At 52.8% G+C, this 135485-nt stretch overlaps 9 protein-coding genes across 26 annotated transcripts; 5 read left to right on the top strand and 4 right to left on the bottom strand.

Moving 5' to 3' along the window:
* Positions 1-8379: 8379 nt before the first annotated feature.
* On the bottom strand, positions 8380-17451 carry Znf707 (zinc finger protein 707). Of its 5 annotated transcripts, none has more exons than XM_076835512.2 (5): positions 17410-17451; positions 14076-14144; positions 13057-13216; positions 12395-12508; positions 8380-11001 (listed from the first exon to the last, which is right to left on the bottom strand). In XM_076835512.2, the coding sequence occupies exons 2-5, from the start codon at positions 14127-14129 to the stop codon at positions 10145-10147; spliced, it is 1185 nt and encodes a 394-aa protein (XP_076691627.2). In that variant the 5' UTR covers positions 14130-14144; positions 17410-17451; the 3' UTR covers positions 8380-10144. The 5 variants fall into 5 exon arrangements, with proteins under 5 accessions (XP_076691627.2, XP_076691626.2, XP_076691628.2 ...); XM_076835511.2 differs by having other exon boundaries at positions 17214-17444; XM_076835513.2 differs by lacking the exon at positions 17410-17451 and adding an exon at positions 17055-17077.
* A 10409-nt stretch (positions 17452-27860) lies between these two features.
* Znf623 (zinc finger protein 623) lies at positions 27861-37358 on the bottom strand. Of its 5 annotated transcripts, none has more exons than XM_076835826.2 (3): positions 37253-37358; positions 31789-31991; positions 27861-31297 (listed from the first exon to the last, which is right to left on the bottom strand). In XM_076835826.2, exon 3 carries the CDS (start codon positions 31222-31224, stop codon positions 29725-29727), a length of 1500 nt encoding a protein of 499 aa, XP_076691941.1. In that variant the 5' UTR covers positions 31225-31297; positions 31789-31991; positions 37253-37358; the 3' UTR covers positions 27861-29724. The 5 variants fall into 5 exon arrangements, with proteins under 5 accessions (XP_076691941.1, XP_076691940.1, XP_076691939.1 ...); XM_076835825.2 differs by lacking the exon at positions 37253-37358 and adding an exon at positions 36875-37009; XM_076835824.2 differs by lacking the exon at positions 31789-31991.
* Positions 37359-72213: 34855 nt separating this feature from the next.
* Positions 72214-76742, top strand: Gfus (GDP-L-fucose synthase). 2 transcript variants are annotated; one of them, XM_076835474.1, is made up of 11 exons: positions 72214-72293; positions 72849-73005; positions 73331-73445; positions 74456-74584; positions 74669-74742; positions 74917-75050; positions 75184-75248; positions 75515-75581; positions 75726-75805; positions 76004-76103; positions 76413-76742. In XM_076835474.1, the coding sequence occupies exons 2-11, from the start codon at positions 72860-72862 to the stop codon at positions 76466-76468; spliced, it is 966 nt and encodes a 321-aa protein (XP_076691589.1). In that variant the 5' UTR covers positions 72214-72293; positions 72849-72859; the 3' UTR covers positions 76469-76742. The 2 variants fall into 2 exon arrangements, with proteins under 2 accessions (XP_076691589.1, XP_076691588.1); XM_076835473.1 differs by having other exon boundaries at positions 72229-72500.
* A 96-nt stretch (positions 76743-76838) lies between these two features.
* Pycr3 (pyrroline-5-carboxylate reductase 3) lies at positions 76839-82181 on the top strand. Its single transcript, XM_076835475.1, has 6 exons — positions 76839-77589; positions 79060-79124; positions 79536-79715; positions 79893-80105; positions 80415-80507; positions 80667-82181. The coding sequence occupies exons 1-6, from the start codon at positions 77409-77411 to the stop codon at positions 80847-80849; spliced, it is 915 nt and encodes a 304-aa protein (XP_076691590.1). The 5' UTR covers positions 76839-77408; the 3' UTR covers positions 80850-82181.
* Positions 82182-82865: 684 nt separating this feature from the next.
* On the bottom strand, positions 82866-87943 carry Tigd5 (tigger transposable element derived 5). 2 transcript variants are annotated; one of them, XM_076835602.2, is made up of 2 exons: positions 86237-87943; positions 82866-84847 (listed from the first exon to the last, which is right to left on the bottom strand). In XM_076835602.2, the coding sequence occupies exons 1-2, from the start codon at positions 87887-87889 to the stop codon at positions 84842-84844; spliced, it is 1659 nt and encodes a 552-aa protein (XP_076691717.1). In that variant the 5' UTR covers positions 87890-87943; the 3' UTR covers positions 82866-84841. The 2 variants fall into 2 exon arrangements, with proteins under 2 accessions (XP_076691717.1, XP_076691716.1); XM_076835601.2 differs by lacking the exon at positions 82866-84847 and having other exon boundaries at positions 85490-87943.
* A 394-nt stretch (positions 87944-88337) lies between these two features.
* Positions 88338-103564, top strand: Eef1d (eukaryotic translation elongation factor 1 delta). Of its 6 annotated transcripts, none has more exons than XM_076836453.1 (9): positions 88338-88439; positions 96537-96660; positions 97058-97129; positions 101743-101799; positions 102098-102197; positions 102274-102374; positions 102599-102820; positions 103094-103288; positions 103473-103564. In XM_076836453.1, exons 2-9 carry the CDS (start codon positions 96544-96546, stop codon positions 103509-103511), a joined length of 903 nt encoding a protein of 300 aa, XP_076692568.1. In that variant the 5' UTR covers positions 88338-88439; positions 96537-96543; the 3' UTR covers positions 103512-103564. The 6 variants fall into 6 exon arrangements, with proteins under 6 accessions (XP_076692568.1, XP_076692570.1, XP_076692569.1 ...); XM_076836457.1 differs by lacking the exon at positions 88338-88439 and adding an exon at positions 93607-94721; XM_076836455.1 differs by lacking the exon at positions 97058-97129.
* Positions 103565-104626: 1062 nt separating this feature from the next.
* Naprt (nicotinate phosphoribosyltransferase) lies at positions 104627-107870 on the top strand. 3 transcript variants are annotated; one of them, XM_076835686.1, is made up of 13 exons: positions 104627-104898; positions 105022-105149; positions 105233-105315; positions 105524-105654; positions 105740-105855; positions 106080-106276; positions 106352-106492; positions 106772-106856; positions 106948-107028; positions 107124-107226; positions 107313-107428; positions 107550-107657; positions 107747-107870. In XM_076835686.1, exons 1-13 carry the CDS (start codon positions 104673-104675, stop codon positions 107807-107809), a joined length of 1578 nt encoding a protein of 525 aa, XP_076691801.1. In that variant the 5' UTR covers positions 104627-104672; the 3' UTR covers positions 107810-107870. The 3 variants fall into 3 exon arrangements, with proteins under 3 accessions (XP_076691801.1, XP_076691800.1, XP_076691799.1); XM_076835685.1 differs by having other exon boundaries at positions 107313-107467; positions 107727-107870; XM_076835684.1 differs by having other exon boundaries at positions 104628-104898; positions 107313-107467.
* A 1425-nt stretch (positions 107871-109295) lies between these two features.
* Positions 109296-113933, top strand: Mroh6 (maestro heat like repeat family member 6). The gene is made up of 14 exons (XM_076835793.2): positions 109296-109580; positions 109806-109958; positions 110120-110274; positions 110869-110986; positions 111198-111382; positions 111464-111601; positions 111726-111840; positions 111942-112085; positions 112156-112329; positions 112544-112711; positions 112964-113083; positions 113301-113403; positions 113497-113562; positions 113704-113933. Exons 1-14 carry the CDS (start codon positions 109296-109298, stop codon positions 113931-113933), a joined length of 2154 nt encoding a protein of 717 aa, XP_076691908.1.
* A 3172-nt stretch (positions 113934-117105) lies between these two features.
* Positions 117106-121412, bottom strand: Gsdmd (gasdermin D). Its single transcript, XM_076835835.2, has 11 exons — positions 121254-121412; positions 120262-120482; positions 119890-120082; positions 119241-119409; positions 118905-119007; positions 118629-118682; positions 118276-118374; positions 117976-118148; positions 117760-117904; positions 117589-117662; positions 117106-117475 (listed from the first exon to the last, which is right to left on the bottom strand). Exons 2-11 carry the CDS (start codon positions 120476-120478, stop codon positions 117233-117235), a joined length of 1470 nt encoding a protein of 489 aa, XP_076691950.2. The 5' UTR covers positions 120479-120482; positions 121254-121412; the 3' UTR covers positions 117106-117232.
* Positions 121413-135485: the final 14073 nt, after the last annotated feature.

Here is a 135485-nt window from a genome sequence, read left to right as displayed (position 1 = left end):
ATAGTACTAAGTGATTGGACTAGGGCAGAAGCACGTGGACATTCTTTATTTCTCCCCTCGTCTACATAAGTCGCACCTTTGCCCACCGGAACACATGGCCAGCAGCAGGACGGGAGCACCAGTCAGCCAGAGGCTACTTCCACCTCCAAACTGGCAGGAAAGGAGCAAACAGAGAGAAAGCAGGGAGAGCCATGACGGAAGGACAAAGGGAGAGGACAGACTGTTCCCCAGGCAGGACCACAGCCAGGACAGCCAGTCCAGCAACGAGAACCCACACTTCCCTCCATCACCAGGCGGGTCCATGACAACTGGGTCTGTGAGGCAGGAGTTCAGGGACACCAAGATGGAGGGACAGGATGTAAGGACGATGCTGCTGGAGGGCAAGACAGGAGCCCGGTACCATGGCCTCTCAGCCAGGGAGGGCTTATCACCAGGGCAACTTCCTCAGAGGGTCGACATTTTAACATGACCAGTGGGGGCCGAGTGGGCAGCATTCTGATCAGGTAACCAGTGGGGGACCGGTATCGTAAGGTAATATGAGTCGGTCCATTTTCAAGATATAGTCCTAATTGGACCCAGTCAGGCATTTCGTTTATGGCCCTTCCCCTTTGCCTGCCCCAATTTGAAACTTAGCTGATGGCATGGACTGTACCCCCAGCTCCTCCAACCAGGGTGAAAGGCAGGCTGCGCTGGGGCTGGAAGCAGGCTGCCGCCCGCCCGGGCACTTGCTAGCCAGGTTTCTGCAGCACCTTGGTGTTTCTAACAGGTCACCGACGGGAGGAAGAGGGGTAAGACCTTCAGTCGGGTCCACACGGAGAAAAGCCCGCATCTCGCACTCATGACGGATCTCCAGACATGGGCCTTGCGCTCTCTTCCACTGGACCCACTTTGCTTCACTTCGTGTGGTGCTACATCACCCTCACTTTCAATGAATCTGCACTTTGCCTGTTCCTTGGTGTGTCTTGCTTAGTTCTTTGTTTGGAACACCAAGGATCTGGACCCTAACTGGTGCCCCCACAAAAACACCTTGGCAAGCCACCCAGGAGGTAGGCCCCTCTTCGGGGACACCCCCTGTTGTACCCACCTAAATCCACGCTCCTTTCTATCAGGCTCTCCCACAGCACCACGTGCAGACTGAGGACTGCAGTTCCCAGGGTGTCCCCAGGGCCATCAGAAGGTTGAGAGCTCTGTAGCCTGGAAGGATGGAGGCCCTGGGAGTCCCCTGGACTCAGGGGTGGCCCAGCCTCCTGCTGTGTGCTTGACCTGGCTTGCTGGGGGTTTGGTTTCATTGTTTTTTTGTTTTTTTTAAAATCTCCTCCACGAGCCTGGGTGCCCTCCCTTCACTTCTCAACCACTTTCCTTGCTCATAATCTACTGTCAGAGCTCCTGTTCTTTGCTACACTCTCAGACGCACATTCAGGCAATTTGAAGCCACCAGGGAGCCCTGCTTGAAGACTCCCGTGACAATCCTGACCCAGAAGTGAGCAGCAGTTAGACAGTCTGTGCCAGACACAAGACAAAGCTCACCAACGCAGGCACGCTGTGCAGTCATCCAACTACTCCAGCCCTGCACTCCTCCCAAAGGACTCGCTGCGTCAGAGCCTGGCGTGGCGCCGGGGTGCCAGTCGCCTCCAATCCCTCCCCAGCCTTCTCCCGCCTCCTGTGCACTCCTGCTCCTTCTGGCAAGTGCGTCTTCCTGCGTGGGCGTCATGTCCTCAAAACACCTATTACCTTTTCTTTAAATGTTGATCTGAAAATACCAATGAGGGATGGGGCTACTGATTGTGGGTGTGACACATCAATCACTTGTGGTTGATCTTCATTGTAAGAAGACAGGCAAGAAAATCTGTGCCCCCCACACCTTTCTCTGGGCTTAATAAGACCGCAAAAGGCAGGAGAGGAACAACTGGGACGCCATTCAGTGACACTGCACACATAGGACTGTGTGGGTTCCTTGGTCTGCTGGTAAGAGAATGATGATTTTTAAACAGGAAAGAAAAGTTACCAAGATGCTAGGAGCAGAAGACCTCAGGGAGTCACAGGGTCAGACCAGAAGGGGGTCTATACTCAAAAGGGAAAGAAGAAATTGTGTCCCAAAATTGTTAGACAGGAAGCTTATGGTCCTGGTCATAGGGACTCAAAGAAATTTGTGCGCACCTAACACAAGGACAGAGACATCTGATTACAAGTTTTTTGCGGGATTTCTATGGGAACAAGTGGGAAACACCAAAACCCAAGGTCCCTAATTCCGAAGAGAGTTGCCTTGGGTGGGAGTCAGAGGCCTAGTTACAGGACCTAAAAACTCTCCTCTCTTCCAGAATAGCCAACACGGGAGGGCCCACCTCCCTTCCACAGCCCTTGCCACCTGGATGTACCCTCTATCAGCAGAAATGTCTCACCCTGACGATCTGATAAAACAACTTCTCTTCACTGTGATGATGCTTGGCCCCAGTACAGCTAGGGCATCTGGAGAAATGGCCTCGGAGTGGAAGCCCAATTGTAATACCATCCTGCAACAGGAGACAAAGCCAGTGGTTAAAAGTCCCCTGTGTCCAGACCTTCATGGCCTTTACCAAATCCCACTCCTATGTGATGACAAGATCCCACAAGGAACCCCTAAGAAAACTGCTCCAAATCCCAACATCCTGGACCATTGTTAAGCTGCTCGCCATGGCAGCTCCTCCATATGACCCGTCCAGGAGGAACCACAGACCGCCTCCTTCCCCAAAGCTTCTGAGCCATCAGCACACCAGAGTGGGACTCATCCTGGTCCCTCATGCTACCTCAGGGAGGTGGCTGGGGCAGAGGACATGGTGAGGGGCAAGGCCCCTGGATGTGAGGGCCATCCATCAGCACAAGGGAAGACTGGGAAGGCGCCCAGCAGACCCAGGCAGGCTTGCTGATGGTTCCAGACCCTGGCCACGGCTTGTGGTTTGTGCTGGAGACACAGTGCATCTTGATAGTAGGCTGTGGCCACGGGAGAGGGAGAGAGTCCCTGAGGCAGCGGCAGGGAAGCTGAGCTCTTTGCCTGAACTCCAGAGGAGAACCACCCCAGACAGAGGCAGTCCCAACGGAGGACCCCCTGGGGATCGTAACACTCTGCAGGAATGACAAGGAGAGCCCAGAAGATAGGCATGCTCTTGGCAGGGATGAAAAAGGGCATACAAAACCCAATAAATGGTGATGAATTAAAAGTTCCCTATGTCCAAACCTTTATGGCCCTTTACCAAAAGGAAAAGATGGAAACGTGGAGCATTCCATGACGCTAGAAGAGGCCTTCCGCGTGAGTACCAGTACAGCCCTCCTCTAGAGCGGGCCCCGCCCATGGGGAAGACGTCTCATTAGCCAGTCAGCCCCAGACAGCAGGAGACAACAACAGAAACCCCAGAGGGGCCTCCAACAAGCAAAACCAGGACTAGACTCTGCCTTCATGGGCTTCAACAAACGGGGATGTGGAGGAAAGTAGAAAGGATGGGAGTAAAGACAGACCAAAATTGGCAATGCCCTTGAGACCCGTAAATCATCCCGAGGAAATGAAAGAGGACCTCAGGAGAAGACTTCCTGCTTCCAGTGCAAAAACACAGGCACTGGGCAAGAGCCTGCTAAAGGCCACCGTCAGATCCCTTCACATGGGAAGGGACCATTTGCCAGAGGACCCTGGTACTGGGCTGTCAGTCGAGACTGACTGAGGATGCCCAGGTGCCCGGACGCCCCTGTGACATCACCACCTCTCCCGAGGAGCCTCGGGGAACCTTGGATATTATGGGTGGAAAAAAATCTAATTCCTGGTTGAATCGGGAGCTACTTGCTCTGCTCTAACTGCTTTTGGGGGAAGCCTTCTTCTAGGTCTGCTTTTGTGGTAGGCCTTGAAGGGAGAGACAAAAAAGGACACTTTACTTTTCCCATACCTTGCCAGTTTGGTGATTTGCTTTTCACTCATGTATTTCTAATAAACCCTGCTCTCCTCTCCCACTACTAGGACAAGAAATAATGGCAAAACTAAGGGCACTGCTTCACAGAGGGTACAACCCCAAACACTCCTGGTGGCCATTTGTGATCCTGTAGATTGATTCTCAAGTATCAGAGAAAGCTGTTTACACTCACCTAGCACATACGATCCAGAAGGATCCTGAGCATTACCCAAATAGAAGCAATATCCTTTAAAAGAAGCAGCAACAAGGGATTATGACCCACTCTAGATGAGCTAGTTAATATGGACTTCTTAAATCTTGCCAGTCTCCCCTATAATAAGTCAATTTGCCTGCTCTACAACCTGGCAGGGAATACTGGTCAGTACAAGACCTGAGACCAGTCCCTGTACACCCTGAAGGTGCAGACCCTTGTACCTTGCTCTTCAAATACCAGAGACGCTACTTGGTTTACGGTGCTGGGTCTCAAGGGTGCATTTCCATTCCCCCTGCCTCTGTCATCCCAGTATCTCTGTTTTTTGAATGGGAAAACCCTGTCCTTCCCGGGGGGGTTAGGGACAGCCCTCATGTCTTTGCTTGGGCCCTAGTAAAGCACTTGCGGGATCTCAAGCTCAAGTGGGGATGGGTTATGTGGACGACCTGCTAATACGTAGTCCAGCCAAGGAGGTCTCCAAGCAAGACACCACACACTCAATTGCTTAGCAGAAAGAGGATACCAGGTACCTAAAGAGAAGGTCCAGATCTCCCAAAAGAGGGTGTAATATTTGGGATATATATTAATTGTAGGGACCAAACAAATCTCCCTGGACAGGATAAGGGCCATTTGTGAGTTGAGTCCACTGGCCAATAAGCAACAGCTCCACTTCTTTGGGGGAATGGCAGGTATTATGGTTTGGATGTGAGGTGTTCCCCAAAAGCTTATGTGTGAGACCATGCAAGAGGGTGTAGAGGAGAAATGACTGGGTTGTGAGACCTTACCCCGTCAGTGACTTAGTCACCTCATGGGGATTAACAGTGGAAGCTGAAGTGGGTGGTGTGGCTGGTCATAGGAGGCCTGGCTGGGGTGGATCTTTCTGCCTCCTGATCATCACGTGGGCTGCCTCTCTCCACCACACTCTCCTGCCGTGTCGCCCTGCCTCACCTTGAGCCCAAGGAATGGAGCTGGCCTTCTATGGCCTGAGACCTCTGAAAACATGAGCCCCCAAATAAACTTTTCCTCTTCTACAATTGTGCTGGTCAGGTCTTTTAGTCACAGTGGCACAAAAAGCTGAAACAGCAGGTTTCTGAAGAATCTGGAACCCAACGTTGGCCTTACTGTAAAACCCCTCTATGAAAGCATAGAAGGGCTAGCCTCGGAGCCTCCAGAGTGAAGAAAAAGAAGGGGCTTTGGGGGCACTAAAGCAGGCCCTCAGCCAGGCCCCAGCTCAGGAGCACCTGACCTCACACCATTCACCCCTTACGTGGCAGAAAGAAGGGGAATAGCCACAGGGGTCCTAACCCAAGACCTGGAGGAACTACAGGGTGGCCAGAATGTATGCGAGTGGTTGTGCTACAGCCCTCCTGGTAACGGAGGCCACTAAGATTACTTTAGGACAACCTCTTGAGGTCCTCACCCCACACCAGGTCAAAGCCACCTTGGAAACGAAAGGGCGTGTACGGATGATGGGACTCACAAGGTACCTAGCAGTTCTCTTGGATGACCCTGAATTTGGTATCAGACATATGGTACTCTCAGTGAGCCCCCCTGATGCCCTCTGCCCTCCAGCTGAACACTCATGTGAGGAAGTGACCTTCCAGGCCTGTCGGTGGCCCAGACCTATCTGCACAACCCTGCCTAACACGGAGAAGGAATGGTTCACGACAGAGTAGTTGTGTCTCCAAGGGTCAGAGGAAGGCTGAGTCTGCAGTATTTAACCTAGAAAAAACAACAGCTCAGCCTTGCCCCTGGGGACCTCAGCTCAGAAGGCTGAGCTAACTGCTCTAACTAGAGCACTAGCGAAAGGGGGAGGGCAGGTGCTCAGTCTAGACTCAGACTTCAAGTGTGCTGGGTGGAGCACGGGGGCATCTCCTCTTACCACCCCCTGCGCCAGGGACACCTCTGGGCCTGACTGTGGGACTCATGGCAGATTCCACCAGGACAAGCCCCTCAGAACACCCTCCTAAATCCTAGTGGAGAGGTTGGCTTGCCAACCCGTGCTTGGACTGAGCTGCAGTGCTGCAATTGACATTAGCATCCCAACTCACAGGTGTGCACCTGGGAAGGGGGCATGGAGAGAGGGAAGGGCTCAACAAGCTATGGTCTGGAGGGGGCTCTGGCCTCCATGTCCCAAGTTGCCACATGATTGTCTGGATCCCAGGTTTCCATGCCAGCTCTGTTCTGACCAGGGGTTGGCATGGTGATAAAGATGCTTCTGCAAGTTCAAATCCAATATGGCTCCACCCTAGGCTCACCTGCGGAGCTTTTAATGCTGTTTTGAGAACTTGCCAGATGCTGAAATTTCAAATCCCCCATAGCATTTCACTTGATGGGCCCACTATTTAGGTCCCAGATACAAACACTGCAAAGCAAACTGTTGGGGCTAGACTTGCACTAAGAAGCAGCTGTCCACCCTTGCAGGGCCCCCATGGATTTGAGAACCTCCAGGACTGGCATGATAGAGCGTGGGGAGCTACTCTGAATGACTCGCGCCTTCCATTCTGAAGGAGAGGCTTTGACCATCACTACATTTACTACATTTCGTAGTGATCTGGGTGTTGTCCTGGTTCAGGAAGTTGAGGGCGTCTTCAGATGCAGGCGATGCCCCTTGGGTTGAATTACACTCACCTGTCCCTTGTAACCTTGCCCCTCTGGTCTTTTTGGATAGAACTTTCTAAGAACGAGGGTCCCCCGACTAAAAGCTCACTTCTGAATGTGCGCGCTCTTTCTTGCCAGTCTGTAACTTTCTCTTGCTCTCCCATTTGGGGAGCTTGAGGCCGAGAACAACTGAGCTTGTTTAAAGGTCAAGTGTGTGTCTGTGTTTTACTTGGTGTCCCTGAAAATTCACATGAGCGTGTGGATCAGGGGCAGCAATAGAGGGCTCCATGGCCCCTAGAACTGCAGAGTTGATGATTCACTGCAAAAACAGTGAGCCTGCATCAACCTACCTGCATCCAGTCCAGGGAACACTGGAAGCCACAGCCTTGGGGTGCAGGGAGAGCCAGCTCACCTGAGTCAAGGCCACCAGGGAATGCCACATGGCCCTGGTGACCCTGGAGCTCTGGGTGCACCTCAGGTAGGCACACGTGTAGAACATGGCAGGCAGATCGGTGAGCCAGTACAGACCAGGGATGGGTGGATGCCTGGCATGGTGATCACAGGCATGGCTCTTCCACCTGTTGGCCCCACTGGGACGTGACTCCAGGCCACAAAGTGGCCTCACACATTCCCCATTTCCATTAAGCAAAGAGAAATGGCATGTGGGGCTGGGGGACGTGGGCTGCTGGCCAGCGACACCTGCCTGGAGACATGCCCACCCAGGAAGACTCAGCCTGCGGGAAGTGGGCTAAGATGGAGACACAGGCCACCCTACCTGGCCACCAGTCTCCACCCAAGGCTGTCTGCTCAAGCAACTGGAGACTCCAGGAACATCATAGGGCAGCAACCTTAAGTCAGTGGGGAACAGTGTCCTGCTCAGAAAAAATGCCAGGAGCACACAGCACCAGAGCCTGCCAGGTAGGGCAGGGCAGCAGACTGGTCATGCCACAGCTGTCCACAAGTGCTAGTGGCCTCAGGGAGCACAGCTCTCTGCTGACCCTGAATGCTCAAGTTTAACCCCTCACAGCTGCACCACACAGGCTTCAGCATCTGGCAGTGACCTGGACATGGCCAGCTGGCTCCCCAGGACATTGAAACTCAAGGATCAGGGTCAGTCTCAGCATCCACTGCCTGCCCACTGACATATCTCTCCAATCTTGAACAGCCTTCACTTCACTCACCATCCCAAGGCCTTCCAGACTCAGGAGCGTGGACCCAGGGCACCCGCCCAGCAGACCTCGGGAAGGAAAAGTCGTATTTACCGTGTCCCCACATCCCAAGGGGTGGGCTCTGACCCCTGCTGCAGGATGACCTGTGCCTCCCACCAGGTTTGCATGTTGGGGCTCTAAGCCACAGCTTAGTGTTAGGAGGTGGGGGTCTGGAGGGGAGGCCCCTCAGTGGGGTCAGTGCCTACTGAGAGGAGACAGCTGGACCTCTGGCTCCTTCTCCACATATGCACACGCTCTGCACGGAGGGGCCTGCCAGGCAGGGCTGTCTGGCCCCATGTTCTGTGGTCTGCAGTGTTTCCTCTTGGCCCGCAGCAGAGATGGGAGCCACAGTTCATGGCTGTTCAGAGCAAGCTTCAGTATGCATTGATGACCTCGAGTTTTCAAACACCTCCTAGCTTCAACTCACTCACCAATGTTTTGCCAGGCTTTTCTCCCTTTTTATTAGAACTTAAAGGCAAATCCCTAACACCATGTCATTTCTCCCACAAATGTCAGAATTCACCTCAAAACCATGTCATTACAGCAAACTCCTTAATGCCACCAATGCCCAGCCTGTTCACATGATTGTCTCAAAAATGGCTTCTTACAGTTGATTTGCTCCCAGCACCACAGCCCCATGTCTCTGGGCCTCTGGATGCTTGGAGAAGGTGCTGTCTGACAGCGTCCCCCCCAGGGCTCTGGCACCATGCCTCTTCTTGGTGGCTGAGCTGGTCCTCTTCACCTTGCTTCCTGTGACCTCATTTCCGAGTCTAGGTGCATGTTATCTGGGAATTACTTTTTGGTACCAGGGATTAGGCACAAGAACTCCACCATTAAGGTGCACCCCCAACCTTTTTATTTTTTCAGACAAGGTCTCACTAAGTTGCCGAGACTGGCCCTGAACTTGTGATCCTCCTGCCTCAGCCTCCTGAGTTGCTGGGGTTATAGGTATGCACCACTGCGCCTGTCATTAATTGCAAAACTCTCATCAGATATCAGGATAACCTGATACAGCAGTGACAAATGTGGGTCCCTGCTCAGCTCTCACAGTGTGGAGTTGTTCTGCAAGCTCTGCCTGGCAGGCTGTTTCTGCCTGGGCAAGCAGAGGCACCCCAAGCTGAGAACAGAGAAGACAACCTGCAGCAAGCCTGGCCACCACATTCTGCTCTCAGACCCAGCCACACTTGCCAGCTCCAGGGGCGTGACCAGCTCTGAGCACCAACCAACGGGGAGGGCATGGGCAGAGGGAACTCCTGTTGCCCAGTAGGCAGGCAGGCGGGCAGCCGCTATACAGCCAGCTTCTAGGCACCACCCAGCACCAGGCATGTGTACAGAGCTGCCCAGCAGCCAAGGCCCATGACACAGGGCAGTGCAGTGGAGTCATTAAGGAGCATGAAAGTCAAGGGCCAGAGCTGAGCAGCCCAGTCCCAGGTTGGCAGCATCTCTGTAACTTGTGGTCCCACATGTGGATGCAGAGCTGGGCAGACACGTCCAGTTCTCATCCATATACCATGGCCTTCCTGGGCACCTTCTATGAACTCAATGAACACAAATGAGACACGATGCCATTGTGCCAAAGAGCCGACGCCCAGGTCAGTCTCAGTACAAGAAGCTGCAAGGACAAGAGCTGAGGGTGCAGCTTTGACCCACATGGACAGCCCACCCGTCCTGTGCTGCCACGGAGCAGACGCAGTCCCACATGTGCCGTGCCAACCAGACCCTGGCCTTGAATTCAGGTCTGGCCTTTTAACTGGCTCCCAATGACACCAAGGTGCTTGTTTGTAAGTTCCCACTTAGTGAGGTCGCAAAAGAGGCTTTGCTTCTCTGAAAAATGTAACACTATCTTGCAGAGATGGAAGAAAGACGGATGAGCAAAGAGGGAGAGAAAGAGCCAGGACAAAAGGTTAAAGTGCACACGAGTGACAGCGGGGGCAGGGGTCAAGTTCATGGGGTGAGACAGCCATGGGCACATCTCCAGGGCGGGTATATGGTGTGTGTGTTTATGCTTGTGCGTACACCCTGCTCAGTCTCCCTGGCATACTCTGGATCCCCTTCTTCTGATGGCATTTTCCTGGTGGTACTTCTCAGAAGCTCTGTGGAACTCCAAGCTCCACCCAGTTATTCTGAAAGCCCATAAGGTTTCCTTCCAGGCTCAAGGGTGACAGAGGACACAGCTCGTCCCCAGCAAAGGTGGAGCCCCGGGGCCAGGGCCTCTACACCTGGCCCCCCCGGTGAGTCCTCTGATGCCGCGTGAAGAAGCCCAAGTGGCGGAAGCCCTTTCCACAGCGCTCACACTCATAGGACCTCTTGGCCAGGTGCAGCTTCTGGTGGATGCTGAAGCCCTTGGGCCACCGGAAGGCCTTCCCACACTCGGCACAGGTGTAGGGCTTCTCCCCGCTGTGAATGCGCTGGTGGTGACTAAGGTTCTCCTTGGTCCGGAAAGCCTTGCCGCAGTTGGTGCAGAAGAAAGGCCTCTCCCCAGTGTGCACAAGCTGGTGCCGGAGGAGGTTCGACTTCTGCTTGAAGGCCTTCCCGCAGTCACCACACACGTAGGGCCGGTGCTCTGTGTGGACTTTGCGATGCTGCACCAGACGGTCCTTCAAGCTAAAGGCCTGTCCACACAGCTCGCAGCTGAAGGGCTTCTCACTCGTGTGGTTCCTCTGGTGGCGCAGGAGGTTGGAACACCAGCGGAAGGTCTGGCCACACTGGAAGCACTCAAAGGACCTGGTTCCTGTGTGCACCGTCTGGTGAGCAGCCAGCCGGCTGTGGCAGCTCAGCGCCTTCCCGCACGTGCCACAGATGAATGCAGGTTCCTCCGTGCGGCTCCTGTGCTGCTCCCCAAGACCTGGCCACTGCCTGCAGGACTTTCCACACGCCTGGCCATGGAGAGTCGTGGGCTTACCTGCCTTCCTCCCTGGAGCAATCCTGGGAAGCTGCACCTCACCCACAGCTGGGAGGAAGCTCTTCCCCCAGCTAGCCCCTTTCTGGACTCTTCTCCGCAGGTGGATCTTCTCGTGAACCCAGGCCAGCTGATCACAGAGTCTTTTGTGGTCAACAGACTTCCTTGACCCTACAGAGGAACACCAACAAATTTACAGGATTGGTGGCTCCAGGGGCAGGCAAGTCACGCAGTGGCCATCCTGAAAGTGTGAAGAAAAGCTACCAAATGTCATCTCTGCTCACCTCAAGCGAAACAAGGAGGCACTCCTAAAAAGTCACTCCCTACAGCATAAGCTATAAAGAAACATGCTAAAAACACATAGGTGAGCCGAGCTTGGTGGCACATGCCTGTCATCCCAGCAGCTCGAGAGGCTGAGACAGGAGGATGGCAAGTTCAAAGCCAGCCTCAGCAACGGCGAGGTGCTAAGCAACTCAGTAAGACCCTGTCTCTAAATACACATTAGGCGGGGCTGGGGATGTGGCTTAGTGCTTAAGTGCCCCTGAGTCAAATCCCTGGTACCCCCCCCAGCAAAAAAAAAAAAAAAAAACACAGAGGAGGCTGTGGCTGGGGCTCAGTGGTAGAGCGCTTGCCTGGCATGTGTAAGGCAGTGGGTTTGATTCCCAGCACCACATACAAATAAATAAATAAAGATCCACTGACAACAAAAAAGAAAAAGAAAACAAAAAACAAAACCCACATAGGTCAGCTAGAACTACTAGCACTGGACTACACAGAGTGAACTCAGAGCTCGCTCTGACTCTGTGGTAGTCACCCAGGACCACTGAGGAGAGGGGGACCTGCGAGAAGGTTTGACCAGCTCAGTAACGCACACTGGCTGTGTCCCCATGCGAGGAGGGACTCAGGACAGTGTCACCCCGCTGAGGTACAGGCAGGGCCTAGGCAGGGGCCGGGGAACTCCATATATTCAGGACCCCACATCCTCCCCAGCCAGGGCTCCAACAGGTCCAGGCGCCTTCCAGCCTGTCTCAGGCGCACACAGCCCTGGATCTGAGCTAAGGCACTGACCCCAGGGCTGGGTAGGGCTCAGTGGCACAGGGCTTACCCGGCACATGGGAGAGGCCCTGGTCCATCCCCAGCACCACAAAAGGGAGAAGCAAAATACCCTGGTGACCACTGCCAAGGCCACCACCTCCATTAAGGGAGGGAGGCAGCACCGTTGACCAGCGTTACAAAGGAGCCGGAATAAAGAGCCCACCTAAGGCCACTCAGGAGACTCTGACCTGCATCAGGCACACAGGCCTCAGAACCCCCCTGAGTTGTCACAGAACAGTGCCTGGGACTGGCACAGGCTCTCCACACACCTCCCTCCCCCAAATTACCTCACCAGCTGAGCCCAGGACCCTTGTAAACGCCCACCCCAGTAGGACCAGGGGCAGGAGTGCAGCTGCCACCCGTGTTCCACTCAGAAGCAGCTCTGTGCTCCCTCTCCCCTGGGAGGGGAAGGTGATGGGAGCTCTGAGGACAGATGAAGAGGCCAACCAGTCCAGAGTGCTGCGCTCACCTGGGTGGGAATCCCGCTGGGCTTCCCGAAACTCAGCTCTCTCCCAGTCTTCAACCCATGGCTCACCCCACTGCTCCAGGTGAGAGACAAGATCTGGTCTAGGGCCGCAAAGTCCTTCTCAAAAGAGAGAAAAGGTTTTATTTGTGCAGAGGACAAAGTGAGGGTCAGGGCTCAGGCCAGCTTTGGGTAAGTATAAGGTGAACTCAGCAGCCAGGACAGCCCTGAAGGACCCCCTGGAGAATCTTCCCTAAAGCACTGTCCCACACAGGGTCCTGGAGACCTGAGCAAAGAAGACAAGCGAGGCTGGGCACGGTGGTGCACACCTGTAATCCCAGCAGCTCAGGAGGCTGAGTCAGGAGGATCACAAGTTCAAAGCCAGCCTCAGCAACACGAGGCGCTAAGCAACTCAGACCCTGTCTCTAATAAAATACAAAATAGGGCTGGGGATGTGGCTCAGTGGTCAAGTGCCCCTGAGTTCAATCCCCGGCACCCCCCCACCCCGAAAAAAAGAGAAGACAAGCTGCCTCCAGAGAAGTCAAGAGAGTCCCCGGACCAGATGGTCAGAGGGTGGGCTGGGCCCTTCTGTCTGCTCAGGCTGAGAACTCCCTACCCCAAACCCTCAGCTAGAACCTATCAGGCTCTCGAGGCCCACACAGCCTCACCCAAAGCAACCAAGCTCCTGAAGTTGTCCAGCATCACATCCTGGTAGAGGGCCCTCTGGCTGGGGCCAAGACACTCCCACTCTTCCCTTGAGAAGAACACTGCCACATCCTCAAAGGTCACCGGCACCTGACACATGCACGGCTCCAGGACTAGCTGCTCCTGAAAAAGAGTGAGAGACACAGCACCAAGTCCCACGTCTGCAGAAAGGAGTGAGAGCAGGTGACAGTGTTCAAGAGGAAAAACCCCAAGAGGTCCACAGCCAAATCTGGGAAAGCACCTGTGTGGGCAGGTGTCTGCACCCAACTCTTAGGCTAGACCCCTGACTCCCACTTGGCTGCACTTGGAGATGGGGCCTCAGAAGAAGCAATTAAGGTTAAATGAGATCAAAGGGTGGGGTCCTAAACAACAGGACTGGGGTCCTTATTAGAAAGAAAGCCAGGCTGGTGGGCGCATGCCTGTAATCTTGGCAATTCGCATGCCTGTAATCTTGGCAATTTGAGAGACAGGAGAATCACAAGTTCAAGGCCAGCCTCAGCAACTTATTGAGGCCCTAAGCAACTTAGCAACAGCCCTGTCTGAAAAAAGAAAAGAGTTGGGAATGTGGCTCAGTGCTTAAGCATCCCAGGTTCAATCCCAGGATGAGGGGAAAAAGGGAAGAGCTCCATGGCTCCTTCCCACAGGAGGCTCTTCACAAAGGCAGCCTCTACATCCAGGAAGAAGCCCTGGCCAGGACTGCACATGCCAGCACTGACGCTGGACTCTGCAGGATAGAGAAGCAGATGGCTATAGCATTAAGCTGCCCGCCTGGTAGTTTGCTTGCAACTGTGATGGAATAAGCATGTAAAAGAACCAAGCCCATTTTCCAAGTTGGCTATCACTTCTACCAGGCTCTTACCTAAGTGAACTGGGCTCTTTCCTTTTCCCAGCCCCAAGAAAGAGAACTAGCAGAAAGGTGAGCCTGGCGGGTACCCTCCCTGCCTCGGCCGCACCTGGGGGCCTGCAGCCAACAACAGCTCACCTGGGGCACATCCACGGGAACTGCAGTGGTCACACTCTGAGGAAACACAGGCATAATGGAGCAGATAGTCTGGGGAGACAGAGTGGGGTGAGCAGGAGAGGCTGGCACAGAGCCCCACCTAACTCCAAGAGCCAACCCCCACTTGCAAGCCCAGGGAGCCCAGGAAAAGCCAGTGGTGCCTATGCCCTGGCATTGAGGTGCCAGGGAGAGCAGGTGCTATGGCCCCTGGCAAGCAGCAGAACTCTGGAACACCAGGAAGCAGGCAGGCCTGTCTCCAGACCAGGTAGAGACCAGCCGGTATGGCTGAAAGTCACCAGCCTGACTGCGGACGTGGCACTGGAGAGTGACACAGAGCCCCAACCAAGGCAGCTAGTTCCTGGACAGCAGGCCAGGCCACTCCACAGGGCGGGCACACAAACTGTCCTCGGGTGCTTTCCCATGAAGGGGCCACATCCCGGCCACCTTCTCCCAACTCAGAATATGGCTGGCCGGGGAGTCCCCACTCGCCCTCACTGAGGTGCCCGTCAGGCCAGGCGTTCCCCACTATGAGACGCATTTGCTGCTCTGGCCTCTGGCCTGCCAAGAACCACCTTCCCCGGGATCCAGACGTCTCCTGCTGCAGGGGCCTCGCCTCTCCTGTGGAGCCCAGCCTCAGACACCATGGGAGAAGACACCCCCAATGGTAGGAAGAAAGAACACACCTCCTTCCCCTGCAAGTGAGAAGGGGCCTTGCTACAGACCCTCCATCAGGAGTGCCCTGAGAGCTGTCACGAGCCTGTCACACCAAGTCCAGCAACTTAGATAAAGACTAGAACTGAGCAAGCCAAGTGGAAGCCCAGCCTGCTGAGCGAGTGCCACCAGGACGGACACTCCCCGGGGGAAGAGCAGGCCTGCAGGCCTGGCATGTTTTTTCTAGGAGGACCAACAAACAACTTCCAGTTTCTCTTAATGAGGCAGCACAACCTCAAACCCAAACGGTCAGAGGAAAACTACAGCCCATCTCTCATCAACAGACACGGACATTTCCAAATATCAGAAGCCGAACCCATGACTGAGGGCCTGCACCCCAAAGACACAGTCACTGTGGTCTGAGCTAGAGACCTGGGATCAGGCAGGAGCTGTCCTTGTGCTTACCTCTGCACACCTCACCTCACAGACTCTCCCCATTTCCCCTCTGGCACTATCAAGTGCACGCAAGCTCTGAACGGCTGTCAGTCACATGGAGCTGCTCAACGCTTTAGTATTTTCCAACTTGAGATTTGTAAGGACCCAGCTTGTTGTGACCACAGCCCATCTTGGCTGTAAGATCCTGTGTGCCCACCAGGTGACCAGGGCACTACAGAGCAGAGCTATTAAGACAGGCTGTGTGTGTTGTGGTGGTCATTGATGTCCACACTGCTTTTTTTTTTTTTAAATATATTCTTTTTAGTCATTGATGAACTTTATTATATTTGCTTATTTATATGCGGAGCTGAAAATCGAACCCAATGCCTCACACGCCAGGCAAGCTCTGCCACCGAGCCACAACCCTGGCCCCCAGATTGCTGCTGCTTTGTTGTTGTTGTTATGCTGGGGATTGAACCCAGGGCCTTGTGCATGCAAGGCGAGCACTCTACCAACTGAGCTATGACCCCAGCCTCCCAGACTGCTTCTTAACTGACCTTTGACATGTTAACAGTTTCTGAGAAAGGCCAGGTCTGCTCTGGCTGGCCAGGGCCCACCTGTGTCCAGCTGAGCACATGAACCTTCTGCCCTGCAGCTGCTTTGCCTGGTAAGGGACTGGCTTGCTACATTCTGTGGCCTGGAACTGCCAGCCTTCTCTGGTCTCAGCCACTCCCACCTTCTGCAGACATCTCTCACAGATGGGGTGCCAGGTTTTCCCCTGATAAGATCACCTCTTCCTTTTAAAAGCTGGTTGCAGCTTTAGTTACAATGACTTTCCTAGCTTTTCCTTTGTCATTTGGAAATGAACCAATAGCATTAACCATGTTAGAAACACAAAGGAGATGGGCTGGGGTTGTGGCTCAGTGGTAGAGCACTCGCCTAGCATGTGTGAGAACTGGGTTTGATTGTCAGCACCACATATGAATAAATAAAATAAAGGTCCATTGATAACTAAAAAAATTTTAAAAACACAAAGGAGAAAACACAGTATGAAGTTCTATAATTATCTCAAAAGATACACTGATGTGATTTAAATAAATGTCTTTTCCAAAACTCATGCTACAATCTGTATCCATTCAAGTAGCCACAGGGGACCTGGGAGGTCACCAGGTGGACTGATATCACTGTCAGGGCAAGCCACAGACTGATCAGAACTATAACCCCTCTAAGTCATCAATAAAAAATAAAAGCTTAAAACAAGCAAAATGTCTGAATGGACACTTTAGAATAAAGTCAGAGTGGTCCAGGAAAAGGGACATGGAGCACAGGGTTTTCTATAATGGAAGCCAGGATGAGACAAGCAGTCACTGTAGATCTGTAAATAGAGTCAGGACGGATCAAGGAGGCCAACTTTGAGTGAGTCTGGGAAGTTGGAGACTGCCCCCTGAGGGGTCTTACCTAGAACCTGCCCCTGCTCCAACCTGTGGCCAAGGTACCCGGTCCCAGGAACTGCCCCTCCCTACAGGGAGCCACGAGGTGGTCAACGTGTCCTGAGCAGCTCCAAGCTGCCCTTCCCCCTTCAGCCCACCTGTGTCCCACCTTGGCCCTCCCACCGAGCGCTCTGGGTCTGGTCAGGTGCGAGGAAGAAGATAGGGGAAGAGGGCAGGAGAGCAAGGGCAGCCTAAGACATAGAAAAAGGGCACAACACCTCGCTTCTGGGGATAGCAGGATGCCAGCTATGGCCCTTCTCCCTCCCGGGAGAAGTCGGTCTCCCCTTTTTAAATAAGCCCTGCTTTGGGCTCGCCTCGCGCGCTTCTCTAGTGTTCTACTTCAACTTGTGGGGAGCAGGACGGTGTCTTACTGACAGTGACTCACAATCTGTGAGACGAAATGTGACAGCTCCCCTCCTCTGAGCACCGCTGTGGCCAAAGCCTGGATTTCCAATGGGAGCGAGAGAGTGCAACCTGCAGAGCACGCAGCGGGGGTCAGCAGCCCCGGGAAAGCAGGCGGGGACTGCAGCGCCCCGCAGCTCACCTGCGGGCCTCCGCAGCCGGGACTCGCGCGCCGGCCCTCCGGGGCTGTGCAGCGGGGCCGGCTTCGGCGCGTCTAAAGGGGAAGGGGGTTCCAAGCCGGATCGGGAAGACCGGCCCCCGTCAGGCAGGCCTGGAGCGCGAGGGACCGTGAGCAACCTAAAACCGCAGCCCCCAAGCGGCGCGGGGAAGTGCCTCACCGGGTCCCGCGACACACGGACTTCAACCCAATGGAAGAGCGCTGCCCCTGGAGCAGCTTCCGGCCCTTCTAGGAACCGAATCTCGGTGTAACGCTGGAGGACTAGGGCGTGGCTGGGGCCCAGACAGCCGAGGCCCCGCCCCGGGGGCACCGTCCCAGCGCGCGCCCCGCCCCCAGAACGGGAGCACGCCCGCCGGACAGGCCCCGCCCCCAGAGCGGGAGCACGCCCGCCGGACAGGCCCCGCCCCCAGAGCGGGAGCACGCCCGCCGGACAGGCCCCGCCCTCCAGCGGCCCTGGCCGGTCGCGCGCTCTTGCTAGAGCACGTCCTTCCAGTTCAGAGCACGCCTGGCATTGGGGCGTCGGTTCCTTGGATAGTGAGGTCCCCGGCCACGTGCACATGTCCGCGGACCTCTTCCACCCGCCTTCTGGATTGGCTATGGCTCTCTCCTGAGCCTGCTGGGGGATATTTTTTCCTTTTATGCAAAATATACCTTCGTAACCTTTCTTAATGTGAAGTGGTGGTGTTCAGTACCTTCACGCCGTAGTGTGTGTTGAGTCTCAAAACTTCTCCTGCAAAACAGAAGGCCTGGGCCGCGCAGCGCTATGTCTGTGATCTCACTGACTCCGGAGGCAGAGGCAGGAGGGTCACAAGTTTGAGGCCCACCAGGACAACTTAGCAAGGCCCTGTCTCAACATAAAAAGGACTGGGGGTGTAGCTCACTGGTAGAGCGCCTCTGAGTTTAAGCCCCATTAACCTACAAGAGATGTTCCCTGTGAATGCAAGAATGGGGTCTTCAGAGGCCCCACGCGGAAGAACGCAAGAACACAGCCAGGACTGGTCAGAAGCCATACAGGCGGGAACCAAGGGAATGTAATCACAGTGGGAAGCGTGGTTTGCATTTTTGTTTTGGTATTAGGGATTTTAACTCAGGGGCAATTCACCACTGAGATACAACCCCAGCCCTTTTTATTTTTACTTTGAGACAGGGTCTCATAAGGACCTTGATAAGTTGCTGAGACTGAACTTGAACTTATACTTGTGATTCCTGTGTCAGCCACCAAGTCACTGGGATTAGCGGCGTGTGCAACCGTGCTGGAACGCGAAGTGTTTTGACAAATTTCAGACCTTATGCAGCACAAGAGAATTCACGCAGGAGACTTCCACCTGTGAAATGAATACGGGAAGGCCATAATTCTATCTCAGTCATTACTACATAGATGCAAATCTTTATTGGAAAGAAACCACAAGAATGTGCTGACTGGGTTGCTGCACCAGGATTCCAGGTTCCCCATGCCGGAGGACAGGCTCTGACGTGGCCTCCTTTGCAGACCACTCCTCGGTGAGCGTGGAGTTCACACAGGAGACGAGCTGTACATGAGTGCTGCAGGCAGAGCCCTGGCCACCCTCCCACAGGAGGATTGTGTGTGGAGGCCCCTGGGGCAGTGCCCGTGCACCCGGCTGTGGGTGGCAGCCATCGGAGAGCATGTGGTAGCTCACACCGAAGTTTAGTTCCTCTGACAGTTCAAGGAAGAGCAAATTCAAACTGAATAAATAGGAAGGCAGGGCTGGGGTTGTGGCTCAGTGGTAGAGTGTTCACCTAGGATGCATGAGGCACTGGGTTCGATCCTCAAAAGACATAAAAATAAAAAATAAAGATATTGTGTCTAGGGGCTGGGGATATAGCTCAGTTGATACAGTGCTTGCCTTGCTTGCACAAGGCCCTGGGTTCAGTCCCCAGCACCACCACACACACACACACACACACACACACACACAAAGATATTGTGTCTACCTAAAAAAATAAATAAATAAAAGAAACAGGAAGGATTCACACCTTGTTGGGCCCAAAATTGTCTTAGATAGTAAATTTATAAAAACAGACAGTTGTCAACTAAAACCTTCTACATTGAAGCTGCCTGTGGGCACAAGAAAATGAAATAAGAAACCTGGCATAGTGAGCACACCTGTAATCCCAGCAGCTCAGGAGGCTGAGGAAGGAGGATTGCAAGTTCAAGGTCAGCCTCAGCAACCTGGCAAGACCCTAAGTAATTTAGTGAGACCCTGTGTCAAAAAAATAAAATAAAATAAAAAGGGTTAGGGATATGGCTTAGTGGTAAAGCACCCCCTGGGTTCAATCCCTAGTTAGTTCAAAAGAAAAAAAAAAGTAAGATAGTAAAAGAAGAAAATAAGAAGTTGAATCAAGTAGAAGTGCTAGCTGTTTAATGAGAAGTGTGTGCATTTGTAGAGATGTCCCAGCCCACATTGGTGCCACCTCCTTGCTTGCATGTCAGGGTTACCACTGAACATTTGAGGCTGGGCGTGATTGGTGGGATATCGGCTTGCCTAGCATCTGGCATGCCCAGGGTCTGGCTTCAATCCCCAGTACCAAAGTGAAAAAAATGAAAGAACTAGTTGAGGGCTGGGGATGTGGCTCAGGCGGTGGCCGCTCGCCTGGCATGCGTGCAGCCCGGGTTGGATCCTCAGCACCACATACAAACAAAGATGTTGTGTCCGCCGAAAACTAAAAAATAAATATTAAAAAATTCTCTCTCTCTCTCTCTCTCTCTCTCTCTCTCTCTCTCTCTCTCTTAAAAAAAAATTCTCTCTCTCTCTCTCTCTCCAGTTGAAAGTTGGAGGTGAGGATGTGTATGTATGTAGGCATGTATATGTGTACATATGCATGTATATACATCACAGTCTAACTGAGAAATGCATGCTAAAGAATAGTCAACCCGGGGCTGGGGATGTGGCTCAAGTGGTAGCGCGCTCGCCTGGCATGCGTGCGGCCTGGGTTCAATTCTCAGCACCACGTACAAACAAAGATGTTGTGTCCGCCGATAACTAAAAAATATCAAAAAAATTCTCTCTCTCTCTCTCTCCTCACTCTTTAAAAAAAAAAAAAAAAAAGAATAGTCAACGGAAGAGGTTTTTTTTATTAAAATGCCCAATTATATTGCACAACTAACAAATTACTAAAATATAAATTGTTCAAACAGGAAATGTCTCCCTGGGCTGGTGCCCCTGTGGGTGCTGATGCAGGTACTCTGCAGGCCAGGCACGTCCTGGGAATGTGATGATAAGCTCACGTGGCACTGCTTATAGGTGTGCAGGAGGCAGCTGCGAGCCTCTCAGGGCAGAACTTGAGGGTGTGCTGGCAGATATATCAAATGCTGTGACTGGCAGAGGCTCCACAGGTGACACTGACACTCCAGACGATAAGCCGGCCCATTGGTGCTCACCTGTAGTCTCAGCTACTCAGGATGCTGAGGCAGGAGAAGTACTTGAGGCTCTTACAGGAATTAGAAGTCAGTGTGTGGAACACAGCAAGACCCCATCTTGATAAAGTAAAAAAATAAAAATAAACTGTAGAAGATATAAGAAAACACTTTTCATGTTGTTAGACAATGGCTTTTAATTGTGATGCTTAGAATGGTATTTAAACAGAATGACTGGAGATGCAGGAGGCTCTGAGTTCAACAGCGCAGCACCACTCTGTGACCTGAGGGAAAACGTGGAATTAGGAAGCCTTCGCTGCACACCACTACTGAAACTGCCTCCTGACATGCCTGCAGCTGGGGCCAGGACACCTGGGGTTCTCCCAAGTCTCATCTCAGTGAAGTGTTCCAGCAGAAGCAGCACAAGGGCTGGCCACTGTCTCACACAGAAAATAGGTGCCTGTGGAAAAGACCACTATTCTTTCCAAGACCCAGGTTGCTACAAACTCATGGTTTTGTGTGCAGGTCCAATCAGGAGACAGAAATATGAAAAAGGAAGGTCTAACATAGCAATTATTGGCCCTAATGTAATTGTCTTTGGAGGTCAAGAGAACCACAAAGACCCAGGGCTGAGAATTGTGAGGAGGGCCACGTGAGGACCTATGGGATCAGGCTCCGACACCAGAATAGGTGGCTCCAAGTCGTGCTACTCAGTAGATGCAGAGACGCTTCCCAGAATGGCCCAGGTAGAGCTGGTCAGCAGTTGATGAGCAATAGCCCCAGGTGCAGGTGGGCCACGGAAGGTTGGCAGGGAACTCTGCCAGTGTTATGGTATGAACTGATCAATATAATCAATGAGTCATAGATATAGTTTATAGGTATAAGGCAAGATAGAATAAATAATCAATAAGCAATGGACATAAAGACTACAGGAATAAGGTAAGATAACATAGATAAGTGATAATAAGATAAGTTCATCAGGAATAAGCCTACGTAATAGTAGAAGAATCCTGTAACTATAAAACAGGATTTAAGCCATAGGATGTGTCAGTGTGTCAGCATAGTTATAAATAAATATGATCAAATTGATTAACATAGGAATTTGATCTTGTAGCCTTGCATAGGATAAAGGACATAGGGTTTATAGATATTAAAACAACAGATGAAAATGTGTGTAGTTTTAAGCAGGCATCAAATAAGTCACTAGTACTGAGTGTGTAAAGCAATTGCTCTGGTAGAGACTCATTAGTCACTTGCAACAATTCCCGCTTTGTTGGGATTACAGAAATAGGGTCACTGTAGTCATTTAAGTAAAATGATGTGACTATAGAAACTCTGTCTTAGTTTGTCACTGTCTCTGTGAAGAGAGAACTGCATGCCCCATTTCTAGGAAACAGAAACGAAAGCTGTTTTCTTATTCTGAAAACTTGTTTTTCTGCACTTTGTACCCCACACCCTGAGCCCTACTCGGGATGCAGCGGTGGTCATGGGAGCTACACCCTGGGTGTGAGTGCCCTTGTGGGTCCCGCTGACCCCCACCCAGGTTCAGGGGGTGACTGTCTAGCACCTGCTTGAGCCCGGGACTGTGGTCATCTGAAGCGCAGAGCTCTGCATTTTTAGCTTCTGTTTATCGCTCGCTTGCTGACTGGAGTCCTGCCCAGAGCCCAGGGTCCCATTATTAATATTTTAATTTCTGTGACTGCCTGGCTTCCATGACGATAGGCACGTCACTGAGTTGGGGTTTTGTGCTTTCTCCTTGGATGGACCAGGAAGCTGCTGTCCTCCCACAGAGCTTGAGTCTCTGCGGTGGGTGGCAGGCCCTGGCCAGGTAAATAAAGCTCTCTTTTGATTTGAAATTCGGACTCCGGTGTGTTTTCTGGAAAGGCTCCCGTAAGGCCAGGACAGGCAAGCAGGAATCGCCCGCGGGGGCGCTAGCAGCTGAGGCTGGGCCCCAGGCGTCCATGTGAGCCTGAGTGACTGTGCCTGTGGAGGCACAGCTGAGGCTCGGGGTGAGGGCTGCTGGAGGCCCTGACAGTCGCTGTCTTGGCAAGAGCACTGAGCAGGCAGAAGGAAGCAGAGAACGGGGAGAAGTGGCTTCCCTGCAGTGGCTCTCCTGCATGCCTGCCGGCAACATTTAGCAGTGTCCAGACCCGAGAGAAACACCCCCAGTGCAGCCCTTTTCACGGAGTGGGCAGTGAAGAATGCAATGGAGCTGAAAGATGGGTGGACGCGAGATCCCAACCTCCGTCTGGCAGCACCGTGCCCAGCACTCGTCCTCATTCTGATGCACCAAGGGGCTCTTCCAGCACTCCTGAAACAGCACACACCATCTTTCCTCACTCAGGAGAGAATGTGGGTCTCTTATTTACACAGAATACAGATGACCACTTGTGTGTGAATGAAACTGAATACAGACTTTGGGAAACCTGCCTGTGAGAGGCTGAACTGTACCCTTACCGACCCATGCTGAAGTCTTGACCCCGCTGGCTCAGCTCGTGACTGTATTCAGAGATTAAGAATTTGCAGAGGTTACAGTTAAAATGGGTGTTAGGATGGGCCCCCATCCAGTTTGGCTTATGACCCTTAAGTAAGGGAACCTGGATGCAGAGAGAAATGCCTGTGTAGACACAGAAGGTGCAAGCCCAGGGGAAAACAGACTTCTGGTGATTTCACCTCAGGTTTCTGGCTTCCAGGACTGTGAGATGTTGGGGACCGCAAATCAAGTCAAGATGGCGCCTGGCAGTTTGCCTGGAGGAGTGGTTTGTGAGGCAACGCCACCGAGCCATTAAGTTGGTGGAGATTCCTTATTGGCCTATTGCTGTAACTGGATGATGCTAATTGAGTCAAGCTGTGTGTAATCAGTTAGGTATATATACCTCTGCTGTTTTGCAATAAGGCGGCTCCTGCTACCTTGAGGTCCCGCTGTTTCCCCGCAATAAAGCAATAAAGCAGTTCCCGTTTCAACCTTCAAGTCGCTTGTCACCTCCCTGTTATTGTGTCCAGCCGGACTGCGGCAGTGAGAAAATGCCTGTAGTTGGCAGCATTATTTATGGCAGTATGAGCTGCTGCAAGGCCTGGGCTGCAGTGTGGCCGTGGAGTCCTGGAAGCAGGCACAGCCTGGAGGTGGTGGGCCCTCCCTGGAGGAAGGTCTGCTTCCACCCAGCCACAGGAGAGAAGCCAACCCCAGGCAGTCAGGGACTGAAAGGAAGTGAGGACAGTGTCCTCCCTCTGGGGCTGGAGAAGGGTGAGCAGGTGCCCGGGTAGTGTGAGGCTGGCCCTCATAGCCGTAGTGGACCAAGGTTTTGCTGGAGGCACATGGCCAGGGCCCACTGCAGGTCTGAGTAGCTGCAAGCAAGCACTGATTGCTGCCCCAGGTCCAACAGAGGCCACAACTCAGACTGGGAGTAGATTCTGGAGACAGTAAATGTGACGTGGAGGGTGGTAGCACAGGGGTGTTCCTGGAGGTGTTGGCCCTGGCCCTCAGCGAAGTCCACAGGCCTGTACTGCAGCCCTCCTGTGAGCAGTGAAGGCCACCAGGACTTACCATATGAAGGGGAGTCCCTCTTCTTCCACAGGGCTGCCTTGGGAAGGAATAGCCTACTGTGATCTGGAAGGACAGCTGGACTGCCGGCCAGGGGTGCCCAGGAGAGGTGGCTTGGTCTCCTCTGTATTTGGACCTCCTCCCACCACAGCATCCTGCCCCGTGCTCCCTGGAATCTGCCTGGGCTAGGTGACCACTGCTCTTGCTGACAGGGCCACTCTTCTGCTTAGAGCCACCTGGCGGTTTTCAAGGCCTTCATCTATAGCTAGGCAGCCTGTGACCACAGCCTCCCGCAATCAGCCCTGGGAGCTGTGCCCGCAGGACTCCTGCATCCGCTGCTGTCTACCGGGTAAGATGGAGTTCCAACTTGCTGTTGGCATGTTCAGCTCATAAAAAGTACAGGATGCCCAACGAACCGTGGAAATGGGGAGAATCACCTTATTGTTTCCTTTAAGTCTGTGCCATGTGGCATTTTCTGTGGTGACCCTCACTCCACCCACATCCCCTCCCCACCTCCCGCTCCACCAGGCACCCTGTGCAGCAGAGACCACCAATACCCTTGTGGAGCCTCCCACGCTCACGCTGCAGGTCCCCAGGGTTCTGTCAGGCTCAGGACCTGGTGTGGCTGTGACTTGGTTCCAAGGGGATGAGAGCAGGAGTGTCGTGTCCTCCAGGCCACGCGCCCGTCTTCCCACAGGCTGAGAAAGGCAGGGAGTGGTGCAGACGTGCCTGGGACAACCTCCCCAGACCCCGATCTGTGAGAAATGGACCCTGAGCCTCAGGGTCACTCTTCTATTTGTTGTTTTGTGACAGGGTCTTTCTACATTGTCCAGGCTGGCCTCAAACTCCTGGATTCTGCCCACTAACGGGGTTAGCAGTTTCTGCCACTGGCAGTGAGCAGGAAGCTGAGGAGAGAGACTGGTGGACTGGTGGTCACCGTCTGCGTAGCACAGACTTGTAGGAAAATTGAAGGGGTTTTTGTTTTTTTAACCTGAAATTCAAAATTTTTTTCTTTTTAATGTGGTGCTGAGGATCGAACTCAGTGCCTCACATATGCTAGGCAAGTGCTCTGCCACTGAGCCACAACCCAGCCCCTGAAATTCAAATTTATACTGAGCCTCCTGAGTATCTGGGATTACTGGTGTACACTACATCAGCTAAAAGGGAATTTTGTTTTTCCTTTTTTTCTGCAACAGGGGTTGAACCCAGAGGTTCTTAACCACTGAGCCACACCCCCATTCCTTTTTTTGAGATAGTGTATCACTAAGTTTCCTAGGATCTTGCTAAATCCTGAGGCTGGCCTTGAATTTACAATCCTCCTGTCCCCACCTCCCAAGGATTACATGGTGCATCACCACACCCAGTGGCTGAGAGGGAGACTTTAAGAGAGAAAAAGGTCATCAAGAAAACAATTCTGCCAGATGTATAATCCCAGAGACTCTGGAGGCTGAGACAGAAATATCAGAAATTTAAGGCCTGTCTCGGAACTTATTGAGACCATGTCTCAAAATAAAAACAAGGGTTAGGGATGTGGCTCAGTGGTAGAGCACCCGGATGGACAAATGGACACAACCCTGAAGTGGGAGGAAATGAAAAGAAGGAAATCATGATTCCAAAAGTTTACACACCCAAAACCAGAGCTGACAAAACGGAATTATAACTCATGAATCCAACTCTGAGTACATTACTGGGAGAAGTGCCGTGTAAAGCAAATGGTTAGCGGGGAAGAAAACCAGAAAGGACGAAGGAAACTTGAATTAGACTAGCAAACAGCTTGACCTGATCAACATTCACAAACACCAACAGGCAAACAACGGCAGAAGGCATACGCCCTCAAAGGCAAACCACGTTCCTTGCCACAATAGAAGCCTCAAACTTAAAAGAACTGAGCTGGGCACCTTGGTGCACACCTGTAATCCCAGTGACTTGGGAGGCTGAGGCAGGAGGATCAAAGTAGAACAGCCTCAGCAACTCAGCGAGACACTGTCTCAAAAATCACAAAGTGCTGGAGACATAGCTCAGTGGCAGAGTGCTCCTGGGCTCAGTCTGCAGTATGGGAGGGACAAAATGGAAGAACTTTGGTATGCAGAGTTCAAGAGCCAAAAAAGTTAGGGTTGTTAAAATGCTGATTATCCCTACACTGATCTACACAACACAGGATTTGACAAATTGACACTGAATTTTGTAGGAAAATGCAAAGCACCTAGAATAGTCAAAACAATCTTGGAAAATAATAAAAACGAACAACTTCCAATACCTGTTATAAAACTACGTGAATCAAGTACCACATTGAGATAAAGCAGCAGCCACTCGAACATGACACTAAAGCTTTCCAAAGGTAGAGAAGCTCACTATACGGGAAAGAAGTCTCCCAACACACAGTGCAGACACAGCAGCTGCCCACAAGGGTGAGAGGCTGACCACACACTGAAAATGAAAATGAGCTCCAGGAGGGTTGTGGACCTAACTGCAAAAGGCAAAATGGTCAAAGTTCCACATTCAACCACATAAGAAAACAGCAATGGCCTTAAGCAGGCAAATATTTTTTGTTTTTCAGCCTAGAAATTAAACCTGGGGTGCTGTATTACTGAGTTATACCCAGCCTTTTCTTTTTTTAAAAAAAAAAAAAAAACAGGATTTCACTAAATTGCCGAGGCTGGCCTTGAATTTGAGATTCTCCTGCCTCAGCTCCAGAGTTACTGGGATTACAGGTGTGGGTCACTACACCCAGCAGCAAATACTTCTTAAAACTTAAAAATCACTAATTAGCTAGAAAAGATTCTGATACGGCTGGGCTCACAGCTCAGTGGTGGAGTGCTTGCCTGACATGTGTGAGACACTGGGTTTGATTCTCAGCACCATATATAAATAAATAAAGACTCCAATAAATTAGGTTTAATAAAAAAAAGTTTTTAAAAATCTGTCCAGGTATAGTGGAGGACACCTGTAATCCCAGCTACTTAGGAGCTGGAGGTAGGAGGAGCACAAGTTCAAGGCCAGCCTCAGCAACTTAGGGAGACCCTGTCTCAGAACAAAATATAGAAAGGCCTGGCGCCACTCAGGGGTGGAGCTTCCCGAGTTCAATCCCTAGCACAAAAAGCAAGAAAGACAACCCACCTTAAAAATGAGCAAAAAACCTGGACAGACACATCACAAAAGATGGTGCAGACAGGCGCTGGGCACCCTTCAGCAGGCAAATCAACCCCACCCCAGGCGAGATGGTGACAGCACCCAGTGTTGGCAGGAAGAGAAGACGGGCCACAGGAGACTGTTGGGATTCCCCACCCAAAACACTTTCATGGCAATGGACTGTTTAGAACACCCCATATTTATGCTGAAATCCCAACCCCCCAAGTGGTGGTATGAGGAGGTGAGGCCTTTGAGATGATCATACGTCCAGAGTCTTCCCAAATGAACTGTGAAAGGCCAGAGAAAACCCCTTGTTCTTCTTGCCGTGGGGGGTCACAGGACACCCATCTATGGAGGAGGACCCTCACCAAATCTGCCTGCACTTGACCTTGCACTTCCCAGCCTCCAGAGCCACAAGAAATGAATTCCTATTGTTCATAAGCCCTCCCAGCTCAGGGTGTTTTGTTAGAGCGCCTGAATGAACAATTATCTTAAAACTTGGCAATAGAAGCTGTAGGTATTCACCCAAAAGAAAACCCCATGTGCAAATAAATACATTTACACAAATGTTCACAGCAGTTTTATTCTCCCTCCACCTGCCCTGGTACTGGGGATGATCCCCAGACCTTGAGCATGCTAGGCAAGCACTCCACCACTGAGCTACATTCCCAGCAATTTTATTTTTAAGAGCCCAAAGTGGAAACTCAAATTTCCAATAGATGGATGAATAAACAAATGACAAATTTTCCATGCAGTGAAACACCACTTGACAAAGAGGACCACTAAAACATAACCTGTTGAGTCTAAGGGACAAGAGTATGCACTAGGAACAGAAGTGAACACACTTCCATTTCCACACGTCACCGGCTGCACTCATGTAGGTGGGGCTCTAGGACAAGCAACACTAACCTTCACTGACACAGTGGTTACTGGGGCTGGGGTGCAGCTGGCTGGCAAGAGCAAGTGGAAACTTTTGGATAAAAGATGTCTTTTTAATTGTGGGGGTGGTTACACAGGTGTGGGGGTTTCCTTGTCCCGGTTAAAGTGGCCAGTAATGCCCCTTTCTTGACTGTCTGCAACATCAAGTGATGGCATTTTCCAGGAAGTGGACTCTGTGTAGTCTGTTTAGAATGGCCCGCCCCTTCAAGGCTTCCAGGGTCACTAGAACGTGTTAAGAACTCAAACTGTGTCCTTATGGGCGAGAGTTGTTCTGTACCACCTCAGAGCCAGCTGAACTTCCTGGTTCTGACAGCCCAACCACATGGCAATCCTGTCTGCCTGTCCACTGGGATTCCCTCCCCCAGGTCATTTCTCCTCCTCTAGCTGACAAGCACCCACTACCCTCTGTGGAGCAGCTAAAATGTCCCTCCTCTGTGAAGCCTTCCAGATCCATGTGACAATAACAGTCTCCTTCTTACCTAAGGTCCTACAGGGCCCAGAACACTCTTCTATTTCGACACACCAGTCATACACCAGATCTGTCCTCCCCACTGCATTCAGTGGCTTTGGGATGGATAATGCCTTACTCGTTTTTTCCATTATCTAGGATTATTCTCTTTAGACCTCAATATATTTTTTTCAAATCTCACAAATGACAATGTGAGCAAGGAAATGACAAAAGACAAATTAATCTTGGAGCTGCTAGGACACAAGAGAAGACACCTCCAGCACAACAGATCACACTGGTGCCAGATGAACAAAGAATATGCTAACATTAAAAGTAGCAATAAAAGTCAATGGCTATTACACCCAGATCTGGGGGTGTTTTTTATTGCCATGTGCCAGACACTGGGGACACATAAAGGAACTGAGTGTGAGGGGAGAGAATTCATGATTCTGGTACATCAAAGAAGTACAGTAGCAGAGGGAGCACTGAGCCAGAGAAGCATGGAGCCTGCCTGGCTAAGCACCAGGGAAACTCGGCTTAATGTGACGCCCAGGGAGCCTCGCACAGTGATCAGGAATCAGCAGGGCAAGGAAGACCCTTCAAAGAACAGAGGCAGAAACAACCTGGAGAACATGGGAAATAGCATGTTTCACCTGCCTGGCCAGAAGCTGAGTGGTAAAGGAGCAGAGACCTTAGGGCGGGGCAGGGCTTGGTTCTGTGAATCTCTCTCTTCAGTCTTTCTGATAGGTAACTCTCTCTTGAGTAACAGGATTAGACCCTCAGCTCTACACTTAAACGATTTAGCTCAAGTGTGGGTCGATTGTGAGGAAAATCTCTACCTTTCCTTGAGACGACCTTCCCACCCCTAGCCCACCCCAGCTCAGGGCCAGCCACCAGGTTCTTCAGTTCTCCTGCCCTGGTGGCAGTCCACTCCAAAACCAGGCTGTCTAGATCAAGGAAACTACACATCCAAATCTCACAAGTCACACGAATGCTAAGTCCACCCATTACCAAACACCACTCCCAGAGCCAGAGTGATCTTCTATACACTATCTGCACAATCCCCCTGTCCTTTGGCTCTCTTAGCCAAATGCATGGGGGCCTCATCCAGAGAAAGGCCCTCCTGGTGCACAAAGTCTGGGGGTGGGGCACAGCCCTTCCCATGCTGACTATACTCGTAGAGCTTCTCCTCCGTATGCATCTTCTGGTGCTGAAGGAAGTTTGACCTCTGGATGAAGCCTTTCCCACAGAAGCTGCACACATAGGGCTTCTCTCCAGTGTGGACAATCTGGTGCAGCAGCAGCTTGGAGCTCTGGATGAAGGCTTTCCCACAGTCTTTGCATTCAAAAGGTCTGTCCCCAGTGTGGATCTTCTGATGTTCAGTGAGGTGGGCTTTCTGCAGAAAAGCCTTCCCACACTCTTTACATTCATATACCCGCTCACCAGTGTGGATTTTCTGGTGACGGATAAGGTAAGAACTCAGAAAGAAGGCCTTCCCACACTCGTTACACTCATAGAGTTTCTCCCCAGTGTGGATTCTCTGATGCTGAGTGAAGTTGGATGTCTGGCTGAAACGCTTCCCACACTCATTGCACACATACGGCCGTTCTCCAGTATGAATTCTCTGGTGCTGAATAAGCTTTGAACTCCGAATAAAGGCTTTCCCACACTCACTGCACTCAAAGGGCCTCTCTCCAGTGTGAATCCTCTGATGCTCAACAAGGTCCGAGCGATGGCGGAAGGCCTTCCCACAGTCTCTGCACTCGTACTGCCTCACTTCAGTGTGCACCTGGTAGTGCCGAATGAGGCTCGAGCTCCTGATGAAGGACTTCCCACACTCGTTGCACTCATAGGGCCTTTCTCCTGTGTGTATTCTCTGATGGCGAATGAGTAAGGAGCTCTGACTGAAGCCTTTCCCACACTCTTTGCACTCAAAGGGCCTCTCTCTGGTGTGAACCCTCTGGTGCCGGAGCAAGTCGGAGCTGTGACAGAAGGCTTTCCCACACTGAGCACACTTGAAAGGTTTTTCTCCCACGTGCACTCGCTGATGCTCAATTAGGTCTGCATAGTGGATGAAGTCTTTCCCACACACATTGCACACACAGAGTCCGTCTCCAGTGTGGACCCTCTGATGCTCAGGGAGCTGTGGGGTCTGCCCAGAGCCTTTCCCACAGTGATCCCATGTGTAAGACTTCTCCCCAGTATGAGAAATCTGATGTTTAATTAGGTCTGAATTAAAAGGGAAGCTTTTGCCACAAATATCGCAAGGATGTGCCTCCCCTTCTATGAGCTCCCTCTGAAGTATAAGAATGTTTGAGTTCAGAACAGTGTCTCTTCCTGACTTAACGCACACCTGGGCTGTCTCTCCTGTTTGGATTTTCCAGTGGGTCACTGTCACCTGCCTGAAGTCCCCCTCCTGAGAGGGAGGACTCTCCAGGCTCTGCCCTTCTGGGTTTCTCAATAGCTGCCCTAATCTGGCTTCCTGGACTTCCCCAGATTCAGGGGCAGGGGGCTCCATCACTGTCAGTTTGTCTGACATCATATTATGTGAATTTTCATCCTCAGGAATTCAAGTTTCAAAGTCAACCTTCTTGTTACCAGCTCCTATGCAGAATCTGAAACGACAGAAAAAGATCATCTTTCCCTTGGTTAACAGGAAGGTGCTGAAGCAGGTGCAAGACTAGCTCAGACGCTGCAAGTGGGAGAGGAAGAGTTTCCTCTGCTCACACTCCCAACCCTCCTCCACTATGTGTGCTCATCTCACCCACCATCCACCTCCATGTAGAAAGGCTTCTCTGTAGGTCCACCTCCGACACATCCAACTCCAGGACAGGGGGTTCTGTGGTGAGGACCCCCGGTGACCCTTGGTGTGCTCTGGGTGGGTCGCAGGAGGTAGGAATATGGCTGGAACTCTAGTCAAAAGTCAAGACGTATATTCCCGGACTATTAAGTGTATCAGCCCGGCCTTCTCTTCACTGTCTCTCTTTCCTTCCCGTGCGGCCTTCTGTCTGAGGACCCAGTAAGGACCCAAGGCTCCCGGTACTGCAGCCACGTGACACTCCCTCCCGTACAGTCACTACACTAGCAACAGCTACCGCGTCCTCACCTGCAGTGATGTGAAGCAGGAGTCCAGTCAGGACTAGTATTTTCCAGTCCTGTACTTTCTGTGATTTTACCACCTAGGTCTGTAGCACTAGATCCATGGCAGCTGAAACGGCTCCTGCTTCCTGCCCTGGTGTACCCGACCGTTCTCATCACTTCACACAGCTGCCTGTTCATCCTGAGATTCGCATCCACACTCCAACCAACCTCATATCAAACGTATTTAAAATGTAAAATTGAGTATGGAACATATGCAGACATTTTTCTCGCATTATTCCCTCAAAAAATATAGAATAACTATTTGCATGTGTTAAGTATAAATAACATGAAGTAATTTAAAGTATTTGGAGGTTATGCATAGGCTACAGCAAATACGATATTACAACAGGAACTAAGTATATCCGCCCATTTTGGCATCTCCAGCACCTAGGGATGCCTGTACAGTCAGCCTCTTCATATAATCCCAATTCCCCTGCCCTTTCACACCTACCAGCTGGTGTGGGACCCAGCTCTGGTCACATTTAGCTTGCCTGCTGACCTGTGGGTGTGCTCATACTGCCTGGGGACCGAGAGCTGCAAGAATGCTCTATACTCCCTTGTGCTTCCTCTAAAATCATGTCCATCACTCCCTTCTGTCCTTTAGATGATAACTTGGCTTCTCCTCTTCAATAAGAAACGGTAAGCAGTGGGACAGAAGGTCCACTCCCCCGCCTACCTCTTGCTCTGTGAAGTTGTCCTTGACCCAGCTGGAGTTCCCCCAGTCATAATTCACTTCCTCTCTGCAATCTAAGTCCCATGATCCCTCCAGCCCACCATTCCCACCAGGATACAGCAACACAGTGTTTCCACCCACCTAAAAACCTTTGTCATGTGCCTATACTCCTACCCACTGGGAAGGTGAAGCAGGAGGATCACTTGAGCCCAGGAGTCTGGGACCAGCCTGGGCAGCACAGTGAGACGCTGTGGTGGCACGGTGGTGCACACCTGTAATCCCAGTGGATCAGGAGGCTGAGGTAGGAGGATCATGAGTTCAAAGCCAGCCTCTGCAATTGTGAGGTACTAAACCACTCAGTGAGACCCTGTCTCTAAATAAAATATTAAAAAAGGCTGGGGATATGGCTCAGTGGTAAGTGCTCCTGAGTTCAATCCCCGATACCAAAAAAGAATAAAAACAGGTGGGATATGGTGGTACACAGCTATAATCCCAGATACTCAGAAGGTTGAGACAAGAGGGTCTCAAGTTTGAGGCCAACTCAGGCCACTCAGTGAGACCCTGTCGCAAAATAAAAAGTAAAAAAGTCTGGGATGTAGCTTAGTGGTAAAGCACATAAGGGTTCTATCCATAGTACCACATAAACAACCACCAAAAAATACCCCCAACTTCCTAACTCTATTCTCCTCCAGCTCCACCCACGCTCTCCCCTGCAGCAACACAGGGTCACGGTGCTCATTTCTCCACGTTTTCTTCTCACTGAACTCACTCCAGCACTCTCACCCTCGCAGTCCACCATGTCAGCTCAGTGGGCCCAGCCATGGATGCTCACGCAACTCAATCCCTGTCCATACCTGCCAGCCACTGACTTGCCCCTCTGGAGGTCACCCTGTCAATGGGCTTCTTGGACAACCTCTCCTGACTACCCCTTTCTTACCATAACTCCCTCCTGGTGTCCTCCGACGATCCCCAACCCTCCCATACACTAAGCTCAGTGCTCAGATCTCCTCTCCATCTCCACTCAAGTGAGGGGCGGGCACAGCCTCTGAGGAGACAGACCCATCCACTGAAGACGACACGCACTTCTACCTACAGCCTGGCTCTCTCCCTGCTCCCGCACCTGACAGCTCCCAACCTGATGCCTGCACTTGGATGCGCTCAGCTTCTCAAACTAATGGGTCAAACTTCAGAACAGAGGTTGCTCTTCCAATCTGCCCCTTCTGTAGCGAGGCCACATTACTTCATCTGTTCAGACCAGACTGCAATATGAACTCCCTGCTCTTCCACTGACATCCCAAGTCCAACCCATCTGCAGACCTGCAGGCCAGGCCTTCACACTGCTGAAGGCACCTGACAGTGTCTCAAATGTCAAATGCCATCCTCCATCACCACTTCTCACCACACAGGTGCAACAGCTTCCTAACTCCATATTTCTTCTTTTCTATCTTCTATACAGTAGCAGAAGGAACCTTTAAAAGCACGAATCAGCTGTCAATCTCCTACTCAAAAACTTTCAGGGCTCTTCTACCCCCACTATTTCAGAGCCAGTATTCTGCCCCAAGTAGGTAAGATGAGTCTGCAAAACAAAATTGGGACAGTGACCAGGCCCAACCTCTTCCACCCTTCCTGAGCCAGGGGTTTCCAGGGCATGTGTTCTGCTCTGCTCCTCCATGCCACGAGTTTTAAACAGGGAAGTCTGGCAACAGATCTAACTGGCATTCAGTCTCCTGGTCCCTGACTAGTAAGGTGACTTTTTGTGCTTTGTGTGCCTCACTCTTGTGCCTCAACTGCTTCAGGACCCAGGAAAGGAAGGTTCTATGCATTGTGCCCTCATGCTGTGGCCACGCAGTGCTGAGCACTGGACTGGCATCACCTCATGCAACCCTCAGAAGGCACCATTTACTCCACTACTCACTGAGGAAACAGAATAAGAAAAAAGTCACCCAAGGTACCAAGCCAACAAGGGCAGCTAAGGCTAGAATCCAAGGCATCAAGCCAACAAGAGCAGCTAAGGCTAGAATCTAGGTACCAAACCAACAAGGGCAGCTAAGGCTTGAATCCCAGTCTGTCTGCTCCACACCCATTTCCTCATGGAGACTGTTTTCTTTCCTAAGTGTGATGTCACTTTTACAGATATTTTGCTGAGATATCAGCTAGGATTAGTATTATGACCTTATCAATTAGCAAGACCCTGTCTCAAAATATTAAATAAGAAGGGGCAGTGGGTGCAGTTAAGTGGTAGAGTATCCCTCGGTTCAATCCCCAGTACCAGGAAAATGAGGGAATGAATTAGGAGTAGAAATGTGGTTTCTTGGCTGTTCTAATCAGTAATACATTGGATTCCCCACCCCCTCCGTGTACTTGGATTGAACCCAGGGACTCTACCACTGAGCTACATCCCCAACCCTTTTCACTTATTTATTTATTTTGAGGGGTACCAGGGATTGAACTCAGGGGCACTTGACCACTGAGCCATATCCCCAGTCCTATTTTATATTTTATTTAGAGACAGGGTCTGACTGAGTTTGAGTTGCTTGGCATCTTGCTTTTGCTGAGGCTGGTTTTGAACTTGAGATCCTCTTGCCTCAGCCTCCTGAGCCACTGAGATTACAGTCCTGCACCACCACACCAGGCTTTTTTTTTTTTTCAGTACTGGGGATTGAACACAGGGACACTTGACCACTGGGCCACATCCCCAGCCCTATCCAACTCTATTTTGTATTTTACTTACAGACAGGGTCTTACTAAATTGCTTAGAACCTCACCATTGCTGAGGCTGGCTTGCAATCCTCCTGCCTCAGCCTCCAGAGCCACTGGGTAATATCCAGTGTATACCACCATGACCAGTTTTTTGTTTATTTACTTTTAATTTTGAGACAGAGTTTGTGCTGAGTCTGGCCTCAAGTTTATGATCCTCCTGCCTCTGAGTCACTGGAATTATAGGAAGGCTGCCATTACACCTGACCTAACTGTTACACCTAGTTTAAAGTGACAACACATCTGACAACAATCTTTTGTGTGTCTACAAGAACACAGTTAAAAACCATGTGCCTGACAAAGGTTTTCATATATTCTTTTTTAACTTCATAGTAAGTTCTTAAATAGAATATACCTTGCTTTAAACAAACATATATTTCAAAATCAACAATCTTAAGTTCCTATTTAGCTCCTTTTTCTTCTGTGAATATAAGTAAAATTAAATCAATACTTTTTCCTTTAAAGAAACTTGAGTGAAATAAATAATAGTAAAACTATGCCAGGTTTCTGAAACAACATGACCTTTTTCTGTTACAAAACATGGAATCTACTGGAAGAAGCATCACAGGAATGGTATAAATGCACAGTGATGCTGTGTATTAGCAGCAGTGACCGTGACTCTGGGGTATACTGGGGTGTTCCTTATGGCACTAGAAGCTCAGCCTTCACACCTGCACTGGTAAAGGGGCATTCCAGCTTTGGTTCTCAGTAATTTACCGCTTGAGGCCCACAGAAAAAGAGCAGGTCGGTTTGCTAAGCTCTGGCCCTGGCAGTGCACATGCTGCAGCAGTGGAGGCCCCAAGTGTGTGCCAGTGGGCAGGCAAGGTGCACTTGTATTGCATGTTCTCTGCAGAACCTTCCAAGGGATTCAAGGAACTGACTTGTTCAAGGTCAAAGAGAAGCAGAACCAGTTGCTAGCTGCTCTCTCTGGCTGGTCTTCTCCCTCTTCACTGTAAGGCCACTGTTTTCTGCTCCTAGCAGCTGCTCTCAGGGTTCTCCCAAGGAAAACAGAAAAAAGTCTCCCTTTCCTGACAAACCCAGTGTTCTTTCACCAGCACTGTCCACCAGCCCAAGCAGCACCCACAGCTTCCTGAAGTGTTTCAATGACACCACACTGTTCTGTGTCTCTTTCCCTGAGCTTGGGGTCTTCCATCATCAGCTGGGCTAATAAGTGTCCTACGGATTTCCCAGCTCTGCCCTCTCTCCTTATCACCTGCTGGCTGTTCCAGAAACAGCAATCCATCCCAGAACTCCAGGAGAGGCCAGCACAGGTGATGACTTGTGAAATCCCTCCCAGCACCTTCCATAAGATGAATGCCCTGGTTATGACAACTGTGAAAGCACTGATGTAATGTCACCGGAATGACAGGGACAAAGGCCTGTGAATAGGGAGAGCACGTTATTGCCTGAAGACTCATTTCTCAGATCTTAGGTAGGCATAAGACATTAATACTCTGGGGAACCGCAGGCACACACTCGGGTCCTGAGGACCCTTGGATCATGGTGCAGCCAGTGTGTAAAGAGGATAAAACGTGCCTAGCATCAGCAGAGACACCACTGGGGCTCACAGACTTCTAAGAGAAAAGGAAGTTTCCAGGAAAATGGAGACAGCATAGCCAACCACCTGTCCCCATGTGGGATTTCTTGCAGCTGACTGAGACCAAGCTTCCATCTCCGCCTCTAACCCCAGCAGCACAGAGGTACCGGCGATGCATCTCCAGCGGAGGCCGCAGTGAGGGAGACGGGGTCAGAGGCACAAAGCAGCGACGCTCGCACCTGCACCCGCAATCGCCTGGACAGCCCATCTCGGAGCGGCTCAGAGGCCGGGTGGCACCCTCGGCGGGCCTCGCGGAGCGCGGGGAACGCGCCTGCCATTACGCAGGAAGCTCTGGGGGGACGAGACGGCCGGCTTGGGCGCCGCCGCCGCGGCCCCGGGAGACCGGCCCGCCATGGCTGGGCCGGACCCCGCCCGGCCGCGAGCCCGCAACACGCCACTCACCCGGCGCCCGGCGGCGAGAGGACGGCGCGCGCCCGACGCCGTAGCCAGGCCGCCCAGCCCTCGACCCCGCAAGCCGCCGACAAAGCCCGCACGACGGCCCACAAGCCGCCACCGGAAGTCATCCGAGATCCCGCCCTGAGGACTTCCGGGAACGCTCTAGGCGCTCCAGGAGCCGACTCCCTCTCGGTGGTGCGGACTTCCGGCCAGTGGGCCGGGGTTGGGGGGCGTCGGGATTGGGGCCGCGGAGCAACGCGGGCCGGCGGGTGGGAGGCTGGCAGGTCCGCGAACCTCTCCGGCGGCGAAGCTGGCCTCCGGGAAACCCCGGGTGGTGTGGGTCTCTCAGACTTTGGTCATCGCCCTCTGAAAATGTTGGGGAGCGGCGAGCTGCAGCGAGAGGCTCACCCCAAGCCCCAGAGAGGGCCGAGGGTTCCGCTGTCCAGCGCTGAGAACCGCCCGGGTCTTGGCGCGCAGGGGATCCGGGGGCCGCCGGCCCTGGAGGAGACCAGCCTGAGACCCAGGACGACCCTAGGCAGAACCCAACACGTAGTTCCAGCCAAGAGGCCCCTGAGCCCTCTTTTCTAGAGCACTTTTCTAAAAAGCACTTGCGGTTGTGAATGGGATTTTTACAGCCAGCGAGGTCTCCATTCCTTTGAATTAGGTTCGATCCTCAGCAATAAAGACAAATAAATAAAGGTATTGTGTCTACAACTAAAGATTATAAAATAAAAAAATTAAAAGGAGGGCTGGGATTGTGACTCAGTGATAGAGCGCTCTCCTAGCATGCACGAGGAGTGGGTTCGATCCTCAGCACCATATAAAAATAAAAAACGAATTGTGTCCACCTAAAACTAAAAATTAATTAATTAACTAATTAATTAATTAAAAGGAGTAGGGTTTTGGTCAGTGGTAGAGCATTGCCTAGCACTTATGAAGCCCTGGGTTTGATCTCCAGCTTGGCAGAACAAAACAAAAACCTGGAACAGGCAGCCAGTAAGAAGGCAGGGAGCGAAGCCTTGGGTTGCTGTTGCCCTCCCCACCCTTGTGGCTGATTCAGGTTGTGGAAAACAATGAGGAGCCCAGCTCTGGACCAGTGTCAGAAGCTCCACATAGGAATGAGTGCCCCTTAGCCTTGAGTGATGAGAATGTGGAGATGTGGCAAGCCAGCCATGGGCTGTGTGTGTTTGTGGACTCTGAGCACTGAGCCCACAGGGTGGACAGACCCGACGTTGTCCCTCTGTTTGAACAGGCCTTGCTCTGCCATGATCCCCACATAGCTCATGTGATGGGCATGGCCTTCCTAGATGTCAGTCAACCTGCTGACAGGAGACATCAAAAAGCTAGACTCAACCCCCTGAAACCTGACCCCTTGCCTCATTTGAATGGCTTCTCCCCAATAAAAGGGTTCAGCACTTGTTCTGTCTTTTCCACAAACCTGTAAAGTCAGAGGAGGCGTCTCAGGACCCAAAGAAAAAGGTATCTCTGTCTCTTGTGTGATTATTTCATGTAACCCAGTTCCCGTGGAGTGACCCTGAGTGTTAAGTTGTGGAACACGTCAGGTGTTTTAGAAATCATTCCTCACTCCCCAACAACCCCATAGGAGAAGCTGTTGATTAGAGTCCTCAATTTCAAGGAACAAAAACCCCAAACCAGCCAGGCACAGTGGTGCATGCCTGTAATCCCAGTGGCTTGGGAGGCTGAGGCAGGAGTTCAAAGCCAGCCTCAGCAAAAGCGAGGCAGTAACCAACGCACTGAGACCCTGTCTCTTGATAAAATACAAAATAGGTCTGGGGATGTGGCTCAGTGGTTGAGTGCCCCTGAGTTCAATTCCTGGTACCAAGAAAAGAGAACCCAAACCAAGAGAAGACAACTCCTGAGCAATTCATGAGAAGTTGGAGGTGGGGATGCTCCTGGTTCTGCAGGGCCTCGGGCTCCAGTGATGTCATCAGCAGTGGGGTGATGGCATTCAACCCTGGTCTATCCCTGACATCCAGCTCACTGGCCGTACATGCTGTGTCCCATGGTTGGCCATTACCCAATCACACTGTCCTCTGTGGCCTCCTAGGGAGCCCCTGCTTGTGCTGAAGGTGGCAGCTCTGGGCCCAGATCTAGTCCTGCCACTTCCCCATCAGACGGCTGGTTGGGCATAATACTGAGCCCTCATGCCTCAGTTTCCCATAACAATAGCATCCCAGGGCTGCTGAGTCCTGCCTCACTGTCTGCTTCACCCCACAGCATCTCCAGGGCGGGAGGGAGTTCTCCTGGGCCAGGCTGCCTGATTTCCCCAAGTCATTTCCTGAATAGGCTTCTTGCTTGTGTCAAACTAGAAGGGTGGATGTGTCCACTGTTAGGTCTTCCAAGTTTGGGGCCATTACCAAAAGGCAGAAGTGAATGTTGAGCAGGAAGATCTCGGATGTCCAGCCAGTGGTGGTGGTGGGGGTCTGGATTTGGGCAGCCTACCCAGTGGAGCACTGAACTAACCCCTGGGTCTTTCGGGTCCTTCTAGTGACTGTGGGCACATAGCAGCAGTGGCCAATGTCAGATGCCCATAAGTCAAGGAGCCTAGGGACAGGCAGAAGGCCAGCATCCGCATCCACACTGCTGCCTGGTAGCTGCCCCCCCCCCATGTGGCTCAGTGCCTGAGGGTGTGGTGGCTGCTATTGCTTTGTGACTGGTTTGCAGAGCAGCGCTTCACAGTTAGGCCTTCCCCAGAACGCAAGTGCTCATTGGTCATATAGCACTCAGAGCTGTTTTCTCGCATGCTACTAAAGTCTCTGCTCCAAACTCTTCCACCCATAGTGTGCTGACACTTGCCAGATTCCTTTCCAAGTGGCACAGGAAAGGGGACCCGGGAGGTCTGGCAGGCTGTAAGCTATGGTGTCCAAAACTGGAGCTTCTGGCCATCTGCGCTACTTACATTAAATCCATCAAGTAAATTCAAATTCAGCTCCTGGCTTACACCAGCCACTTGATGTGATGCTTGGATACTGTTTTAGCTACACAGATTCTGAATGTTTTCTTCTGGAGATGGATGGTACCCATCTCCAAACCCCCACAAGCTTCATCAACATGCCAGACCCCTGCCCTCACTAGGGCTTACCTCCCCACTTCCTCCTGCACCTGCAGCAGCTTCCACTGCATTTTCAAGAAGATCTGATTAGCTTGATGTTATTGGTACAGTCACTCTAGACCTCTCTGTAGACCTATTGTGACAGGACACCCAGCCCGAGGTCCACTGTGCGTGTGTGCTCTGCACTTCCCATAAGAAATGCTCACTGCTTTCAGTCCACCTTTTTCTTTTTCTGTGGGTACTGAAGATTGAGCCTAGGGTGCTCTGCCACTGAACCACATCCCCAGACCTTTTTAAAACTTTGAGACAGGCCCTTGCTAAGTGCCAAGGCCTCATCTCAGTTCTGGGCCCTGATTGTTAAGGGAATACTGGATTCACAGTGTGATGGGGATGAAGAAAAGACAAACAGAAACACAGAGGAGGAGATCTGGGGTCAGGTGGTGGCTAAGCCCTGGTGGAGCTTGACTGCCTCCAGAGCTTAGCAAGTTTATTATGTAGGTTTCATCATCAAAAGGTTAATTGTGGGACAGTTTCAGCAAAGCAGGCAATCGGAAGGACAAAGGCCTGGTGAAACATTAGGGTCATCTTGTTTTGCTCAGAATCCTCTATCTCTGCAAGAAGGTGCTGAATTGAAGGCCTCAATGGATGGAGCTGCATGTAGCACCCCCTGGCCAGCATTACCATAGCAACTGGAACATCTTGACCTGCACCTTTGCACAGGCAGCTCCCAGTGCAAAAGCACCACAAGAGTTAGACAGGCCATGCTTTAGATGACCACTCTCCGCAGCTAAGTTGTTGAAGATCTCACTAAGTTGCTGAAGCTGGCCTCAAACCTGTGGTCCTCCTGCCTCAGACTCCTAAATTGCTGGGATTACAGGCATGTGCTACTGGACCCATCTTGGTCTTCCTTGGTGGGAATTGAAAAGCATGTATCTCCAAACTGACAGCCCCCTCCCAAGTCTGTCCTGTGGAGGCACTGAGTCCAGTCAGCAGCAGTGGCTGAGCTGAAGCCTGGCTGAGCTTCAGGTGGCTTGTTGTCCCCAGGCATCTGCCACTGATTTCTGGGAACACTTGGGTAAACTGAATGGGACCATGGAGGCCCGTCCTGCATCCTTCAGTCTCCTGTGTGTCTGACCTCTGCTGTCCCATGTGGGCTCAGCTTTGCTTGACAGGTCTGGGGACAGTTTCAGAGCTGTCACCTGGCCCTTGCCACCATGATGGCTCTTGCTGCACAGGTCAGCAGGTGAATGAGAAGGTTCCCCCAGCTGCTCAGTGCAGCTGCACTTCCTCGGCCCCTGGGGTTGGGAGGAGGATGGGAACGGTGACATGGTTCTCCCCACACACACTTTTGTGACCACCAAGCTGCACCTCCGGCTTGTTTCCTGGCTTCCATAACCTCCTCCAGCAGCATTTCGAGGCCCCTGGCGTCAGCTTCAGCTCTCAGGTCAGACCTGGGTCCAGCAGCCCCAGAGGCTGGTGTTCCTCTTCCCCAGTGACCAGCCCTTTGAGAAAGGCCAGGAATGTTGGTTGAACTGACCCTCAGGGATGCTGTCCCTCTCGAGGGGCCCAGTCTCCCCTTCAGGGGAGGGCCCAGAGGTCTAAGATGTCCCCACACCCTGACCTTTTCCTGCGAGTGGAGCCGCAGCGTGGCCAGATGCCCATGTCTGCCCAAGGAGTGCCCAGGCTGACCACCCACCACCAGGGGTCCACAGTTGGGATCTCCGAGCTGTCCCCCCAAGCTGTCCCCCTGAGCTGTCCCCCTGAGCTGTGCCCTCATAGAAGCTGCCTCTGGTGGCTAAGCACCCATGTTGTCCCATAGCTTTGCTGTTCAAAACCCCTGTCATCTCCTCTGACCGCAGGAGGGCCCACCCCACGACAGTGTTCCACTCCACCCAGGCTCCTCAGGGCCTCTGGGAGGTGCATGCCCTGGAACCATGTGACCTCACGTGGTGATACTCTCCAACCATCCCTCCCTCCCTCCTGGAGCTCCGCCCCCTTCCTCAGTATTCCACACCTCATTGACCACTGCTGCACCCAGACTTCACAATGCCAGCTCAGTGCAGCCCTGGGGGCAGTACCTGGGGTCCAGGCCTCAGCTAGTTCTCCTGCCCAACCTCCCTCCTTTTGGGCACCTCCCATTGAACATTCCCTGGGCCTGGCCCCAGGTCCCCAGTTCTTGCTGGAGCAGACATCAGGCCCTGCCATCTTCAGTGCCCCTTTTGGCTGAGAAGGGGCTGCTTTCCCCAGTCAGGCTGAGCTTTGGTACCACTCTGCAGGCTGTCGGGGAAGTGCAGGGGTGAGGGGGCTGCTCTGCCACACGGAGAATCTGGAACAATGAGGGGTTCAGGGTTTCCGCTCCAGGCACTGAGTCCTGCTCCTCCCCTGTCAGGGTCCTGACCTGAGCTGAGGTGACTTCCAGCCTGTTTCCCAGAGCCCTTGCCTTACCGGCTGACTTACAGGTAGCCTGAGACACCTGGTCACGCTCCTGCTGACAAGGGATGTCCATGGCAGGAGCTCACACTCCTTTGTTTTTTGTGGTTGTTGTTTTTTGGTTTTTGGTTTTTTTTTTTTTGGTGGGCGGGTGGTATACCAGAGACTGAACTCAGGAACACTCGACCATTGAGCCACATCCCCAGGCATATGTTGTATTTTATCAGAGACAGGGTCTCGCTGAGTTGCTTAGCACCTCGCCATTGCTGAGGCTGGCTTTGAACTGTGATCTTCCTGCTTCAGCCTCCCTAGCCGCTGGGGTTACAGGCGTGGTCACCTTGCCCATCTAGGAGCTCACAGTTCTAATGCAGTTGTGGAGGCCTCTCCTGGGGACAGCTAGCTGTCCTGTCTCTCCATCAGTGATGTCCAGGACATTTACAAAGCCCAGCAAACCCATGGACTTGAAGACTTGTCCTACAGAGACTGAGCATAGTAGGTGCAGATGGCGAATTCTGAAGGTGGCACTTTCAGAAGGAGAGAACAGGAAAGCAAGTCAGTATGAGGGGTGCTGGGGGAGTGGCAGGGCCTTGCTGAGGGGCCTCCTTCGTCCAGGAGGAGGGTGTTCACAAAGAGAGGGAGGCCGAGGCGCTTACCTTCCACTCATGACCTGGGGCTGACAGTACAGGCCTCTGGAGAAGGCCCAGGGACAGGGCCAGGGGCTTTCCTGTGCCCCCAGGGATGCTGGTAGCAGCAGTGTTTTATCCAGCCTTTTCACTGCTGTGATCAAAAGACCTGTCAAGAACAATCAGGGGAGCAGATTTTATTTGGGGGCTCACAGTTTCAGAGGTCTGAGTCCACAGATGGCTGACCTCATTGCGAACATCAGGGCAGAAGGGAGTGGTAGAGGAGAGCAGCTCAGAACGTGGCACCAGGAAGCAGAGAGAGCTCCCCGCACCACGTCACAATATGAACTCCAAAGGCACACCCAGTGACCCACCTCTCCCAGCCACACCTACCGGCCTGCAGTCACCACCTGTCAGGAGATCAAGGCGCTGATCATGTAAACCTCTCTGAACCCAGTCCTAACAGTGTCTGATTTATGCTTGGAACCCAGCCTTGCTGCTCAGCCACTGCAACTGACTTTTAAAATGGGTGTGTTTCTCTCTTCTCTCCCTGCTCCTCCCAGCCTCCCCCCTCCCTAACCTCAGGGGGAACATGACGACCACCCCTCCCCACCCCAGGCACAGTTATCTGTCCCCAGTACACCCCCATCACAGGAATGAAGTCTGGATCACCAGACTTGGGGATTGAAAGGAAAGTGACCCCAACACTCGGAGCGACCAAGAGATCTTTTTGCAGCAGTGCAACAGAGGAGAAAAGAGAGAGAGAGAGAGAGAGAGAGAGAGAGAGAGAGAGAAGAGAGCAAGAGAACAAGAGAGCAAGAGAGAGGGGGGGCCCAGCAGGAGGGAGTTTTTATAGCCCAAATCTAATGGGGCCTCTGGGTCTGCAAGCTGCCTTGTTGGCACAAGGGGGGTTGAGTGTTCAGCTTTGACGCAAACAGGTGATAAAGGACCAGACAGAGGGGGGTTTGAGTGCGTGGGCCATCCTGCAGCTAACATTTGTTCAGCCTGCCCTGCAGATAACATAGTTCAGCCTGTTCTGCACCTAACAGGGATGGCACCAGAAGATCTCAGAAATGACTGACTCCCAAATTAACAAGTGAATTTCAACTCCAACAGACAGCACAGGGAATGGATCCTTAGTCACCTCTTTAAAAGCCCCTGGTTCCCTTCACGGGCAGAACCACAGCTTTTGGGACAGGAGTCCCCTGTGTTTCTCCTTTGCTAGCAGAGCAATAAAGCTTTTTTTTTTTTCCTTTTTCTCAAAACTATGTCCTCATTATTGGATTGGCATCAAGAACATGGATTGAGCTTCTGGGTTCGATCCCCAACACACACACACACCCACCCAAAAAGCTTTGCTCAAAACAATTTCCTTCTACTCTGAGACCTCATGATCCCAGTCTTTAGTGTTCACAGTCCTGTTGCCACATTGTCATTCTGCTCTTCTGAGCTCCCACCAGAATCATCATTAATTGACAACAATCTAAAGCTTTCCAGCTTGCATTGCCAAACGTTTCAAAATTCCTCCCACAAATTCCAAAAAGCTCCAAAAGCTTTGAACCACATGGTCAGGTTAGTCACAGCAATGGACCCACTTCTTGGTACTGAGAAACCAGCCCCACCTCAGAGCAAAGCCTGTCCAAGGAAGGGGGCGTGACCTTTGTCCTTGGAAAGACCCACAGAGCACTCCTAGGCACAGACCCACCCTGCTGAGTTGTTTATCTACAAATAACAGGAGAGATCTGCAGAGCCAGGTGTCCCTGACTCAGTCAGGCTAGGTGGGGACCCATTGCAGCCCCCTAGCAGCCACCAATCAGCATGAGACAGGGAAATACCTGGGATGCCAGGTGACCCCCCAGTGGTTTATGGGTTGATAGCAAGTTGGGAAACCATGTAGTTCAGCACATAGTCCCCCATGGCTTAAACCAATCAGTTCAAAGGAATCCCCCTCAATCACCCCTACCCAACTTGTTCCTGCCAGTGGATGTGCTAATCATGTTTTAGAGTTGTTTTGTGATTTTCCTGCGGTGTGTGATGATTTGCTAAGAGATGCTATGATGGTCCTGCCTTCCCCAAGGAGTGTATAAAACTGCTGCAAACCCTGGGCTTGGGGCCTCTCAGTGTCACCAGTTGTTGTGTGCGCATGGAGGACCAAGCTAGCTCACATTAAACACCTCTTTGCTGCTTACATGGATCTTGGTCTCTGGTGGTCTCCGAATTTGAGCATAACAGTACCTGAAAAGAAAGCAGGGAACTGGGACCCGGGCCTGCGAGAAATGGAAGATGGAGACCAAGCAGAGATACACACAAGGGTTTATCTGTCAGAGCTGACAAATAAAGGCCATCTCTCCATGGATGGAGAGAGGCAAAACAGTCTTGGGGTTTGGGACTTTTTTGGGGCAGGCTCAGGGATTAGAGCTGGGTGGGTCCTAATGTGGGTGGTTAAGGGTGGGGTTGGTATGAGGGAGTGGTGAGTCTTTCTCAGAAAGTCCTTGGGCAGGAAAGTGAAATTTTTCTTAAAATGACCACTGTCACTTAAGATGGCCATCCAGGTGCTAAACAGAACCTTACATTCCCCCCTTTTTGTTTGTTATTGGGTTCCTTAAGGGACAGGGGTGTAGATCAATGTTCTGTAGCTTCTTTCTGATGGAAAGGGATGGTGTCTGGACTCTTGTTAGGGACACGGGTGTCATTGAGGCAATGGTGATGGTCAGGAGGTGCTGGGCGATGCTGACTCCAGATGGCCCAATTTTGGTGAGAGGAAGTGGAAGTCCTGAGAAGTCCTGTGACAGAAGCTGGTTCATGGTTTGGTTAGAGATCCTTTGAATCTGGTCTTGAATAAATCTAACGGCCCAGGGGCAAGCATTAGCAAAAGGCCTTCAGCAAGGAGAGAGGTCAGGAAAGGAAGTGCCACTGGAGAAGGGGTTCTTAGCTGCCGTCCTCAGTTCTAGAGGCAAGTCTTATTGATAACAGGTAAATAAATCCCCAATATATTTTTTTACCATTCAACTTCAGAACACCGGCTTGATATAATGCTCTTTTAAAGTTTCTACCTTACAGACTTGTATACCTGGAAGATATGAGCACATTAATAGCATCACAATTACGTTGATGTTTTTATATTAACCAAGTTTAGCTTTTAAAAAATGACAGTATAATGCTCTAAAATAACAGTTCTTATTTAACCAGTTGTTTAATTTTTATGGTTGCTTGCTCTAGAAGAAAATAAAACTTAATAAACACAATGTTATGGGTAAACTTATGTTTTAAGAAATTTTTGTCTCTTTAACACATATCTGATTTTTACAATCTTATACAGACCTTAGTACAAACTTAGTAAATCAATCAGATATCTAACAAAAGTACTCATGAATGAGTAATCCCATATCAAATTTACTTTACTTATTTTATTAAAATATTAGACAAGTGTATTGAACAGTGCTAGCCATTTTTTTTGTTAAAGGAAAAGTCCTAGAACCAAGACATATTAGACATTTTATAGACATTAATATTTTATTAGTTTTTTTGAACACCAAGAAAAACTTGTAAGCTTAAATTTAAAGATATTTATTTTTATCTGTTTATCAAATTTAAATTGAATCATTTAAATCATATGAATTAAAGATCTTTGGATCCACTTTTTAAAATTTGTTTTTATGAGCGCTCCTTATATATGTTAATTTGTATATCATATATATGATATACAGACAGGACATATGTATATATAGACATACAACACATAACACAAGTGTGCACACATAACAATAGTAAAGGCCTTGTAGCAATGTTTCAAAAACTCCACAGTTGGTCAAAGATAGAACTGATCAGAAAAACATTAACCTAGGTCTGTAGGATCAAAATCATGGGCTCAAAAAAAAAAAAAAAAAAAAAAAAGAATCTAAGGAAAAACCAAGAGTCCTAGAAAAAATGACCGGCCAGTAATTAGTAAATACCATACAATTTACTTTTTTTTTTTTTTTTTTAGGCCTCAGATCAGTCTCCTACTGAGCTTGCAGGCTTCTCTCATTTGCATTTCAACCTAAGTCCTGGCTGAGTTCTGAAGGAGCAGGGAAAACTGCTATTCTGAGCAGACACCTCAGGCCTAAGGCATTTTAACCTTAAGTCATAATTTTCAGGTTCGGATGTTGAAAATCATGATACAAGTTTAAGATACAATTCACAAAATTTTACATCTTTACATCTTGTTTAGTCAACAGATACCATACTATGATTTACTATCCTTGTCCAAATTAATGCACTGGTACACACAGTGACATTTTCCCAGGCTCCCCAATTCAAAATTGGTGAAAAAAAGACTGAATGATTGGGAAGTTACTTGCCAACTTAGAAGTAGAGTTCTTTAGTTTTCCATCCTAAGTATCTAAGTTCTCTGGCATGAATTACCTGAAATCATAAACTAAATAATTACCTAAACCCAACTTTTAACTGCAAGATTGTGCAATGCTTCAAAAACCCATTCAGATACCAGATTGTTACAATAAAACATCATCTTTTAGACACACATTTAGCCAAGATAATTCCCAAGAAACAATTTATAATATCAACACACTATTGCACATGTCTTAAAGGGCCAGAAACAAAGACACAAGACAGACAGACAGAAAGGAGCTCCAGACTATGGCTGACAGACAGAAACCTTTAAAACAGAGCAGATAAGAGAAAAATCTCCTACACCAGTGGCACCATAGATGTCCCCACAAGGGGACCAGATGTTTTCACAGAGGGGCAACTTGAAATGTAAAATCAAGGGTCTCCATGGTGACTTTACTGCATTTAGCGTCCCCTTTTTCTTTTTCTCTTTTTTTAAGAAGACAGAGGTGGCATAATCCTTACAGTGCAGGGAAGGAAGGAGGGAGTTCCCCGAAGCAACAGGGCTTCGGCAGCTGCTGGGAGTCCCTCAGTCCCTCCTATACTTACAGGATTAGCTCCTCTGGTTCAGTTCCACCCCAGGCACGCTCCATCTCCTAACATTTCAGTAGTCAGCTCTCAAAAAGTTCCGGGGCGGGGGGGGGGGGGGGTGGTATCAAAATTTGTAACTTAAAGTTCAGTTCCTGACCTTGAAGCCAATTAATGCCAATTTATTAATGAGGACAGGGTTTTGAGAAAAAGAAAAAGGGAGGTTTATTGCTTTGCTAACAAAGGAGAAACACAGGGGACTCTGCCCAAAGGTTGTGACTCTCTTGGTCTGGGGGGACAAGGGGTTTTAAAGGAGTCTCACTTGTTAACCTGGGAGATACTCAGTTCTTAGGTCCCCAGTGGCATTGCCCTCTGCAGGGGTGTGCTCCAGCAGCCAGCTAGGGCTTCTCTCCTCCTGCTTAACAAAGGGGGGTAAGGTTCATCGCAGTTCCTTAAAACACAGTCCAAAGGGGTGTCAGGCTGACTTGCTTTATTACCCATTTTCATGTCCAATATCCTTAAGTTCTTACCACAGAAATCACACAACAAAAGGCACAAAAACAAACAAACAAAAAACATATAGAACACAGAACAAAACACAAGAAAACAGAAACCCGGTGCCGAAACAGAAAAACAGAGCAGCAATGCAACGTCTTGCCAAAGCTCCGGGGTAGGAGCGCATGCGTGCGTGCCCGTCGGCACCTCTCTACCCTTCCAGAGGAATTCCCTACAGAACAGAACAGAGGACAGAACGATTTCTTGTTACTGTCTGGACAGGAGTATATGTGAGCCTTGCCAGGCCACCTCTCTGTCATCAGAAGAGATCTCCCTTAACCGGACACCAGGTGTTATAAAGGCGCCACTTACCTATGGAGGCCTCCTCCACCAGGTGCTTGCTGATAGCTTTAGGGTGGCAGTTCACTGCAGTGCTCCAGAGACTGAGGCTCACTCCGAGGCCTTGGAACGTCTCAAGGTGCGCACCCCCTAGAGTGGCTCTCCAGCCCGGAGCCCTGGAGCGAAGGCCAGCTTCAGAATTTCCAGCAGTCTGGTCTTGTGGTCTGGTCGGGCAGGGTCATCTCTCTGGGGCCTCCAAAATGTTAGACCAGGATGCAAGAAAAGACCACGGACTCCAATTAAAATTAAATTAAACCAAGCTTATTATTTCGGCTGGCCGGGCTGCTTCTCCCTCCCAAAACAGCGGGAACAAGACAGCACCCCAGCTTTCCTTCAGCCCAGCTTTATAGCCCAGAATGTTACACAAAAGGGGGGTTACAGACAACAGAACTCTGACAAGCATCACACTAATGGTAGTTTACATTTTTGCTGGCCCCAACATCAGAATTTATGAGGACCATTAGAGCCTCAGAGAGGGTCGTTGTCTGGCCAGGGAAGGCCAAGATTTGTGAGACATCACCAAAGTTTCAGAGAGGGCTGCTATCTGGTCAGAGAGCCAGGCATGGGTGAGTTCAAGGCACGGGCAGGCATTCCAAGCAGGTTAGAATTTGCAGTAATTTATAGTAAAGCCAAAATTATCTTTTTCATGGCTTTGTGGCGAGATGGGTCCCAATTTTAAGAAAAGATCAGGCTGGGTCTATCACAAGGGGGAGATTTGAGGCCTGAGGGAGATCGGGGGTAAAGGGGGCATTAGAATTGAAGTTCCCTTGGGCAAAGGAATCCACACTCCTTCCAGATAGCCGAGTGGGAGAGAAGCGTGTGGACGGGGTCTTCAGAGTCAGTGTAGGCGTTGAGGGAGGCTCCCGTGGCCAATGTGAAGGCTCTGACGAGGGCGACCAGTTCAGCTGCTGATGGGACTGCTACTGGGGAGGGAAGCCGCTTCCGAGTTAGAGAGACTCTAGCACACCCTGCCCGAGGAACTGCCTCCTGAAGGAAGCAGGAGCCATCTGTGAACCTCGGGAACTTTGCCTGGAGCAGGGCCTTCCTGTTGGGGGAGGGGTGTAGGGGAAGCTCCTGGGGTAAGGGGAGGAGAGGGGAAGGGCCCTGAGCAGCAGGATGTGAAGGGGAGTGCTGCTGGCTTCACACTGGCGTCCTGAGCACAGAAGTCAACTAGTGAGATCAAAACAAACACACATGAACTCAGCTTACCTTTTTCTTGACCAGGTCAGAGACCTGGCTCCTGCCTCAAACCACCCGGTGGGGCAGCGAGGTTTACACACGAGACCAGCAGGAGAGAGGCAGGGCACACCAGAGAGTGGCCTTTTATTGGGGAACAAGAAATTCAGGGGAAAATTCCATCCAATGAAGGTCCAGGGGGACAGCATTCCAAGGTCAGGGTCAGTGATTGGTCTCAGGGTCAATGGTCAGTCACACCCCACACGGACGGGCTCTGGCACCTAGAGAGGGTGGGGATTAGTTCTGACACAGCTTGTCCGGAAGGCCTCACACCCAGTCAGGGAGGTGCCCAATCTCGTGCGAGAACGGCTTCTCACAGGATGTGAAGGTGAGTGCGAGTGGAGAGTAAGACCGCATCTCCCACCAGGGAGACCTTAGAGACCGAAGGTGAGGGGTGTGGGTAAGGAGTGTGGGTGGGGAGATGGGGAGGGAGCCAGGATGGAGTGGGGCCCCAGAGGTGAGTTTTTGAGGCTGCGGCCAATGTTGGTAGGCAAGGGGCCCATACCCAGACAGTGGGGTCAAGACCCTTGTATGGATAAGCCACAGGGCAAAGTTGGCCCCAGCATGTGTCCAGGGACCCGAGGGCGAATCCCTGCTTTTCAGCCACCTGAAGGTGAGGTGGGCGATTGTCAGAACCCGCTGACAATCTGTGATTCCTGGTACAGCAGAGATGCATAAAGAAAGACACACGTACACGCACACATCCAGTAGAGAATAAGCAGCACCTTTATTTCTTCCCTGCTTCTTTTATATTGCAAAAACGAGACACATCTTTTTTTTTATTGGTTATTCAAAACATTACAAAGATTGCAGAATCACATCGGTTACACATCCACATTTTTACATAATACCATAATAGTAACTGTTGTATTCTGCTACCTTTCCTATCCTCTACTATCCCCCCTCCCCTCCCCTCCCATCTTCTCTCTCTACCCCATCTACTGTAATTCATTTCTCTCCTTATTTTTTTCCCATTCCCCTCACAAACTCTTTTATGTAATTTTGTATAACAATGAGGATCTCCTTCCATTTCCATGCAATTTCCCTTTTCTCTCCCTTTCTCTCCCACTTCATGACTCTGTTTAATGTTAATCTTTTCCTCCTGCTCTTCCTCCCTGCTCTGTTCTTAGTTGCTCTCATTATATCAAAGAAGACATTTGGCATTTATTTTTTTTAGGGATTGGCTAGCTTCACTTAGCATAATCTGCTCTAATGCCATCCATTTCCCTGCAAATTCCATGATTTTGTCAATTCTTAGTGCTGCGTAGTACTCCATTGTGTATAAATGCCACATTTTTTTTATCCATTCATCTATTGAGGGGCATCAGGGTTGGTTCCACAGTCTAGCTATTGTGAATTTTGCTGCTATGAACATCGATGTGGCAGTATCCCGGTAGTACGCTCTTTTGAGGTCTTCAGGGAATAGTCCGAGAAGGGCAATAGCTGGGTCAAATGGTGGTTCCATTCCCAGCTTTCCCAGGAATCTCCATACTGCTTTCCATATTGGCCTCACCAATTTGCAGTCCCACCAGCAATGTACAAGAGTACCCTTTTCCCCACATCCTCGCCAGCACTTGTTATTGTTCGACTTCATAATGGCTGCCAGTCTTACTGGAGTGAGATGGTATCTTAGGGTGGTTTTGATTTGCATTTCTCTGACTGCTAGAGATGGTGAGCATTTTTTCATGTACTTGTTGATTGATTGTATGTCCTCCTCTGAGAAGTGTCTGTTCAGGTCCTTGGCCCATTTGTTGATTGGGTTATTTGTTTTCTTATTGTTTAATTTTTTGAGTTCTTTGTATACTCTGGATATTAGGGCTCTATCTGAAGTGTGAGGAGTAAAAATTTGTTCCCATGATGTAGGCTCCCTATTTACCTCTCTTATTGTTTCTCTTGCTGAGAAAAAACTTTTTAGTTTAAGTAAGTCCCATTTGTTGATTCTTGTTATTAATTCTTGTGCTATGGGTGTCCTATTAAGGAATTTGGAGCCCGACCCCACAATATGTAGATCGGAGCCAACCTTTTCATCTATCAGACGCATAGTCTCTGATTTGATATCAAGCTCCTTGATCCATTTTGAGTTAACTTTTGTGCATGGCGAGAGGAGGGGATTCAGTTTCATTTTGTTGCATATGGATTTCCAGTTTTCCCAGCACCATTTGTTGAAGATGCTATCCTTCCTCCATTGCATGCTTTTAGCCCCTTTATCGAATATAAGATAGTTGTAATTTTGTGGATTGGTTTCTGTGTCCTCTATTCTATACCATTGGTCCACCCGCCTGTTTTGGTACCAGTACCATGCTGTTTTTGTTACTATTGCTTTGTAGTACAGTTTGAAATCTGGTATCGCTACACCTCCTGATTCACACTTCCTGCTTAGAATTGCTTTTGCTATTCTGGGTCTTTTATTTTTCCATATGAATTTCATGATTGCTTTATCTATTTCTACAAGAAATGCCGTTGGGATTTTGATTGGCATTGCATTGAACCTATAGAGAACTTTTGGTAATATTGCCATTTTAATGATGTTAGTTCTGCCTATCCATGAACAGGGTATATTTTTCCATCTTCTAAGATCTTCTTCTATTTCTCTCTTTAGGGTTCTGTAGTTTTCATTGTATAAATCTTTCAACCTCTTTTGTTAGGTTGATTCCCAAGTATTTTATTTTTTTTGAGGATATTGTGAATGGGGTAGATTTCCTCATTTCCAGTTCAGAAGATATGTTGCTGATATACAGGAATGCCTTTGATTTATGCGTGTTGATTTTATATCCAGCCACTTTGCTGAATTCATTTATTAGCTCTAGTAGTTTCTTTGTAGACCCTTTTGTGTCTTCTAGATATAGGATCATATCATCTGCAAATAGTGATAATTTAAGTTCTTCTTTTCCTATTTTTATGCCTTTAATTTCTTTCGTCTGTCTAATTGCTCTGGCCAGTGTTTCGAGAACTATATTGAATAGAAGTGGTGAGAGAGGGCATCCCTGTCTTGTTCCAGATTTTAGAGGGAATGCCTTCAGTTTTTTTCCATTTAGAATGATGCTAGCCTGAGGCTTAGCATATATAGCTTTTATAATTTTGAGGTAAGTTCCTGTTATCCCTAGTTTTTCTAATGTTTTGAACATAAAGGGATGCTGTACTTTGTCGAATGCTTTTTCTGCGTCCATCGAGATGATCATATGGTTCTTATCTTTAAGTCTATTGATGTGGTGAATAACGTTTATTGATTTCCGTATATTGAACCAGCCTTGCATCCCAGGGATGAATCCTACTTGATCATGGTGCACAATCTTTTTGATGTGTTTTTGTATACGATTTGCCAGAATTTTATTGGGGATTTTTGCATCTAAATTCATTAGGGATATTGGTCTGTAGTTTTCTTTCTTTGAGGTGTCCTTCTCTGGTTTGGGAATCAGGGTGATATTGGCCTCATAGAATGAATTTGGGAGTTCTCCCTCTTTTTCTATCTCCTGAAATAGATTATGGAGTATTGGTATTAGTTCCTCTTTAAAGGTTTTGTAAAACTCTGCTGTATATCCATCCGGTCCTGGGCTTTTCTTGGTTGGTAGTCTTTTGATGGCTTCTTCTATTAATGAAACACATCTTTCTGGAAGCTTAATCTTATCAAGCATGGATAGACATTCTCAAAGTAACTTTGTTCATGGTCACAGTGCTCCATATTTCTTATTATCTGAGTTGTAGTTAGTTAATTTTGAGGCCCACAGCCAAGTCGGGATGACGCATGGCATTTTTGCCAGAAGTAGTGGTTGAGAGGTGACGCTAGCAAGCCATTAAGATGATGACTTTTGAGTTCTGGCGGAGTTCCCGTTGAGTTCTGCTTGAGCTCTCGCAGGGATTCCCAGAGAGTTCCCATTGGTTGGGGAAGTGCTGGAGGAGAGATTTTTCCCGTTACTGGTTCCTGGAGGAGTGGCGATTGGGGGAGTTCCAGGAGTGTGTGTGGAGAGTGCTGGTGGAGTTCAGAAATAAAGTTTGTTCCTGCTTCAGTGGCTGGTGATTTGTGCCCAGCCAGACTGTGGCAAGTTAATTTCGCATATCTATACCTATATAGGTTTTACACTCAGCAGAACATTCTTTTCTTCCATCTCCTCAAGACTGCAACAAGGACACAGCTCAAAGAGTTCATACTTTCTCTCTTTTTTTTAAATATTTATTTTTTAGTTATCGGCGGACACGCCTGAGCCACATCCCTAGCCCAAGTTCATACTTTCTCACAGAACTCCTTGTTTTGCTAAGCACAGCAAAACTTAACTGTTTGTGTGTGTGAGCACACAGTTCCCCCTTAAATAACAATGACGGCGATTGCGCCTGTCTTAGGTTGTGAACCATACTGCAACATTCTTACCCGTCATGGAGGACTTCCATTGATGGAAAATTAAAGCCTCTGTCTTAGGTTGATATGTGCAGTGATTCATCTTACCCGTCATTGGCAACAGTCATCCAAACTGTCAGGGGGCATATGAAGTCACCACAGGAGGACGAGATAAGAGACAAGTGATCATACAACGACCATTGACACAAACATGTATAGACATGCCAAGTATCAAAATCACACATATCATTAATTCTTTTAACCAGGAAATATTAGGAAGCCAAGATGTTAACCATGACAATAAGTCTTCATTCCCTTCATGTTGTCTGACATTACCAATCATTTACTTCAAATGATGAATTTCTGTGTCAATAGGAGCACTGTTATCTGTCAGATTAAAGCAGCACATATTTTTTACTTGAATACATTTTTGTGGTGTAATAATAGTAAATAATCTATAGCAGCTCTATTATCCAAACTCCTTGTTGTAAAACCCGCTGTTCTTCATTCAGCAACCTAGAGCAGTACATGTTCGATTGATGTTCTTTGCCATTACACATGCCAATTTCATACTGTCTTATAAGCTCCTACTGCCAATCCAGGGATCCCCACAGGGGAAAAGGTCAATGCATCAAACTCTGCTTTAGATAATAAGTTTATATCGTCCTTACAGTCGATGTTAGTGTAGCCATTCTTCATAAGCGATGAGAAGGAGTTCAGGAAGCAAATCATCAATGGAGGGAAGGAAAACTGTGAGACGACTAAGCCAGCAACGTGTTCCATGAGTCATATTTGCTGGTATGTAGTTGAATGTATAAGTTCCACAGGGAAAAAAAAAAACCAGCCCTCTTGGAAGTGGCACATGTCCATAACTTGAAGGAACCGCAAAGGAATTATTACATGCAAAGGAAGGTCCCATAGATCTACATTTAGTTGCACAATTGTGAAGCTCAGCGCAGGTGTCATTATCTGTCACAATAACAGTAGTGGTTATAACTTGAACTGCATTGCGGGGTAGGCGATAAGAAGGGGTGTCCCAATTAGAATAATCAGCATAAGTAATAGTCTTATCAAAATTGGTGAAAAAGGTCATATTTTTTTATTTCTTCTGCTGGATGACAGACAGGTAGAAAACAGGAACCCAATACTGCTCCCAGATGGACATCTTGTTCTAGGCAGATATTATCAGTCCCTGCCAATTGAGCCAATCTCAGCCATACACTGGTGCGATTGAAAGAGGCAACTTCCATAGCTCCGAAAAGGAGAAAAAAGGTTAGGGACAGCGTCTGTAAATTATAAAACAAACCAAACAGATAAGAGCATTCAGGATGTAGTTTTAGAAGAGTCAAACCGTATCAAACGAGAAGGAATCCATTGAGGTCCGGGATCATTTTGTGGAAAAAAAAGGCAGCTCCTTTTCCCCACATTAATACAGGATCAGGACCCATCCATTGTCCTGTTAAACATCTTTCCACCTTACAAGTGTATGGGCTGTTTGTCCCTTAGCATGCCATAAGCAATCTGTAGCTGTCAGTTTTGTAGCTGGGTCTAAGTTAAAAAATTTAAAATAAATAATACATGTTCTAGACAAGAGCAGGCACTGCCGCTACTCCCCTCTTTTGACAGATATGCTTTAAGAGTTTGATGAGCTCCTTCTCCTATACCTTGTCCTTGAGGGTATAGGGAATACCTATCGTGTGTTTTACATCATAAGTGTGAAGAAATCTTGTAAATGATGTACTAGTATATGCTGGTCCATTATCTGTTTTAATATGTTTAGGGAGACCCATAATAGAAAAGGCTTCCATACAATGAGCAATTACATCTTTGACTTTTTCCCCTGAATGAGGAGAAGCATAAATGACCCGGTAAAAGGCCTCTAGGATTAATGCCAAAATTAGGAGAGTGTATCTGTGCAGAGCAGAGGGAGCAATCGCGAATAATTTGTGAAGCTGCTTCACGAGAAATTTTACAATGATGAGCTAAAGAAGAAGCATTAAGGTAAAATTGAGAATGTAAAGTTTGGGGATCCACGGATAGAAAGGCAGGCATTTTGGAGGCTGAATCAGCGGCCACATTTCCCTCATTAAGTGGTCCTGGTAAAGTTGAATGACCTCTTATATGTTGGATAAAAAGTTTGTGAGTTTTTTTTTTCCATAAGAGCACTTGTATTGTTTGAAATAATGAAAAGGCAGCCAAAGTGGCAGGAATCTGGGCAGCTGTTTCAAGATGTGGAATTGCATTAGCAACATATTTGCTGTCAGTATAAATATTTAAAGGTACATTGGAAAATGTTTGAAGTACAACTTGTACAGCAAATAATTCTACCAATTGAGCAGAAGTAAATTTTGTAGGTATAGGTCTGGTTTCCGATGAGGTCACATTTGCAGCATTACCTGAGCAAGAGCCATCTGTAAAAACTAAACAGGCGTTAGACAATGGTTGTAAAGAAATAACTCCAGGGAAGCATAGAGGATGTTGGTTCAAAAAATCTAAAAGTTTATGCTTAGGATAATGGTTGTCAAATTTTGCTTTAGTGGTAGATAAATAGAATGCCCAGTCATCATCATTGGTTTGAAGCCAGTCCAATTGTTTAGTGGTAAAAGGAAGAATAATGATGTCTGGAGTTTTTCCAAATAATTGTAAGCATTCATAATGAGCCTTTTGTAGTAGTTGCAAAATGGCCAAATAATAGGGATTAAGTACTATCTTTGGACTCATGCTTAGGTGAATCCAGTAAAGAATACTCTCTTGCCAGATAACTCCTGTAAGAGATATTTTTGATGAAAACACTAACCAGACAAGGGTTTATTATAATTAATTTGTTGCACTATGCAATCATTCAAACGATCGTTAACTAAGTATAAAGCTTTTCGTGCTTCAGTTGTTAAAGTCCTGTTAGACTGAGGTGAATTATCACCTTGTAATATATCAAAAAGGGGTTTTAAGTTTCTTGTTGTCAACCCTAATAGGGGACATATCCAGTTTATGTCCCCTAGAAGTTTTTGGAAATCATTAAGAGTCTTCAAATGGTCAGTAAAAAGTTGAACCTTTTGAGGCTTAATGCCTAAAATCGAGATGGAATTTCCAAGATATTGAATAGGATATTGAGTTTGAAACTTTTCTGGAGATACAAGCAAATGTGCCTGAGCAAGAGCTTTAGTTAGTTGTTTATAACATTCTTGTAGGGAATTTTCATCTTCTGAAGCTAAAAGTACATCATCCATGTAATGGATGATATATATGGAAAAAAACTGCTTCCGTATAAGGAGCTAAACAGGAAGAAACATAATATTGGCATATTGTAGGGCTATTAGCCATTCCTTGAGGCAAAACCACCCATTGATATGTTTGATAAGCTCCTGTAAATTAATAGAAGGAACACTAAATGCAAATCCAGGAGAATCATCAGGGTATAATGGAATAGAGGAAAAACAATCTTTTAAGTCAATGGCCATAAGATGAAAATGTTGAGGTATTGCTACTCGACTAGGTAACCTAGGTTGTAAAGGCCCCGTTAATTGCATAGTATCATTAATTTTTCTTAAGTCTTGTAAGAGTCTCCACTTCCCTGACTTCTTTTTAATCACCCAAATCGGAGTATTCCAAGGGGAAGTGGATGGGACAATGTGTCCTGCTTGTAACTGTTCAGCTACTAATGCACGGGCGGCTTGTGACTTTTCAGATGAAAGGGGCCACTGATTTACCCATACAGGTTTATCATCCTTCCACGTAATTTTTAAAGGTGGAGGATCTTTTGCCACCGACTCTGTGGCCCCTACAGAAAATACCCCAATCCTCTTTTATCTAGAGATGACAATCGAGTTAATTCATTGTTAAAGGAAAGAGGGGGAGTTCCTCCTTGTAGATCTTTTCCTAATCCTTTACCAGGAATATATCCATTTTTTCTGTAAGATATTAATTACTGCAGGGGGCCCTGAAATTAATTCAGCATCCATTTGTTGAAGAATATCCTTTCCCCATAAATTTACTGGTAAATGATCAATCACATAAGGCTGCATCGTTCCAGAATGCTCTTTTGAAGTTGTCCAAGACAAAACATTTATGCTTTTAAAAGGGCAAGAGGCCATGCCTAAACCCCAAAGCTCAGATTGAGACTGCTGTAAAGGCCAAATATCAGGCCAATATATTTTTGCTATAATTGAAGTGTCTGCTCCAGAGTCTAGCAACCCACGGAATTTTGTTTCCTTGTATGACTAGTGGTAATTCTGGTCTTTGCTTCGTATCTTCAACCCAACAAATTTGAGATATTCCAGAAGAACCAAAACCTTTATCCCCCTGTTGTGATAATACCTAGATTGATCACCTTGATGAAAAGGAAGTAATATTACTTGGGCAATGCGGGTATTTTGTGGAATAGCCACAACTGCTAGTGGAGAAGAAGTATCTTTATTTCCCCAGTATAATCTGAATCTATCACTCCCAGGGGAATATGAATGCTTTGAAGAGCGCTGCTGCTTCTTCCTAAAATAAGTCCCACAGTTCCTGGGGGAATAGGGCCAAATACTCCTGTGGGCAATGCCTGGACTCCTAATTGTGGAGTTACTACTGAGTAGGTGGAGGTACAGAGGTCCAGTCCTGCGCTCCCTGGCGTGGCACGAAAGGGTTGGTCAATGGTAATGGAGCTTTGGGAATAAATGGAATCTGAGGCTCTATGGAGGATGACTCTTTTTTTTTTAATATTTATTTTTTAGTTATCCACGGACACAACCTCCTTGTTTGTATGTGGTGCTGAGAATCGAACCCGGGCCGCACGCATGCCAGGCAAGCGCACTACCGCTTGAGCCACATCCCCAGCCCTGGAGGATGACTCTTGAGTCATGTAAGCCCCGACTGTTTGTCTCGGGCCTCGAGGCTGGCCTGCATTCCAGTTTCCCAAAATTGGTTGTCCATTAATATCTAATTTAGATCTGCATTCATTTGCCCAATGCTATCCCTTTTTACAGCGAGGGCAAATGGTAGGGGGCTGAGGTCGAGTTACATTTCTATTTTGAGGACATTTCACTCTTTTATGACCCCTCTGTCCACATGGAAAGCATGTCACCTTAGAGGAGGCATCTCCTTTTAAGGCTGCAGCTATTACTGACCCAGTGACAGCAGCATCCATAATATCCTTACAAATGTGAATGCATGCTCCTATATCTTTATGCTTCCAAGGATGAGTAGCTTCTGTACACCATTTATTTGCATTTTCATAAGCTCAGTGACCCTCAAAGAGGGGAGTGGGCACACTGGGGAACCTGATCCCAGGTTTCAGCACCAGAAGGGAGGGAAAGTAAGGAATGAGAGACAGGTAAGCGAGAAATGAAAGATGGAGGCGAGGCAGATACACACAAGAGTCTATTTGTCAGAGCTGATAAACAAAGGCCATCTGTCTGTAGGAGAGAGAGGCAAGACAGGCTGGGGTTCTGGGACTTTTATGGGGGAGCTCAGGAATCAGAGCCTGGAGGATCCTAATGCAGGCAGTTAAGGGAGGCGCTGATAGGAGGGAGTGATGAGTCTTTTTCAGAAAGGTCCTTGGGCGGGAAAGTGAAAGTTTTTCCTTAAAATGCTGGTTGTCACTTCATTTGTCATTCAGATGCTAAGCAAAGACCTTATAGCCACAGTGAAATGGTCAGAAGCACCTTTGAGCTTCCCAAGGGACCTACCACTGCCAACAGAGAGGCCCCTGGAGTCAGGGCTGCCTGCGCAGTCAGAGGGACGGCGATGCAGAACCCCGGACAGTCTTTGGAGGAGGAGGTGCCCAGCGATGCAGGAAACAGAACCCAGGATACCCTTAGTGACGACCTGGGACCCCATCAGAGAGACACCTGAGAGGGGAGAGTCCACAGAGCTGCCTGTCGCCCCTGCTCAGATATCACCCATCCACAGCGGGGAGAAGCCACCAACTTGTGAGAAGCCACACAGCTGCCACAGGGGCACCGAAGCCTTGGCATGCCTGGCCATGCTGCCCCAGAACCAGCACCAGCGCACCCGAGGGAAGCCTTGCCGCTCGAGCGCTGGCCTGGGGAGACTTATCTACTGCACATGCCACATCCACGCCCAGGAGATGCTGTTCGGTGTGGGCAGTGGGAGGGGCGGTGCATGGAAGTCAAGTTCAGAGGTCACACCTGTGCCATGTGCGTCTCTGACCCAGAGAGTGAAGCCCTGGAAGCAGCCAGGCTGCGAGAAATCAAGGGCTGCTGCATGCAGTGAGGAACGCCACAGGACTCCCCGGTGAGGGACAGCAGCCCTGCAGAATGCCAGCCCCAGGGTCAACATGGGCATTCAGTTCTGAAGTGGTTGTCACCTGTCGTCCCGCTACTGGGAAGGTGAGGTAGGAGGACTGCTGGAGCCCAGGAGCACAAGCTCAGCTCGGGGACAGTGAGCCCTCCTCTTCAAAGGAAGCCAAGACCTTCCTTTAATTCTGTGAATCAGCTTAGATAAAAGGGGAACCTTCCTAAGACACGGGCTGACCCAGGGAGAAACAGACAATATGGATAGACCTATAAAAAGGAAGAGTGGATCCTTAACTTGTAAAATACCCCTAAAGACCTGGGGGGGGGCGGTCCCAGTTCCTTGGAGGAGAGGGAGGAGGATGGCTTGACCCTAGTTTCAAGGTCAGCCTGGGTACCTCTGGCACACAGGAAGAGCAAAAGGGAAAGGGCTGGGGTGTGGCTCCAGGGCTCAGCAGTAGGGCACTTCCTCAGGCCACAGCCCTGCAGTCCAAAGACTGAGACCTGAAACCAGGTGTGTTTTCTGGTCCTCCTGAGGAGCATCGTGCTGCAGTTTGACTTGATGTCTCTGCGGCCCTTCCTTCCACAAACCTTCGGCATTTCAAAAGCATCTAGAATTTAGTTTTGGGATTTTGATTGTTTGTTTGTTTGTTCTTGGGTACTGGGGCACTCAACCACTGAGCCACATCCCTGCCACGTCCTCCCCTCACTGTGTTGTTTAGCACCTCACCATTACTAAGGCTGGCTTTGAACTTGCCATCCTCCTGCCTCAGCCTCCCGTGCCTCAGGGTTACAGGCGGGAGCCACCATGACTGACTAGAATTTAGTTTTAAAAGACAGATTTCTTTTAATTTGCAATATAGCTGTTTTCTAAATGGCCACAACTCTCAAAAGGAGCTGCCCCCAGTGGGCAAGCACTTGGCAGATCTCTGTTGTGGAAAGAGGGTCCACAAGTTACAATGCTAATCATCATTTAGTCCAGGGTGGTTTGTGTGTGTGTGTGTGTGTGTGTGTGTGTGTGTGTGTGTGTTGTTATTTACTTGTTTCAGTAAAGTACTAGGGATGGATCCCAGGGCCTTGAATATGCCAGACAAAAAGAATATATTTTGAGACAGGGTCTAAGTTGCCAAGGTGGCCTCAAACTTGTGATCCTCCTGCCTCAGCCTCCAGAGTAGCTGGGATTGCAAGTATGGTGCATGCCTGGCTGGGTCAAATTTTTTATTTTCTGATGCTAATTTGTTGGAACTGTATGCTAATTGTGTCTTCCTGGCAGGCTCAGCCCCTGCTGGTTTTAGGCACTAGGATCTTTAGCCAATTACACTGCCTTTCACAAATGCTGCCCTTTGGCTGGAGTCAGGGGTGGATGAAAACTCAGTGTGCACATTTCCCTTCAGAATCTTTTCTTGGCAGTTGTTCCATAAAGTCTGCAGAGTGTGAATATCTCCACGGTAATGTGACAACTGTTGTAATGCAAGATGTATGAGACAAGCCGGAGACCAGGGAAAATACCGGGCTGGCATGAAAGTCAGTCTGTTGCCAAAGTCAGGTGACCAGGTGTCCAGGAGCAGAGGGAGGGCTGTGCCTCTGTGGACCGATGACCCTGCTGAGCTGTCTGCAGTCCTGAAGAGCTCACGTCACCACCAGAGTGTGACTATCTCTGCTGGGACCTGGTACAGGTGGGTTCAGCCATGTTCTCACACCCCATGACCTGATGGCAGGAGCAATGGGTGCCCACCTGGGGAACTCTATATAAAACTGAATACAGTATCCCTCAGGTGTCTCACTCTCCGGCAGCCTCGCCCTCGCCTCCCCACCACCTGCACCCACCTGCACCCACCTGCACACCCCGCCCTTCCTGCCCCAGAGGCTCTCCGTCTACCCTCCTGTCTGAAGTTGCTCTTGGGCTTTGTTTGCCCTTTTGTTCCCCGAGGTGAAATTATCATGAACTTGACACCGCGGCTGAGGTCGTGGGTTCATCAGGCTCTGTGACCACCACCACCGCTGGTTCCAGATACCTGTCACGCCAGAGACTCTGCGCCCTCGGGCAGTTGCTCCCTGTTCCCCACTGCCCCCCAGCCCTGGTGGCCACCCATCTACTCCCTGTCCCCCTGTTTTGTCAAGCAGAGTCACACATTCCGCGCCCTGGGGTGGACGACCTTAGCACTTTGAGTGGTGTTCTGCGCCCCCTATGCTGCTGCACCTGCCAGGGCTTTGCTCCTGTGATTTAGGAGGAATGCCCGTGGGCCGAACCCCAAATTGTGCTCCTCCATTTGTCCATCTCAATAGTCTCCACCTCTGACAATGATGAATGATGCTGCTGAGAACAGCTGTGTGGACACTTCTGCATGGACAAGCCTCATTGTCCAGGTACACACTCGGGCAGGTGTTCTGGGTACCCACTTGCTGAGGAGCAACCAACTGTCTTCCACAGCAGCTGCACTGTTTTACATTCCCACCAGGGAAATATGGGACCAGGGTCCCAACTTCTTCGTATGTCAACATCTATGACTTCCTTTGCTGCTACTAAGCTGACCTAGTGGTATGCAGGGGTGTTTCATGGCGGTTGGGACTTATCTATAGTGCCCTGATGACTAATGAGGTGGACCATCTTTGGTCATTTATCTATTTTTGGAGAAATGTCTCTCAGTCCCCTTTTGTGTGAGTGAGAGTGTGTGTGTGTGTGTGAGAGAGAGAGAGAGTGTGTGTGTGAGTGTGCATGCATGTGTGTGAGTGTGTGCACGTGTGTGAGAGTGTGCATGCGTGTGTGTGAGTGTGCACGTGTGTGTTTGCGTGCGTGTGCTGAGGCTCGAACCCGGGGACTGTCTACCTCTGATCTACACCCTCAGCCCTTCTATTTCCTATTTTGAGACAGGGCCTCTCTAGGTAGCTTAGGCTGGCCTGGAACTTGCAGTCCCCCTTCTGTCAGGCTCCAAGGAGCTGGCAGGACAGGCGTGTACCACTTTTGTCCCCTTTTTTATTTGCATTGTTTGTTTTTGCGTGGGGTCGTAAGAGGCCTTCACATGTCCTGGACACAGGTCGTCATCACTCAGCTTATTCCTGCACCTTCGGTTCCATGCCGCTTGTCCCCACATCTGTCCTGAGCCGGTGCTGCACTGTTCTGATGGCTGAAGCTTGGTGGTGGGTCTTGAGATCGGGAAAGGAGCGTTCTGTAACGTGGTTTCTCTTCGAGGTGGTCTGTGCGTTCCATGGGCCAGAGGACCTGAGTATTGGCTTTTTCATTGTTCAACAGAGGACTGTTGTGATTCTTCACTTTCTTATTTTAGTTATAGATGGACACATGAGTTTATTTACTTTATTTTTATGTGGTGCTGAGGATCCAACCCAGTGCCTCACCTGTGCTAAGTGAATGCCCTACCAATGAGCCACAGCACCAGCCCCAGGGCCTTTGGAATTTTGTGTGGGCTGTATTCAATCCATAGTGCCCTGAGTAGCACTGCCATCTGGGAAACTATTCCTCTACTCACTAGATCTGTCGCCACATTTTTACTATGCATTTTTTCCTGTTCCTTTAATGAGTCTTGTTAGTAAGTAATGTTGTTATTTTTTAATTTTACTTATTTCCTTCTCCTGATTGGCATAATTTTTTAGGTACAGATGGACACAATATCTTTACTTTGTTTATATATTTTTATGTGGCCAGAGGATGGAACCCAGTGCCTCACATGTGCGAGGCGGTCGCTCTGCCACCGAGTCACAACGCCAGCCCCCACAACACTTCTGACACCAAACATGTGGGATCTGTCCCCACGCCACCCACTGCTCAGTGGTGCCAGCTGTGTGTCCAGTGGTCCCTTCCGACACCACCGGTCCCAGAGGCCGAGGGGTCAGTCTCACCGGGTGCAACTGCGGCCCTTGGGGACCCCGTGACCTTGTACCACGTGGGCACTGAACGGGAATGGCTCTCAGAGTGCAGCTCATGGCTGGGGTCAGTGTCTTCAAAGGCCCAGGTCTTAAAGGCGGGTGGGTCCCCAGTGTCTGGCCCTATGGGAGGTGGGTCCTGGTGAAAGGAAGGGAGGCCATCGGGGCATGTCTTGAAGGGGATATTGGGATGCCCACCACTTCCTGTTTCTCTTTTTGCTTCCTAGCTGCCATGATACCAGCAGTTGCTCCTCTGCATGCTCTTTCCATGACCTGTGGCTTCATCACAGGCCAAAAGCAAGAAGATCAACTGGTCCTGGACTGGACTCTCTGAAAATGTGAAGCAAGTCAGACCTTTTCTCTTTTCAAATTGACTGTCTCAGGCATTTGTTATAGTAATGGGAAGCTGACTAACACTTTCAGGAAGGCATTTTACTGACATTTACCAGTTCATTGTAAAGGATACAACTCAAGAACAACTGAATTGAAGAGATGCATAGGACAGGATGGGGGTGGGGCTGGGGGTGCAAGACGTTCCATGCCCTCTCCAGGGATCCACCCTCCCAAGCACCTTGATGTGTTCAGCAATGTAGAAGATCACGTGTTCCTTATTGAAGAGTGTGTGTGTGTATAGCTGATGGACCTTTATTTTATTTATTTGTTTATATGCAGTGCTGAGAACTGAACCCAGTGCTCACACATGCTAGACAAGCACTTCACCACAGAGCCACAATACCAGCCCTCCTTTTTTATTTTTTAAATATCTTTATTTTACGGCAGTCCCCACTCTAGTCTAGCACATGTATTATTCATTTAAAAAAAATTTTTTTAGAGAGAATTTTTTAATATTTTTTTTAGTTTTCGGCGGACACAACATCTTTGTTTCTTGTATGTGGTGCTGAGGATCGAACCTGGGCTGTATGCATGCCAGGCGAGTGCGCTACTGCTTGAGCCACATCCCCAGCCCCTATTTTAAATTTTTTAACTTAGACCCAGCTACAAAACTGACAGCTGCAGATTGCTTATGGCATGCTAAGGGACAAACAGCCCATACACTTGTAAGGTGGAAAGATGTTTAACAGGACAATGGATGGGTCCTGATCCTGTATTAATGTGGGAAAAGGAGCTGCCTGTGTTTTTCCGCAAAATGATCCCGGACCTCAATGGATTCCTTCTCGTTTGATACGGTTTGACTCTTCTAAATCTACATCCTGAATGCTCTTATCTGTTTGGTTTGTTTTATAATTTATAGAAGCTGTCCCTAACCTTTTTTCTCCTTTTCGGAGCTATGGAAGTTGCCTCTTTCAATCGCACCAGTGTATGGCTGAGATTGGCTCAATTGGCAGGGACTGATAATATCTGCCTAAAACAAGATGTCCATCTGGGAGCAGTATTGGGTTCCTGTTTTCTACCTGTCTGTCATCCAGCAGAAGAAATAAAAAATATGACCTTTTTCACCAATTTTGATAAAACTATTACTTATGCTGATTATTCTAATTGGGACACCCCTTCTTATCGCCTACCCCGCAATGCAGTTCAAGTTATAACCACTACTGTTATTGTGACAGATAATGACACCTGCGCTGAGCTTCACAATTGTGCAACTAAATGTAGATCTATGGGACCTTCCTTTGCATGTAATAATTCCTTTGCGGTTCCTTCAAGTTATGGACATGTGCCACTTCCAAGAGGCTGTTTTTTTTTTTCCTGTGGAACTTATACATTCAACTACATACCAGCAAATATGACTCATGGAACACGTTGCTGGCTTAGTCGTCTCACAGTTTTCCTTCCCTCCATTGATGATTTGCTTCCTGAACTCCTTCTCATCGCTTATGAAGAATGGCTACACTAACATCGACTGTAAGGACGATATAAACTTATTATCTAAAGCAGAGTTTGATGCATTGACCTTTTCCCCTGTGGGGATCCCTGGATTGGCAGTAGGAGCTTATAAGACAGTATGAAATTGGCATGTGTAATGGCAAAGAACATCAATCGAACATGTACTGCTCTAGGTTGCTGAATGAAGAACAGCGGGTTTTACAACAAGGAGTTTGGATAATAGAGCTGCTATAGATTATTTACTATTATTACACCACAAAAATGTATTCAAGTAAAAAATATGTGCTGCTTTAATCTGACAGATAACAGTGCTCCTATTGACACAGAAATTCATCATTTGAAAGAAATGATTGGTAATGTCAGACAACATGAAGGGAATGAAGACTTATTGTCATGGTTAACATCTTGGCTTCCTAATATTTCCTGGTTAAAAGAATTAATGATATGTGTGATTTTGATACTTGGCATGTCTATACTTGTTTGTGTCAATGGTCGTTGTATGATCACTTGTCTCTTATCTCGTCCTCCTGTGGTGACTTCATATGCCCCCTGACAGTTTGGATGACTGTTGCCAATGATGGGTAAGATGAATCACTGCACATATCAACCTAAGACAGAGGCTTTAATTTTCCATCAATGGAAGTCCTCCATGACGGGTAAGAATGTTGCAGTATGGTTCACAACCTAAGACAGGCGCAATCACCGTCATTGTTATTTAAGGGGGAACTGTGTGCTCACACACACAAACAGTTAAGTTTTGCTGCGCTTAGCAAAACAAGGAGTTCTGTGAGAAAGTATGAACTTGGGCTAGGGATGTGGCTCAGGCGTGTCCACCGATAACTAAAAAATAAATATTTTAAAAAAAGAGAGAAAGTATGAACTCTTTGAACTGTGTCCTTGTTGCTGTCTTAAGAAGATAAAAGAATGTTCTGCCGAGTGTAAAATTTATATGTGTGTGTGTGTGTGTGTGTGTGTGTGTGTGTGTGTGTGTGTTTGCCTGGGAATAACTAATCACAAGTTAATTGATAAGAAATATGGAGCACTGTGACCATAAACAACGTTTTCCTGAGAAGGTTTATCCATGCTTGTAAGGATTAAGCTGCCGAAAGGATGTTTTTTCGTTTCCCTGGTTTTAATTAACAATGCTGTATAAAAGAAGAAGAGAAAAAAGTAAAGACGGTGCTCATTTTCTACTGAATGCGTGTGTGTGCATGTGTCTTTCTTAAGTATCTCTGCTGTGCCAGGAATTACAGATTGTCAGCGGGTTCTGACAATTTTATTTTCATGTGGTGCTCAGGATTGAACCCAGTGCCTCATGCATGCCAGGCGAGTGCACTACCGCTTGAGCCACATTCCCAGCCCCACCCCCTTTAAAAATATTTTTTAGTTGTAGATGGACACATATCTTTATTTATTTATTGTGGTGCTGAGGATCAAAAAACCAGTACCTCACATGTGTGGGCCAAGTGCTTTACCACTGAGCCACAACCCAGCCCAACCCCAGCCCTCTTGAAGAGTTTTTATATAGCTTCACTTCCAGTCCCATGCCAACAGCTTCCTGGAGGTCCATGGGTGGTGCTGAAAGTCTCAGACTTCTAATAGCACACTCGTCTTGGGCTATCCAGTGGCCCTCAGCTTGTCCTATGTTGCCTCATTAGCACAAACTCAGGTGTGATCTAAAGGGGACCTTAGTATCCAGCTATGCTCCTGGCCATAGGGACACTTTAAGGGGTCTGGGAGTCTTGTGCCAGGCATCTGGGAGAAACGTCCATCCCGTCATGCCATTCCACTGAGCAATGTGAAGTCCTGAAGTCCATGGACACAGAATAGCTTTCCATTTAAATTTCTTTCAACAGTGTTTATAGTTTTCTGTGTACAAAAATTGCACCTCCTTGGTTAAAGTTACTGCTTTTGATGCTGTTGTAAATTGATTGTTTTCTTAATTTCCTTTTTTTTTTTTTTTAGATTTTTCCTTGTAGTATAGGAATAAATTGATTTTGGTGTATTATCTTGTATCCTGCCACTGTGATGAATTTGTTGTTTAGCTGTGACAATCTCTGTGTATCCTGGAATTTTCTACATGTCCTATGTCACGGTAAAGAGCTGGCTCTACCTCTTCCTTTCCAATCTGGAGGCTTTTGAATGCTTTTTCTTGCCAAGTTTCTCTGGCTAGAACTTCCAGAACCGTGTGAATAGATTCAGGGAAAATGGGATCCTTATTCCCAATCTTAAGGGGAAGCTTTGGTCTTCCACCATTAGGTATAATATTCAGTGAGGGCTTTTCATCAGGTTAGGGGGTTTCTTCTTTTTCTAGCTTCTGGAATGTTCTCCTGACAATGTGTTGCAGTTTGCCTTTTCTGCATCAAAGTGATCATATATTGCTGTAAGAGATAGTGCCTGGTCTGAATGTTTGTGTCCTTTATTTCTATACAGAATTCCTAACCCCAAGGTGACAGAGGGAGGTGGGGCCTTTGGCTCTGCCCTTACGAATGAGAGTAGTGTCCCTATAACAGAGGTCTGAGAAACTGGGCAGGCTGGTGTCGCCCTGTGGTCCCAACTATTCGGGAGACTAAGTAATTTGAGACCAGTCTGGGCAACATAGGAGTCTCTGTCTTTAAAGGATTTAAAAAGAAAGAAGAGAGAGTGTGTGTGTGTGTTGAGGGAGACCTCACAGTCCCTTTCACTATATGAGGACACAGTGAGAAGGTGGTATCTATGAACCCAGAAGTGGGCCCTCCCCAGGCATCGAATCTACTGGCACCTTGTTCTTGGACTTGCCAACCTCCAGAACTGTGAGAAATTTCTGTTGCTTTAAGCCAGCCAGTTTATGGTATTTGTTATAGCAGCCCAACAGATGGGTGGTGAAGAGCACTCCATGGACGTGGTGATTTTATTTATTTATTTTTAAATATTTATTTTTTAGGTGTAGATGGACACAACACAATGCCTTTATTTTATGTGGTGCTGAGGATCAAACCTGGGTCCCGCCCATGCTAGGCGAATGCTCTAACGATGAGCCACAATCCCAGCCCGGAGGTGGTGATTTTAACTGGAATTGAAATGTTTGGTATAGCTTCTGCAATCCTGAAAAATTATCATATATGATCTGTTACAATCTGGGAATATGATATATATAAATCAACAGCTCATTTTGAAATTGAAGTACTTTTTGGATTTTATTGACACTTTCAAATGCTACTGCCTTGATAGAGCAAAATTCTACAAACTGAACCAAATTTTTAAAATAAAGAAAAAAGAAGTACAATGAGTTAAGAAAGACTGCCTAGCTTGGCACAGAGGTGCATGCATGTAATCCCAGCAACTTAGGAGGCTGAGGCAGGAGGATTGCACGTTTCAGTCCAACCTGGACAACCCAGAGAGAACCTGTTTTAAGACTAGAAAGTCCAGTGGTCCATTTTCAGAATATAGTATTTAGCCTTCTTTGGGATGTATGATCCAATCCTAGCTATTGTAAGACAGCCCTTCCCCTTGGCCTCCCCAAATTTAAAATCAGCGGATGCATTGATGGTGACCCCAGCTCCTCCTGTCAGAGCAAGGGGCAGTGCTCTATCAGGAACAAAATGAGAAGCCCCCCACCCACTGTGCTTGCTTACAGCACACTCTGCAGAAGTAAGGTCTTCTCTTTGCCTTCCTGAGCTACGCTGGAGCATGCCTTTGATTCCTTGAAGCACCCTAGTATTTCTAACACTGTCTCAAAACGATAAATAAAAAAGGCTAAGGATGTAGGTCAGTAGTAGAGCACCCCTGGGTTCAATCCCCAGTACCAGAAAGAAAAAGCAACAACAAAAACTGATTATTGTCTTGTTCAGAATACAAATTATGTGACTTTTCATTATAATAACAATTAGTAATTTCACTGAAATATAGAGTAAAACGCTAACATTTTCTGGAATGGAGACAAATCATGATGTGTTTCTTTTCTTCCCATTACTTAGGAGGCTTTTTTAGAGACTGCTTCATTTTCCCAGAGGACAAGTCCTCCACTTCCATGTACAAGGCTGACAGCTGTCCCTGGAGGCCCCACTCCCCAGCCAGTGTGCTTGCTTGAAGGCTTGTGAGGGCCTCAGCTGACATCTGTGTTAACAGCACCGCCAAACTCTCACCAGAGCCCCCTGACGTGTGCACTACAAAGAAAACTCTACCATTGCTGATGCTCTGAGGGCCCTCAGTTGTACTGAAGCAAGAATTAAAGACAGGCAGTCAGGGTAGATAGGTATGGGATTCCGGTTGTAAAGATGGAGGCCGGTTTGGGTCTGGGAAGTTGAAGGCACCCGTGGAGGATTGAAATGTTAATGCTTCCAGAGCCCCTAGCAAGATAACCTACTCCTGCTCCAACCTGTGGCTAAGGTAACTTGTCCCTCACTGCAAGGAGTTAGATATGTTAATTAATGCCTCCTGGGCTGCGACCTGCCTGGATTACTCTGAGGGCCCTTTGCCTGGCATCTGCTTCTCATCACATAACCAAGAAGGAGAGATAAGGGGGAAGAGGGCAGGAGAACAAAGAAAGCCTCAAATGTCCAAAGCCCCCTCTCCTTCACGGGAGAAGTCTATTATTGTTCAAATAAAACTAGCTTTCTATGCTTGCCTCCAGGCTTCTCTGATTTCAAACTTCAACATTTGAGGAAGCAGAACTCGGTCCTGATTTTCATCGCCAGCGGTATCAACATGAAATCCTCATCCCTTTATGGATATCTGAGGGTTTTGTCATTAGGAAACACACTTTCACAATAAGATGTCAAGGTAGGAGGGCAGGATGCATTGTATTTACCGGTTGGTGGACCGGTTGCTTCTAAAGCCTTGTACTCTGATAGGATGCGAGCCACCTTGCTGCTCCCCAGTGAGCTCCTGCCCCGGCCCTCGAACTGCGCCACGGCCGGTCACCAGGACCCCAGGTAGGGCAGTGCTGTGGCACAGCGAAGGCTGCGGCCCAGTCGTGCGAAGATGCGGGGCCTTCGCAAAAGGGGCGATCGGAACGGTCCGCGCGAAAGGAGCAGGACCGCGGAATCTACGGAGCTGTCACGAGGCCCGCAGCGAAGGGCACACTGCTCCCGGCGGGTCGTCCCTGAGCGGCGTCCCCCGTCCCCGTGGGTGCAGCGGGGCAGTCTGCGCCCTGTCCTTTCGCAGACAACTAGGGGCTCCCGGGAGCGCCCACACCGGGAAGAGGGAGCAGGCAGACACCGAGGTGCGGGGCCTCACGGCGGGGAGGGCGACCGAGGCCTGCGCGTCCCCACGCGCCTGGCCCAAGGCCCCGGCCCCGCGCGCCAGAAGCATCGCGCGGGCGAGCGGCGCGGCTCGGGGCGGCCGGGCTCTGCCAGGGCCACGCTGCGCGCGGGGGCGCCGGGCGCGCAGCCCTCGCCAGTCCCCAGGGGCCCGGCAGGCGCTGGAACCTGGCGGGCGCGCCCGGGGCTCGGACTCCCGCGCGGCCCTGCGCGTTTCCCGGAAGCGCCCGAGCGGCGCCGGCGCAGCCGGGACTCGGCTCCCAGAGTGCCGCGGGCCGCCCGCCCCACCCGCCGCGCCGCCGCTGACCGCGCCGGAAGCTGCCAGCGCTGGGGGCCGGGCGCGGGTGAGACGGCGCGGGCCGCCAGCCGGGTGGGGACCGCCAGGTGTCCGGCGGGGCCCCTCCCGTCAGGGTGGTCGTGGGGGCCCTGCGGCTTGAGCGGATTTCCAGCTCCCAGGTTGGGTCCTCCAGGCGGCGGCGCGCCGGGTTCCTCCAGCCCGCGGCCTGCAGGGAAGAATCTGGCTCGCGAGGGCCTCCAGGGACCAGCCAGGCGTGAGTGGACACGGGGCTGCAAACACCATACTGCCCCTTGCCTGTCTGTGGCTTGTGGGCTTTGGCTGAGAGTAGCCCCACGATTTGCTCCTGGAGCCTCAGCGCCAAGGTTTTCTGCCTCCAGCTGCTCTGGTTCCGATGGTAGCCTCCAGGCCGCTGCGGAGCCCTAGGCAGGGCCGCGGGAAACAGGACTGGGAGGTGGTGTGATTCAGTCCAGCAGGGTCTGTCTGACTGCCTGTGGCCTGTGTCCCCTCTCGGGGTCTGCCCCTGTGACCGTGGCCCCCGGGGATGCCGCATGGAAGGATTGGAACCGGATGGCCTTGGCCTCACACCAATTTGGCCCTCCAGGTACAGCCACCATGGGTGACCCCCAGAGGTCCATGCGGATCCTAGTGACAGGGGGCTCTGGACTGGTGGGCAGAGCCATCCAGAAGGTGGTGGAAGATGGGGCTGGCCTTCCTGGAGAGGAATGGGTGTTTGTCTCCTCCAAAGATGCTGATCTCACGTGAGTGGAGACCATCCCAGAAGCATCCCCCTCCTCCCCATGCCCTCTCCAGACAGAAGAGCCTGGAGTCACATCTGCTGTCCCCCCACCCCCAGCTCAGCCCCAGTCTGGGCCCTCCCTGCCAGGTGTCTGGCCTGGCCGAGGTGTGCTGCTCTGGGCAGGCACCCTCCCTTTCCTCTCTGCAAGCCATTCCTTCACAGCTACCCACTGAACTCCACCACTTGTGCTTTTGGCTGCCCCTTCTGCAATGGTCCCACTTAGTACTAGCCCCCATTCCCCCATACAGGGCCCTCCACGGGGCCCCTGACAACCCGGCTTCCTCCAGGGACACAGCACAGACCCAAGCCCTGTTCCAGAGGGTCCAGCCCACTCATGTCATCCACCTTGCTGCAATGGTAGGGGGCCTGTTCCGGAATATCAAATACAATTTGGACTTCTGGGTAAGTTGGGGGGAGACAGCAAGCACTGGAAGACAGGAGTCCAGGTTCTGAGAACTTTCTAGCAGGTCTCCCACTCTCAGGTTCCTCTTCCTACCTCATGGAGTCCCTGAGGATTGGGGCTTGGCACAGCCTGATGTGGGCAGCCCTGAGGGACTCCCAGTGACACACATTCGTGCTTCAGGCAGAAGGCCATGTAGGTGGGTCTGGGGGCATTTAGATCAGTAAAAAGTCAACCTGCAAAGAGGGTTGGGGATTTGAAAGAAGCTGTCATTCTGCGTGGCTTGAGGCTGGTTCCTGCTTCCTGAGCCAGGCCCACCGTGCTCGATGGGGTGCAAGGGTGTCTGTGCCCTGGGAACAGGGGGTATAATGTAAGGGCTGTACCCCTACTGGTTGGCCTCCTGCCTCTGGGCAGCAGCCTTGGCCTGACTGGCCTGTGCCAGCACTGGGATCAGAAGCTTCCGCAAGACTCTGCCCAGGGTCACTGTCACCCATGGCCCTCCTTGTCTATCTCAGCCTCCCCCATAAGTTGCCTGGCCACCAGCCTCTTCCCTGTTCTGAGGCCAGGCCAAATGCCATGGCCATCTCATGTCAGTTTAGGAAAGGGAACTGGGAGTCCTGGGGGATCAGGGTAGGCCACAGGGAAGGAGACCTGGGTGTGAGCTCCCCTGGGGTGGGCAGGGGAGGGGCCACTTCTGTGTAGTGGGAGCTTCCCACCCAGGGCTAGGTTAGGCCCCTGAGCTCCTGTCCCTTCTTCTGCAACCTGCCCTGCCTTCAGCAACCCCAGGCAGGCAGAACAGAACCAGACCCTATGTGGCTATGATTGGCATAGTGGCTTCAGTAAGGTCAGTGCTGAGAGGCTTTGTCTTGTCCCAGGAGGAGTTAGGACGAACAGGCGCAGGTACTGCCTATGTCTGAGGGGCCAGAGTATGTCCCCACCTCTGTCTCTGGAGGAGTGGGAAGGGGCTGGGTTCCTGCCTAGGCAGCCTGACCTGCCCTGCTCCACCCTGCAGAGGAGGAATGTGCACATCAACGACAATGTCCTGCACTCTGCCTTCGAGGTGGGCGTCTGCAAGGTGGTCTCCTGCCTGTCCACCTGTATCTTCCCTGACAAGACCACCTACCCTATTGATGAGACTATGGTGAGGGGGGCCTATGTGGGGTAGGACTTGGTCTGTGGGTGGAACCTGGAAGTGGGAGCCTCAGTGCATCTTTTGCTCCCATAGATCCACAACGGGCCACCCCACAACAGCAATTTTGGGTACTCCTACGCCAAGAGGATGATTGACGTGCAGAACAGGTCCTCCTCTGCTGTCTTGGCCAGGCCTAACCAGGAGTGGGGGAGGGCTTAAGCTCTGGTGGTGGGGCTAGTTGGGTGGCTGCCTTCTTGAGTCTGGTGTTTGCATCTGTGAGAGACCAGCTGTGGGTGGGGTCTGTGTCCTGGGATGAGGCAGGAGATGCTGGGCCTCTGCAGGGCCTATTTTCAGCAGCATGGCTGCACATTCACCGCTGTCATCCCCACCAACGTCTTTGGGCCCCATGACAACTTCAACATTGAAGATGGCCATGTGCTGCCTGGCCTTATCCACAAGGTCCACCTGGCGAAGAGTGAGTGCAGCTGCCCAGCACGTCCCATCCAGGGTTCCCAGGGTTCTGGCCTGATGGGGTCCCTGGGCTCCCATCTAGACAGCTTATGGCAGCTGGAGTGCTTCTGACAATTGCTCTTGCCCCTAATCTGTAGGCAGTGGCTCTGCCCTGACAGTGTGGGGTACAGGGAAGCCACGGAGGCAGTTCATCTACTCGCTGGTGTGTATAAGGCTGGCCTGCTGGGTGGATGGGGAGGCAGTGGCATGAGGGGGTCTGGGTAGAGTCCCTATGGGTGCCTGGGGGTGCCTGGGAGTCCCTGGTCCAGCTGTGAGCTCAGCAAGAGAAAGGGCTGCCTGGAGGAGGAACCCTATACCCTCCTGGGTGAGCCATGGCTGTGCCCCCAGTGAGCAGAGATGGCAGTGTGGCCCCCTGGCTCCCTCATCTGTCACTGTGGGCTCTGACCTACCTGCCTGCCTGACCTCCAGGACTTGGCCCGGCTCTTCATCTGGGTCCTGCGGGAGTACAGTGAGGTGGAGCCCATCATCCTCTCAGGTCGGCACCCACAGCCCCCACACCCCATTCCTACAGTGGGACAAGACCCAGTTTGTCTTTGAGGGCTGGCAGAGGAGTTGGGCCAGAAATACCCATGGGAGGCTGACAGGAAGCCTAACAGGCCACTGCCCCTTGCTCCCACAGTGGGCGAGGAAGATGAGGTCTCCATCAAGGAGGCAGCTGAGGCTGTGATGGAGGCCATGGGCTTCCACGGGGAAGTCACCGTATCCTTTGGGGCACTCTAGAGGAACTGAAGCCCAGGTGGGACACTCAGCCTAGCACCATTTTGTGGCCTAGTGGTACTTGCCCTGGCAGCTGGAGAGGGGTCTGTCTTGGCCAGGCTCCCTCCCCAGGAAAGGCAGGTTTAAGATGGCGAAGAGGTAGGGTGTACCTTCTGCTGTGGCCTTGACCAAGGTGCCTAGTATGATACCACCAAGTCAGACGGGCAGTTTAAGAAGACTGCCAGCAACAGCAAGCTTCGGGGCTACCTACCTGACTTCCGGTTCACACCTTTCAAGCAGGGTGAGACCCTCCCCCTCCAGTGTCCTCCCCTTGGCAACCTCCTATCCCCCGGCCCCTCCTTGGCTTTGGACCCCCCTTCCACTGCTCCTCCCTTTTGTTCCTTGCTGTGGCTTCTGCTTTCCTACTGTGATGTGGAGGTGGGGTGCTCTGCAGATTTGGTCACCAGGCCTGGTCACCTGGGAGTCAGGGCACTGCAGCTTGGAGGAAGTGACTTCGCTGTGTCCCTGGGGCCTGTACCCTCCCTGGTCCTGTGGGTCACTGTGGTCTTGGCCCTCACCTGCTCACCAGCCCTCACTTGTCCACCTGCAGCTGTAAAGGAGACCTGTGCCTGGTTCACTGACAACTATGAGCAGGCCCGGAAGTAAAGCTGTGCAGTCGAGCAGGCACTCAGCTGGCAAAGCCCAGCGCCCACCACCTTCAGACCTTGCCAGGAACCAAGGACGCTGCTCAGCAACCCGGGCCACGTCCCACTGCCTCTGCCAGGGGTTCCAGGCAGTTGTCCAGTGGGGACCCATTTGTGCTCATCCTCAGGGAAATCAAGGCCCGGCCCGGCCCAGCACCTCACCCCCCACCCTGGCCTCAGTGCACTCTGGGCCCGCTGTGCTTTGTCTGGGAGCCAATAAAGTACGTTTCCACAGACCTGTTTTCGGCAGCTCTGTGCTCAGCCATCCCCCACACCCAGCACTGACTGTCTCCCAGACTGGCCAGTCCTGGGGCCCATTCTTCTCTTGGGATCATCAGCCCCTGAGAACTTCTGATTCTGAGGAGCAGGAAGCAGCAGGCAGGACAGGTGTTGATGGGCTGAGGTGCAGAGAGGGAATGTCTCCGTAGTCCGGTCGGATCTTAGTCAAGCCTAGCCCTTTTAGGCCTGGGTGAGCAGCTCCCTGGGGCCTGCTCTTCTGAACCCTGAGGACCTTCAGGAAAGATGCAGGGTGTGGATTTGCACGAGCTCGGCGGGCTGCCTGATATTGGGAGGAGGACCTGAGGCTGGTGATTGGGTAGCACGGACTTCTCTGAGACTCTAGAAGAACTGGGCCAGGCCTGGCCCTTCATCGCAGAGCCCTTTGCAGCAGCTGGTTGTGTGGTGGGGGTTGGGGGAGGCTGCACTGTTTTTTGATAGGTCAGCTCCAGCCACCAGAGGGTTGAGTATCATTGGCCGTCGCATTTTCAGTGGACAGACATGCAGTCAGTAAAAAACAAGGTCTGGCCCCTAGCTGAGTCCAGAACCCACCACAGCTCCCTATTACTGTCAGCCCTGGCCGGTGTGCTGGTACGCCCCGCCCACCGACTTCCCCGCAAAAGACGATGAGGAGCCCCGTAGCTCCTGCAGCCAATGAGCAGCGAGGGGCGGGGCCTACCGCCGCAGCCTCGCAAGTAGTGACCCCGGACGCGATGGAGGCTGCGGCGGTGCCAGCCCGGCTGCGGGTGGGCTTCGTGGGCGCGGGCCGCATGGCGGAAGCCATTGCGCAAGGCCTCATCCGAGCAGGTGGAGTGGCTGTCCCTGGTTGGGGGGTTCTTTGTGGGAATAGGTCGCCTGGCTGGGTGGGAGGGGCGCGCCTGGGTGGGTGCTGTGAACTGCAGGGCTCCTGGGCAGCAAGCTCCCGGTGCTTCCACGGTCCCCACGCCCCCAAGATCTCCGGGCTGGCTGAGCTCTCTTTCCACCAGCTGTGGTTGTGCTAGGCGTGGTGCCCACCCTCTCCTCTAGACTTCGCTTCCTACTGTGGGCGGCCAGAGCTGCTGCTCGACCTGGCCATGAGCCATGTGTGAAACCAGCCTCTGGATGCGCGTGTGGATGAGCAGAATAAAGAACATTCTGGTTTGGGAAGAGTTAGAAAAATAACATGCCTTAGGCTTTTTTTTTTTTTTTTTTTTTTTTTTTTTTTTTGGTACAGCTGTGACTTTGTATACTTTGGGTGTAAAGAATACAATTAACTTCACCTGTTTCTTATTGTCTTTAAGTGGCTCTAGGGAATTTATAGTTACACATTTGGTTCGAACCATATTTCTCCTGGACAGTGTTGACTTACCCTGGCATCTATGGCCAGCTTCCTGGACTCATGGCCTAGGTCCGGGTGGCCTTCCTGAGCTTCTAATTATTTTTTCTATTTGTGTGCAGGCTCCACATCCAATAGTGGACAGCATTGTGGACATTTAGACCAGATAATTTCTCCTGTGTATCCAAGGGCATGTAGCCTTCTGGGCCTCTTCTCCCTAGATGCTAGTTAGTTACCTTTGAGTTGTGACAGCTGGTCTTTAGACAACACCACCAGCTGGGCTCAATAGTATATAGCAGGGGCATTACTGCCACCCTAATCCTATGCTGCACAGCATTTAGAAATCTTTGAATGTAAGTTACAGATAAGGATCTGGTGACCTTTGGCTCTCTGCCTTCAGCCATACTTCAAAGTCCAGACGGGTCACAATCAATCAGAAAATAGTTTACCACAGTCTCAGGCAAAACCTGATGGTTCACTTGCATCCAGGGGCCATGGTGTGCATTTCTGTCTTCCTGTTCCACCTTACAGAAATCTGGCTCAGTTTTCTCATCCCTATATCCTACAAAAGCAGACAGTTTTCACCAAATGGTCATTTAGCTTCCTCTAGGACATCCTAGCACACTCCTTTCCTCTAAGGAAGCCCAGCTGCTGCTGAACCTTCTGTTAGCTGCTTCATACCCACTCCTCCACCCCATCCCTAGACCTGGTGCTCCCTCTGGGGTTCTGTCCCTTGGCCAACAACCTAAGTGCTCCAGGCAACCATCCCTTCCCTGGAGGCTGGGGCCCCTCGCATCTGTGTCCTCACAGGACCAGACAAACTCCTGACCCCTGTGTCCAGCAGCAGGCAGGTGGCAGTGGCTGCCGAGTTGAATCAGGTGGGTTTGATAGCCTGACTTTGGGTTGCCAGGCCATTCCATCTCCTCCTCATCAGTGGCCTCCACCTCTGCCTTTCTCTTTAGGCAAAGTGGAAGCTAAGCAGGTGCTGGCCAGTGCACCAACAGACAGGAACCTCTGCCACTTCCGGGTGAGCAGGGCCCAGATGACTTGTCCTCCTGAGACAGTCATTAGGTTCAGGAAAGTGTAGCTTATTAAGACTGTCTGGGTGGCTGGGGAAAGGGAGGTCAAAGGCCAAGAGGAGAGTCAAGGTCGTAGAGGGAGGCGCAGATACAAATTGAACACATTCGGGTTCTATTGGGGTAGGCAGGGCTGGGCATAGGTATTCATTGGGATGGAGGGGTCAAGACGGTGCAGGCTTGGGGGTCTGTGAAGAACAGGGCCAGTTGGGTGGTCTTGGCTATCAAGAGCAGGGCTAATGCAGATTCTTAAAGTGAAAGAGGCCTGAGGGGACTCACGGGATGGAGGGCAGCTTGTGGTGTGGTAGAGTGCCCGCTCATGCAGCTCTGGTCCTGGTCCTGGTCCTGGTGTCCCTCTGCAGGCTCTGGGTTGCCAGACCACGCACTCTAACCAGGAAGTGCTGCAGAGCTGCTCGCTGGTCATCTTTGCCACCAAGCCCCAAGTCCTGCCAGCTGTCCTGAAAGAGGTGGCTCCTGTAGTCACTGCTGAGCACGTCTTGGTGTCTGTGGCTGCGGGGGTCTCCCTGAGCACCCTGGAGGAGGTGAGCAACACTTGTGGGTGAGGTTGACCACAGCCTCGGCTGTGCTGGTGGGACTGGAGTAGCAGGCAGCCTCTTGACACCGCCTGGACGTGGGAACTGGAGCCTACAGTTGCCTGAGCCATCGCCTGTCAGGGCCCTGTCCTGCAGGCTGCCTGATTCTGACCTCTCTCTGACCAGCTGCTGCCCCCGAACACACGAGTGCTACGAGTCTCACCCAATCTGCCCTGCATAGTCCAGGAGGGGGCCATGGTGATGGCACGGGGTCACCATGCTGGGAGTGAGGAGGCCAAGCTCCTGCAAAATCTGCTGGAGGCCTGTGGGCAGTGTGAGGAGGTGCCTGAGGCTTATGTGGACATCCACACTGGCCTCAGTGGCAGTGGTGTAGCCTTTGTGAGTATTGAGTTGCCCATACCCCAGCAGGTAAGCCCTCAGCCAAAAGAGGCCCTCCCAGTCTCACATGATACCTGTGCCCTCAGGAGTCCAGCCTTGGGGCCTCTAGTGCTGGCTCCAAGCCTCCTGTTACCCTTCTCCCTCTCCAAACTTTGTGCTTTGGTGGCCTTTGGGGCTGATCTTGGCTCTGGGCATGCAGGGTAATGCTCCAGGCCTTGTTCCTGAAGCCTCTGAGGCTTCTCAAGGCCGGGAGCTATGTCTGGGCAGTGTCAGCATTGACGTTACCCTTCCACCATGCTGCTGCTATAGGTGTGCACATTCTCTGAGGCCCTGGCTGAAGGCGCCATCAAGATGGGTATGCCCAGTGCTCTGGCTCACCGCATTGCTGCCCAGACCCTGCTGGTGAGTGAGGGTCTTCCCAGAGGAAGGTTGGAAAGGTCCATCCTGTACCATCTCCAGTGGGCAGGGAGGAAGCAGGCCTGCAATCTCAGGCCAAGGTTGGGGAAACATGTAGCTACCCCACCACTCTTGAGTGACCACCCCTAATGTCTTTCTTCCCAGGGGACAGCCAAGCTGCTGCAGCAGGAGGGACAGCACCCAGCCCAACTACGGACAGATGTGCTTACACCAGCTGGCACCACCATCTATGGGCTCCACGCCTTGGAACAAGGTGGACTGCGAGCGGCTACTATGAGTGCTGTGGAAGCTGCCACCTGCCGGGCGAAAGAGCTCAGCAGGAAATAGGTCCCAAGCTCAAGAGGAGGCCATGGCTCCTCACCCACCTGAATCTCCTGAGTGCCTAGAACAGCCCTTTGTGGCACACTGGCCTCCTTGCTGCCCAGACCCACCCCACCCCACCCAGTTCCCTCCTTCCCTTCCCTTAAGGACCACAATTCTTTTCCATCCCACACAAGTGATAAATGCAGAGATGAATACAGCCCCTCCTGTGGGAATCTCCCACCCGTAATAGTGGTGACCTTACCCCTAATGAGCCCACCATAGTGGGTGATGTTCTTTCTTAGGGGCCTGCATTTTGGGGTGGTTGGAGGCCAGGAGCAGAGCTGCTGGCAACAAGAGTAGCTGGGACTGGTCTGGAGCGCTGGCCCTTCCTCAGATTTCTCAGCAGTGCAGCCTGGCCAGCACTCTCATCCCAGCTCCAGGACCTGCACAGGACCATGGAGTCTGCACAAGATGCACCCTTCCCTCCTTAAAGCCAGTAAGCTTGGCCCGCTGCTGTTGGGAAGGCTGTGTGCCTGCTGGGTCCACCTCAGTGTTTGGGCAGTACCAGGTGGGCAGTGGGCAGTCAGAGAGGCTGCTCAGTGTCTGGGAGAGGAGACCCCCCCCCGCCAGCCAGATGTCCCCTCCCTCCTTTGGACCTTAAGCTCCTGGCACATAGTCAGGTGAGGGATGGCCTCTTGGGTCAGAAGTCTTGGAGGTCCTGTGGCCATGGCATCATTACACTGGCCTCTGCAGGATTCGACTCTGAAGTACGTCCCTTAAGATGGACCACAAGTCAGAAAAGCCAGGACTAGGAGAGGAGCAAGGCCATGAGACTGAGGGCTGGGGCTCTGAGGTCCCCGAGTGGGGAGGGTCTGGCCTAGCAGCATGCAGCTCTGATCCTTACACTGCATCACCCATCCCTCTGCCTCTGCTTGCCTGGGCCTGGCTTGCCACACAAGCAAGGGGCGTGCTGCACTCTCCCTTGCTTCCACTCCTAGCCTCCTGAGCCTGGGTAAAAGCACCTGCATGTCTGGCTTGGGTGGCTCTGACAGTGCCATCTGCTAGCTGGGTGATGGCAGGTATATTACGAAGCAGGGCTAGTGGCACTTAGGCAGCAGGGACAGGATGTCCCATCCCTGTGTGTAATTCTCTGCCATGCCTCCTCTCTCTACACTGTCTCACTCATTCTCCCCGAGACTGCTGCCCAGGGCATCCCACCAAACCCCTTTCCCAGCCAGAAGATGGCTGCTCTCGGTCAGTGACTCTTAGTCAGACCCTGGTGCTTTCACTTGTCAGAAGAGCCAGCCTGATTTCCTTATCTGTGAAATGGGAATAAAGGACATCTCAGAGCTCTGGGTGAACTGGTCTTTGATTATAGGCTGAGAAATTCAAGTTGCAAGTGCCTGAAACTTTTGAAGATATACCTCAAGAGTAGGAGCAGGTGTAGGCAGTGTGGATGGCAGAGGGTCCCATTCTAGCTACAGGTCACTATCATGTGGGTTGTACAGATACAGGATCACCCACTGCCCTGTATCTTGACCCTGATCAGGCCACACCAAGCCTGGGCATGTTGGGGTTCCAAGACACTCTGTAGGCTGCACTGAGCAGGAACTCCTTGGGCAGCCCACCTAAGAGCCACCTGCCAAGAGAATCACTATTGTATGAGCCAATACCTGTCACTGCCTGAGACCCAGCAGGGACAGCACCTCTCCACTGCCCAGTCCTGAACTTTTGCAGGCTGTGATGGAGCCCCAGGCCCAGCTATGGCCCCAAACAAAGACACATTAGTTATTCAAGAAGGGAAACTTTGATGGGGAACAGGATTGTGATTATGTCATCTAATCCTCTTCTGCCTTATGCTGCCAGGCTAAAATTACAGCTTTTCAAGATGGAAACTGGCTTTGATCAGGGTACCCTCTTCAATCACTACTGCTCAACTTTTATGCCTCCCAATCTGTGCGGTGTTCCAGGTTCAGGCATTGGGCCAAGAGTTACAAAAATAAGACTGAAATAGGTGCTCATGAAGTTGACATGTTCCACATTTATTACACAAGTGCCATTGGGCTATGTGGCCGTGAGCATTCAGCTGGGAGTGGGCTGAGTGCTAGAGGAAGGTCCCTGGACACTGCGTGAACCTCACATGCCTACGGTCTTCTTGAGGACACACTGCTGGGGTCAGCTGTCACCCTTGGCACACCCAATGAGGGCCAGATTGCCAGGCTCCTGGATGACCATGTCCCCAGCACCCCCTTCTCTCCCTCTCCGAGCATGCTGTTCCATCCACAGTCCAATTGATGTTCAGGCAGTCACTTCCCAAGTGTGCAGAGGCCTGGGGGAAGACCACCTGTGGCTGCTGCAGCCATATCCTTCTCCCCAAAACAGTGGTTTGGTGATGGCTTCAACAACCTGCATTTGCCTTTTTATTCACAATGCCTTCCCTTCCCCAGCCCAGGAACTTTGCTAATGACCCTGAAGCAGAAGCTGCTATCTGCCAGCATTACCACAGCCCAAGGGCTGCCACCTGCCAAGGAGAAACTGCAGCTTCAAGCTCCTCAGTGACTTGCCATGTTATCTCAAGCCAGAGGTGGCAAACTCAGAAAGCCCACAGCGAACAGCAGTGGGGCACAGGCCAGCTGGGTATGCAGCCCTCCTGAAGGGGTCCATGAACCCTGGGGTATCCCTACCACAGAGCCAAACCCAGAAATGGGGTGGCTGTGAGCCAGTGGTAGAGCTATGGTTGGGGCTAAGCATCTGTGCACCACTGCAAGGCCCCAGGGGTCCCTGAGACCCATAGCTGCGGATGCCCATGGGGCCAGGGATCAGAGCAGAGCAACTCTCTCCACTGAAACTGTCCGTGGCCCACAGGAACACCAGTGTATCCCATTTTATAAAGACACTTTTGTGTGTGTGTGTGTGGTGCTGAGGATCCATCCCTGGGCTTCATGTGCGCAAGGCTGATGCTCTTCCACTGAGCAACATCTCGGGCCCAAGGCAACACCTTCTGAGCCCTCTCGGGGTGTTTCATGGACCAGCAAATGTCAGTACACAAACCCACAACTTGACAGACACTAAGGAGCTCCCTAAAACCCTACCGGCCTGCACTTAGCTGTTTATAGAGTGGTCATCTGGTGCCAAAGGGACAGACCAGAACCACCTCCCAGGCCATGAGTGTCCTTTCAAGAGGCATGGGACAGGTGGTGAACAAGTAAGAGGTCTCACCCCTGGCTTCTTGGACACCAAGAGGGCTGCCACTTGAGGCTATCCAGTCTGCATGCACACTAAGGTCCGGTGTGCAGTCCTCACCAAGCTCCTGGTCCAAAGTTCACTTTTCCTCAGAGCCCTGGAGGCAGAGCCAGAGGAGCAGGGTACCAGCTCCTAGTCTGGGTGCTGGGTAGATATGAAGGCGCTGGTGTAAATGCTTTAGATCTCCTGGGGCCCAGTCCCAGCTACTTAGGCTGGAGATCCTTAGCCAGCCCTGACCACCAAAGAGTCTCTAGGTCTGCAGGCTCAGGGAGGTTGGACATGGAGGTGGCCAGATGAGCTTCAGCAGGTATGGATGGAAGCTGCTGCCTAAACCTAGACAGGTGGACTTTTGATTCTCTTCCTCCCAGATTCTCATACCTTCCCTTGCACTCAGGTGTGAGATATGTATAATATTACATGTGCGTGTCACACAAGCACATGTTCTTTTTTTTTTTTTTTTGGACTGGGGCAGTTCCAAGGAGCTGTTTGTTCTTAGACCCAAGTGGAAATGGCTCTGGGGAGGTACTTCCTTCCACTGCTCCACTGTCAGCTACAGCCCTTCTGGCCCCTGGACATGATGTCTGTGCACAGGCACTTGCACTCACCAACTGTCTTTGTGTTCAAGGCGTAGACTACTAGGACATCAGGTGAGGACATGTGGTCCTCCTTAGCCCTGCACCAGACTCCTCATGAGGGTTCAGGGCAACGTTTCTGCCAAAGCAGCAAAAGGCACGGGCACCTCTTAGCCCTAGGCCATTGGGAGACTTCTGAATCTAGAACTGGACAGAGCAACAGAATGGCATGAGTGATGGACAGTCACCTGGCCCTTTCTACACTCTCTCAAACTGAGCTACCAGAAGCAGCTCCTCTGCCACACCCTTGGCAGTATCAAGAAGTGGAAAAATTTGGGGAGGGGGGCTGGGGCAAAAAGAGCCCAAGGGGATTGCACTAAGGCACTGTGGATTGTCCCCAGATGGCTGCCAGTGCCAGGCCTGTTCCGAGGTAGGTTATGTGGATCCAAGCCCTGGGGTTAGACAGTGTTCTGGGGTCAATGAGGGAATCAATCAGGAACCAAATCTCAACACTTGCCAAATCCATGGAATAAAAGATCTACTGAGAATGAAATCATAAGGACTTAGAATCCAAGTGGAACAGAAGTCTACACTCCCTGCTGCATCCAGAACCTCAGTACTGAGTCCATCCTCCCCTTACCACTTCATTGTGAGCAACTGACTTGGGCCTCCTGGGCACTGGGTCTGGGCTCTGATCCAGGAGGATGGGAGCCTATAGTTTCCAGAGCAAGGGCAGGAGTAACCCAGAGACCATCTCATACTGCCCTTGTTCTCACTGTCCCCTCTGAAGAGCACCTTTAAAAACAGATTCAGATTCAATGTGTTAAAAAAAAAAAAAAAAGAAAGAAAAAAGAGCAAACAAGTGGTTTACTTCTCCACTGAGATGATAGGACCAAGTAGCACCAGGGCTGCAGAACGATGGCGCAGAGGCCTCATCCAGTGCACATATAACCTGCTGGGGAGAGGAAGGTGTGAGCCCCACAGGGGCCAGAGCAAGAGCACAGTCAACTGCTCTCAGATGCTGTGACTGGGTGCCCAGCATGTTCAGGGGGAACCCCACGTATATGCCTGCTCAGGGAAGAGTGTGAGCTGAGGCCTCTCTCTTGGTATGCCCCCAGAAGACTGTGGACCTTGGAGCAGGACATCACTTCACCAAAGGACCCCCTCCAAGCTGGACTGGGCTTGGACCCAGTAACCCCTGGGCCCATGTGGTGGGCCACCTCAGGGAGAAGAGAGGGAGGGAGATGTGAGACTGTGCATGCCTCTCCTTCTGAGTACAGGAAAAAGGCCATTGGGTCAGTGTGGTCACACACTGTCATCTGAAACTGCAGGGGAAGGTTCAATGCCCCCCAACCTCCGAGCCATGCTGATGAGTGAGCGCAGCTGTACCAGCCTCAGTGGCCCCACCTCATTGGGGTCCTGGCTCTCCAGCCACCGCAGAGCTGTCTCCAGCCCCCACACAGCCTCCCCTGCAGTGGGTACCAACACCCCACCACGCTCAGTGACCTCCTCCTCCTCCTCTTCTCCACCCCCCATGCTAGAGGGCAGGCTGGCTGGGGATAGAGGGGCCAATACAGGGGGCCAGACAGGGCTCACTTCCTCTCTGCAGACCTCAGGGAGGCCCCCATCATCGTCCAGGTGCAGCCACTCAGCCACCTCTTCAGGTGCCAGGCGCTTGTAGGCCAGAGCAGCCAAATGTGTGAGGTCACTAAGCGCCCTGCTGTGCTCCGCAGCCTCCTCAGCTTGGTGGGCTGACTGCTGTCCAGGCTCGAAGGCAGCCCTCAGGCCCAGCAGCCAGCAGCGCTCAATGCTGCCTGCCTGCACCAGGTCCCAGGAGAGGCCAGTCAGATACAGCATGTCCTTAAGCATGAAGCTGCGCATAAAGTCCAGCGGGGAGCCGCTAGCACAGGACACTGCCAGCCGCAGCAGCTCCCGCTTATACAGATGCTTGAAGGCAGCCACCACACCCTGCTCCAGCGGTGCAGGAATGTGTGCCCTGCTGCTGCCCTTGGACAGGAAAAGAACCCGCACAGCGCCGTCTGGTGTCTGCAGCTCTTCAGGGGGCCCCAAGGGCTCAGGCCCAAACCGCCTGGGGGTCTCCTCGCTTTCTTCCAGGGCGGGCATCCTGGTGGCCCAGCTTGGCCAGGGCGGGTGGGCCACCAGCAGCACCGCCTTCTGCTGCAGACAGCTTCGACGCAGGTAGCGCTTGACGCCCGGAACGAATTCCTCAAAGAACCAGCCGCGTAGCAGCGGGCGGCTGAGCCAAGCATTGGGGCTGTAGCGGTAGGAGGCTGGGAACTTGTCCTGGTTGTGGTGGCGCAGGCTGGGCGGGTCCGGCAGCTGCCCGATGACCAGTGGCTTCAACTTGTGGCTGCCCGTCAAATTGGCGGCCAGCAGCACCGTCACCCGGTCGGCGCGCCAGCCGCAGACCCTCGCCCCGGGGTCCTCTGTGCCCGGGGGTGCAGCCTGCTCCGGAAGCAGCCTCCAGTAAAGGCCAGTGACGTTGGCATTGTAGATCTGCTCGTCACCATAGCCGCCTTCGGCTGGGGGCGGCGCGGCCACTGCCCGGTCGGGCAGCGGGCCGCCGCTTGGAGGCTGCGCCGGCTCCTCCTTGACTGGTGGGCCAGGCGCGGGTCCAGCAGGCGGGGGCTCGGCCTCGCCGTAGATGCGCTGGCTGGAGATGCCATGGCGCTTCTGCCATCGCCAGAACCAGCCGTGACTAGCCTTGAAGGTGCACTCGGGGCCGTAGATTTGGCGCGCGAAGGCCTCGGCCTGTGCCTGGATGACCGGCCCCGACAGTGGCACGCCGTGCTGGCGCAGCGTGAGGAACCAAGAGTAGACCGCGCGGTCGATCTCCTCCTCATTGGCCAGCCTCATCTTCTTGCGCTGCGTGCCCACCTCGCCGCCCAGCTGGTCCAGGAACCAGCGCAGCTTGGGCTCGTCCTTTAGCCAGCCGCGCAGCGTGCCGCCGGGCACGCCGAAGTCTCGGCACACACTGGCCTGCCGCTCGCCGCCCTTGACGCGCTCGATGGCTTGCAGCTTGTCCTTGATGGAGTAGGCCTTGCGGAAGGCCATCTTCACTGCCACGCGGGGCCGCGGCCCGGGCGCGGCGTGCGGCGGGCGCGCGACGGGGTCCGGGGCGGGCAAGGGAGCCCGCGGCGGCTCCGCAAGACGCCCGGGCGGAGGGCAGCGGTCGCAGTGTTGGGCCAAGTGCAGGGCCGAGCCTGCGGGAGGACTCGCGGGGTACATAGCCGCTACAGAGCAGACCGCGGGGGCGCGGGAGCCTGACGCCGGCCCGCGGGCCGCTCGGGGCGGGGCGCTTAGGGGCGGGGCCGCCCGGGTTCCTCCTTTTTGTCTCGCCAGCCCAGGCGGCGCAGGCGCGTTGGCTCCGCCCCACAGATCGGCCACGCCCCCAGCCTCGCCGCGCCTGCGCGCTGGCCGCCTCGCGCCGTCCCTGGGCGCGTGCGCCTAAAATGCCAGGCCTAGCGGACGTCTCCATTAGGTGGACGGAGGAGGGGTGTAGGGCTGGCTGCTGTTCTTTCCCCGGCACTTTGAGCCAATTTCTCCCGTGAAGAAGGCCTCTGGGGTAGGACCCCACTGTCTTGTACCTTGGCAGCTACAAAGCGCATAACTCCTAGAGCTCCGTCGGCGAGGCGGCGTGAGCTCAGGGCTGCGTCCCCCGCGGCGCCTGTCGTGGTACGCCCCGCTCCGCTTCCCGTTCCCGGCGCGGACGGCCCGCCCTTTCCTCAGCAGACCCGCGTTGCAGGTCCCTCCTCTTGGTCGTGTTGGTGGCTGGCGTGTGAGTACCGCGACCCCGTCGTAAGGAGCGCACGCGCCGGAGAGGCCCTACGGGCCAGCGCGAGTGGGCCAGCGTGGACCGCCACATGGTCCACGGCGACGGCCGCCCTGGGCGCAGACCCCGCGCGCCTCTTGCTGAGCGCGTGGTCAGACGCACTGCGTGGCCGGCGGCCCAACCTGGAACCCGCCCTCAGATTGGTGGGGCCGCTGGGTTCGGGGTCTGACTTCGTCCTCGTGGGAACCATAGCACCCATCTGCCCCAGCTGTTGTTCGTGCTTGTAATCCTTGCGTTCGTCCAGCACGTGTTAAACACCTACAGCACACCGAGCTCTGGTCATAGAGGGGAGGGCACTGGTGCAACCTTTGCGAGACTTAGATGGTTCTCAAACCCGCGAGAGAGTAAGGAGTAATGTATTGTGCTGAGTGGTTCGAAAGAAACAGTTTTGGTGTAGATAGGTGGTCTGGGTGGAGAGGGGACGTTGAGAGGGACTGTCGTGCTGTTCCTAGGAAATGAACACTTTCCGAAGGCTGAGCAAGTGAGGTGGGGGGACTTCGGGTTGGTTATTGAGTGAAGTGCCCCTCTTAGCAAAAGAACGCTGAAGCTAAACTTCGGGGTGTTCCCTACCAGATTGGGAGGGATGCTTTTTCTTAATGTTGCCCGAGGCAGAAGGAAATGAGATCTCCAGCTGTTGGTTTTCCTTTCCTGAAACTGTGCCCAGCTAGGGGTGGGAGATGGCAAAAGACAGATGTGACGAGGAGCTCCCAAGTTTCCCTGAGAAATGCTTTCTCACCTTGTCCCTGGCACAGGTCCAGCTGAGCTCCTAGGCCTTTTTATGAAGGGGTCTTGAGCCAGTCCTGTGTGTCAGCAGAATCAAGGATCTACCAGGAAGAGGAAGGACCTCTTAAAGGAGGGCAGGTCCCCTTCTAAGCTGCATGGTGACCAGTTCAGGCTGCTGTTTTTCTTATCTTGGAGTTAAGGGATAGCAGCACCTCCCTACGGGCTACTGGGGTGGTGTGAGTGGAGAAAGACCACTGGTACCTTCTTGCCTGGGATTACTCTGAATGGCTTCCTGCTCTCTGAAGGAGCCTGATGGGTATAAACCTTGGAGAGCTGGGTAAGGGGGCAGGGCTCAGCACAGGTGGGCACATGTGGTTGAAGAGAGTGTCTCTGGAGTGTTGCTGCTGCTGTCAGCGTTTCTGGGGCTGAGGGCAGGAAATGAGACATTAAGCTTTGTAGGGCCCTTGTCTTGTGCCAGAATTCAAGATGACATGTGCATGTTGGGAATTGCAAAAAATGAGGCATTTGTGTGAAATGCTGGTGTCAAGCCCCTCACCTCTCTGACTTGGCAGCATTCAGTGGCCATAACACTTGGAGCCTTAATTTTCCCAAGTGTAAGACATCACACTCTTGTCCCCAGCTAGGTGTTCTCCTTCCTGTGTGAGGACACACCTGTCTTATAGTCAGGTGTATATGTGGGGGAGAGTCGGGAAATCAGGAGGCACCTAACAGGCCCCATGGCTGCGTTGGGCCAATTGATGGGTCAGCTCAGGGTACTGTGGACTGGGACAGAAATAGAAGTGACAGAGATGGCATTTGAGGAAGAAAGCTGTTGGGGCTGGTCAGGCCTGGGATGGGGTGGCTTAGTTAGCTCCAGTGTGCAGGGAAGCAATGAGTAGAAACTTGGTGCTGTGGAGTTTGCAGCCTGAGAGAAAAGGTCAAAGGCTTCATTCCCATGCAGAGATCTGCTCTTTCCCATGTGGCTGCATGCCTGTCCTGAATAAAAAAGCCCCTTCCTCTGGCATCCTTACCACATTTCAAGTACTAGCAGCTGCCTTTTTGGACAAGGAATATGTCGAAAATTCTCTTGGACAGCACTGATCCACAGACTCAGGCCGGCCCAGAGAGACATGTTGCTGGAGTATAGTCGAACCAGCTGACCCCCATCCTCAGCGAATTTCCACTCTGTGTTGGAGGGTGGACAGTCTGGGAGCCCATCGGTGTGGGTGCCGAATGGGGTGACATGCCAGAGGATGGAAGGGGTGGAGGGCAGGGCCTGGGAGCCCTCTCTTCCTCTTCCAGCTGCCCTGGTACAGGGAGACCTCCAGGCCCTTGCCACTGTGGTGGATGTAGCTGTGCCAGGTCATGCCCTGATCTTCCTCAGGGCACAGCACTTCAGGAGGGTCCTTCACAGGGACTGCTGCCAGGTTCCAGGTTAGCAAATGACACGGCCCCATACCCCATATCCTCCCTTCAGCAGAATAGATGTGGCCTGGTCATGGGGCCTCACACATACTTCAGAGGCTGTGTCTGCCTCAGCCAGTGAGCTCATTCCTTAAGTTTCTTATGAGATTTTTCTTGTACAGGTTGCTGGGCTGGACAGCCCCACAGGGCTGTTGGGCACTTTTTACTAGGACCAAGGGCCCATTAAGCTGTCTGCATCCTGGAACGCCCCCGAGACTGGGCCCCTTCCACCTCTCACAGGAGAGACCTTGGCAGGAGTCCAGCCTGCATCCCTAAGTGGAGCAAGAGCTGCTCAGGCCGCTTCTCTTGTCTGGCAGCTGGCCTTCTTCCCTCTGCTTCATTCTCTTGGCAAGCTCTGCTGCCTGGATGAGCCTCAGAAGGGCCACCTTGAGTAGGGATGCAGCTGGTGCTCAAGAACCTCGTTGCTTCCTGTTCCTGGCTGACCTTCCCGGACAGCTGTGGTCTTGTACGTACGTGTGTGCTCCAGGGAATAGCTGATCTCATGCAGCCGACATAAGAGCTGTGTTTCGAGGGATGATGGGGTAAGGCTGCCTCAAGTGTGCAGGCATCTGCCTGGGATTTGGGTGGTACAGGTGTGTTCAGTGCTCACCTTCTGACCCATGTCACCTCAGCAGCTTCCGAAAGGCCATCCAGCCTGCTCGGGCTGCCCCAGCTGCTGCCTGGCACTGCTGGCTTTCCCACTGCTCTAACCTTGATGCTTTTCCTTCATGCTGTCCTAGGAGGCCAAAGCAGAAGTAAGTACACCTGTCTGGTGCACCGCCTCTCTTCTCCTGCGCCAGGGAGCCCCCCAGCCGTCCCCTTGCTGCCCGTGAGGATTTGGGCTTGCTGGAGGGCGGGGGGCAACAGTGTGGCACTAAGCAGGGTCCTGGCCTGGGACAAGCAGGTGGCATGCAGCCCCCTGCAGGGTATTGGCAGCCACATGTGAAGATGTAGGCCTTAAGAAGTGTTCCTTGTTGGCATGTACCTTGAAGGTGGCTTCCCCTTGTTGAACTGCAGCTCCTGCCCCAGGAAGAGCCCCTAGGTCCTGGTTTTGGGTCATTTAGGCCAGTAAGGTTTGGCAGGGTGTGAGTTCTGGGACCAGCTTAGTGGGCGTTGTTGAAGGAACAGGGATCAGCTCCATGGGCGCTGAGCAGCTGGTGAGTCCTGGGGGTTTGATGCTGGGGAGGTTAGAGAACAGACAAGTCCCTGCTGCGTTGACACACTCAAGGCCAACTCTACTGCCTCTTGGCAACAGTGGGTGATGTCACAGTGCCCTGCCTCCTGGGCTCCAGGCTGCACACTCACCCCTGCCTCTGCCCTGGCAGCCTGGCCTTGGTGAGTGAGGGGTGGCCTGGGGATTCCCTGTCTGAATCTCTATGGCTCCTGGTCTCCTTTCTGTGATGGAAGGAACCTAGTGGGTGTCAGGATAGGACAGGCAGGGCTTCCTGAAGTCCACTACATGGGTGGAATTTAGACAACTAAGCACCCCCAGGACAAGGGAGGTCAGACTGATTTTGTTGTGGATACTAGGAAAGGGTCCTGGACAGTGGTTTAGATTTGATGTCCAGCCACAGGCTGCTGCCCTCCTGGGTGAGGACCATTAGGTAGCATGATTACACAGAGGTCCTGGAACCTGTCAAGTCTGTTTTCCCCTCGGCTGCTCCCTGCAAACCCACAGAAGCAGTGAGGCAGTGGTGCCCCTATCTGTAGTCAGCTCCTGTGGGTTGTTAGTTGGATCTGGCTTAGAAGGAATCCAGACAGAAATGGTTATGGGGCAGGGCAGCTGAGCACATGGCCAATGCTTACCTCCATCCTCTGAGCAACTTGCCTCCTGGCTTTGGGGGCTGGCTGGCAGAGTCTCTGTGGCCTTCCCTTTTCATGGCACGGTACCGGTACCTGGGGGCAGACTGTGGGCTTCTGTGCTCCTGGAAGGGTGCTGGGGCAGCAGGGGCATGACATCATGTGGCTGCTGGTGAATGTATCAGACCCAGGGCCCTGTCTCGCACAGCTTAAGGGAACACCCAGGCCAGTAAGAAGGCTGAAGCCCCCATGGATGACTTGCCTGCACTGGCCACAGTACCAACTGAGCACATAGTGACAGCTGGCTGAGCAGCCTGGGCTCTGGTTCCTTCCCTTTAGGACCAGTTGTTCGCACCCTCCCTGGTGTGTCCTGTTGATGTTAACATTTGGGGATGGACACTTGACCTCTGCTCCCAGCCACCCACCCCTCCTGTGAGGTCAGTCAGGTCCCTTTGCTAAGATCCCTGTCCCTGTACTGGACAGGCGGCTGCCCTGGGTGGGGCAGTGGTGATGCTGTGGCAGTGCAGGTGGCATGGTGATGGGCAGCCGCAGCAGCCTTTCTGTGGAGTGCAATATCAGCTATTCCAGGGTGGGCAGCCAGGTTTAGCACACGTCCAGGAAGTCAAGTTAGAGTTCAGTTCAGATAAACGGGGAGTAGTTAATTAATGTAAGTTAATCTCAAATATTTAATGGAATATACTTGTACTAGAAAACTATGGGGGTTCACATGAAAGTCAAGTCTGAGCACAGCTGTTTCTGTTTCATCTGCAACCTACCTGGAGGCTCCATGAGAAGAGGGTTCTGTGGCAGGTTTGGAAGTAGTGTTCTCTAGATTCCTTTCAGAGGGCTGTGGGGCCTGTGGAGTTAGCAAAGGCAACTTTGGCAGTGAAAACATGTACACACATACATAGATGTGTATGTATGTCTCCTGGTTTTTATTTACAAAAGCTCCCCACGAGGGTCTGACTTCTGAGCCTCGGCATGTCCTCTCATGGAGCCCCTTGGGAGGCGCCCCACCCAGTCCTTGCCCCAGGTCTCCTGCCCACCTCTGCCTGTCAGGCTGAGGAGGGCCTGGGAGGCAGGTGCCTCTGCTGTGTTGCAACTGCCTTCTTGTGCTTGCTTTTTAATGCTGCGCCCGAAGATGAGGAGCGGGAAGGCCTCTTGTGCCCTGGAGACCGTCTGGGAGGACAAGCACAAGTATGAGGAGGCCGAGCGGCGCTTCCATGAGCGGGAGGCCACGCAAGCCGCCGCCTCTGCCCAGCAGCTCCTGACACAGGTGCCAGCCGTGAACGGGCCCCGTCAGGAGGACACCGAGGAGGCCAGCGAGGCAGGGGCCCCCGATACCAGCAGCAGCAGCAGCGATCCCAGGAAGAGCCGTGACAACAAGAAGCCCCTGCAGAAGAAGAGGAAGCGCTCCCCTAAGAGCTGGCTCGGCCAGGTGGACCTGGCCCTCGTGGGCCTCTCAGCTGATCACGTGTGGCTGGACAAGCCACTCTTCGACCAGGCAGAAAGTTCCTACCGCCAGAGGCTGGCAGATGTGGCCGCCCAGGCAGCCCAGCTGCCTGCCCTGGCCCCTTGGGGTCCCTGCACACATGGGAACCAGGTGGCCTGTCACCACGTGACCTGGGGAGTCTGGGTCAACAAGTCTTCCTTTGACCAGGCCGAGCGGGCTTTTGTGGAGCAGTCTCAGACCCTGCTGCTGACCGCAGAGGGGAGCTGCAGGCAGGGGGCTCCTGATGCAGGCCAGCTGCTGGCCACTCCCAGCCTGGCCCTGGTTCATCAGCCCAGCCCACCAGCCAACGGCCAGCCTCCTCTGGGCAGCCTACAGGCACTGGTCCGGGAGGTGTGGCTGGAGAAGCCCCGGTATGATGCTGCCGAGAGGGGCTTCTATGAAGCCCTGTTTGATGGCCATCCTCCCGGGAAGGTGCGCCTACAGGAGCGAGCTGGCCAGGCAGAGGGCACCCGGCGGGGCCGCAGAGACCGGCGGGGCCGCAACCCCGTAGGAAGCAAGAGGGCCGGGCCACGGCGGGCTGATGGGGAGGCCCCTTCTGCCTTGCCTTACTGGTACTTCCTGCACAAGGATGCTGAGGCCCCCTGGCTCAGCAAGCCCTCCTACGACAGCGCTGAGTGCCGCCACCATGCTGCCGAGGCCCTGCGCATGGCCTGGCGCCTTGAGGCCGCCTCCTTGGCTCACCGAACTGGGCCCCGCTCTGGCCCATCCATGTCCAGCCTGAGACCCAAGTAGGAGACCTGTGCTCTTGGGCATCCAGCCCGGTCCGGCCTGGGCTGCAGGCACAGGGACTGCCACCCCCAGCCTGGGCCCCTCATGCTTCCCTCCCCACCCTTCCCCTGGGTGGGGGCGCTCCAGTTACCTGAGGACCCGGCCAAGTTGAATGTGGGGTGGGCGGGCAAGGCTGGTGTGTCTGTCCTGGAGGTGGCAGTTTTAAACTGTTGAGGTTGGTCGGGGAAGACGTCATCATTGGGCAGATACCCTGGGTGAGGTGTGGGGGCCATGGTGGCAAGCCTGGCCACTGGGTATGCCTGCCTCTGAGGTAAGGTGGGCATCAGATCCAGAGTTGGTGGCTCGTCTAGCAGCCTCTGTCTAAAGGACTCCTTGCGGAGGGAGACCTCCTTCAGCCTGAGAACCAAGTGGCCTTGGTCCAGGATAGGTGCTCATAGACCCAGCAGTGGAGGCTGTAGGCCTGGGGTTCGGGTCAGTGCCTGGTCATAGAATGCATCCCCCACAGCTGCTGGACCTGGGCAGATGATGGGTGAGGTGGGTGGACACAGAGGAAACATGAAGGGTCCCAGCCAGTTGCCTGGGCCTCCTAGGAAGCAATACCCTTTGGGCCCTAGTGCTGGGGGAAGGTGTGCAACTTCCTGCCTGCACGTACCTGTCCTGGTGGCCTGGCTGCATGCCAGGTCGTCCTAGGTGAGGGCAGTAAAGGAGACACAGGGTTGTTTCTCTTGTGAGAGGGTACTTGGTGAGGCCCTGTGTTAGTTTGGGGTCCCTGGCACAGAGAATTGATGGCAGCGCCAGACAGGTCTGTAGCACTTGGCAGGACAGCTGGAGAAAAAGAGTAGATAAACTAAGGGCCAGAGACCCTATGAGGCCTGGTGTGCAGAGATGGGACTGGACATGGCCTATGGGCCATAGACTTGGCCAGAGCAGTGGTTCTCAAACTTTTTGGTCTTGGAACTCTGAAGAGCTTTTATATCTATTGATGTTTACGTCTTGGCTATTAAAGCAAACTACAAGTACCAAAAGTATATATTTACTGAAGGAAAAAAAAAGCTTTTTGCTTTGCTTTTGCACATTAGTGCCCAAAACATGTTGTCAAAAGTACCTTTCCTGTAGCAAGATAATTCAGAAAGCAGAGTGACCTTGTTCTACCTTGTTGCAATCTCCCTTGGTCTGTCTGGGTCAGAGTTCTGTGTTCTCATGGCAGCAGCTGCTTCTGCCCTCAACTGCAGAAATTGACTGATTTTGAAAGGGAGCACCTTAGGGCTGGGGATGTAGCTCAGTGGTAGAGCACTTGCCTGGCACTCATGCCCTGAGTTTAATCAGAATTGTAAAAAAAAAAAAAAGAAGAAGAAGAAGAGGAGGAGAGGAATTTGGGGATCCCCAGGAGATTTTGGACCAACTTTGAGACCCACTGGCCAGAGGACAAGCCTATGGACCCCATCGGGGCCCTGGGGGAAATCCTTACGGGGTGGGAGGAGAGGATGATGTGTTGGTGTGGCCACTTGTGTGCAGAGGGCCCTGGTGGGCTTTGTGTCGTCATGCCGAGGATCACTTGTGTTTTCCCTGGGTTCTGGAGCCTCTGTCACCCAGGACTGGTGGTCTATGGGCCAGAAGGACTGGGTAGGCCCGGAGTTGACATCTGTGACTGTACGGGGGGAGGGTGTTGCAGCCCACCCAGCACCCTGTTGCTTCTGGGCCACTCCCCAGGCAGGGTGGGTCAGGCTTGGGGGCTTGTGGTGAAGGTGAGGCCCACACTGACTGGGACCCCCTTTTCCCAGCCATTCTGACCTTACCTCTCCTCCTGCTCCCAGCAGAAAAATGGCTACAAACTTTCTAGTGCATGAGAAGATCTGGTTTGACAAGTTCAAATACGATGATGCAGAAAGGAAGTTCTATGAGCAGATGAATGGGCCTGTGGCTGGTGCCTCCCGCCAGGTGAGGGAATGCTTGGGGCCACCAGGTGGCTCTGCTGCTCAGTAGGAGTGGCTGCAGCCTGCAAAGAGTTTGCCGGCAAGGTCGGGTGGGTAGTGGCACATCTGGGCCAAGTAGGTCTTCTCAGGGTGCTGGGAGTGGCGTCTGCTCTTGGCTCCTGTCCCAACACAGGACAGCATGCTTCTGATGCTCCCAGGCAGTGGGGGGCCAGACTGCAGACCCCGCACTTGAGACCCTGTGGTCCTGTCCTTGAATCCTGCTTTTCACTGCCCCTGGAACTTTCATTCTGTGCAGTTCTTTCTTGCTTTCTGAGTGAGGATTCTTGGATATGTGTGTGTGTGGGTGTGTGTGTTTAAACAACAAAAAAGAGAGAGACTGGTTCTTTCTGCACTGTCTGCAGGAGAATGGTGCCAGCGTGATCCTCCGCGACATTGCAAGAGCCAGAGAGAACATCCAGAAATCCCTGGCCGGAGTGAGTACCCACGGCCCACATATACGTGGGCTCGTGCTCGGCCAAACCGCACGTCAGTTTTTTTTCCCCCCTCTTGGTACTACTGTTTTGGCCCTGTGGATCAAAGTTAGGGTGCCGTGTGCAGTGCTGTGCTCTTGCAGGACACAACAGTGAGGCCTGCAGGACCCAAACTTCCACAGAGATGATTTTTGCTTTCCACCTTTACACACACCCCTCACCTGTTTGCTGGTGGTCACCCTGGCCACTCCCTTGGTGTCAACCCTGGGCTGCTGGCTGAGTGGTTCAAGACACACACTGGGTACACTCTGGAAGTCTGTGTCCTCCTGCTTGCTCCCTGCTGAAGGAGTGTGTGTGTCTGCCAAGCCACAATCTAGTGGCTTTCCCCAGGGAAAGAATGGTGGCTCACAGGGTGTGTTGCATTTTAGATCAGAGCTGGCACCTGCTTGGCCTCCAGGCCCCAGACTGAGGAGGAATGGCGAGCTCTGTCCCGCTCTGGCTTGGCAGGCTGGATGGGGAAGGTGTGCCCTTCAGATGGAGGACAGATCTGCTGCTCTGGCTTCCCTGCTCTAGGGAAGTCAGGGCCTCATTCTGGGATGTGGGTGATGTCGTGTCCTGAGGACTGGGTTCCGGTTTCCCATTGGCTGTTGTAATGGGTTACCACATGATTTGTGCTTAAAACACAAACTTGGGGCTGGGGATATAACTCAGTTGGTAGAGTTGCTTGCCTTGCCTGCACAGGGCCCTGGGCTCAATCTCTAGCACCACCAAAACAAAACAAAAACCCACAAACTTACCCTCTATCATGGTCCAGAGGTCCATACATCCAAAATGGATGTCAGAGCTAAAGCCCTGGTGCCCACAGAGTTGTGATCCTTCTGAGGCTCTAAGAGCATCCATCCCTGCCTTTGCCAGATTTCAGAACTCTCCACACTCTTGGCTTATGGCTATGGCTCTGGCCTGCACTTCTACCCTCCGTCTCTGCTGCTTTTTTTTTTTTTTTTTTTTTTTTTTTGTGGTGGTGGTGGTGCTGGGGATTGAACTCAGAGCCTTGGGCATGTGAGACAAGCACTCCACCAAGTGAGCTATATCCCCAGTCCCTCTGCTATTGCTTCAGCTCTCTCTGACACAAGGATTCGTGATTGCACTGGGCCTGTCCAGGTGATCCAGGATATCCTTTCTTTTTTAAACTTTTTTTTTTTGCTAGCAATAGACCTTCATTTTATTTATATGTGGTGCTGAGGATCAAACCCAGTGCCTCACAACATGCCAAGCAAGTGCTCCGCCACTGAGCCACAACCCCAGCCCCAGGATATCCTTTTTGTTTTTTTTTATTTTTGGTACAAGGGATTGAACCCAGGGACAGTTAACCATTGAGCAACACCCCAGGCCTTTTATATTTTAGAGACAAGGTCTACCTGATTTTCTTAGGGCCTCACTAAGTTGCTGAGGTAAGCTTTGAACTCTCAATTCTCCTGCCTCAGCCTCCCAAACCACAGAGATTACAGGCAAGTGTCACCGTGCCTGGCCCTTCTTGTCTTCTAAAAACGTAAACTTGGGGTTGAGGCTGTGGCTTAGTGGTATAGCTCTTGATAACTAAACAAATATATTAAAAGAAAAAAAATTTTAAGATAATTTGGTCATATTTGCTAATTCCCTTTGCCATATAAGGTAACAGATTCACAGGCTCATGTCATCTTTGGGGGTGGGAGACATCTCTGTCTACCATAGTCCACTGTATCACTTCAGCATGTCACCTGAGTCAGGCTTGGGGAGTTGTGCTGTGGTCCATCCTGAGAGGTCCTGTCTAGGTGTGGTCAGTGAAACTAGAGCATAAGTCATCTGCACCCCAGGAACAGTTGTGGGACAGATGTAGAGTAGAAATGCTCATTCAGAAAGAGTTCGAGCTAGCTCAGGATTGAGCCAGGCAAACTGCACGGGGTTCGAAGGCCTGTGGCTTAGGACCCTGCCTGGAGACCATCTTGCCAGAGACCACTTGTAGCTGAGGGACTTCAGCAGCCTTCTTGCCTGTGAATATTGGGGTCCTGCAGCTTCCTTTGACTTCATCTTGTCTCTGTTCCTTTGGTCCAAGCTGGTAGGGTTTCTGCTGATACAGACTTCTTGAGGTTGGTGGGTCCTTCTGTATGCCACAGGGTCTGCTCCATGACAGTCTTCTGCAGGTCTTCAGTGGGTCATCTCATCCCATTCTTGGCTCCTGTTGAGCTGGCTGAGGAGAGCCATAACTCAAGCTCCTGATCTCTGGGTGGGCATGTAAATCCTCTGACTTGTGTCTCTTTCCTGGATACCAGCCACTGCTGGCTCTCTCCAGAGCGTGCTTTCCTGACATGAGTCACCTCGCTAGTGTCTTGCAGTCTCGAGGCTCTGTGAATGCCCCAGACCATCAAGTCCTGGTATCTTTTTGCTTCCTTCCTCTGTCTCTTTTCCTCATCTTGCTGTAAGGGTCACAAAGCTAACCTGTGCCTTCCAGACTTGGCTCAGGAGTCTCAGTGGAAGGTCAGCTTCCTTCATCTAGGAGTCCTGCTTTCTGCGCCCTGCCTGGTACATGGAGCCAGCCTGTCCTCCAATGCCCCTACCCTCTCTGGTGATGCATACTTCTGACTGTCACCTAAGCTCACTGCAGCATCTGCCATTAGTGTTCTCCAAGGTGATGCTGCTTCTCACCCTCTTCCCAGGCTTTTGCCTCCACAGCCTGCTCAAGGGAGCCAGGATTTTTCTGTCATGCTTCACAGAGGCCTTCCAGCCTTACCGTTGCCAATTCTACAGCCACTTCCACATTTCTAGGGACTTTTAGCAGCACCCCCCCACCTTGTAGGAGCCAAGGCCTGTTTGTGTTTTCAAGTTGCTGGCACTGTAACAAACTGCCACAATCTAGTGGTTTAAAATGGTATGCATTTATCATCCTGTGGTTCCAGGATCAGAAGTCTGAAATGTGTCTTAGGAGGCAGGTGTCTTAGCTGTCTGCAGGTTCCTTCTGAAGTCTAGAGAAATTCTATTCTGTCTGCCTTAGCACAGGCTCTCTTCAGCTGTCCATCACTCCGGCCTCCTCTCTGGCTCCTCTTTCTTGCATAAAGCCTTGTGGTGACCTTAGGCCTACCCTCATTTCCAGGTCCTTAATGCCCTCTACAGAATCCACTTTGCCATGTGAGCCAGTGTTACAGGCTCTGGGCATTTGTATGGCATTTGTATGGTAAGTCTGGGAGCCAGTCTGTCTGGCACAGCTGGCACATGGGCTCCTGGGAGCAGTGCCACCACTGTATGATGGTTCCTGCTTCATGCTTGGCTTCTCTGCCAACACACACTTTTTTTCCCTCTCTTTTTCCCCCTATGCTGAGGGTGGAACCCAGGACCTCAGGCTTGCTAGCAAGCACTCTTATCATCCCATCCCTTTTTTTGAGATGAGTTTTGCTTAGTTGCCAAAGCTTGCCTTGAACTTTTGATGTTCCTGCTTCAGCCTCCCAAGCATCTGGGATTACAGGCCTGGCCACCATGCCCGTCCTTGGTTCCCTGTTGTCCTTGCCTTTCACCTGATCTCATCTCAGCAGTCCAAATCCCAACCCTTCACCCCGGTTCAGTCCAGGAAGACCCTCACAGACTGCTGCACTGGATCAGGCATACTGAGCTCCAGCATCCAGAGGGTCAGACCCAGCTCGGTGGCTCTGGGGCTGCAGGAAGTCTTCCCGCCTGCCTGATTGACCATCCCTGGAGCCAGCCCAGGCTGTGTGGAGACAGAGTGAGACCATTCCCAGATCCTGTGCTAACTTGTGCCTCTTCCAGAGGGACCTTTTCCTTTTCCTCAGGCCTGTTGTATATGGTGGGTGAGGCCCCAGGCTCCCAGGCCCTGCCACTCACAGACTGGCGTGGGCACCAGTCCCCAGGGCATAGCCCCATTCCCTGCCCTGGAAACAGCCTTGGCACTCTAGCTAGCGTCCACTCTCAGGTGGGTCTCCTGGGCCTCACTTTGATTGCCATCCCTGCCCAAATCCTGATCTGTGTCACTCAGCGCCCACAGGGGGGACACTCACTGTCTTCCCAAGAGCTATGATAGGACCCAGGGGCCCACGTGCTGTGCAATGGGCAGAGGCCTGAATCCTGCCTCCTGCTGAAAGGATTAGGTTCTGCTGTGGAGCAGATCCTGAGAAAGGCCCTCCCATCCTTCTGGAGGATCCCTTTCCATTTACAAGAACCATTAGGCTAGGACTCGTGCACCCCCTGACCTGTTATGTAGTCCCCTGCCCCCTTGGCCTAAGGACCATAACATCTGGAAATAGTCTAGAAGCTAAGGTAGGCCCTGTGGGGGGAGCCTGCCCTATGGTTAAGTGGAACCTTCACAGGTCCGCTCTGGCTGACATGGTGCATACCTGTAGTCCCAGCAACTTGGGAGGCTGAGGCAGAAGGATCGAGGCCAGGCAGGGCTACTTAATGAGGCCTCAAAAATAAAATGAAAGTGGCTGGGAAAGTGGCTCAGTGGTAGAGTGTCCTGGGTTCAATCCCCAGTTGGGGGTGAGGGTTGGGAGGCAAGGGGCTGGACTAGTGGCCTCTTGCACGCTTGCTCCTTCCCCATTGGCCCCTCAACTGCTCTCCCCTCCCATTTCCAGCTCAAGGCAGTGCTGCCCGGCCCCCCTGAAGCCCTGAGCCAGGCTGCCCCTGGGACTGTAAGTCCTTCTGCCTCCTGTCCAGCTACTGAGCAGTGACAACCCTGAGCTGCTGCTGTGTTTCGGCTGCCACAGGCCCCCTGCTTCTTGTCCTGTGCTCGCGCTTGACTGAGAACGTTACTGTGGCTGTGCAGCCACCCTCCCTGAGGTTAACAGGTCTTCACACCCTCGAGGGTGGGCCTCAGCAGGGAGGACTATCCTGAGCCTCTTGCCCAGGATGGCACTCTGCTTCTGTGTGGCTGATTGAGGGGCCCTAGGCACAGCTGGGGCACTAAGCTCCCCTTCCCTTGCCTTGCAGAGCTCAGGCCCTGGGGCCTCTGGCGGGCCTGGTGGAGACCACAGTGAGCTGGCTGTACGCATTGCCAGCCTGGAAGTAGAGAACCAGAACCTGCGAAGCGGTGAGGCCTGGGCCTGATGGTTGGGTCCCTCCCCACCCCAGACCTGCCATCCGACCCTGTCCCCTTGTACCCACAGTGGTGCAGGACCTACAGCAGGCCATCGCTAGGCTGGAGGCCCGGCTGAGCATGCTGGAGAAGAGCTCACCCGCCCACCGAGCCACAGCCCCTCAAACCCAGGTGAGCACCCTCCTGGCTCACACCTCTTGCTGTGGTCAGCAGTGAGGTAGTAGGGCCCAGAAAGGTTCATGGTGCCCAGGCTGACTCCCAAGTCAGGGTGGAGGGAGCTTGTCCTCGCCTGGGGGTGCTGTTCTTGTGGACCCACAGCCCAAGCCCTTGGGATGCCTAGGGTCAGCAGAGAGGACAGGCCTGGCTGGGTCTCAGCCTCTCCTCACCTGTGGCAGCACGTGTCTCCCATGCGCCAAGTGGAACCCCCAGCCAAGAAGGCTGCCACACCTGCAGAGGACGACGAGGACAATGACATCGACCTGTTTGGCAGCGGTGACGAGGAGGAGGACAAGGAGGCGGCTCGGCTGCGGGAGGAAAGGCTGCGGCAGTATGCAGAGAAGAAGGCCACGAAGCCCTTGCTGGTGGCCAAGTCTTCCATCCTCCTGGATGTCAAACCTGTGAGTTGGGGGGGGGGCTCGGGGAGGGTAGGAGATCTGGCCCGCCCACAGCCTCAGCCTCTGGCTCTTCCGGGTGGGAAGTCAAGATTAGAAATCTTGGGATAAGAATAGAAACATGGGGCCGGGTGGGTGTAAGTGGGACTGTTTCCAAGAGCCCTTCAAAAGAAGCAGAATTATGTCTTCATGGTGGTTCAAGGCCAAGGAGGGGTGGGCTCTCCCCTGGTACTCTGGAGGTTTCTGGGTGGCTCACTCTGCCTTCCTTCACTCTCACAGTGGGATGATGAGACAGACATGGCCCAGCTGGAGGCCTGTGTGCGCTCCATCCAGCTGGATGGGCTGGTCTGGGGTGGCTCTCAGCTGGTGCCTGTGGGCTATGGCATCCGCAAGCTGCGGATCCAGTGTGTGGTGGAGGATGACAAGGTGGGCACCGACCTGCTGGAGGAGCAGATCACCAAGTTTGAGGAGCACGTGAGTAAGGGGCAAGGGGTGGTGAGCAATTGGACGGAACCTGGGACCCCACTGCTGCACTTGCTGCCCCATCAGTGATGAATGGGTCCCTGAGTGGAGCCCCACTGCGCTCCTACTGCACAGGCACTGGAGCCAGTGGGCCTTGGAGCAACCGAGCCTCTGATGGTACCCATTTCTTCCACAGGTGCAGAGTGTCGACATTGCAGCTTTCAACAAGATCTGAGCCAAGCACACATTGTGAGAGGCCCTACAGAGATTAAAGACTGAGACTCAGCACTCTGACTCCTGTCCTGTCATTTGGTTGGCCCCAGGCCTACACTTGTCCCTGATAGTCTCTGCCCCTCCTACACAGCACTGGGAACTCCATAGCTTTGTGTGGTCATGTGACCTCACCCCTAGCTCACCTGCCCTCTGCTCTGGTCTCCACCTCTTTTTGCTTTGATGCAAGTGACAAGTCTGAAGCAGTTTAAGCCAGACATAGCCTATTGGCTCATTCACTGAAGAGCAACCCCCCTGTCCCTTTCCTTTCTCTGCCTCTTGTCCCTGATCCCAGCAGGTGTCCTGGCCCTGCTGCTTTACCAGGTGGAACCAACCCCCTTGTCAACCTGACACTGGCTGCTTCCCACCATCTGCAGCATGCTGCACCTCTTTAACTCTCTGGGTCCCTTTCCCCGGCTGCTGGAGACCTGGCTCTGGCCCAGTCCCATTATGAACTGGGATGTCCAAAATGTCATCAGTCATGTTCTGGAGTTGTGCCCCATTGGGCTGTAGGCCAGCACTGCTGGTCACAATGGGTTTGGGGTTAAAAGGGTGTTGGGGATATGGTTACTTAATGTTGGAGCTGCCATCCTGAGGTTCTTGCCCACCAGGCAACGTGATATCTTTTCAAAAAGTGTGAGAATTTCCTGTGGGGGCCTGGAGTGAAGAAACTCTCAAACCAACACGCAGTCCCCTCTCCCTTTCCTAGGCACCCCTCACTTGTGAAGGGCAGACTTGGGGGCCTGTCCTGGCTAGCTGTGTCCCAGCTCAGCTGCAAGCTCCCCAGCCACCCACCTCCTTTTAGTCCCAGCCTGTCCTGGATCTCTGCACTTGGGGCACAAGCCAGGGTGACACCCATTTCCTGGCAAGTTCTTTCCTTCCTGCAAGTCGCTACCCGCCACGGGAGAGATGACTGCTGGAAGGCCCGCCCCTTAGTCCAGAGGCCGGCTCTGGATTGGGTTCTGAGAGGGGCGAGCAACAGACAAGTCCCCGCCCCGTCCAGGTTCCACAAGCTTTGTGGCCGCCTGCTGGTTTTTGCTGGTTTTTGCGGGGTGGGGAAGGCGTGGTCTCCCAGTGTCATGGGGCTGGGGCTAGGCGGGGCGCTTCACTAGCTCAGCGGAGCAGGATGGCGGCGGAGTGGGACGGCGAGGGGCGCGCGGCGGCTCGGCCTCTGCTCACCGACTATTACCAGGCCACCATGGCGCTGGGCTACTGGCGGGCAGGCCGGGCGCTCGACCCCGCCGAGTTCGAGCTTTTCTTCCGCCGTTGCCCATTCGGCGGTTCCTTCGCCCTGGCCGCGGGCTTGCGCGACTGCATGCGCTTTCTGCGCACCTTCCGTCTTCTGGACGCAGGTAGCCACGCGCCCAGCGAGGCCCTCGCGACCTTACAGGACAGTCCCATTCCCACCAGAAGCCCCACACCCCTCCACAACCCCGCGAGACCCCCTGCTGCACAAGTGCCTCTGTCCTCCCCAGACGTGCAGTTCCTGGCCTCCATGCTGCCCCCAGACACGGACCCTGCGTTCTTCAAGCACCTTCGGGCCCTTGACTGCTCCGGGGTGACCGTGCGAGCCCTTCCTGAGGGCTCCCTTGCTTTCCCAGGCGTGAGTGCGGGTGGAGGGGTGGAGGGGGTGACCGGAGGTGCGGAGGTGCGTCGGCCAAATGGAGTTGACTACCCTCCCCGCAGGTTCCGCTGCTTCAGGTCTCAGGGCCGCTCCTTCTGGTGCAGCTGCTGGAGACGCCGCTCCTCTGCCTGGTCAGCTATGCCAGGTGGGACCTGAGTCTCCGTGGAAAGCCCCAATAGGCCTAGCCCCTTGGATAGAGCGCTGGACTGAGATCCTTGGAGGGCTGGCCTCCAGGAGGGACTGTGGGAGGGCTGAGGTGGAGCTCTGGATTGGAACTCCAGGCCCCAAGTAACAGCCTACTTGGGTAGCTTCCTAACCCTCACTCGGGTTCCCTGGCCTGTCACTTGCCACAGTCTGGTCGCCACCAACGCAGCCCGGCTTCGCCTGATTGCAGGGCCAGATAAGCGACTGCTGGAGCTTGGCCTGCGGCGTGCTCAGGGCCCAGATGGGGGTCTGACGGCCTCCACCTACAGCTACCTGGGCGGTGAGAATGGGGGAGGCAAGGGCTGGGAAGGAGCAAGCCCCACCACCGCCCAGAGCCCACAAGCCTGCCTGACTTCTCTGCCCAGGGTTTGACAGCAGCAGCAACGTACTTGCTGGGCAGCTTCGGGGTGTGCCGATGGCTGGAACCCTGGCCCACTCCTTCATCACTTCATTTTCAGGCAATGAGGTGCCCCCTGACCCGGTCAGTACCTCTTCCAACCCTGCTGTACTTCAGAGGGCAAACCTCAAGACCGACCAACCCTTGTCCCTGTAGGGGTGGGCTGGGCCCCGCTGCCTGTACACAGATGCCACCTCAGGAAGCTGGCACGCTGGTGGCATCACCTTTGTCCTCAGGGCAGGGTATATCAGCCACTCCCAAGCTCACACTGCCCACAGGGTCTATCCTTCACTGACCTGTCTCTGCAGATGTTGGCTCCAGCTGCTGGCAAAGGCCCCAGGGTGGACCTGGTTGCCAGTGTAAAGTTGTGGCTGGAGCGAGTGTGTGCACACCTGGGGCTGGGGTTGCAAGAGCCCCACCTGGGGGAGCAGGCAGCTTTTGTGGCCTATGCTCTGGCCTTTCCGCGGGCCTTCCAGGGTCTCTTAGACACCTACAGTGTGCGGAGGTAAGCTGCAGGCTTTCCCCAGGGGTTGGCCTGGCAGAGCAGCTGCAGCCCCTAACCCTTTGTTTATGCCTGCAGGAGTGGTCTTCCTAACTTCCTGGCAGTAGCCCTGGCACTGGGGGAGCTGGGCTACAGGGCAGTGGGTGTGAGGCTGGACAGTGGTGACCTACTTCAGCAGGCTCAGGAGGTCCGCAGGGTCTTCCGGACCACTGCTGCCCAGTGAGTCCCCCGCCGGGGGACATGCCTTGTAGGAGGCCCTGTGGGGAGCTGGGAGATGGGGTGTAGGGGCAGGGAGGAACAGTGGTTTTTTCCCCACAGCGAAGGCTTTGGGTCTTGTTTTAGGGGCAACAGAGCAGGCCCCGAAGGGAGGCATGAGGTGGGTCTACCAGGGTCTCTGAAGCTAAGGACCAATGTGAATGTGACTGACTGGGGGTGGGAGGGAAGCCCAGGTAAATCGGGAAGGTCTAAGGGGCTGTCCCCAAATCCCATCACACACAGGTTCCAGGTGCCCTGGCTGGAGGCTGTCCCCATCGCTGTCAGCAACAATATTGATGAGGAAGAGCTGGCCCGATTGGCCCAGGAGGTGGGGTGGAAGTGGGTAGATGGAGGGTGGTCTGAAGGGTCCTGTAACCCTATAGGTCCTGGCTGGGCTCCTTTCTACCTCTTCCCCTCAGGGCAGTGAGGTAAACGTCATTGGCATTGGCACCAGTGTGGTCACCTGTCCCCAACAGCCTTCCCTTGGCTGCGTCTACAAGGTGGGGACAGTGTCTGGGCCAAGGTTGGGTGGGTCCAGGAGACTGTGGCAGGTAGAGGATAGGGGTCCAGCTGTCCCAACACTGTCTCCCTGCAGCTGGTATCTGTGGGAGGTCAACCTCGAATGAAGCTGACCGAGGACCCTGAGAAACAGACGTTGCCAGGGAGCAAGGCTGCTTTCCGGCTCCTTGGCTCTGATGGTGAGCCCCTTCCTGTCCCTGGGGCTCTTCTTCAAGGCCCCAGATCCCCACCACACCTTTGTTATTCTTGCCCCCCACCCACACAGGGTCCCTGTTGATGGACCTGCTTCAGTTGGCAGAAGAGCCACCGCCCCAGGCTGGGCAGGAGCTGAGGGTTTGGCCTCGAGGGGCTCAAGAGCCCTGCTCCGTGAGGCCCGCCCAGGTGGAGCCCCTGTTGCGACTCTGGCTGCGCCTGGGAGAGGTGACTGCTCCTCACACTTTGAGTCCAGCTGAGACCTGACCCCCAGCCACGCTCAAGCCCTGCTTCTACCTCTCTCCTGCAGCTGTGTGAGCCGCTCCCGTCCCTGTCAGAGTCCAGAGCCTTTGCCCAGCAGTCCCTTAGCCGCCTCAGCCCTGCGCTCAGACGGCTGCAGAGCCCTGCACTGTACCAGGTGGGCAGGAGGCCTGTGGGTGGGCAGCCCTGTGTAGGTACACCCCACCCTTCACCATCCACCTGCCAGCCCCCTCCTGTCTCCTGCAGGTTGCTCTCTCTGAAAAGCTTCGGGCCCTGGTGGACAGTCTGAGTGCTGGAGGCCTCCTGTGAGATTCCCGGGGTCGGGGGGGTGCTGCCCGGAAACAACATGGATCTTTCACTGTCCCTACAACTTGTCACGTGTCATTCATTCATTCAGCCTGCTTCTCTCTTGGTCTGGGGGCTGGGCTGGAGTCAGGAATGTGGAGGTCACCTGGAGCACCCCAGGCTCAGGGGCTGGACCAGAGCTGAGGCTGGAGCTGAGGGAGGGCTTTGGTGTCTACCTCAAAGTTGGAGGAATTACTGTGGAAGGCCTTTCCTGCCAGAGGGCAGACGGGGGAGAGGGGCATCAGACAGTCCAAGCATGGCTCTGTCTCCCACACCTGCTGAGGTCACTGTCCCTGGGCTCAGAAGCAGTAGGGATGTCTCAAGCCTCCCCAGCCAAGGAGAGCCCAGGTGTCCCCTGCTATTGCATGATCCTAGCAAGTGTCACAGACCAGCCAGGGTCTGGCCTTGGGACCTCAACTCCTGACAGCAGCTGGGAAAGGGGAAGGAGGAGGGGCAAAGCTGAAGCTCCGTGGGGGCTTGTCTTGCCTCTGCTCAGCAGGTTGGTGACCTCAAAACTGTTTGGGAGGGGTGCTCCAGGCTTGACAGCAGGGCACGGGGCCTGGGCCTCTCCCATCCGGCTGCTTGAGGTACACAGGCCAGTGAGGGAGTGGGGAGAATGCTGAACCACCTGGGGTTCTTCCAGGAGCACTGCCACCTGCCCAGGCACTCTGCCAGACCAGCTTATCCGGCTCCCCAGGCTCTGGGTTGGGCAGCACCCATTGTGTGATTGGGTGAAGATGGAGGGTAGGGATTTAGGGCAAAGGCCTTATCAGGCCAGTTCTGAGAAGCATGAGCCTGGAGAGAAATATGGACTCATACCCTGGGCAGCACAAATGACACCCAGGCACCCAAGGCACTAGTGATCTCAGCCCTGTACTCCTAGGAGCCAGCCCAGGGGTCACTATGTCAGAAGTAGCAGGACCCAGAAGGGCCCATCCCAACGGTGGTGGGCAAGAGGCTGCCACTTGTCCTATCTCCTCTGCTCCGTAACAGGGAGCAAACTCTCCCCCAGCGCAGACGGTGACAGCACCCATCAGTGCCTATCCCCAGATGCTTGACTAGGTTGAAATGCAACAGACCAGCCCAGGCCCGACCCGCTGGGACCTCACCAGGGATGTCTTCAGCTACCCTGGCAAGAGGGGTCAGACGTTGGGGTTAAGGATCCTTCTCTATTCTTTCTGGATCCATAGTCTCCTAGGGCCCCGGTGGGCAGAGCTAGATGACAGACACCCAGGCTTCAGGCTGGCTGCTCTCCTCCAGCAAGGGAGCCCTTCACAAGCCAAGCAGCTCGGCGTTCCCCAGCCACTCCAGACACATGCTCATGCATGCATACACGCACGCGCCACCACACACCACACCTGTCCGTGGGCCCGCCCGGGGCCTGCTTCTAGGTCAAGCTTGGACAGGATTTCCTGGGAGGAGCAGTAGCAAGTGCTGCTAGTCGGGTACTATGGCTGGGGGCATGTGGGGACTTGACTGGGGGTACCCCATGGGAACCCTAACCCTGACAGCTCTAGCTGAAGGAATACGGTCCGGCCAGAGGCAGCCTCTGGGACCCCCTTCCACAGGCCCTCAGCCTGAGTCCCAGGAGCTTGGATCTCAGGCTGAGCTGCAGGACCAGGTACCCACTGATTCTGAAACTGAGCCTGGAGGTGGGACCACTGACCCCATAGCTGGCCGTGAGCCCTGCTCCCCACACAGTGCCCAGGAGCCAGCCCCAGAGGGGCCCCAGCAGGTGAGTGCTGAGGGATCGGGCACTGTGGGGACCACGGGGAGCACAGCTCCTCTTCCAGGTCACCCAGACACTAGATGGAAAGCGGTGCTGTAACTGGGGAAGGTGTCTAGGATAAAATGGGCTGAGGAGCAATACAGGGGCTCAGGGTTTTACAGCCAAGCTTGGAGGCTGGGGAGGAGGCTGGGAGAGGATTGGAGACTTCATACACCCCCCACCCTGCCCTAGGCCTTCCAGAGTTCCTGGGAGGAGGGTGCTCTCTCTGACCTTGCACTCTACACGGCTGCCTGCTTGGAAGAGGCTGGCTTTGCAGGGACCCAGGCCACAGCACTCACCCTGTCCTCAGCCTTGGAGGCCCATGGGGCACAACTGGGAGACCAGGTCAGCCCCCACTCCCTCCCTACTCACACTGGGGTGTTGGAGCCTGCAGCTGGCAGGCTGCCCCCTTCAGGCTGTTTCTGCTGGTTGGGGGTGGGATGTTGGCAAGAGGGTCACAGTGAAGAGTGGAGTTCTGGCCGCTGACACCTGCCCCCTCCACCCAGGTGCATGCCCTGGTGCGTGGGCTGCTGGCACAAGTGCCCAGCTTGGCAGAGGGGAGGCCACGGCGGGCGGCCCTGCGGGTACTGAGCGCACTGGCCCTGGAGCATGCGCAGGATGTGGTGTGGGCGCTGTTGCCACGATCCCTGCCTCCAGATCGGTAACCTGACCCGTCTGCTCCCCTGCGGCCCCACACGCGGCTTCCTTCCCCCTTCCTGCTTGGCCATCTGGCTCTGCAATAGGCAGGCTTTTAAGGGAACAGAGCCTTGGAATTCCCTCCCCTGCTTTCCATCCATTCCACCTTACCATTCTGTGAAATCCCGCTGCCCTTCTGTCTTGGGATCCCAGATGATGGAAGTCCTTTGTGGGGTCACCTTGTCTCTCCTGAGGATCGAGGGTTGTTCCACGAAATACCTGGTGTTGTGCTCTGGGGTGGGTGAGCAAGCAGAGTGGCTTCGGCTCAGGGATGCCTCTAGTTATTGGTTTAATTTGCTCCAGGAGAAATCATCTTTGGTTTTATTCTCTATGAGCTATTGTGTAAATAGAAAGAACCGGGTGTGTTTCACTGTCATGCCCGACAGGGCTCCAAAGTGCATCCCAACCCCAAAGTCGTTGTGGCTTATTTTGTTTCTTTGGGAGGGCAAGGGATGGTTTACTCTCCCCTTCCTGGCCCCAGCCTGAGGACCCCCGCAGCCACTCAGCACTGGCCCTGCACCCAATTTTTGTCTCACATCCTGTCACCCTGTGCCCCCAGGGCGGTGGCAGAACTGTGGCGCAGCCTCAGCCGGAACCAGCGTGTGAACGGACAGGTGCTGGTGCAACTGCTGTGGGCGCTGAAGGCAGCAGCAGGGCCCGAGCCCGAGGCGCTGGCGGTGAGTAGCTCCACCAGCACCAGCAGGAGGCCAGTCTGGCTGCCCTGGCTGTGAGTCAGCCCACAGGTTCGCACTTGAGTCAGGATATCTTGCAGAATATCACATGGGTGTCCTAGGCTTTGTCCTCGTCCTGTCTGCGGAGCACCCTCCTCCCCGGTGCCTGATACGGTCCTGGGCACTGCTCAAGCCTGGGGGACCACTTGCTCCACAGGCCACGCGGGCTCTTGGGGAGATGTTGGCGGTGTCTGGCTGTGTGGGAGCCACGCGAGGATTTTACCCACACCTGCTGCTTGCGCTGGTCACACAGCTACATGAACTGGCTCACGGGGCACGCTCTCCTGACAGCCCTAAGGTTTGGGCCCCGTCCCACCGAGGGCCACCACACAGCCATGCCAGGTGAGGAGAGACACTGAGGTAAGGGGATGCTCAGCGCCTCCTGGGCCCTCACTGTTCGCTGAACGCTGCCCCTACCTCCAGCTGTGCGGTGGAGGCCTTGAAGGCCCTGCTCACCGGGGATGGTGGTCGCATGGTGGTCACCTGCATGGAGCAAGCAGGAGGCTGGAGGAGACTGGTGGGAGCCCACACACACCTAGAGGGTGTCCTGCTGCTGGCCAGGTGAGGAGGGGCCTCAGGACTGCACACCGAGGTGGCTTCCTGTTGGCCAGGTTCAAGGCAGGGGTATAAGGAGGGTGGGTGAGGCCCCACGTGGAGGGAGACCTCCCATTTACCCCACCCTCAGTGCCATGGTGGCACACGCCGACCACCACCTTCGAGGCCTCTTCGCAGATTTGCTTCCCCGGCTGCGCAGTGCCAACGACCCGCAGCGCCTCACCGCGATGGCCTTTTTCACAGGGGTGAGTCCTCTTCCGGAAGGGCGGTGAGGGATGAGGGATGATCCTTACTTGAACCCTGCGCGGGGACTGAGAGCCCTGCTGACTGTGTGTTCCTTCCCTAGCTGTTGCAAAGCCGGCCCACGGCACGGCTGCTGCGGGAGGACGTCATCTTGGAGCGGCTTCGAACCTGGCAGGGCGACTCTGAGCCCACAGTGCGTTGGCTGGGCCTGCTAGGCCTTGGCCACCTTGCCCTGAATCAAGGGAAGGTGAGGACAGGGTCAGGGCGGGGCCAGGGCAGGTCTGCCAGGGGTTGGCCACTAGTCCCTGTCTCTGCAGGTGCGGCATGTGAGCACGCTGCTGCCGGCACTCTTGGGCGCACTGGGCGAGGGCGACGCGCGGCTCGTGGGTGCAGCGCTGGGTGCACTGCGGAGGCTACTGATGCAAAGGCGAGCTCCGGTGCGGCTGCTGAGCCGGGAGCTCCGGCTACGCCTCCCGCCGCTGCTGGACGACGTGAGCAAGGCCCCGCCTCCTCCATCCACCCGTCCCTTCAGGCCCCGTCCCGCAGTCTCCGCCCCTCCCCCAGGCTCCCTGCACGCTCCCGCCGCCCTGACTCCAGAGGCACCCCAGTCAGCGCCCTCAGACCCTCTCCTTCCTTGCTCCACCTGACCACCCCCTCACTCTTGAACCCCTCTCCCTCTCCATCCGCCTGTGTCCTCCCATGCAGGCCCGGGACTCAGTTCGCGCCTCGGCTGTCGGGCTCCTGGGGACGTTGGTGCGACAAGGCCAGAGTGGGCTCCGTGTGGGGCTCCGCGGTCCCCTGCGGAAGCTCATACTACAGAGTCTCGTGCCGCTGCTGTTGCGCCTTCACGACCTCAGTCCGGACGCTGCTGAGGTCAGCTGCCCCTCGCGTCTCATCCCTATCTCATCCAACTGTGTCTCCCTACTCCCACCCTGTTGCCTCGCCGAAGGTTAGGTCAGGGACACCCACAGTGACCTCACGGGCTCCCAGGTTCCTAGTCTTCCCCTGGGCTGCTGTACCCAATCCCCTGCCTTGGGCTCTTCCAACGCTCCTAGTCACAACCCTTTCCCCTCTACCTGGTGCCACTTCCGGGGTCCCTAACCCCGCTCCCTTTCCCTATGCCAGAGCTCGGAGTGGACGCTGGCCCGCTGTGACCAGGCTCTTCGCTGGGGCCTGCTGGAGGAGATGGTCACTGTGGCCCACTATGACAGTCCTGAGGCTCTAAGCCGTGTCTGCTGGCGCCTGGTAGGTCGAGAAGCACAGTGATGGTGAGGGGGTGTGGTCCCCTGCCTCCAAAACAAGTCTCTACCCCGTAGGAACCTGACCATCATGCTCCTGGTGGGGCAGGTGCATGACCTCGCTCCATATTGCCCAGCCCTCAGGCTCCTCAGGAGACCCCAACCCCAAGATTCACCTCTGCAGTTTTGGCCCTCCTTCCTGCCACAAACCCTTCTGTTCCCAGGTTCGGCTATACCCCAACCACCTGCCCTGCTTCCTGAGCCAGACGCAGGGCTATCTGCGGAGCCCTCAGGACCCCCTGCGGCGCGCTGCCACTGTGCTCCTAGGTAACGCAGACCATCTCACCCAGGGCTCTATGAACTGGACCCTTCCCTCTCCTCTGGGACATGCAGCCGGAACTCGGGGTTTGCTTTGTCCAGGCTTCCTGGTTTATCACGCAAGTCCCAGTGGAGTCAGCCAGGAGCTGCTGGATTCCCTGTTCCAGGGTGAGGACTCAGCATGGCAGAGCCCGAGGTCCTGAAGGGGTGGCGGGTGCTAGGACCGAGTGGATGCTGGAGGGCCAGGACTCTGACGCTGGCATCCCGAGTGACCTTCCCTCCCTCCCTGAACCCTGTGTGTGTGCACAGACCTAGGGCAGCTGCGGAGCGACCCCGAGCCGGCGGTGGCCGCGGCGGCGCACGTGTCTGCCCAGCAGGTGGCGCTGCTGACCCGTTCGCAGGACCGACGACGCGGTCCTCGCTTCCTGCGCCTCCCTTGGCGTCGCGCCCGCTCAGTTCAGCCCGCGCCTCTCTACGACGACAGCCCGTTCCAGCGTAGGAGACTTGCAGGCCGCTGGGGCAGCTCGGGAACCCACTGAGCCCAAGCTAGGGCCCTCGGACCAGCGTCTGACGGGGGCACTGACCCACACAATCCTCAGTCCCCACGATGGCAGATCTGCAAAGGGTACCCTGGGCCTGGAGCTGGAAGCCATCCACTTGCTCTGGGACTCTTCTCCAGAGATCACCACGTGACAGAGAGGGACAGCTGGTACCATTTCACCCTGAGTTCCTCCCCTCTCGAATCCCTGGGTCCATCTGTCCCCTGCCAGGCCTATTTTCCTAGTCCCCTGGAGTGTGCCCTGTCCTAACTTTGGCTTGGCCTCTGGCCTAGAGGACATCTGGCCTCTTAAATGGGGGTCTGGTAGGGACACTATGGAGCCACACACCACAGGCTGTCCTGCCCCTTCCTGGACTCTGCCTTCGCCCACCACAGCAGACCAGCCCTGCCGGCAGTCATCACCCTCTCCTTACCCTGTCCCTATTCCTGATTGCTGTCCTGGTTTATGTCCTCTCTGCCCTCCTGCCCACACCTGCTGTCCACCTCCAGGGGCCACCCACCCCTACCCCACCTGACAGTGGGCTTCTCTGGAAGGCTCCCCTGATGACCCGTCCTGAGGACAGCACAGGGGGATTACCCTTATGGGCTGAGGGAACCTTCTTCCTCAGCGAGGCTTACACACGCAGGTGTCTTTCCCTCAGGGACAGGGATGGGGTCCTGCCCTTTCCCCAGCTCCCTGGCTCCACCCCACCCATAGGACAGCGTTTACAATAAACACGTGGCTCACAGGGTGGGTCTGACTGAGAGTGCCAGCAGGAGAGCTAAGGAGCAGGCAAGGCCAGTGCAGCCAGATGGCAGAGCCACTGGCCCCGCCCAGGGAAGCCCTGGGGCCAGAGCTCTTGGGACTGGCCTCACGGTCAGGCTGCGTTGTAGGGTCAGGCCAATGTGTGAGTCTTTGCAGACCCAGGGCGAGGGTCAGTGAATCAATCTGGATCCTCCAGAGCAGATGCTGAAAGGGATCACAGGCAAAAGATGTGTCAAAGGAAAGGCCGGAGAGCCTGGGAGGCGCCAGATCTGGTGACCGAGAGGGAGGGAAGAAAAAGCGTCTGTGTGGGAGCTGTGGACATCCATGCTGGCCTTCAGGAGCTTTCAAGCTGGTCAGCCATGTGCAGGGTGAGTGTCAGAACAAAACCCAAATGGATCCCCTCAGGAACAGTGCCCCCCAAAGCAAGCCTGGCCTCCCCATCTTCCTTGCAACCCAGGAGCAGATCCCAGGATGGGCATGTGACACTCTCCCTCCAAGCACAGGCTAATCTGCACCCCAGAGCACAGCGTGTCCATGGGCAAGCCCTACGGTGCTGCACAGCCACCCTCAGGTTGGGGCTCCGACGGGGAAGCAGCTGTGGTGAGCAGACAGCACCCATCACCCTACCTGTGGTACACCCCTTTGCAAGCTGCTCGGAGCCAGGCTGTCTTGCCCAAACATCTGCCTGTTGTAGACCTGGGTCCACCTCCTGCCATGGCCCTGGCCCAGGAGCTGGCAGCCATGCGTACTCCCTGGTGTGGTGTGAGGTTCAAGTGAAGTACACACAGCCCTGGAAGTGTGCCTCTGCCCTGGGACTTTGTCACAGTTCCAGGGAAGCTGCAGGTGGCCAGGTGGCTTGGGCCCTCTGTGAGGACACCTCAGCTCCAGCCCTCAGGGGACCCATCCTCTTCACCCACAGAAAAGTCCACTCATGATTAATCTTCCACCTGGGGGTTGGGCTTAGAGGGCCAGGGGACAGCTGCACCCTGACACATGTACACCCTCTCCCCTTTTCACATAAGGCCCTGCCATAGGCTAGCCAGGCTTTATTTATTTATTTGTTTTTGGTACTGGGGGTTGAACTCAGGGGTGCTTCACCACCGAACCACACCCCCAGCTACTTAAGTTGCTGAGGCTGGCTTGGAACTTGTGATCCCCCTGCCTCAGCCTCCAAGTTGCTGGAATCACAGGCCTGTGCCACCATGCCCGGCTAGCCAGCCTTACTCTGGTGTTAAAATGCTCTTACACAGGTCTTGTTGCTATGTACCTCATTAATGGTCCCATATCCAAGAGCCAACTGTTGGACCCTCCAAATGGGGCTTCGGTAGGCTGGCAGGACCGCCTGTCACCTGGTCTTGGGGGTCTTTGGCCTCAGGAGCAGTGCTGCAATGCCTGCTTAGTCAGTGCTTTCCAAGGCCTGGGCTGTTCCCATCCCGTTCACCAGGTTTTGCTTTCAAGTTCCAGAACAGGGTTTCCAAAGGGGGACCATGGGCCCAAGAGTCATTGAGCTGCTCTGCTGTGTGGAGGCTGAGTTTTAGGTTTGTATAACCTGGATAGGAGATGTCTGAGGTGCACTGATTGGGTTTTCTTGGGGGTCCAATGTCCCAGCATGGCAGAACCTACTCTTTTCTCCTTAGCAAGTCGTGCAAGTGCATGTCAACATGCATGCCAGGACAGAGGGGTGCTGCAGCTCCCTCTCCTCCCACCAGTGTGAGTGAGCCTGTGCTGTGCTGCGGACTGTGGACTTGCCAATAAAGACACTCACCTGGCATCCCAGGTCCCGGGGCACCCATAGTACCTGGCCACATCAACCACACGTTTCACTCTAGCCGTGGGTGCCATGGGCTGCTGATCCCCTGGGAAGAATCCCCTGCCTGTGCTCTGAGACCTGCTGAATTCCCAGGGATCTGAACATGGGGACTAGGAGGCCTCCGATCTGCAGAGATTCCTACCTATGAGCAAAGGTGTTTCTTTAGGACAAGTCACCCTTACCTCTCCAGGACCTTCCTTGTGGTCCCAGGAGTCCTGGGTCTCTTGGGCCTGAGCCACAGCTGCATCCCTGTGTCCCAGCCTATGGGCTGAGAAGGGGCCTGCTCCTGTCAGCAAGGTACCCCAAGTTCCCTAAAGCAAGGCAGCCATTCCCTGTGCCTCAGGAACAGACCACCCTGTGGAACTGACTCCCCTAAACTGCTCTGCTTTCCTTTCACAGGCAACCAAGCAGGTTGGGGAGGCTGGGGATGTGGCCATGTCCAAACTCCTCCCCTGGCAGGAGCAAGACCATGGGGGGTACCTGCATTTGGCCCACATGTGCCTTCTGGTTCTGTTTGGGCATGGTCCCCACCCTACCCATCCTTTTGAGGACTCAGGACCCTCAAAAACAGAACTGTTACCATTCTTTCCTTTGTACATCATATTTATTGAGTTTTCCCAACTCCCAGGCCTTTGAGTGAGCTGGCCCTGTAGTTAAATGGGCTTTCAGCCTTCCTAGGGCTGGCAGGGGTAGTGCCTGGCTGGAGAGCTGCCCAGCGTGCAGGTTAACGGGGCTCCTGATGTAGCCCCGACAGCAGGGTCAGGGAGGCATAGAGCGCACACGTGGGGCCCTGGGCCTGAGGTTCCCAGCACACATGGGGGGCGCCCACCTGCAGCACCAGGCCACATTCCTCCAGCAGGGTCCACCCTGGGGCCTCCTTGCCCCAGCTACTCCCAAGGAGCCCAGGGGGCAAGGACATAGCCTTCTGCTCCTGCCAAGGGGTGCTCTGCTGCAAGAGGTGCTCCACCTGCAGGAGGGTAGGAGGTTATGGGTGGAAGAGCTAGTCCTGAGTCCCTGGGCATGCACTGCCCTTACAGGTGTCCCAGGGCCTATTCCAGCCCCCATGCTGTGCCCTCTCACCAGCTTGAGCTGCTCCAACAGGGTCCCTGTCTCCAGCAAGTCAGCCAGCAGCTCACGCTGCGTTTCACTCAGCACTGGGGAGAGACATGGTCTGAGAGGGGGCTCAGGGAGGCCTAGTGGGGAACCTAGTCCTTCTCTCTGTCCCATATCTACTCCCCAGAGGTCACTCACCCGTCAGCGCCCCCAACAAGTAGAAGACAGGGGCGGCAAGTTCTGGCACAGGCATCCTGGAGGGGAGCACCAGGCACTCCAGGACAGCACCTGCTGGACCATCCAGCTGCTCCACGTGCCCACCATAGCACAGGCCCTGCTCCAGCTGGGGCACAGACAGGGGGCATGAGCTGGGCTGGCTGGGCAGAGCCTTCCACCCCCTACAGCCCTACTTACTGAGGACTCTAAAGCTTGCAGGGCCAGCGGGTCCTTCAGGATCCTCCCCAGGGCCCCCAGCAGCTGCTGTCTCAGGTTCTTTTCCATGTGCTCCAGTTCCTCAGAGGCAGCCTGCACCTCTGCCCGCAGGCCCTGGAAGTCTTCAGTGACAACCAACTCTTCAAGCGGCCCATCTATGGGGACAGAGAGCTGGCACTTCCTGGTGCCCACAGAGCCCTGGAGAGCCCTGGACAGGGAGGGCACACCCAAGTAGCAGAAGCAGAGCCCACAGGGGTCCAAGAGCTATCACAGTGCACACACCTGACAGGAACTTGAGGCGGTCGTGGATGGACTCTAACACAGAGGAGAGTCTGAAGGCTTGCTTCAGTGAGCTGCCTGCCCCTTGGGGAGGTTGGTGGCCTGGGCAGAGGTGTGAGGACAGGGGAGGGAGGACAGCATGGCTTAGTGCCGGAGTAGGTCCCCGAGCCAGAGAGGGCCGAGGCCTTCCTCCCAACACTGGCAGCCAGAGCAGTGTGAGACCACAGAGGCCGTGACGCCGGGATGTGACCCCTGTGTGTGCATGTGAGGAGGCTGCCCAGCACCACGGGTCCTGAACACAGGAGAAGGCCTTAATAGCAAAGGAAGGGTTCTCCCTTTGGACAGACAGGGCTCACCTTTGGGGGCCCGTGGGAAGGTCCTCTGCTTCTCATCCGGGAAGAAGAGTATGTCTGGCGATGGGTGGGAGCAGAGAGGGGAAGGAGGTCACCAGGATCCCCTCCTGAACAGGCCCCCTCCCCAGGTGAGGCCTTGCCTCAGTCTTCCACACACCAGAGCCCTGGGAGGTTGAGCAGCCAGATGCCTGCAGCCGCCCTCCCTGCAGCTGGTGGCCTCCCAAGGCCTTCCACCTCTCCATGGCGTCTGGGCCCAGAGACATCCCCAGCTCTACTGACCCCAGTCAGAGCCAATGATGAGTTGGGCCACTCGAAATGCAAGGGTGCTGCCTGCGGGGACGGTGACCGTGTTCTTCCGGCTCAGGTGGCCCTGGCTCTCACCCTGAGGGATGAATAGACATAGCAGGACTGGGCCCTAGGTGTGGGGACGTGGGGTGTGGTGTGGGCTGGGTGCTAGTAACAAGTTTGCTACAGGTGTCAGCCAACCCAGGCTTTGGGGAGCCCTGGGTCAAGCGTGGGGCTGTGAACTGCTCCTGCAAGGCTCTTGGCAAAACCTTGCCTGCTGCCACCCTGCGTTCATGTCAGGCCAAGATGGGCTGAGGGCTGGCCACACACCTGAAGGCACATGTTTCCAGGCAGTGCAAACTGGCCCGAGCCCTCCTTCTTGTGGGTTTGGGTGACCTTCACCTCTTCCTGGGTCTGTAGCACCTCCGTCACCACATACACATTGTCCCTGCGATTCCTCAGCTGCTGCAGGATCTTGTGCTCGGGCTGCCGCAGGCGCCTGCAGGAAGCTCACTGGGGTATGTCCACCACAGACTGGTCTCCCCACTGCCCCACGATGGGTGGGGTGAAGTGGCAAGGGCATCTGGGAGTCTGCAGATGCCAGGCATGGGTACCCTTCCTGGGTACTCCCAACAGTGTCTAGGTGGGTGTGAAGAGGAGGGATGAGGTCCAACAGGAAGAAGTGGACACATGGGACCCTGGGGCACCCGCTAGCCTTTCTCTCCTCTACACTGAGCCTGAGGCTCAGTTTGATCCCCAGGTCCCTGCCTTCATGATATGTCCTTGCAACTGAGGTCTGGGTGACGGTGCCGCCTCCTTCCCTGGCAGCCCACCATGGCCTCAGTGCTCCCTTGCCTCTTAGACTCTCCTTGCTGGCACCCAGGCACGACCTTGGGATTCTCCTGATGTCCATGACCCTGTGGCCTCCCCATATGTGTGGCTGCACAGGGTCAGGGACCTCAGTCCCTCCAGAGCTCACCTCTCCTGTTGCATGATCTCCCAAGTGTTTGGGTCCACACGCAGCGTGCACACGTTCATGGAAGCACTGGAGCTGCCGGACACTGCAGCTCCACCCGAGATCTTCCCTTGTCCCAGGGCTCCCAACTCCACACTGCCCTGCAGCTGGCCGTCCACAGCGTCATAGAAGTGGAAAGGGCCAGTACGCTCCAACTCTGAAGCAAGACCAGACCTGAGCATGGGGCCTGTCCCACCTGCTACTGTCCTGTCCCACCCCCAGGCAGTGGGACCTTTGAAAAGGCCAACCCTCTGCAAACAGGGCCAGAGGCCCAGAGCTGGTGAGCCTAGCAGGTGGCAGGTGTGGCCAGGCCACTCCTTTCTTCTCCCTGGATACCTGGTTCTGGGGCATCAGGCTCCAGAATGTCCTTGATTGACAGGTTGACACAGGTATAACGAGGTCTCCAGAACCAGGAGCTTGGGGACTTCCTACTCAGCAGTCTGTAAGGCTGGTAGCTGGTAGAGCTCCGAAGACTGTCCACTGGGATGAGCTCCCTGCTGTGGTCCAGCTCCCGGACCACGCTCCGGACCAACCCCTCAAAGGCTGAAGGCATACTCCTGAGAAGGGTATTGGTTGAGTTTGTGCTTGAATGCCTCCGGAACCTGGGACCTCAGTCCCTCCAGAACTAGTCCTGAGACCCTGAGGCTGGGAGAAAGCTCCTGCCCCTGACCACTACTCAACCCATAGCAAAACAGTATCCACCCTGTCACCTGCTTGTCTACGTCTCTCCAGGGCCATGAGTACTCCAGGCAGGACCATCACTCATGACCCTCAGCAGGGTTCAAGCTATCCACATGGTCCTTTTGTGGCTACTGGGGCTACCTGTGTTGGAGGCAGCCCTAGTCCACCTGCTGAGGGTCACACAGCAATTAACCCGAATGGGTAGCACCTTCCTGTCTGAGGAGCACCAAGGGAAGAGGAAGGAGCAGGAGCCTCCGCCTCCAGGGCACTTGGCGGAGGGGTCCATGGCAAGGCCAGGCGGTCTCCCCATCCTGGCTGTGCCTCCTGGGCCTTCTCCCCAGCAGCTCCCTGAGCCACCTGTCTAGGGCCGAGACTTCAGGGGTCAGAGGGCAAAACAGGCCTGAGCCACACAGGCCACCTGGCCAGGGGGAGGGAGCCCGAGTCTCAGGACCTGCCAAAGTGGGAGGATGGGCCAGAAGCCCCTGCGGGCCACAGGGCCAGCGGGGTCTCAGTGCCTGGAGGGCCCACCTCGGGGTCCGGCGCAGACCCGGCCTGCAGGTCTGGAGCGCAGGGCTTCCGGGTAGGGCCGCACCCCGCCCGCGTGGGGCAGCGCCCGGAGGTGGACGGGGAGGCGCCGGTGAGCTCACCGTGGCCGTCGGGCCCAGGGGTCCAGCCAGATGCGAAGGGAGGCGGCGCGGCGGGCGGGCGGGGGTCTTGAGCTTGCTCAGCCCGGAGGGAGCCGCGGAGGGAGCCGCTGCCGGGAGCGCAGCGCAGGAGCCAAAAGCGAAACTGCGGCCGGCGGGCGACGCGGCTGCGTGCCCGGGGCGCCCTCCCGGAACCTCCCGGGACCCGCCCGCACCCCCTCCTCCCGCCGGCCGCGAATGGGCCGGCCCCGGCGGCGACACAGCATTCCGGCCGCACCCGCTTCTGGTACCCAGAACAGCACAGCGCCAAAATGTGGGCCCAGCGCCGGCGCGGAGGCGGTCCCCTGTAATGGCAGTGGCTTGGGAGGCTGAGGCAGGAGGATCCTAAGTTCAAAGCCAGCCGCAGTGAGGCCTTAAGCAACTCAGTGAGACCTCTCTCTAAATAAGATATTTTAAAAAGAGCGGGGGATGTGGTTGAGTGGTTAAGCACCTCTGGTTTCAATCTCGGATACCAATAAATGAATGAATGAATGGATAAATAAATAAGTAAAATCTGGGGCCACAGCAAAGGATCTGAAAGGCATTGCTCCAAACATGTACAAAATATACAAATCGCCAGCAAGCACATGAAAAGATGCTCAAGATCATCAGTCATCAGGGAAATGCAAATCAAAACCATGAGATATCACACCCACTAGGATGGCTGTCACAGAAAAGATTAATAAGTGGTGGGGAGAGTGGAGGTGCTGAAACCCCAGGGCAGACAGAGCCCCTTTCCAGTTCTACCTCCTCAAACAGGTGGACTTTGAGTTACCATGTGACCAAGTGATTTCACTCTTTTGGTACCTACCCAAAAGAACAGAAAGCAAGAGGTCAGAGACTTGTACACCAATGTTCACAGCAGCATTATTCATAGTAGTCAAAAAGTTCAGTTGCATACCAAAGTGCATAAATGCATTCTACTGTCATGTATAACTAAAAAAACAAATTTTAAAAAATTTAAAAAGTGTCATTTGTGAAAGGGAAGTGACCACAACACTCAGAGCAACCAAGAGATCTTTACTGCAGCAGTGCAACAGAGGAGAAGAGAGAGAGAGAGAGAGAGAGAGAGAGAGAGAGAGAGAGAGAGAGGGAAGCGCACACAAGAGAGACAGAGAAAGCAAGAGAGAGAGAAAGCAAGAGAGGGAGGGGCCGGCAGGAGGGAGTTTTTATAGCCCAAATCTAATGAGGTCTCTGGGTCTGCAAGCTGCCTTGTTGGCACAAGGGGGGTTACGTGTTTGGCCTTGAGCAGGGGGTTGAGTGTTCAGCCTTGAGCGGGGGGCTTGGGCGTTTGGGCTTGAAGCAAATAGTTGATAAAGAGCCAGACAGAGGGTTTGAGTGACCAGGTCACCCTGCAGCTGCCTTTGTTTGGCATGCCCTGCAGACAACTTACTCAGCCTGTCCTGCACCTGACATTCCTCCCTTTTTGTTTTTCTAAGTGACATGGGGGATGTCGTAAAGTCCTCCGGCTACTTCCTGCTTAATGGTGGAGGATGTTGGGCCTAGAAAGGGAAGTGGAAGAATGTTCGCCGGACAGGTCTGAGAACACCAGGGCAGCCAAAAATAACACTCAGTGGCTATAGATAACTACTTTGGTAGGGGTAAAGTCCATAAAAGTTCCTTGAAGCCACAAGTCGTTGATGGCATCAAATCAGTCCTAGGTGGAGGAGATTCTTGGTATCAGCCATTGGTCCTGTTGTGGGGACTCTAGGAAGTATCGGAGGTGGCTTGGTTGAATCCAGTAATGTTAAGGGTGAGAGCCCGATTGCAGCCAATGGAAAGGCAATCGCCTTGACCCATGAACTGAGAGCGGGTGGTGTCATCCTGGTGCCATGTCACTTGGATGTGGAAGCACCATCTGTGGTTGGGATAGAAACTTGAGAGAGATTAATGGTTAGTAAAAGAAGAAGAGGGTTGGCGAGAAATTTTGAGTTTGGTGGTCGTGGTGGAAGTCCAGGACTGGACATTTGGAACAGGTGCCTTTTTAAGGCAGGAGACATGGTACCAGGGAGAGTGTCTAAAAGCTTGGTCACCATTGGGGTAGTAGGTATGACTGTATGGGGTCCCGTCCATTGAGGTTCCAATGATGGAGAATGCAGTTCCTGAAGTAAGACTGAGTCACCGAGTTGAAGAGAGTCCAATTCAGTTTGTGGTTTTGCTGGGATGGAGGCAATGAATGGCGCAGGAAGGCACTGGTCTGCATGTTCCCTTAGGAGTTTGTTAGAAGTGTGAGATAGGACAGGTAGGGCGCAGGGGAGGAGGAGTGACTGTAAAGCTTTGGGTGATTAAGAAAGGGCATCCTTAGGATTGCTCAAAGGGGCTAAGGCCTGAGGGGTCGCTTGGGGCTGCCTGAATTCAGGTGAGGGCCAACGGTAGGAGATTGGGCCAGAAGAGCCTGAGCTCAATAGCAAGTTTAGTGAGATGATCCTTGAGAATGCCGTTAGGCCTCTCAGCCTTACCCAAGGATTGGGGTTGGTAGGAGATGTGGAGCCTCCAGGTGATGTTGAGGCCTTTGGAGACTATTGAACAACCTGAGAAGTGAAGGCTGGATTTGTAGTCTGACTGGATGGAGGCGGGAAGTCTGAACCTGGGAATGATCCCCTAAATGAGGATGGAGGCTACGGTGTCAGCAATCTCCCTGGATGTGGGGAAGGCATCTATCCAACCTGAAAAAGTATCAACCAAAGTAAGTAGGTAGCGAAGCTTTCTGTGCCTAGGCACATGAGTGAAGTTGATCTACCAGCCTTCGCCTGGCTGGCGGCTCCTCATCTGAGGTGTGGGGAGTGTAGGTTTGATGCTTCCTTGTGGGGATGCTGTAGAGCAGACAGAACAAGCAGGTGGACCTGCTGGAGAGTAGTTCTCATTCCTAGGAAGTGAAAGAGGGTTGTGAAAGCTGGAAAAGGGGTTAGAGAGGGTTTTAGGTGGGGCAGAGTCTCTGGAGCCAGAGGAGTTGGTCATGAGTCGTAGGTCTCCATCTTGGGCACCAGGGCTGGTAGTCTTAAAGAAGTAGTTGATTGACTCACTGGTTGGTGAATTTGTGTATCTGATCTTACAGGAACTTCTGTAGGCAATTTAATAGACATGGTCCTATTAGTGGTCCTATTAGGAGAAACATAAAGAGGACCAATAGGGGTCCTGTGAGGGGGAGGAGCCAAGGCCATACTTGACTGAACATTCCCCATGGAGCCTGTTGGCTTAGTTGCTGTCTCCTCTTTTCTAGCTGTTCTTGTCTTTCATTACTCCTAGGAATGACTTTTTGGCTTAACTGATTTTGGTAGGTGTTTAAAATCAAGCTGGTCAAAATTGACTTTGTTTCTATCTATTGTTAAGAATCAGCCAAGTTCCCACAGGGGTCGCTCGCGGGGGAACCTGAGAGCAGCTTCTTAGTTCTGCTAGTGCCATTTGTGCTGGGATGGGTCCAGGTCTTGCTTGACCATGTGGCTTCCCTTGGATGCATCAGGGATGTCTCCTGTCTCCAATGACCATCCTACTCACAGCAAGTGCACTGATTGGCTTTTCTTTCTCCAGTGGTCTCATTAATCTCCCTGATCAGGAGGTTATGTGGCCCAGGGTTGCAAAGCTTTTTAGAGAAGTTCCCTGTTCCCTGGATTCAGACTGACTCAGAGGGCCAGAGCCAAATATTGGTTTTCTTGGCCCTTTTCATTTAACTTTAAGTCTTGATCATAAACATCCAGCAAAGTCAGTTTTACCTTAAATTAAGATTATTGGGCTTTAGCTGAAGTCTGGCCTACTTTGGAGTCATTCTGACATGCGGTAAGATAGGAGGCAGAGCCTTATCCCAGGTAAGCCAGGGCTCTTTATAAATCTTAGGTAAAGTGTTCTAGTATTGAAGCTGATCTTTGTTTTTAAATATCATTTTATAAAGTTTACATATATTGTTGCTTGATGTCACATGAATACTAGCTAACACAATATGATATTACATTTAAATTGTACCCAGTGTATAAAACTTTATATTAATCTTATTGATAGCAGGTCCAGTTATAAACATTAAATGATATAAATAAATCTCCAATATGTTATTTTATAAGCCTAAAATTACCATGCAACCTTTTGGAGAACATCAGCTTGATATAATGTTTTTTTTTAAGCTTCTATCTTAATAACATATACCTGGAAAATATGAACACATTTAATATACAGAGAAGAGTAATAGTACCACAATTACTATTGATGTTTTTGTATTAATCAAGTTTAGCTCTTAAAGAAATAACATATTACAATATTGCAAAATAACAGTTGTTGTTTAACCATAGTTGTATAATTCTCAATTTCTTCAAGATTACTTGCTCAAAAAACTTACATATATAACCAACATACATAGACCTTTTTTATCACTTGCTTAAACCTATATAGCCAACATGCATAGATCTTCTTTATCACTTGCTTAAACCCTCCTATTTACTTAATAGACTCTCTTATCCAGAAATACCTTTTTCTTCTATTAAATCCATACTTAGAACCTTCTAATTTCTCTTTCCTATATGTTAACTCTTTCTTATTCACACTTTGAACTAATCCTTGTAAATTTCTGAATTTAGGTAAATTATTCCATTTTAATAAGAGATATTTTGTTATTTGCAGTACACAATTAATCACATCTGTTTACCATTTCATGAAAACATGAACAATGTTTAAGTATATAGAATTATGCTGTTGTAGAGACGGACAAGGCAAGGCACCTAAGATAGCACTGAAGGTAGGGAGACAGTTTTATTTGGTTGCAGCCAGATTCAGAGTGCACTGCTTCTGCTGTAATCAATTAATACCCTGAACCTCAAGTTTAGGTAGTTTCAGAATTTTGCACCCAACATGTAAGGGGAGAGGTTCAGACGTTCACAGTCTGCAGAAGTTCACAAAAAGCAGTTTTTTTTTTTTTTTTTCCTGTGTTCTGGGCAAGTTAACCCTTCAAGGACACCTGGGAAGGGGAGAGCTTCTTTTTCTTTTCTTTCCTCCCCCTGCCAGCTGTCACCATGGAGCCCAGTTGGTAACTTCCTTATCTTAGAAATGTAGCCATCTCTGTGAAGCCCAGCTCAAGGCCAGAGGCCTTATTTACATATTTTTTGTGAAAAACTCGTAAGGGGGTGTCCAGCACCTGGAGTGCTGATATCTTCCCGGCCAGTGGCCAGGTAAAACAGGGCGACAGGAAAATAGGAAGTTTGTCTACACTGGACTCTTTTGTAGAGATTCTTTTGCTGACAGTCCTAAAGCCAGCCACGGTGAAGATTCTGGAGAAGGGCAGTGAAGACTTTTCTGTGGGCCTGGTACCGAGGGGGAAGACGGGAAGGCGGCTGAGAGCAGCTCCGTGGATCTGAGAGTGAGGAAGGAGATGTGAAAGAATAATGGGAAAGGGGTTTGGGATTTTCCTAGCAAGGAAACTTGAGCAGCAGAACAGGTAGAGCAGAGGGGAGGATGGGAGTGAGTATCCTAAAAAGCCTGTGAGGGACTTTAATTCTTAGAAGCCTGTTTTCAGTGATGACAAAGCAACTTTAAAAGCTATTTTCACCAGATCTTGGATAGGGGTCTGAGGGCTCAGACCCCTATCCAAGATCCTCAGCTAGTTTGAGCTAGTTTGAGCTTTGGGTTTAGCTGGTAAGAGGACCTGGTGGGACCCGGTGTGGGCACTGACAGGAGAAGAGAGAGTGAGTGGGTGGATTCCTTCAGTAACTACTACCTCAGCAAGGGGGCCACGTCTGAGGAAGGGCGGTGGTGTAGGTTTTTGATCTAGTAATTGGAGGGGAGAAAGCAGGTTACTGAGTTGGAAGTGACGGCAGACAGTCTGGGGCAGAAGGCTGAGGGTGAGGATCTATTGGAGCCTGGTGATAGGATGGAGGTTCATTAGCAGGGTCAAAAGTAGTGGATGAGTCTGGAGGAGGAGAAAGTTGGGGATCGATGGTAGGGGGAGTTGGTTTGCAGGCTGGAAGAATTTGTAGAGGTTTTCAAGAGGTGCAGAGAGCAGGATTGGATAGGAGCAAGAAGAAAGTGATCTCTACCCATTTTTTCGAATGCTCACAGTAATTGTAGAGATCCCTCAGAATGGAGGGCTCCAGGGACCCAAAAGGGGACCATCTGCTTTGGTTGTCTAAGGGATAAGTGGGCCAGGCCTGGGTGCTATATTTGATCAATTTTGGGGGCTTGATGTCTGGTGTCAAGGAGAGGGTTTTGAGGTTATCTAAGAGGCATTGTAGGGGAGAGTCGACCGGGAGAGAGGCCATATCACCCATGTCGCAAACGTAGTATAAGGAGGAGGGAAGGGGACACAAACATAGTATAGGGGAGAGGGAAGGAGACGCAAAGATAGTACAGGAGAGAAGGAGGAAACTGATTTATTGGCAAAAGGGGCGTCCCCGCTAGAGCCCAAAATCAGGAGTGCCTTAGTGGCAGGTTCGAGCTGCAGAGATTGGTCGTCACCGAGTCCTGACAGTCGAAGCTCTCGTCCTGGACGGAGCCGGAGCCGTGGGAGACCTTGGCCAAGGCTTTTCGGGACCCCTCCTGGAGAGGCCGGATACTCCCAGGGCTGGAAAGAGGGCAGAGAGAGAGACAGGGGAAGAGAGAGGAAGGGGAGGGTAAGCGTCTCTCTGGCGGCCGAGTCTTGAAGGTGTGAGGACTAGGACTTTAGGAGAGCCACCGAGACCATGAAGGTCTGGGTGGGGTGATGTTCAGTTCTCTGTCTTGTGTTCCCAGAGGTTACAGAGTCCTTCGAGGAAGACCCACAAAGCCTATGCTGGTAACTAACAGCTGGGAAGGGAAGGGAATAATTTTGAACCCAGGAGTCTATTCTGCCCTAGGAAGGAGTCCCTGAGGGCCACCGTAGCCTTAAAGGCTGTGGTGGGGTGTTTTCCTCCCCGCAGGTGGGCAGAGAGGTTTGCCAGACGATCAACGGTCAAATCCTCCTGACACCACCATTGGGTTTAGGACTCCAGGAAGGGGAAACTCACCAATCGAAGGCCGGTGGTGGATGGAGTTCTGGCAATCGAGAAAATGGGTTCAGGCTGTCCAGTGAGTGGCACTTCTGAAGGAAGAGGGACCCAAAAGTGGGTTTTAACCCTCTCCCGGGTTTCGGCACCAATGAAAGGAAAGTGACCACAACACTCAGAGCAACCAAGAGATCTTTATTGCAGCAGTGCAATGGAGGAGAAGAGAGAGAAAGAGAAAGAGAGAGAGAGGAAGCACGCACAAGAGAGACAGAGAAAGCAAGAGAGATAGAGAAAGCAAGAAAGAGAGGGGCCCGGCAGGAGGGAGTTTTTATAGCCCAAATCTAATGAGGTCTCTGGGTCTGCAAGCTGCCTGTTGGCACAAGGGGGGTTATGTGTTCGGCCTTGAGCAGGGGGTTGAGTGTTCAGCCTTGAGCGGGGGCTTGGGCGTTTGGGCTTGAAGCAAATAGTTGATAAAGAGTCAGACAGAGGGTTTGAGTGACCAGGTCACCCTGCAGCTACCTTTGTTTGGCATGCCCTGCAGACAACTTACTCAGCCTGTCCTGCACCTAACAATTTGCACATGACTGTACTCCCATCTACTCAGTAGATTGAGGCAGGAGGATTGCAAGTTAGAGTCCAGCCTCAGCAATTTAGCAAGACTCTTTTTTTTTTTTTTTTTTTTTAGAGAGAGAGTTAGAGAGAGAGAATTTTTTAATATTTATTTTCTAGTTTTCGGCAGACACAACATCTTTGTTTGTATGTGGTGCTGAGGATCGAACCCGGGCCGCATGCATGCCAGGCGAGCGCGCTATCGCTTGAGCCACATCCCCAGCCCCTAGCAAGACTCTATATTAAAACAAAACTTTTTAAAAAGTGCTGAGGGTAAAGCTCAATTATAGAGTACTTACCTAGCATGTCTACTGCCAATATTGCAAAACTAACAAACAATAAATAGTAGAAATAACTGAAATAACTGTCCATCAAGTGATGCATGATAAGAAGAATATGGTATCAGGGCACAGCAGTGCACATTTGTAATCCCATTGACTAGGGAGGCTGAGACAGGAGGTTCAAGGCCAGCCTCAGCAACTTAGTGAGTCTCTAAGCAATTTAGTGAGTTTCTAAGCAATTTAGTGAGACCCTGCTTAAAAAAGAAGAAGAAGAAGAAGAAGAAAAGGAAAAAAAGCTGAAGATGTGGCTCATGGTAAAAAAAAAATCCTGATTTAAAAAAAAAAAAAAGATTTGTAGTGATGGTCACACGCCTCTGAATATGCTAAACCCCACAGAACCGTACCCTTTAAATGGAGGAATTGCATAGTTCATGAAGAGTATCTAAAATGTGGAGCTAAGTAGCAATACTGAAGTTGGCCTCAGGCCCCTCAGTGCCCCACTGTCTTGGTTTGCCGCGGGCTGGGTCGGTCCCCCAGCCTGCTCTAGGTTGTGGACTAGGCTATTCTGGACTGAGCCCCAGGCCTGGTGCAGGGCCTCTGAGAGACTGCCCTTCTCCCGGGTCTGGTCATAACAGGGACAGCCAAAGTCAGGTCTCTCCAGTGCTGTCTCCTGGCTCTCTCGGGAACTGTCTTGCAGGCCAGGTGGGTCTAAGGTTTCATCTCAGGACATGCTGCTGTGCAGAGCAGGCCTCCCCAGGACTAGTGGGCAAGGAGCCTACCCACATTAAAGCCCCTGGGTGGAGGCTGCGTGCTCCCTGCTGGGCAGGGCAGAGCAGCATATATGGGCACCGCCTTGGTGCAGTCCCCACAGAGAAGACTAGACCAACTGGGCATGTGCCGTCCCGGGAGGCCACAGTGCTGGGGGCTGCTCCACTGTGCCCTAGCAGCTCCACCTGAGGGGTCCAGGTCCTGGCTTGTACAAAGGTGATGGAGAGCCAGCCTCTGCTCATCTGCTGACCCAAGTCCTGAAGCCCGACCTTAAGCCAGGCTGGGGGTGCCCAGGACAGGAGTGCCCTGGAACCCCTCCCCATCCCACCACCATAGGCCTTGCCCTGGAAGGCATTCTGGGACCCACCTAAGTCCCCCTCTCACTCTGCCTGGCTGGGCTGGCCACTCTTTCGTTTACTTGACAAATGGGATCTTCCAGTGGCAGTTTCTAGTGGTGACCGGGACAAGTTCTCTGCCCCACCTGAAGGCAATCTCTGGTATGTGTGTGTTGGAAGCTATAGCTGCAGGCAAGTAGAAAATCAGATTCAAATAAAAAGGAAACATTATCTTGTGCAGGCAGAAGCCCAGAACTGCTGTGTACCCCAGGTCAAGCTCCACTGTCAGGGCCCCTGGGGGAAGTAGGCAATTTTGGGCTCTGTCCAGCCCACTTGCTGGACAGATGTCCTTGCTAGTGCTAGAAAAAGACTCCAGGAGGCTGAGTAGGGCCAAGTGTGTGTTTACACATATGCATATGTATGTGCATGTTGTATGTTGTTGTATGTGTTGGTGTATTGCTATAGGTGTGTGCACATACGCTTATGTGTGATTACACATGTACAAGTATTCACGTTCCTATGCTCATAAATCTGCATTTGAGCACATGTGAGTGTGTGTGTATTTGTTTTTGTGTGTGTGCATTTGTATGTGTGCTTGTGTGTGAGGTGCTAGGTTAGGGTGGTCCCCTGCGAGCAGGTGATCCTATTAGGCATCTCCCTCCTCCAGCTCAGACTGGCTCCCTGGTCTTTTTCTGTGCCCAGCCTTGCCTCTCCAACACCTCCTGCCCTTATCTCCATCTCTCCAGATGGGCCAGCTCTAGTTCAAGGGCAGGAGGTGGAGGCCTCTTGGGTGCAGGGTGAGCCTTGTTGTGAGCTTCCAAAAAGGTGAGACAGGACAAGCCTTGGATTACTTTTCCAGAGGGCATAGATACCTTGCAGGGGAACAGGGTGGCAGCCACTTCAGGGCTCTGTCTGAGGCAGTGATACCAAGCAGTGCCATCTACAGCCAGGGGAAGCCACACAGTGGCCCTGGCAACTGAGGAAGCTGTCACCTGCCCTCGGCCTGCAGACAGTGTCCTGGGGTGGCCATAGTTTCCAGTTGGGCACTGGCCTAAACCAGACATTGAAGGAGTATTCCTTGTTCATGTTCTCTGCTCTTTTTCATATGCATTATTTTAATGTGGTGCTGAGGATCGAACCCAGGGCCTTGCACGTGCTAGGTGAGCGCTCTACCACTGAGCCACAGCCCAGCGCCATGTTTTCTGTTCTTTAGTAATAAACCAGACAGGAAACGCTGGGCTTCAAGGCTCCAGATTGAGGACATAGCCTGGTGGATATGAGAAAAGGCGGAAGGAAGAGGGCGCAGGCCCGGCACCACTTCCCTCTCAGCCCCATCCCACGCTGAGGGGCCCTGGTTCTCGTGAGAGCCAGGGGCGTTACTCCTTGGAGGGCCCTGGGCAAGGTCTGAATAGGCCCTCAGGGTCCAGAGTTGGGAAGACACAGTGTCCCTGGGTCTGAGCAGGGACCAATGGCCGAAAGCCAGCGAGAGGGCTTCTGGCCCAGGTGGGCGGGTGGGCTGGGCACTGAGGAAGAGGAGCCTCACTGCACAGCAATGGCCTACAAAGCTGGCCCCTTGCCTAGCGCTGTCCCTGGTCGTGAAGCTGGGAAGGGAGGGGTGGGCGAGGCAGGTGGGGACCTGGATAGGCAAGTGGGGCGCCAGGGCTACCAGGACCCTGGTGGCAAGCTGCGCTGCGCCCGGGCTGTTGGACCCTGCTCCCTCGCGGGTGTCTGTGCTGTGCTCGGCTGGGGTATGTTTGGGTTGGCAGGACAGGGGCCACCCCAGAGGCCCAGAGCAGAGGCTCCCAGCAATGTTGGTGGAGCGCATTGGGTGCAAGAAGCAGCCCACAGCTCCCCAGCTCCCAGACACCCTGGTCCCCAGCCCCCTCTGGGGCTGGTGGAGGTGTTTGGTGATCCCTCCAGGTTGCCTGCAAGTAACCCAAGCCTCTCTTCCCGACACCCCTCCCCTGCACACTCCTCCTGTCCTGTGACCTTTTTTGGGGGGTGACAGGGGATTGAACTCAGGGCTCTTGACCACTGAGCCACTATTTCCAGCCCTATTTTTATTTAGAGACAGGGTCTCACTGAGTTGCTTAGAGCCTCGCTTTTGCTGAGGCTGGCTTTGAACTTGCCATTCTCCTGCTTCAGCCTCCCCAGCCGCTGGGATTACAGGCTGAGCCACAGCCTGGATCCCCCCCAACCCCTATTGCCTTTTGGGGTCCTTGTCTGTGGGTGGGCTGGCAGATTTGAAGGGATTTAGAACCCTATCTCACCCCTGCTGAGCCCACTTCTCCACTCCTGGGTCTCAGTCACTTTGCTAGAAGAAGCTGTTCCGGCCAGAATCCAGGCATTGCTTTTGGGATGGGTGTTTTCTCCATACAGGTGGGACCTCTGTATGGAGATCTGCCCAGGACTTAGCCCAAGTGAAAGACTGGGACTTGAGATTGGCATCACTCCCCAGTCAAGATTCCCAAGAGATGGTGTAAGTGCCGCATTCCAACCTCGTGACAATCAGAGCAGGTGGGTGGTGCACACCTGTGATCCCAGTGACCGCCCTGGAGAGACTGAGGCAGGAGCATCACAAGTTCCAGGCCAGCCTCAGCAACTCCGTGAGGCCTGTCTCATATACATATATGTGGCTCCGTGGTTAAGCACCTCTGGGTTCAATTCCTGGCAAAACCAACAATCAGGGGGGTCTCCAAAGAAAACAATGGTATTTATTTGGGCAGGGAAAGTTTTTAAAGGCAAGAGGGAGAAGCTCGGGAGCTGCTTGGATCCAGAGCTCCATGGTCTTGAAGACCCCCCAGGACTTGGCGTCAGGGCTTTGGTGCAGGGGCCTCTGCTGTGCTCCGGCCAGAGCCTCTCGTCTGAGCTGCCCCTGTCCTAGAGAATGCTCAGGTGAACCGTGCAGGGACCTGTGTGGGCGTGTGCCAGGGCACGGAGCCCGGGACGTGTAGAACAGGGGATCTCTGGTGAGGCTCGGAGGAATCCCTTGAGCAGGCACAGGAGCGAGCCAGGAGCCCTCCCAGCTGTTACTTCCTGGCTCTTTCTGTCTGGTCTGAGAAGAAGGATTTCATCCTGAGATCACCGACTTTCACAGGCCCCAACATGACTCTGGCTCCAGAGTCCCTGGGATGACAGACGTGGGCCAGTGCCCTGCTCACTTGGCATTTTTGTCCCCGTGTGTTTTTGCTCTTTCCTTTGGGGGATTTCTCAAGAATGAGGTTGCTCCAGAGGCCTCCCCAGTCACATGCTTCCTGCAGACAGCCCTTCAGAAGGGCAGAGGTTGGGGAGGCTCTGCCCCCTGCTGACACAGAGCAGAGGTGCGCGGCTTCTGTCTTGGCCAGTTTGACTGGCATCAGTTGTAGGCATACCTGCCGAGATGGGTTTCTGAGGGCGGGCTGGGAAAGCCCCTGTGTCCCTTCCACAGCTGCACAGCCCTGATAAAGGCAGCGGCTGTCAGGCCTCGCCGGCCACCCGAGACTGGAGGTGGCAGAGGAGAACTCATGGAGCCGGCAGCTGGGGATCAGCCGAGCTGCTCAGCCTGCTGCATGTGGCACAGGGCTGGCAGCTGAGGCCTCACCTGGTGCTGGTGGTGTCTGTCAGCACAGGTGGTGTCGGTCACATGGCTGCTCTGACACGTCCCCGTGCAGTGGCTGCCTTGGACAGCAAGTCCAGTGCTCACAGGTCAGGGTCTCGGGGGTTGACAGAGGGTCCTCTGCTGTGAGCTGAATCTCTGGCTTCTCCTGCCCGCCTCCTTTTCCTCCTTCTTCTCCTCCTCCTCCTCTTCCTCCTCCTTCTCCCGCCCCCCCCTTTTTTTGGACTAGGAATGGAACCCAGGAGTACTTTACCACTGAGCCACATCCCCAGCCCTTTTTTAAAAATTTTGAGACAGGGTCTTGCTAAGTTGCTGAGGCTGGCTTTGAACTTGTAATCCTTCTGCCTCAGCCTCCTGAGTTGCTGGGATTATAGGTGTGAGCCACCGCACCCAATTCTGGCCTCACGTTGGGGGTCAGGACTTCAACATATGAATTTGAGGGGGACATAAAAATATTTGTCCTAGGGACTGGGGATGTGGCTCAAGCGGCAGCACGCTCGCCTGGCATGCGCAGGGCGCTGGGTTCGATCCTCAGCACCACATAAAAATAAAATGAAGATGTCCTGTCTGCCGAGAACTAAAAAATAAATATTGAAAAATTCTCTCTCTCTCTCTCTCTCTCTTAAAAAAATATGAATATATATATATATATATATATATATATATATATATATATATTTAAGAGAGAGAGAATTTTTCAATATTTATTTCAATACTTATATATATATATATACATATATTTGTCCTAACACGGACACATGCTGCTCACCCTCCAGTCCTGGCTCCTTCATGACAGAGGTTGCAGGAGTCTCCCTGAAGTGGGCCAGGGCTGGGCCAGGGCATTGCCCCTCCTCTTCTGAGCTTTGCCAGGCTCTGGGGATCTTAATGTCTGGCTGTGGGCAGGGCCCAGCGTCACCAATAGGTTATCCAGAACCTAGGTTACCCAGAGCTACCCATGGGCCTGTCCCGCTGGCCACTCCTCTGGCTACCTTGAGGAGAATTCCAGGAAGGGAAGAGACAGAAACCTCAGTTGAGGGTCCAGCCAGGCATCCGGCCTTCTGAGTGCTGGGATTACAGGCATGTGTCACCACACCTGGCAAATTTTTAAAAATGTTTGCTGAAGCTATTTAATTGTGCTTTTGAGACCCAGAGCTCCTGCCAACAGGGCCCAGCTGCCCTGTCCTCTCCCCAGGTCTCCTCTCTCTCTTCTTCTCTCTCATCCTTTTCCCAATATGGGAAGTGGAGATGGAGCCTCTGACTGGGTACTCACCCTCTAGCCACCTGGATGTCCTCCTGGCTGGGGAACAGGCCAGTCAAACTTTGCATCTACTGCCTAGAAGATCTGTGTCTTTTCCTGACTCAGAATTACATGGAAATTGCAGCCCCAGAAGGATTAGTCCCTGAGGTTGGAGGCCCTCAGCTGCGCCAAGCCGTCAGCCATTTGCCGGGCCTGGGCTGAGCGCCTGGGGTGCTGTCCTGGCTGGAGGCCTGCTGCCCTCTGGCTGGCCATCAGTCCTTTCGTCCCCATCTTCCTGTTTTCCTCCAGTGGGAGACCTTGCCCGTCTTCCCCGTGTTTCCCATGTCCTGGGACATGCTCTCTTCTCCAACCCTCACCCCAGGGGAGTCCTGTTCTTGAAACCCAAGGACATTCTCCTCCCTTCTCCTTTCTC

The sequence above is a fragment of the Callospermophilus lateralis genome, chromosome 16 (assembly GCF_048772815.1).
Source record: "Callospermophilus lateralis isolate mCalLat2 chromosome 16, mCalLat2.hap1, whole genome shotgun sequence".
NCBI classification, from domain to species: Eukaryota; Metazoa; Chordata; class Mammalia; order Rodentia; family Sciuridae; genus Callospermophilus; species Callospermophilus lateralis.
This window is presented reverse-complemented; position numbering and strand designations above follow the sequence as displayed.

What these genes read in the sequence shown, in the direction of transcription:
- Mroh6 (XM_076835793.2), top strand. Translation starts at nt 109,296, where the DNA reads ATGGCTGGGGGCATGTGGGGACTTGACTGGGGGTACCCCATGGGAACC. An exon ending in GGGCACAACTGGGAGACCAG is followed by an intron (nt 109,959 to 110,119) that starts GTCAGCCCCCAC and finishes CCCTCCACCCAG; the next exon opens with GTGCATGCCCTGGTGCGTGG. An exon ending in CCACCACACAGCCATGCCAG is followed by an intron (nt 111,383 to 111,463) that starts GTGAGGAGAGAC and finishes CCCTACCTCCAG; the next exon opens with CTGTGCGGTGGAGGCCTTGA.
- Tigd5 (XM_076835601.2), bottom strand. Translation starts at nt 87,889, where the DNA reads ATGTACCCCGCGAGTCCTCCCGCAGGCTCGGCCCTGCACTTGGCCCAA.
- Znf623 (XM_076835826.2), bottom strand. Translation starts at nt 31,224, where the DNA reads ATGATGTCAGACAAACTGACAGTGATGGAGCCCCCTGCCCCTGAATCT.
- Gfus (XM_076835474.1), top strand. Translation starts at nt 72,860, where the DNA reads ATGGGTGACCCCCAGAGGTCCATGCGGATCCTAGTGACAGGGGGCTCT. An exon ending in AATACAATTTGGACTTCTGG is followed by an intron (nt 73,446 to 74,455) that starts GTAAGTTGGGGG and finishes TCCACCCTGCAG; the next exon opens with AGGAGGAATGTGCACATCAA. An exon ending in GCTTCCACGGGGAAGTCACC is followed by an intron (nt 75,806 to 76,003) that starts GTATCCTTTGGG and finishes CAAGGTGCCTAG; the next exon opens with TATGATACCACCAAGTCAGA.
- Znf707 (XM_076835512.2), bottom strand. Translation starts at nt 14,129, where the DNA reads ATGCCTGTGTTTCCTCAGAGTGTGACCACTGCAGTTCCCGTGGATGTG. An exon ending in TTCCCGTGGATGTGCCCCAG is followed by an intron (nt 13,217 to 14,075) that starts GTGAGCTGTTGT and finishes ACTCTTTTTCAG; the next exon opens with GAGCAGCTAGTCCTGGAGCC. An exon ending in CCAGCGGGATTCCCACCCAG is followed by an intron (nt 11,002 to 12,394) that starts GTGAGCGCAGCA and finishes GTTCCTCTGTAG; the next exon opens with GGTCAAGGAAGTCTGTTGAC.
- Naprt (XM_076835685.1), top strand. Translation starts at nt 104,673, where the DNA reads ATGGCGGCGGAGTGGGACGGCGAGGGGCGCGCGGCGGCTCGGCCTCTG. An exon ending in CCGGCTCCTTGGCTCTGATG is followed by an intron (nt 107,227 to 107,312) that starts GTGAGCCCCTTC and finishes CCACCCACACAG; the next exon opens with GGTCCCTGTTGATGGACCTG. An exon ending in TCTGGCTGCGCCTGGGAGAG is followed by an intron (nt 107,468 to 107,549) that starts GTGACTGCTCCT and finishes TCTCTCCTGCAG; the next exon opens with CTGTGTGAGCCGCTCCCGTC.
- Pycr3 (XM_076835475.1), top strand. Translation starts at nt 77,409, where the DNA reads ATGAGGAGCCCCGTAGCTCCTGCAGCCAATGAGCAGCGAGGGGCGGGG. An exon ending in GCAAGGCCTCATCCGAGCAG is followed by an intron (nt 77,590 to 79,059) that starts GTGGAGTGGCTG and finishes CTTTCTCTTTAG; the next exon opens with GCAAAGTGGAAGCTAAGCAG. An exon ending in CCCTGAGCACCCTGGAGGAG is followed by an intron (nt 79,716 to 79,892) that starts GTGAGCAACACT and finishes CTCTCTGACCAG; the next exon opens with CTGCTGCCCCCGAACACACG.
- Gsdmd (XM_076835835.2), bottom strand. Translation starts at nt 120,478, where the DNA reads ATGCCTTCAGCCTTTGAGGGGTTGGTCCGGAGCGTGGTCCGGGAGCTG. An exon ending in GCCTGATGCCCCAGAACCAG is followed by an intron (nt 120,083 to 120,261) that starts GTATCCAGGGAG and finishes GTCTTGCTTCAG; the next exon opens with AGTTGGAGCGTACTGGCCCT. An exon ending in TGCAAGCTTTAGAGTCCTCA is followed by an intron (nt 117,905 to 117,975) that starts GTAAGTAGGGCT and finishes TCTGTGCCCCAG; the next exon opens with CTGGAGCAGGGCCTGTGCTA.
- Eef1d (XM_076836457.1), top strand. Translation starts at nt 93,607, where the DNA reads ATGCTGCGCCCGAAGATGAGGAGCGGGAAGGCCTCTTGTGCCCTGGAG. An exon ending in ATGTCCAGCCTGAGACCCAA is followed by an intron (nt 94,722 to 96,536) that starts GTAGGAGACCTG and finishes TCCTGCTCCCAG; the next exon opens with CAGAAAAATGGCTACAAACT. An exon ending in GCCAGGCTGCCCCTGGGACT is followed by an intron (nt 101,800 to 102,097) that starts GTAAGTCCTTCT and finishes CTTGCCTTGCAG; the next exon opens with AGCTCAGGCCCTGGGGCCTC.